The 144,179-nt window shown below is 41.7% G+C and overlaps 4 protein-coding genes across 11 annotated transcripts in view; 3 read left to right on the top strand and 1 right to left on the bottom strand.

Moving 5' to 3' along the window:
* dhx40 (DEAH (Asp-Glu-Ala-His) box polypeptide 40) overlaps positions 1-3,413 on the top strand; it is a 28,952-nt gene extending 25,539 nt beyond the window's left edge. Inside the window, exon 17 of the mRNA XM_068008478.1 lies at positions 1,785-3,413. Coding sequence (XP_067864579.1) covers positions 1,785-1,909 — 125 coding nt within the window. The 3' untranslated portion in view covers positions 1,910-3,413. The remainder of the gene's footprint in view (positions 1-1,784) is intronic.
* An 11,539-nt stretch (positions 3,414-14,952) lies between these two features.
* On the top strand, positions 14,953-107,270 carry LOC137345057 (clathrin heavy chain 1). 2 transcript variants are annotated; one of them, XM_068008479.1, is made up of 34 exons: positions 14,953-15,067; positions 15,221-15,381; positions 48,308-48,515; positions 54,383-54,651; positions 55,332-55,493; positions 56,303-56,416; positions 57,510-57,683; positions 62,819-63,016; positions 63,603-63,803; positions 68,860-69,012; positions 69,806-69,928; positions 74,827-74,964; positions 76,589-76,753; positions 77,000-77,180; positions 78,943-79,106; positions 84,038-84,163; positions 84,428-84,570; positions 85,319-85,553; positions 86,242-86,364; positions 87,774-87,919; positions 89,515-89,698; positions 89,788-89,980; positions 90,203-90,360; positions 91,296-91,460; positions 92,044-92,151; positions 92,551-92,718; positions 92,813-92,962; positions 93,935-94,066; positions 94,627-94,737; positions 95,262-95,432; positions 96,599-96,820; positions 99,622-99,642; positions 105,000-105,075; positions 106,260-107,270. In XM_068008479.1, exons 2-34 carry the CDS (start codon positions 15,340-15,342, stop codon positions 106,379-106,381), a joined length of 5,046 nt encoding a protein of 1,681 aa, XP_067864580.1. In that variant the 5' UTR covers positions 14,953-15,067; positions 15,221-15,339; the 3' UTR covers positions 106,382-107,270. The 2 variants fall into 2 exon arrangements, with proteins under 2 accessions (XP_067864580.1, XP_067864581.1); XM_068008480.1 differs by lacking the exon at positions 99,622-99,642 and having other exon boundaries at positions 14,954-15,067.
* A 9,753-nt stretch (positions 107,271-117,023) lies between these two features.
* Positions 117,024-120,446, bottom strand: ptrh2 (peptidyl-tRNA hydrolase 2). 4 transcript variants are annotated; one of them, XM_068008488.1, is made up of 2 exons: positions 120,343-120,446; positions 117,024-118,495 (listed from the first exon to the last, which is right to left on the bottom strand). In XM_068008488.1, the coding sequence occupies exon 2, from the start codon at positions 118,472-118,474 to the stop codon at positions 117,962-117,964; it is 513 nt and encodes a 170-aa protein (XP_067864589.1). In that variant the 5' UTR covers positions 118,475-118,495; positions 120,343-120,446; the 3' UTR covers positions 117,024-117,961. The 4 variants fall into 4 exon arrangements, with proteins under 4 accessions (XP_067864589.1, XP_067864586.1, XP_067864588.1 ...); XM_068008485.1 differs by lacking the exon at positions 120,343-120,446 and adding an exon at positions 120,132-120,305; XM_068008487.1 differs by lacking the exon at positions 120,343-120,446 and adding an exon at positions 120,080-120,163.
* The window catches only part of vmp1 (vacuole membrane protein 1), a 150,159-nt gene continuing 126,417 nt past the window's right edge, over positions 120,438-144,179 (top strand). For 2 of the 4 annotated variants that reach the window (XM_068008484.1, XM_068008481.1), the window contains exon 1: positions 120,438-120,546. The gene's annotated coding sequence lies outside the window, so the exon portion shown is untranslated. Of the gene's footprint in view, positions 120,571-131,991; positions 132,077-144,179 lie in introns of those variants that run through there. The other 2 variants (XM_068008482.1, XM_068008483.1) reach the window with 2 other exon arrangements.

A 144,179-nucleotide genomic window follows, 5' to 3' on the forward strand; every position in this document is an offset into this window, starting at 1 on the left:
CATTCTCGGAATGTGGGCATCGCTGGCGAGGCCGGTATTTATTGCCCATCCCTAATTGCCCCCAAGAAGGTGGTGGGCCTACTTCTTGAACCGCTGCAGTCCGTGTGGTGAAGGTGGTCCCACAGTGCTGTTAGGTGGGCAGATGCAGGATTTTGACCCAGTGACGATGAAGGAACGGCTGATATATGTCCCAAGTCTGGATGTTGTGTGAGACTTGGAGGTGAACTTGGAGGTGATGGTGTCCCCATGCACCTGCTGCCCTTGTCCATTTAAGTGGTGGAGGTTGTGGGTTTGGGAGTGTTGGCGGGCTATTCAGCTGAACCTGATTGTGTTCTCACCTGATGTTTGGAGCATGCAGGATTTCCAGCAGGGACCATTACATGGCGATCAGGAGCGCGATTCTCGTCCCGAGCCTGCGAACACTTGGCCAAGCTGCCGTCGCTCTGTCGCTACCCTGACTGAGGCAAGTCACAGGGACAACGAATCGAACAGTCTGCGACTTGGTACCACACCAGTCACTCGGTGCCTTTACCAACTATGCCATCATGGGGGCCTATGTTAGTCGGTTAAATCACTCCCTGTGCTGAGTAAATCATGGTGCAGTATCCCAAATCTTGACTCTACCCAGAATATGATAAAAAGCCAAAGAGCTTGCATTTATAATGCACCTTATCACATCTCTCAGAAATGTCCCAAAGCACTTCACATACAGTGGATTACTTTGAAGTGCGCTCATTGTTGTTATGGAGGCAAATGCAGCAGCCAATTTAGCACAGAGCAATATTCCACCAACAGCAGTGTGATGAACAATCTCTATTTTTGGTGATGTTAGTCGAAGGGGGAATGTTGAGCCAGGACACCGGGAGAACTCCCTGCTCTTTGAATAGCGCGATGGGTTATTTAGTGTCCACCCAAACCATCAGAACAAGGCTTCGGTTTAACGTCTCATCCGAAGGATGGCACCTCTGATATCGCAGACCTTGGTGCTGCACCTAAGCGTCAGCCCAGGTTAAGTGCTGAAGTGGGACCTGAGCCCACAGCCTTCTGAGTCAGAGGAGAGTCCTGCCACTGAGCCATGGTGACCATGGTAAGAAATGATTATTTCTGTATATGAATTGCAGCGTAACACACCCTGAGTATGTTCTGCGGCTCGAGAACAAACTGCTGAAACTTCACTGTTCTGTTTTGTGACCAAACTCGACGTATTTTCTGCTTTAAATTTTATTTGATCCAGTACAAAATCTATTTTTTTTTACCCTAATTTTTCTCCCTTCCTCTCTGGAAGGTGCTGATATGTACTTGGTGCATAGTTCCACGTGCACTCTGTGCCCTCTGGTACTTTGCCCTTGTGACGATTTCCTTCTTGTTCTAAACAGAGAGTGTTGTAAAGCTATTTGAACACCCATGCATGCTTGCCTGTACATGCACTTCCCAGCAGGGGTCACTGAATAGCAATTGAGAGCAGGAATAATGGTTGATTCCCCCTGCCCCCTCCTTCCTTGCCCAGAGTCACTGAGGCCAAATGTAGTATCTCAATTACTGACCCAGCTGAGAACAGCTAACTCAACACAGACCAGAAATCAAACCTGGGACTCCTCTTCTCTGCAGCACACTGGGCATGAAATCATGTTGCCGCTGTTTTATCATGGAGATTTACCATGTGTAGTTTGCAAATATCAGAACTGAAAGAGTTAACCTGCCTCTGGGAATGCTGAGTGCTGCAGTTTTGAGGAGATGTTTAAATGGAGATGTTTCACTTTCCACTGTTGCCCTCCCTCTTGCAGAGCAAGCACTGGAAGAAGCCCTAAGGAAGCTGCAAAAGAGGAATGATGAGAAGTCCATATCAGACGCTCGGGCTCGATACCAACAGCGCAAACTGGACAAGACACTGAGCTGGACTGGGCAGTGACGATGCAGAGGAACCTGCAGAAAATGAGGAAGCCACACAGGAAACCCAGATCCCAATGCCTGAAAAACTACAGTGTCCATTGACTCCACTTTGTCAGCCAATGAGTTGCACTGTGTCAGCCAACGAGTTGGAGGCGGGGCGGGACTTATGGCAGGACTCACAGCAAACAAAGTCTATTTACTCAGCAAACAAGAGTCTGCTTAAACAGCACACTTCAGCAAACAGTCTACAGAGTCTATTTAAAAAGAGTCGATGAACTACAGCAAACAGAACTCACGACCGAAATTACAGCGACTTCTCCTGATAAAAGCAGGGTGATTTCTCCACCAAAATGCAGTGAGTGGAGGATAGTTACACAATACAAATAATGTACATGAAATCAATCCCAGCAGTGCGGTCTCCAGGCGTGATTGACGGGGGAATTACCCAATCATCTCCATTCTGGCCGGGAATAGTCATGTCACTATAAGTAGCCGAAAAACTACTGCTTACTGTATACAAATCATTTGGATTGAATGGGCTTGACAGAAAAGAGGCACTGAATCTCCCTAAGGAAATTAAGAAATACTAATTGATCTCCTGTGGCATCCTGAGTCGAGACCAAGTGTACTCGGGTGAAGTGGGATTAGAGGGTGGGGAATAATTGGAACTAAGCACAAAGGGTGTAATTCTGTCACCATTTAAAGATACACACAGTTCAATGTAAAAGGACACAATTCCAAGCAATGCAGTTCAAAACAATAGTGAAGATCGTACACACTATGTTCTCATTTTTACAATTCAAAACACAGTACATATCTTCTAATACATTTTGTACAATACAAAGTGGGATGGCCTTGCATGGTGGCCTTTCCCCATAGAGCCTTTGCGTAGGCCGTAGTACGTACTCCTGGACCTAGGAGTGTGCCAGTCGACAACACTCGGTCGTGGACAGCTCCTTCACTTGGAAGACCAGCAGGTTTCGGGCGGACCAAAGTTGCTGCTGGAAGACCATCGCCAAGTTTTGATGGTCTTCCAGCAAGCAGTTTGTATCTGTATCGGGGAACAGCCCATGGAGCAGAGCGTCCTGTGTTACCGAGCTGTTGGGAATGAACCGGGACTGATACCAATGCATCTCTCTCCACCTTCTGCACCCAGGGGCAGCTCACGGTGGCACTAAGATTCCGTGCGTGTTGGGAGGACTGCACTGGGAAAGCCCTTCTCACCACCATCCAGGCTACATCCTGGTGCCTATTGGTCACTTCTGCCGCTTCACAGAAGAGGAAGAAAGATAAAAAGATGAAGGGAATAAAGAGCAGAGTTATTTCAAGGCCATGGTGTATGAATGGATGAATCCCCTTTTTTATTCAACTCTGCCAGATTTATTTATTTTTATAACTTTTATAAAGTATGAAATTAAGCAAAAAGAAATTGTTTCAAAAAGTACCTTTTGTAATGCTCTTCTTTTTAAGATTAAGAATAAAATTAAAAAGGGTTTACAACCCATAATCCTCCCTAATCAGGGGAATGTCAGGGCTGAATTATTGTTTTTTAAAATTTGGGGTTAACCCTTTCACAGCTGAAGTAGGCGGATATGACAACGCTGAGGCTGCTGGGACAACATACTATTCTGATTCCTGTGCAGGCATTTTTCAACATGGTTTTATTATTTTATAATTCTACTGAAACATCTCTTACTCCACTTGTGATTTACATCGAACACATTTGCAGCATGTTGCTTCACTAAGTTAATTTACTTCAAGGAAAATATTTCCTTTGATCTTTTCCCACTTCCCCCCCCCCCCCCCCCCCCCACCCCCCTTTTACTGCTTGTCCTCTCATTGGTGCCTCATGTTCAGGTACAGTTTGAAGGTCACAGGTCCTGCACCCCAACTAGTTACAAGAACCATTCTTGATACATGAAGCCTGTTCATTGCAAGCTATTCACTCATGGGAGCCTGGTCCTGCCCTCTCACACATGCACTTTTCGGGGTTCACTAGATTGCAAGCAGGAGTGACATTTTTGGCTGATTTAAGTCTCCCTCCCAAGACCTAGCAACCCAATGAAACCTGGGATCTTTCTGATTTGTGCAGCATTTGCTCCCCACAGCTCCGTGGGCGGCTACAGAAGGGGAACTGAACAACAAAATTTTTAACCTAAATGAAAAAGTTTAAAGTAGTGGTGGCAATAACACAAGGAGCCCCCCCCCCCAAGATGTGAGTGTGTGCTCTTGATTCTTCAGCAGACTCTATTCCAGTCTGGTCTGGGCCACGGGAGGGGGAGGGGTGTGGGAGAGTGGAGACAGGTATTGGCTGGAAGTTGAGATTCTTCTTCACGTATCAATAATGAGAATATTGGAGAGCAAGTCAGACTGCTGCACCCTTCTGCAACTGGTTACTGGGGCCTGGGTGTAGGCCACTTGCCTGCCCTTTCAGCTAGGAACATAGCAGCAGGAGTAAGCCATTTAGTATAAAACACTAGTTAGGCCACAGCTTGAGTACCGTGTACAGTTCTGGTCACCACATTGCAGGAAAGATGTGATTGCACTGGAGAGGGTACAGAAGAGATTTACGAGGATATTGCCAAGACAGGAGAATTTTAGCTATGAGGAAAGATTGCATAGGCTGGGGTTGTTTTCTTTGGAATAGAGGAGGCTGAGGGGTGATTTAATTGAGGTGTATAAAATTAAGAGGGGCTTAGATAGAGTGGACAGGAAGGACCTACTTCCCTTAGCAGAGAGGTCAATAACCAAGGGGCAAAGATTTAAAGTGATTGGTAAAAGGATTAGAGGGGAGCTGAGGAGAATTTTTTTTGCCCAGAGGGTGGTGGGTGTCTGGAACTCACTACCTGAAAGGGTGGTAGAGGCAGAAACCCTCATCACATTGGATAGGCACTTAAAGTGCCGTAACCTACAAGGCTACAGACCGAGAGCTGGAAAGTGGGATTAGGCTGGATAGCTCTTTTTCGGCCATCATAGACATGATGGGCCGAATGGCCTCCTTCTGTGCCGTAAATTTCTATGATTTAGCCCCTTGAACCTCTTCCGCCATTCAATGAGATCATGGCTGATCTGTAACCTGACTCCATATACCCACCTTAGCCCCATATCCCTTAATACCTTTGGTTAACAAAAATCTATCAATCTTGGATTTAAAATTAACAATTGAGCGAGCATCAACTGCCGTTTGGGGAAGAGGGTTCCAAACTTCTACCACCCTTTGCGTGTAGAAGTGTTTCCTAACCACAGTTGAAAGTTCTGGCTCTAATTATTAGGCTATGCCCCCTAGTCCTAGACTCCCCAACCAGCGGAGGATGAGTCCTGCCACAGGGTGAGCTAACGAGGTAGGTGAGGAATACAAACAAAGAAATTAAGATTAATGCTGTGGTTTATTCACATGCAATTTTAGGTTTGTGCTAGCGAAAGGGTTAATCTATGTTTTCATCTATTTAAAATTCCATTGGTGTATTTATTTAAGCATGTTAGAATATTTGCAATCTAAATATGTGATCACAAGCATATGCAAAAACAGCTGTGTTTTATTTTCAAGGCTGTTGGGTTCACACTGTAAAGGCCAAAGTAACTGCACACAGCTAAGAGACCTTGTATGTATGTGGTGCAGCCAGGCTTGTATGGACCTTTGGAATTGACCCTCTCAGAAATGATTCAAAATAACAAAATCCAATCCATAGTAAATCTGGTGGAAATTTGTTGCAACAGCAACCTTACAAAGAAAAAAAAATCGACTGCCTTCCTTCATCAGACCAGGAACTGAATGAAACCTTTTTCTGGACTTTTAGATTAGTGGCTATAGTTACTGGTAGCCAATGCAGTCTGTCTTAGTAACCATAAAACTTTGTGAAATAAAAACAGAAGATGCTGGAAACTCTCAGCTGGTCAGGCAGCATCTGTGGAGCAAGAATGAAAGGTCATCAACTTGAAATGGTAACTCTGTTTCTCTCCACAAATGCTGCTTTTTGAGTGTTTCCGTCTTTGAGTATTTCCAGCATTCTGTTTTTATTTTGGATTTCCAGCATCTGCAGTATTTTGCTTTCATAAAACGAGTTATTTCCCTCCCCCCCACCCACCCCCAAATCAACCCCATTTCTGACCCAGGTTGGGATACAGTTCTATGGATGTCGGAGCTGGTGGGAGTCCAGATGTTGCATCACAGCAGGCTTTCCAAGTGCGTGTACCGTATGAGCGGACTTTCCAGCTGGGGGTCACTGGACAGCAATCAGGAGTGGGAACACTGGCTGATTTTCTCCCCTTGTCCAGCACAGAGACACTGAATCCAATTCTCAACCTTCAGCTGAGATCAACTAACTCAACATAAACCAGAGTTTGAACCTGGGACTTTGCCTGTGTGGTTCAGATGCAGCTAGAGTGGGGCATTTACCCACCGAGTTCATTGGAGGTAGAGGAGTCATAAGCCCACTCCCAACGTGTTTTCTCAGTATGTGACGATAAGCTGGTGCAGTGGATTAGTGCACCAACATCCTGACTACGGAGTGATAGGCTGCTGGTGCGTGTTTGTGATTCTCACGGGCAGCCCATCGGAGCTGAGCTGCTAACCTCCCGGGAGCGAGGAGAAACTTGGTAGTCGAGTTTGTTGGTTGTTGTGTTCCTCCTATTGGACGGATAGAAAGGAGCAGGTTACTTGGCAACTCCCCTGGTGAAAGGTTTGCGCAGGTGGATTGGATAGGGACCAAGTAAATAATTTCTAAATCTGATTTTAAAATATAATGATCTACCGTTTAAAACTCATCATTCCAGCAGTTGCTTCCATCTGGGCAGTTAATCAAAAATAACATTAGGTTCAGGCGAGGGGAGGTTCTTGCTCGCAGGAAGACACTGTGGATCAATATATCTTAAAATCAGATTTAGAAATTATTTACTTGGTCCCCATCCAATCCACCTGAAAAATCTTAGAAGCAAGAAACCTATGTAAGGGCACATACAAATAACTGACAAACCCCAATACATAATTCTGGTCTGGTGCTGGTCTTTACTGGAGATTGATTGGAGATTACTCAGCGCTGAAGCCAAAGTTGTTCCAATGCAGTATAGTACTGAGGGAGCCAGAGATGTCATCCTTTCAATGAGACATTTAACTGTGGTCCCATCTGGTGGTTCAGGTGAAATTAAAGATCCCATTGCACTATTTGAAGAAGAGCAGGTAATTCTCCTGGTGCCCTGGCTAACCTTCCTCCTTCAATCAACACCACCAAAGCAGATTATCTGGGCATTCATTTGCTGTTTGTGGGACCTTGCAGTGCACAAACTGGCTGTCGTGTTTGGCTACAAAACAACAGTGACTACACTGAGAGGATATCCTTATCAGGAAAGGCTGAACTGGCTGGTGCTCTTTTCTCTAGAAAAGGGAAGGCCGAGGGGTGACCTGCTAGAGGTCTTTAAGATAATGATAGGGTTTGATTGGGTAGAGGTAAAGGAAATGTTTCCACTTGTGGGTAGTCCAAAACTAGAGGTCATAAATATAAAAAAGTTGCTAATAAATCCAATTGGGAATTCAGGAGAAACTTCTTTACCCAAAGAGTGGTAAGAATGTGGAATGTGCTACCACAAGGAGTAGTTGAGGCGAATAGTATAGATGTATTTGAGGGGAAGCTAGATAAACACATGAGGGAGAAAGGAATAGAGCATATCCTGATAAGATTAGATGAAGTAGGGAGGGAGGGAGGAGGCTCGTGTGGAGCATAAACGGCAGCATAGACCAGTTGGGCTGAATGGCCTGTTTCTGTGCTGTAGTTTCGATGTAACTTGATGTAACTCCATTAGCTATGAAGTGCTTTGGGACGTCCTGACAATGTGACTGGCGCTATAAGTCTTTATTTCAATGACAGAATGAATAAAGGCACCACCTGGTGTATTATAGACCAGATAAACTCTAGTCTGTGCTGAGTTGGCTGGTCTCATAAGAATATCCTATCTCAGCCACACTGCTAAGTGGAGGGCAGGGAGGAAGGGAGAGAGCTATCCCAGGGGTGCTCTTGCATACCTCCTTACACCATCTCAGCTGAAGGTTGTCAAAGGAACAGCAACATGAGGCAAGAAAATACCTTTAATTCAGAAATACTTTTTAGTCACAGCAGAGCTAGTATTCTATTACCAGTGTAAACTGGAAAATTGAGAGATATCTAGCACCTGTGCATGTGCTCCCTCCATTTCTGTTAATCCCCAAGGTAAAAACGAAGACCAGGAGGCAGAAAGCCAGACTGATTCTACTCATTCCACTGTGGATTCAGATATCTTTGGTTTTCTCCTTTTCATACCTCTTGGACCACCAGATGTAGGACACCCTCTCTCCCAGAAGTGGAGAGAGTTTTGGTACTCAATCCAAACCAGTTTGTGGTGATGGCCTGGCTATTTTAACAGGATAGGCTGGGCTTCTCCAGTAGTACAGCTGGTTAGGGCAGTAACTATGTCTTATATACCAGATGAGGTCTGGGTTCAATCCCAAGGTAGTTGATCTGGGTTGTGGTTGGGGTAGGGGTGCGTCAATTGGTCTAGCTGACCCTGGATTGGGAAAGGGAAAATTGAGCAGAATTCCCGCTCCTGATCACTATTCAGTGTCCACCTGAAGGAAGAGCTTCTATATAGGTATTGAGTGAGCACAGGCTTAGCCTTGGCATGATGGCTGCTTTGGTCAAGTGATCTGCTGACACTCGCTGTCCAGGCTTACACATGAAGAATGGGAAAGGTACTGGAAGTACCCTGTGGAATTGAATCCCCAGCAAGGAGTCAACAACCTCGGGAAGGACTGGGGGAAAATTGATGAATAAAGGACTTAAACCCAGTTTGGTTCGGATGTATAGAACAATCAGATCTGCCTTTCACTTGCTTTTGGATAGGGATTCTTTATGGGTACATTCTCTGATCTCCTGTTTTTTGCAAGAGACTTGTTATGTCGAACCTCCATTAAGCTTTTAATTCTCAAATGAAATTTGAATCCAATGATTTTGTAAGGAAAGGGTTAATCAGACTGTCCTGATGTCTGCTAATGTTATACTGCTATTGATTTATCTTTGTATTGTAGTAATAGTAACCTTTAGCCTTTGCCTGATAAGCAGGGAAGTTTAAGTCAATTCAAAGTACCACTGGGCTATTGAGCCAGGTCTGACCTGAAACCAATGGTCAGTTCAGGCACATCAGTAAATCTAATTAAAAGACATGCCATTACTTACTGATTCATACATTTAATCAGTTGATAACAAGTGCAGGAAAAACAGTTAGTTCTGCAAAAGAAAGCATCTGGGTATGCATCATCCTTTTTAATTGGGGTTTCTGCAGAAGCAGGACATTGATTTTTATGGAATGATGCCAAATAAAAGACAAACTTATAATTAAAGTTTTACTTGGTGGAATAGCAATAATGTGTAACAAGTGAAACTATCTTTAAGATACAAAGTAAGGTGTCTATGGAAAAAAGAGCTTGTTAAGTAAGAAAAACTAAAGATATTGATAGGGGATTAGTCAATTAAATTTTCCTTCTGGCATGGGTGGAGGATTGGTTATCTAACAGGAAGCAGAGAGTTGGGATAAATGGTACATTCTCGGACTGGCAACCAGTAACCAGTGGTGTTCCGCAGGGGTCGGTGCTGGGTCCCCAACTCTTTACAATCTATATTAACGATTTGGAGGAGGGGACCGAGTGTAACATATCAAAGTTTGCAGATGATACAAAGATGGGAGGGAAAGTAGAGAGTGAGGAGGACATAAAAAACCTACAAGGGGATATAGACAGGCTGGGTGAGTGGGCGGAGATTTGGCAGATGCAATACAATATTGGAAAATGTGAGGTTATGCACTTTGGCAGGAAAAATCGGAGAGCAAGTTATTATCTTAATGGCGAGAAACTGGAAAGTACTGCAGTACAAAGGGATCTGGGGGTCCTAGTGCAAGAAAATCAAAAGGTTAGTTTGCAGGTGCAGCAGGTGATCAAGAAGGCCAACGGAATGTTGGCTTTTATTGCTAGGGGGATAGAATATAAAAACAGGGAGGTATTGCTGCAGTTATATAAGGTATTGGTGAGACCGCACCTGGAATATTGCATACAGTTTTGGTCTCCATACTTAAGAAAAGACATACTTGCTCTCGAGGCAGTACAAAGAAGGTTCACTCGGTTAATCCCGGGGATGAGGGGGCGGACATATGAGGAGAGGTTGAGTAGATTGGGACTCTACTCATTGGAGTTCAGAAGAATGAGAGGCGATCTTATTGAAACATATAAGATTGTGAAGGGGCTTGATCGGGTGGATGCGGTAAGGATGTTCCCAAGGATGGGTGAAACTAGAACTAGGGGGCATAATCTTAGAATAAGGGGCTGCTCTTTCAAAACTGAGATGAGGAGAAACTTCTTCACTCAGAGGGTAGTAGGTCTGTGGAATTTGCTGCCCCAGGAAGCTGTGGAAGCTACATCATTAAATAAATTTAAAACAGAAATAGACAGTTTCCTAGAAGTAAAGGGAATTAGGGGTTACGGGGAGCGGGCAGGAAATTGGACATGAATTTAGATTTGAGGTTAGGATCAGATCAGCCATGATCTTATTGAATGGCGGAGCAGGCTCGAGGGGCCGATTGGCCTACTCCTGCTCCTATTTCTTATGTTCTTATGTTCTTATATGGAGTTATATTTTAACAATTATATAATTATGTAATACAGACTTGTGTTGATTGTCATGTGGAGGGACTAAGAGAAACGTATAAAAATTGGCTGTTTGTAATGAGTATTTGGATTTGTAAAGGCCCAAGATACTGAGCTCAGAACTGTAACACGCTTGAGTCCCTCAACTAAACCAGCAAGGTTTTGTTGTAAATACTGCCTTTTAAGTGTATGTTTAAGTACTATTAAACATGTACTGTAAACTTAATAAGTCTGCAACACTTGATTTTCAATGTTTAGAACCTTTTTGATTTGAGGAGTAATTATAAATAAAAACCCCTCCTCTAACACTGTCACAATTTATAGAATCATAGAAGATTACAGCAAGGAAGGAGGCCATTCGGCCCCTCGAGTCCACGCCGGCTCTATGCATGAGCAATCCAGCTAGTCCCACTGACCTGCCCTATCCCCGTAGCCCTGCACATTTTTTCGTTTCAAGTACTTATCCAGTTCCCTTTTGAAGGCCATGATTGAATCTGCCTCCACCACTCCCTTGGGCAGTGTGTTCCAGATCCTAACCACTCGCTGTGTAAAAAAGTTTTTTCTCATGTCACCTTTGGTTCTTTTGCCAATCACCTTAAATCTATGCCCTCTGGTTCTTGATCCTTCCGCCAATGGGAACAGTTTCTCTCTATCCACTCTAGACCTGTCATGATTTTGAATACCTCGATCAAATCTCCTCTCAACCTTCTCTGTTCCAAGGAGAACAATCCCAGCCTCTCCAGTCTATCCACGTAATTTAAGTCCCTCATCCTGGAATCATTCTAGTAAATCTCCTCTGCACCCTCTCTAAGGCCTTCACATCCTTCCTAAAGTGTGGTGCCCAGAACTGGACACAATACTCCAGTTGTGGCCAAACCAGTGTTTTATAAAGGTTCATCATGACTTCCTTACTTTTGTACCCAATGCCTCTATTTATAAAGCCCTGGACCCCGTATGTTCTTTTAAACCACTTTCTCAACCTGCCCTGCCACCTTCAACGATTTATGCACATATACCCCCAGATCCCTCTGTTCCTCCACCTCTTTTAGAATTGTGCCCTCTAGTTTATATTGCCTCTCCTCATTTTTCCTACTGAAATGCATCACCTCACATTTTTCCGCTTTACACTTCATCTGCCACTTGTCCGCCCATGCCACCAGCCTGTCTATATCCTCTTGAAGTCTATCACTATCCTCCTCACTGTTGACTACCCTTCCAAGTTTTGTGTCATCTGCAAATTTTGAAATTGTGTCCTGTACTCCCAAGTCCAAGTCATTAATATATATCAAGAAAAGCAGTCATCCCCGCACCGACCCCTGGGGAACACCACTGCACACCTCCCTCCAGTCCGATAAACAACCGCTCACCACTACTCTCTGTTTCCTGTCATTTAGCCAATTCTGTATCCATGTTGCTATTGCCCCCTTTATTTCATGGGTCGCAGTTTTAATAGCAAGCCTACCATTAGGCACTTTATCAAACGCTTTTTGAAAATCCATATACATCACATCAACTGCATTGCCCTCATCTACCCTTTCTGTCACCTCATCAAAAAACTCCATCAAGTTGGTTAAACACGATTTGCCTTTAACAAATCCGTGCTAGCTTTCGCTAATCAATCCACACTCAGCCAAGTGACTGTTAATTCTGTCCCGGATTATCGTTTCCAAAAGTTTCCCCACCACCGAGGTTAAACTGACTGGCCTATTGTAATGCAGTCGTCCTTTAGTCTTATGGTTACTGTAATCTGTTGTGTTGGTATTTCTACCAAAGTCATTTCTTCCCATTATTTATATTGCCCTAAACCTTTCTGCCTCTCCGCCTCTTTCTCCTCCTTTAAATTGCTCCTTAAAACCTACCTCTTTGGCCAAGCTTTTGATTACCTGTCCTAATATCTCCTTATGTGGCTCGGTGTCAAATTTTGTATGATAACACTCGTGTGAAGTGCCTTGGGTCGTTTTACTACGTTAAAGGCACTATATAAATGCAAGTTGTTGTTGCTGTTAAGTTGACCTGATGAAAGGTGGCTTAATAGCTGAGGATGAAGTTGAGAGATCTAGAATTTTAGTAAGCTCAGTGCTCAACATGTAAAACCCTATGGAGCAGCAAACAACAGAGCAAATACTGAAGTATATGGCCAAAAAATGGAATACAAAAAAAGACAGACTTGCATTTCTACAGTGCCTTTCACAACATCAGGACGTCCCAAAGTGCTTTACAGCAAATGAAATACTTTTGAAGTGTAATCACTGTTGTAACTACAAGTCAACTTTATTGCTCTGGTCAAAATGCTCCTTGAGTTCTAGACACCAAGACACAAGGGAGACATTCAAACCTTGGAGGTGGTGCAGAGAAATTCTACTTAACTGATCTCTAACAGAAAAGTCTGAGTTATAAGGATTAACTGGAGAAACTTGGGCTTTTCCAATCCTGGATGAGCCGTAATTTCCTCCGATTAAGTATTGGTGAGACTGAAGCCATTGTCTTCGCCCCTGCCACGAACTCTGTTCCCTGGCCACTGTCTCAGGCTGAATCAGACTGTTCACAACCTTGGCATCCTATTTGACCCTGAGCTCAGCTTCTGACCCCATATCCTCTCCATCACAATGACCGCCTGCTTCTGCCTCCACAATATCACCTGTCTCCGCCCCGCCTCAGCCCATCTGCTGCTGAAACCCTCATCCGTGCTTTTGTTATCTCCGGCCTCAAACTATTCTAATGCTCTTCTGGCTGGCCTCCCATCTTCCACCCTCCATAAACTTAAGCTCATCCAAAGCTCTGCTGCCCGTATCCTAACTCACACCAAGCCACATTTACATTGGCTCCCAATCCACCAATGCCTCGATTTTAAAATTCTCATCCTTGTGTTCACATCTTTCCAAGGCCTCATCCTTCCCTATCTCTGTAACCTCCTCCAGCCCTACAACCCACTGAGAACCCTGCCTTCTTCCAACTCTGGCCTTTTGTGCATTCCTCCGCTCCACAATTGGCAGTCGTGCCTTCAGCCATCTAGGCCCTAAGCTCTGGAATTTTCTCAGTAAACCTCTCCACTTCTAAGGCACTCCTTAAGACCTACCTTTTTGACTAAGTTTTTGGTCAATTATCCTAATGTCTCTTTCTTTGGCTCGGTGTCAATTTCTGTCTGAATTTGCTTCTGTGAAGCGCCTTGGGATGTTATACTATGTTAAAGGCACCATTTAAATGCAATTTCTTGTTGTTTTCAGCTTTGAAAGTGGTTGAGAGATGACCTCATACAAGCATACTAGATAGTAAATGGTATAGCAATGATAAATCCAGAACACTACTACAGGTTAAACAGTGACAGATAAGTGTGGGGACACAGGTTCCAACTAGTAACAGGCAAACTTAAAGAGTGATCAACACATGGAATAGATTATTATATGGTAGGGTATTTTCTGGAAAAAATATGGAATTATTTAAAAAGCAGCTCGGTGCAGCGATGAGTACCGAGGGGAATGCTGCATTGTTGGAGGTGTCATGAGAGGTTAAACTGAGGCCTTGTGTGCTCTCTTCGGTGGATGTAAAAAATCCCATGGCACTATTTGAAGAGCATGGGAGTTCTGCCCAGTGTCCTCACCAATATTTATCACTCAACCAACATCACTAAAAAAAAAATTATCTGGTCATTTATCTCATTGCTGTTTGTGGGACCTTGCTGTGCGCAAATTAGCTGCCGTGTTTCCTACATTACAACGGTGACTACACTTCAAAAGTACTTAATTGGCTGTAAAGCGCTTTGGGGTGTCCTGAGGTTGTGAAGGGCGCTATATAAATGCAGCTGCTTTCTTTAAAAGATTATAGAGGAGTAGAAGATAAATGTTGTAAACTAGAAGGCAAATATACAAAACCATAAACCTATTTAATTTGTTTGTAATAAGCAACATATAAAAGTTCTGTTGAACACACTTATTTAATTACTGGAATAAATGGTAAATATGTAGGCCCTGCTAAGAAAGGACATAACAACCTTCCAACAATCCCCCTGGAGCAGCAGCGTCAGCTTTTCAATGAATGAAGCCAGGAGGAGGAGGGAAAAAAAACCCGGAAGCCCCGGCGGAAATGACGTCACATCATGTGCCAATGATGTGGCAAAAACCTCACATGAACCTACGCGGAATAAAATAGTCCCTTTCGTTTCTATCCTTTCCCCCCCCCCCCCTCCTCCTAAAAGCAAAAAAAAAAGAATCCGAACCAAGCCAAAACCAATCGCTTTATTAAGAACTTAATTTGACGGGGCTGGTGGTGGGGGAAATCATTCATTTTTAAAGTAACTTCCAATCCTTTCCATTCCTTATCACACCACCATTTCCCTTCCTTCCTTGACGCCTCTGGCGGCGCATCACCGGCGCGGCGGGCGCGCTGGCTGGTGTGTAGCGCTCCGCTTGCGGCTGTTTCCGGTTTTCCGCCATTGCGGGGCTTCGCTGCGGCTAATTTTTTTTGACGGTTTATAAGGAGACGGAGGACGAGCGAAAGGCAGCGCTGCTGAAGGGACAGGTGAGGGTGGGCGGCAAGCGGGGGGTGGAAAATACCCGGCTTGGTCACCGGCTATTCATCGAAACCGACTTCTGTCATCGAGGTGTAGAATATATATTTTTCCTGCTGTGAGGAAAAAAAAATGAATGTAATTTTTTTTTCTTCTTCTTCCAGTTCCACACCCGCCCTCCTCCTCCTCGTCTCCTTTCAGTTCTTCACCGAGCTGCCGCCCTTGCATTTTCTTCCAAGAACCGACCCGGCCTGGTCGCCCCTCCGCCGTCGTCGTCGTCGACATGGCTCAGATTCTGCCCATCCGCTTCCAGGAGCATTTACAGGTGTGTGTGTGTGTGTGTGTGTATATAATTTTTTTTTTGAAGAAAAAAGGATTTGAGCCTTGCCCGAAGCTGGTGAAGGCGACCCGGACCCAGCCCCGGCCTTAGCCACCACCCAGCCCCGGTCCCAACCCCCCCCCCCCCCGGCCTAGCTGTCGCCCAGCCCTGGGCAAATGTCATCCACACCCACACAGCCCCTGTCACCAGTATAACGCTTGGCTATAATCGCTTCTCTGCCTAATGTCAATTGTTAATCCGGATTTGTGTTATCCTTTTCTAAAATATTTTAATTTTTTAAAAACATTTTTTTGTGTATTTGCGGGCAGGTTCAACCTTGACTGGCACCGTCCACAGTGACACCCGTATGAGGAAATATATTGAAACTACCCACATGTGTTTTTTAATTTAAACTCAGGCTGATCTTATTTTATTTCCCCCGATAATGTGTATATGATTCTTCACCTTCCTGGGGGACGAGGAAATGCTGACCTTACCATAAGAGGAGTTTACCAGTGGAGCTAGGTTATGTAGTGAGCATTTTTGCTAAATATTGGTGTCCATTTAGTTCCCACCCATTGAAATATTTTGCAGCTTGACGCAAAAGGAGGCTAGTATCGTTTCGAAACCGAAATATTTCCCAACAAACTTAAGTTACTTGCATACTTTAATCTGAAGTCCACCTTTAAATTCCTGTTACTGAATTGTAAATTGGTTAATGGGTTGTGGCGATTTTATGATCCAACTGACATTCCCTTGTGTTAATCTGCTAATGCCATTTATTGGAATGAAATTACTGCTTTTGATTACTGTGGTGGGATTTTTTTGAGACTCTGCAACATACTGTTTAAAGATTGGGGTAAAGTAATAATGCAGTTCTGTATCTTTTTAAAAAAAAAACTGGCCTTAAATTTAACCTGAGAGAAATTGAGCTGAAGTTTTAAAAATGAAATTGGTGGACCTTAATGTTTGAAGAGTTTCTAGTTTTAATGTTTGCTTATCTGATAAATCTTTAATGGGTAGGCACTGTTACAATCTTAAAATAAAAACATGTCTGTATGGATCTCCTTTTAGTTCTTAAACCATTTCAAACCATGAATCATTAAGTTTTCATTAAAATTGTATGCTGTTTCATGTAGTTGCATATTGTTGAATTAGCAATATCTTGGTCTTAACATGTCTTGACTATTGCAAATAGATGCTAGTTGGAGGCATTTCTTTGAAGTGTTCTCTTTAAAAACCAGCTGGTGTATAATTGCTTATCTTTCATTACCTGATTGTAAATTAACCTGTAGGTTAGTTATAAACTTAAATAGGAACTCTATGGACAATTTGGTATTACTTGGTCTGGTGCTACAGGAGTTTGTAGTGTGACAACTTGTCTTGTGGCACTACCTTTTTTGTAATGGCATGATCTAGTTATATTATGCATGCCATAAAACAATGACTTGAAATTAGGTTTATTGTGATGTGAAATTCTCTATTGCCTGTTAGCCCCAAAAACTAAACTCTGGGCCTCAGAGTGGAAGTGTTTGCCTGTCTTTCTTGACCCAGTGGAAGAGAACTGTAAATCTGTAATGAAACACTCCAGAATTCTGGAGTGTACATTCAAGTATACAGTCAAAAGTTGACTTTCCTTCTCCCTGGAGATGCTGACAGACCAGCTGTATATTTCCAACATTTTCTGTTGATTCTAAACTGTGGGCCTGCATTTTTGTGAATGGGTAGCCAAAGATTTAAACTGTCACTTGGGATTCCATAGATCTATTGAGCTGTGGTAATGCTAATAGTTCTGCTTCAATTGCAAACTCATAATTCATTGTCATTGGACTGCCCCTTTTTAATGTCATGGTGACTACTTTTAAAGACTGCAATGACATTTTAGAGCAAGGTTCAACCTTAGTGAAAAACACAAATTCTGATTTGACTTGTTGCTCTGGTATGTAATGTCATTTGAAAGGACTTTCAGCAAAGGGTCAAACCCAGGGCTACTGCTGAGAACGTTTAGTACTCCAGAGGGGCAGTGATTGCCTGGAGGTCCCCACTCTTGTTTACTATGACTCTTGTGACAGTCTATTAAATTAAAAATCACTTTTTGAAAATGAGCTTAAAAAAACTGCTGGCTTATTGTAAGCTCTTCAGATGTTATGCAACTTTTCATGAGGTGCAAAAGGATGTTGACTTTTTGGGGGAAGAGGGAGAAGATTGATTAGACTTGTATGCAACTGTTTAATAGATGACATTAACAGTAGATGCTGGGACATGTGTACTCTACATTGACTCTCCTGTATGATGGTTGGTGCAGTATTGATCAACCATTACTGCATACAGTAAATGATAGCATATTTAGTGTGCAAGTACATCTAGGGCAGAATGTTACTTCATAGCATTTTTTCCATTCTAACTACAAAAAAATGGAAATTTGAAACTAAATCCTTGGGTTCTTGAGCTCAAATTGTATAGACATGGCATTAGGTTGGGATGTTTTAAACCTGTGCATTTTATTACCACACTTGGTAATTAGCCACTGTTTCCTGGCTGAAGATGGACAGCCATTATTACAGGCAGCTTGTATTCCAATTTCCATTGTAGGCTCAAGATTGATGTGGCTGCAGGTTATACACCACCACCCCTTTCCACAGTACAACACTCATTGCCCCCAACTTAAACTATTAAGAAAAAGTAGTCTGTATAAGTTCATACAAGTCTTTGTTCTGTTCCTAATGTATGGTTGTTAAACTTTATGGGGGAGGGCTGACTCCCTAGAAATGTTGACCTCCCTGGAGAAGTAAGAAAACAACTACCTGAAGGAAAACTATATTGCAGAAAATGTTTTAATATACAGCAACAAACATGACCAAGTTGTCAATTGGAAAAATTAAGTCTAGTAACAATCCCCTCATGAATCCTAGTATGAGAACCTACATACTATACTATATCAGACCAGAATCAATTTACTGCCCTCTGGCAGTGTTGGAGTGCAACCAAGCTGTGCTGCCTTGGAGTTTTTGAATTGCAGTATGTAACTAATTAATTATGCTGATCATACACAAATTTTAAACATGAGTAGCCTTCTGTACTGTAGTCAACAATAAAGTACTTCAGATTGGGGCTTAGCAAAAACTCTGTAGGAAATGAAGACTGGGCTTTGTCCATAGATGCTCTTCTAGCTGGAACTACCAGGTAAAGAGAATGCTCTGTTGATCGATAAACACTCACATTAAGGAAATGCAACCCAAAGTAATGAAGCAAACCACAGTTGTAGGTAGGTGACCTTGGTTCTGCCTGTTCAAATCCTTGTTAGTAAAGTAAATTGCTGACCCACTTCACAAAGCACAGATCAGTATCTGTTGTTTGCTTATACATTATAAAGCTGCTCCCAAATTTTAGATTGGAATTTTTTAGTTGCTACTTGATTAGTAGTTTAATTAAAAGGGTGCATGTGTTAATTTTGATCTTGACAATCTTTTTATAATAGAGAGTACTCTCCAATGCAAAGAGCAGTAGTCCTGATGTGGCCCTGACTGTTGACTTGAGCTTGTTCAGTCACATTGTAGCTTGTTGAATCCTGTTGGACCCACTGTTCTTTCGGGTATTTACCTGAACTCCATGGTTGGATGTCATTGTACTGTAGCAAACTATTCTAACTGAAAATTAAATTGTAACCATTTGAACTATCTTATGCATGTGTGGGTGGAGGTAGGAATGTTTGCATGAGTAATTTCTGGAATTGAGTTGTTACTTTTATCTTTGAACAAGACTCAGATTTTTAATGTTTAAATGGCCAATTTTTCAGCTGTCCCTGTTAGGACTTTATAAAGTCCTGTAGTAATATTGTTTGGTAGCATATACAAGATGAATGCATGAGTAAATTGGAAAAAGTTGTACCCCCAGTTTTTTTCCCTTTTGCATTTTACCCTTAAGCTGCACTCCCTTTGCATCTTTAAATAATGTGTATGACTGGCCATTGACTCGGCCACCAAAAAAATCCCCTCCTTCCTAAGGTCATATTCTCCTAGAGTCCAAGGGACATTTTAAACTCCTTTCACCCCTCTCGTCCAGTATCCCTAGCAGAAAGGGATGTTCTAGAATATGTTGACAACCAATTCTATGGCTTGTTCAAATCCCTTCTGCCACTCAGCATTGAGACTGACTAGTAGTGTTCCTCCTGTGTCACCTCTATTGACTCTTCCACCATCATGATTCCATTTCTGCCTGTCCAGCACATATATGCAGTCACCACCAGTGTATTCCAAGGTTTCATCCTAGGCCCCTTTCTATTCCTTTATATTTGACACCTTGTGAAATATCTCAGCATAAACTTTCATGTGTATGTAGATGCCTAGTTTACCTCAACAGGCTTGGTTCAGTAACTGTTGCTGTGCTGTTAGACTGACCAGCATCAAGCTGGGGATGGGCTGCAATATTTTGCAGCTAACCGTGTGCAAAATCAAACCCACTGTTTTGCCCTGCCAAAAAATTGTCATGCCACCCCCTCTGATGCTTGCACAACTTCAATCTATGGAGTTTCCATCACCATGACTGCTGACTTTCACCTGGAAATATTGTATCTCCACTGCTCTATGGACATGTAGACTCCTCCATGTCTGCCAATTTGACACATTTTCCAATGTACTCCTTACGGGGCTCCTGAGCTCAACCCAACATGAACTCAAAACTCATCCAGAACTCTACCTGTGTAGTATCTGAATCCTTACTGACCTTGCTTTGATTTCCTTCATTGTGCTGCTCTTCCTCCCCCCCCACCCACCCCCCCAAACCCACCCTGGGAATCGGCTTCTAAATCCATACCTTCAAATCCCCCATAGCCTTGTCCCTCCCTTTGGAACTCTCTGCATAGATGAATGCATTATATACTCCTCCCTCTACTCTACCATGTATTCTCTCATTTCTTCCTTCCTCCCTCCCCTCCTTCCCCCCCCCCCCCCCCCCCACCCCTTGCTCTACCATTAGCAGTCTTGACTGCATGTGAACTGTTTGAATCTTCAGCTTACGAATCTCTTCTCTGTCTTCAAAAACCTTCTTTAAAACTTAACCTGAGTTATTTTGATCACCTCACCCTGGTTCTTTCTTCCTGGCCTAGGTCTGTTTCTGTATTGTGAAGTATCTTTGATCTTTTGCTACATTAAAGATACTTATAAATGGAAGTTGTGTTGTTGCTGCAAAACAGTCAGTCCTGCTCTGGCTGACAGTTTGCTGTGCAGGACCAGATGCGATTCCTGTTTTTCCCCTTTCCCTCCCATCTTCTATCTGCTTCTTAAATTGGCTGTTTAATTGCTTCACCACTTTATTTAATATATATTTTGTGTAGGGATGAAGAACGATGGTTCTTGTTTACAATCCATTAAACTGTTGCAAGGTATTTAGGAGTGCTTTATATTTTCTAATATAATTGGATACTAGATGACCATGTAAGGGTTTGAGTGCCTGGTCACCTAGATTGGCTTGCTGCAGGCAATCTACACAACCCTACACTTGTTATCCTATTTTTCTTCACCTCTGGTTGATGTGACTCTCTGAATGTTGGGTTTTCTTTAATTCAAATTTGTACTACATGTTTAGTGCTGCAGACTTGTGGTGCCCTGGGTTTGATACTTAAAGAATAATTGTAACATTTATATTTAACTCTTGAACAGTCTTTACCAAATACTGTAGGCTTAGTGATGCTACAAACTTCTTTGGAGAGGAACCTCTTGAGTGAGAGTTTCTTCACATGCATGTAGCCAGTGGTCTGCATGTACCTGCACCAACCATCACCTCAAATTGGACTGTTGGAAATGAGTAAGCTTCCATGTTGAATTTATTTAGGATGGGTAACTAATTAAATTGATTTAAATCCTACAGAAGCTTAAAATGTAGCCATTCTATTTGAAAAGCACATGGAATGGTTAGTTACATTTGCAAACTCCTTTTCGAACATGCAACTTTCAACTACCTTTTTATCCAGCCTCAGTTGTTGTTGAATTGTAGTTATGTTACCCCCAAACGTATTCTTGACAAACATTATACTTTTGTAGTCAGTATAATTTGGACCCAGAAAACCGGCTTCTTGTCAAACCCACCCACTGGTACAGAAGAAACAGACTTTTAAATTACTCTAGACTTCCTGTGTTGTACTTGCAAAATACAAGTACAGCATTAATGTTTCCAACTGTACCCTGTTTTAATTCCTTATTGGCCATAGTATTTACTGACTAGCTTTTTATTTTGGCACTGTGCTGTAGTAGCATTAGTCTGAAGTTATAGCTGGTTTCCTTGGCAGCTGATAGTTTTAGAAATCAAACCATGGCTCTTCTAGAATTTAGAATAAACAGTTTCCTTTTGTGGAGGGAAAAGGCACATCAGTACTGGTTTTAAACACCTGCAGATAGGATAATTTTGAGGAGCAGCTGCCTGCATACAGATTGATTTGAATCTCATGGTTTTCAGCTCCTTTTGTATAGTATTGGTGCATGTGTTGGGATTAACTTTATCGCCCACCTTTTTGCTTTGGGAGCAGTTGGGGTGAATGATTTTTAATTTGGCTTGAATGGCTTAAGATACTCTGCACACTTTAATGCATCTGTGCTCTTGGCATAGAACGCCATAGAACAGATAATAGCTGCATAGGGTTGTCGTATGAGAAGAATGGATGTATAGTCTTGTTTAGAAGAATGAGGGGTGATCTCAATGAAACATAAGATTTGGAGGGCTTGATAGGGTAGAGGCTGTTTCCCCAGCCTGGAGTCCAGAACTAGGGGGCATAGTCTCAAGATAAGGGGTTGACCATTTAAGACTGAGATGAGTAATTTCTTTCAGGGTTGTGAATCTTTGGAACTCTACCCTACAGGGTAGGGTGCCCTTTCAGCATATTCAAGGCTGAGATTGATAGATTTTTGGATTCTAGGGGACTCGAGGGATATGGGGATCAGGTGGGACAGTGGAGTTGTGGTCAAAGATCAGCAGTGATATTGAATGGTGGGGCCATATGGCCTACTCCTATTTCTCATGAGTACTAACCTGGGCATTTGCCCAAGTTCAAATTTCTGTCTGAAGGGGCAGTAACTCTCTAAGCTTTTTTTTCATAGCTTAAATGGAGCTTTGCACTGGAAATGTTTAGTACTGGAGCACTTAATTTTTGGAAGTTATAGAATAAGATATGGCATGAAATTGGCATCTCCCTCATTTGGATTACCTCACATTAAATGTGTCTAAATCATTGACTTTTGGGGTGTTTGGAAATACATAGCCTCATGTTCACATAATTGCCACTGAATAAAGCTGACAAATGAATAAGAGCATATTCTTGTCTGTAGTTGAGTTCTGCTCTAGCATTCCTTGGCTTAAATAGGCTTTTAAAATAGCACCCTCAAAATGGCTTCTGCAATTGCATGCAGAGTGGCTTCTATTTTTTGCTTTTTGCTCCTACAGAAAATGTATTAAGAAAAAGTTTGATTAGTAAGATCCATCCACTTAGATATGTGTTCAGTACATGCCCAAGTGCTTGAAATAGTTACCTGGCTATTAATAGCTAACATAATCCAGATAGCCCTGATATCCACCAGTTAACCAAAAGTATCTATTGGCATGTTTGTGTGTTTTGAGACTTTTTTTTACTTGAACAAAAGTAGTCAGCAAGGTGAGACTGTAGTGCTTGATTGTAAGAATCCAACATTTGATGCACCAATTCTGATTTTGACCTACCCCCAACTGAAGCAAGATGTAGCTCTAAGCAGTATCTATTTCCAGGACTAACTGGCATTGGATGTCTATTCTCCTCTCGAAACATTTGGCTTTTTGTCCACTTTTTAGGAAGTTCTTCAGTCAAGGGAACTGGACTAGTTTATTTAACCTGTCACAAATTGCTGTTTAGACTGACATGTTGCTGTAAATGACAATAGACTGGTTTGATACTTTGGCTACAAAAGTGTAGTGTCTAGTATGACTTAGCTGTGCTGAGGGGACACTAATGTAAATCCTGAAATCATAAAGTAGGTCTATTTGCACAAAGCATGCTGTCCCAGATTATATCGTGCACAATTGGAAGCTTGCCAAAGGAGCTTTTTTTTGCATTTGGTCTACAGTAGTGAGATCCTTGAAGAGCTGTATTGGTCAATGTTAATTAAGTTTGCTCAAGTTGAGTTCATTGACTTCACATTGTAATTGGGGGCTTGATTGGTTATTGATGGGAGTCTATAGATTGCTATTAGAAATGTTAAAATTTGGCTTCACATTGAGTAATGTACTAAATCATCAATTGGGCCCACTTAAGGGTAGTGCCTCAGTTTACTTAGTTGAGGCTTATAGGCCATGTACCTAGTTAGAGCCTTGGGAATCACTGATTAGCTTGATTATGTCTGTACATGATCTTTCTGGGAGGACCACTCAATTATTAGAATGGAAACCCCTTTTTTCCTCTCCATCCTATATGGGGATTAACAGCAGCACTGATGCTATCACCCTGGCAGAGATCAACTGAGTAACATAAGTGCACAAACTGTTTGCCATTGTAAAATCTAACTTTGCCACAGCTATATAAAATTCTACCAATGATCTTTGGCAAAATGGGACTTGGAGCCCTTGATTTAAGTACAGTGACTTTGCTTGGACAACAGTTGAGACTGTCAAGGTCATTTGTTTGTTTCACCCACTTCCCATGGGACAAAGGCTAATGAGTTACTCTTTAAACAGTGCTATCAGTTGTATTCAAAGATGAAATAACTGTGGCTGTCTAATCATGAACTGTTTCCATATACACTTGTGTTCATGGGCCTCAAGCTTTACTCCAATATTTGTTTAATGTTAAATTCTACAAATTGTTTCATTAATGTAACGAATACCAGTTTAATGTTAAGTTGGAAGTAATATGTTAGTGAAAAGCAGAAGATTAAAAATCTCCAACTTATTCCCTAGATATGAATTTGGGAACATCTCTTGTGGGAGTTTCAGCACTTAGATTTGTGCCAATAAGAGTTTCAAATGCTAGACATTAAAAGCACTGAAGGGTGTGAAACCTGCCAGGTCTACTTTGCTTCAGTAAGTTGTTTTGGCTGAGTTACTGAAGTGATACTACAGATGTCAATGACATTGAATAGCTTATCAACATAATACAATTGCATTAAGTAATTTTAAGTTTGTGTTGTGTACAGAATTTCCCAGTTAACAGGGTGATGTAGAAGACTTGAAATGAGACCAAATGATAGTGCTGGCATAAGAGTTTAAGACATTTAGACAGTTTAAGACTTGGAAATATATCACTATTCCTTCATTGTCACAGGATCAAAATCCTGGAACTCCCTACCTAACAGCACTGTGGGAGAACCTTCACCACACGGACTGCAGCAGTTCAAGAAGGCTGCTTACCTCCACCTTCTCAAAGGCAATTAGGGATGGGCAATAAATGCTGGCCTTGCCAGTGACTCCTGCATCCCATGAATGAATAAAAAAAAAACTTTGCTTTTGGCTGAAATTATAAATATCCTTGTCCTGTGTTCAAACATGATCACCTGTTGGATACCCATGTTTTCCATGACATTTTCTTATTGACACTGACCTGCTTGATGGACAGTAACTTTCCTTGTAATGTAAACAATGGTGAGGGGGAACTGCTGGCCTTGTGTACTGGCTCTTCACAAACTTGATGTTTAATTCATCCAGACCATCCTTTAAGATATCTACAAAGTGAAGAAAAATCCCTCAGTACAGTGAGGATGTTAGCTTTATCCCTTTACTTCAAGCTGCCTCCGTGATCATCTCAAGTGTTGTGGTAATGTTTTTAAAGTTAGTTGCAAAGTTTTTAATGTGGTTTGGGTGACTGGGTTCTTGTGTTGTAGCCTCTTGACTGCCAGTTTGTGCTTTTGATGTGGAGATGCCGGTGATGGACTGGGGTTGACAATTGTAAACAATTTTACAACACCAAGTTATAGTCCAGCAATTTTATTTGAAATTCACAAGCTTTCGGAGGCTTCCTCCTTCCTCAGTGAATGTTGTGGAAATGAAATCCTCAATGAAATCGCATTTATAAATCACAGAACAATGCTTGGTGATTACAGACAGTTTTTTCAACTGCCCATTGCCAAGGCAATCAGTGTGCAGACAGACAGGTGTTACCTACAAGGTCTCCGAATATACAAATCACCAAAAAAAAAAATAGAGGTAGAAACATAGAAAAGACAGTAACTGACCCATTATATTAAAAACAGATAACATTTGTTCGCTGGTGGGGTAACGTGTAGCGTGACATGAACCCAAGATCCCGGTTGAGGCCGTCCTCATGGGTGCGGAACTTGGCTATCAATTTCTGCTCGACAATTTTGCGTTGTCGTGTGTCTCGAAGGCCGCCTTGGAGTACGCTTACCCGAAGGTCGGTGGCTGAATGTCCTTGACTGCTGAAGTGTTCCCTGACTGGGAGAGAACCCTCCTGTCTGGCGATTGTTGCGCGGTGTCCGTTCATCCGTTGTCGCAGCGTCTGCATGGTCTCGCCAATGTACCATGCTCTGGGGCATCCTTTCCTGCAACGTATGAGGTAGACAACGTTGGCCGAGTCACAGGAGTATGAACCATGCACCTGGTGGGTGGTGTCCTCGTGTGATGGTGGTATCTGTGCTGATGATCTGGCATGTCTTGCAGAGGTTACTGTGGCAGGGTTGTGTGGTGTCGTGGACGCTGTTCTCCTGAAAGCTGGGTAATTTGCTGCGAACGATGGTCTGTTTGAGGTTGGGTGTCTGTTTAAAGGCGAGTAGTGGAGGTGTGGGGATGGCCATAGCGAGGTGTTCGCCGTCATTGATGACATGTTGAAGGCTGCGGAGAACATGGCGTAGTTTCTCCGCTCCGGGGAAGTACTGGACGACAAAGCGTACTCTGTTAGTTGCGTCCCGTGTTAGTCTCCTGAGGAGGTCTATGCGGTTTTTTTTTGCTGTGGCCCGTCGGAACTGTCGATCAATGAGGCGAGCGTCATATCCCGTTCTTACTAGGGCGTCTTTTAGCGTCTGTAGGTGTCCATCGCGTTCCTCCTCGTCTGAGCAGACCCTGTGTATTCGCAGGGCCTGTCCATAGGGGATGGCCTCTATGACGTGGTTAGGGTGGAAGCTGGAAAAGTGGAGCATCGTGATGTTGTCCGTGGGCTTGCGGTAGAGTGAGGTGCTGAGGTGCCCGTCTTTGATTTCCACAACATTCACCTGAGGAAGGAGGAAGCCTCCGAAAGCTTGTGAATTTAAAATAAAATTGCTGGACTATAACTTGGTGTTGTAAAATTGTTTACAGTTTGTACTTTAGCATACTGTAGGTCAGTAAAACTGACCCAATCTAAGTCTTGGAAGTGAATTTGGCAGAATCCTGTTGCTTTGCATCTTGCTTAAAATATTCCAATTTTTGCATCTGTTACCATTTTTGTCATCCACAAAACTTTATTCCAACAGTACGAGAGTGACTCCTTTTTAACTTGCTGTCATCTGAATGCTTGTGCAGGACTATTGAAGTTTTTTTTGTGGATCACTGGGGTTTGCACGTTGTTTAAATCAATGTTCCCAGTAACTGTTGTCTTTAGTTAAGAGCAGATCTGGATTCTGATTTAGGATTTGTCCACCACTGAAGCAATAAACTGCTTCCTAAACATCCAGGTCAACAAAATTCAAATAAGATGCCAAATATTGGCATCAAAAGGACTGAGTTACCTTGGCTTTGTGGCTGGATTGCCAGTGATTGAAGATGTCTTGGGCTGTAGTTTAGACACCCTTGCTAGATTAATAGCTTCTCAAATTTACATGAGGGGTTTAGGCTAGAATGCAGTCTAATATGGTGCAGGTTAGTGCACTGGATTTATGTTCTCTTGATTACTGGTTGCATCCCATTCAGCCTGTTCTCAACAAGTGATGTTGAGGTGAGTCACAGATCTGTTTTTAGTTTTCAAGGAAGTTGAGCTTCTCTCAAAGACTGTGGTGTGACCTTATCAAAACCTTTTTTATGGTAGAATGTAAATTGGTATTAACCTACTGGTGGCTGGTCTTCACACCTGATATTTGGGGTGCCATTGGCTGCAAGAGACTTGTGTATTGGAAACTGGTGGCGCTATCATCCCTTGAAGCAATATAAAGGTGGTATAAATTGCCTATGGTGTATTTACAGCAGCTTTTTGAAGAACATTTTGTTCTTGGGGCCTTTGTGTTTCATCTGATCTGTAATGACTATACTGAACTATTAAATTTTTTCCACTGAGATGCAATGAAAGATATTGATGGGATGTAATTTGCTGGATACAAGTCAGCTCAGCTGTTTCAGTAAGGATATGTTCGTAGTCAGTTGGAGGTCAAATGCTCCCAGTTATTATAGATGAATTACATTCTACATTTGAAGCTGGTTTGTTTGTACAAATAACATTTTCAGTGCATCTGAAGCACTGTTTGTTTATCGTTTGGTCTGAAATTCTGCCTTTTTAACTGCTGGTCGTCTTGATTTGTTTAATACAGCCTTACTCATGGGTCTGGGAAACTGACTAGTTCAGTCCATGATGGGATTTTGGTAAAATTCTGTTGCACTGCAGTTTGAGTTTCAAATTCCAATTTTTGCCTTAACTTCCTAAATATTATACTGATGCTGTTCTGCAGTTTGGTGATCTTACAACGTGGTTAAAGAGCAGGCAAAAAGTATAGTAGACCTGTGTTCTCCCCTTGAAGGATGTTGTGTGGGTTATCGCTACTTTTAACATCCTATTGTATAGGTTTTGCTGTCGGTCCCCCTGTTGTGTAAATGAAGGGAGTAAAAATGCAACTCTGAATTGCCAGAATTCTTAAATGCAAGTAGCTTAACTGCCAAGGCTTTAGGTCAAACCACATCTCCAAAAAGCCTATTGCCTTAATTCTTGTCTGTTTCATAGTGTCATTGCTCACCTTTTCTCAACTGAGCATGTTGACCATTTGTATAAGTTTCCATACAGAGGGAAACTTTGGTCATTATGGGCAGAGATGTGTTTGGGCAGAGGGATCAATAGATAAAACATCAAAGGAGATTTGGGCGTGTTGTACTTGTGCATGTACTGCTCCCAAAATGCCACAATCTTTTAGGCCGCAGATTTGATTTACATCCCGTGTGTACCTGGGTGCAAATATGCAGGAAGCTCCAGGCTGTGAAGTTTATATCCATGTTTGCATTAACTTGTGTACATTGTTCCTGGTACAAGTTGGGATTTATCCACCAATGAAGCAACCCTGCTTGGCCACTTTTTTCCCCCAAAATGTTGGAAAGGTCATCAAGCATCTAAAGACAAGTTGTGATGTTTCAAGTGTGCACCCTTTAAGGATGCACACCAATACAGTCATACTGTGACTGGGAGAACCTTCTCTCAGACTGCAGAAGTTCAAGGCTGCTCACCACCACTTTCTCCAGGGCAATTAGGGATGGGTAATAAATGCTGGCTTTGCCAGCAATGCCCACCTCCTATGAATGAATTAATAAAAAAAAAACCTCCAGGCCCACAAGTCAGAATGCACCTTTCTTCAAATAGAAGCAAAGGTAAGACACAACTGCTTGAACATCAAGCTCCCTGATTGCCAGATCTTGGCAGCAGTATGTGGCCTAGCCAAAACCTCTGCTTTAAATCATGCAATTGTAAACAATTTTACAACACCAGGTAAATTTACCTGAGGAAGGAGGAAGTCTCCGAAAGCTTGTGAATTTAAAATAAAATTGCTGGACTATAACTTGGTGTTGTAAAATTGTTTACAATTGTCAACCCAAGTCCATCACTGGCATCTCCACACCTTAAATCATGCAGTATTAACTTAGTTACCTTGCAGATGTTCTATATTGAGCCTCCATTATTGCAGTTTACACAGATCAATGTACAGTCTAGCATATCCAGTAACTGAGGTCCCATGTGAAATAAACTTCCTTCAGTTAGAGGGTAGAGTTAATGCTATTAATATTGCAAACAATTTTACAACACCAAGTTATAGTCCAGCAATTTTATTTTAAATTCACAAGCTTTCGGAGATTTTCTCCTTCCTCAGGCAAATGTTTCAAGATCTCCTTGAAGCCTACGCATTTATACATATTGAACAATAATGTTCAATATGTTCAATATGTATAAATGCGTAGGCTTCAAGGAGATCTTGAAACATTTGCCTGAGGAAGGAGAAAATCTCCGAAAGCTTGTGAATTTAAAATAAAATTGCTGGACTATAACTTGGTGTTGTAAAATTGTTTACAATTGTCAACCCCAGTCCATCACCGGCATCTCCACATCATTATTAATATTGCAGATGTGTATGTATTTTAAATTTTATGCAAATAGACCCAGTTAAGTGAGCCATTGTTGGTGTCTCACACTTCTAAAGCTGCTCTTGCATTGGCCTTTGAGAGGTAATGGCAATAATCAGTTCCTGATGCTTGGTTGTGCACACCTGGCAGCAACCCAGTATAAAATTAAAAACCATGCTGGTAATCAGTCTGCATCTGTAAAGAGATATGACTACATGTGTATATCCTTAAAGGATGCACACTTGAAACATTGCAACTTGTCTTAGATGCTTGGCCTTTCCAGCATTTTCTATTTCATTTCAATGTTTGCTTGCTGGATAGACCTGGTTTTGGCAAATCTAGCAAGTTTATATAAAAGGTTGCTGCTTGGTGTTAGATCTGTATGTTTAGGAACTGGTTCAAACATCCTGCTAAGGCCATTGTAAAAGCAGTTAGCTAACTTATTTAAACTCCAAATTAAGTCTTGACTGCAGTTGGCTTGTCAAGTTTAAGTACATTTTGCTTGTTGAATGTAATCTAACACAGCCGCTTGAGTGATTTCATGTTATGACCTCAATATGGAGGTTAAAATGTCACTGGCAGGAAATTAATTGGTTTAACTATGAAGACTACAGTAATTTTAATCATTTGATCTGTAACTTATACCTGGCTTCACTTTGGGGTATTGAGCTAGTAGTTCATGTGCTATTTAAGTACAGCAGTGAATGTTGGGGCTGAGTCTGCTTGTTAAATGCTGGTCCCTATTTGGAGGCAGGGGTAAGTGCATTTACTGCAGGCAAAAACTTTACATGAATATTTTCCTTTTATACACTAAATGATTTGACTAATATTTTAGCCTCCAGTGCAGAAAGATCTTTACAGCCCAGATGTGAGATTCACTGAGCTATGAAAGTGTTTGGCCTCTAACTTGAACCATATTAAAGCTTTTGGCAACTAAAATTTCAGCTGGTGTTGACAGGATTTAATTATTGCTTGATTTTGTGGATGTGGAGCTTGAGTAATAGCTATGCATCAAGCTGTATCCTGTGATGATTTAATCACCCAATATCTGGGCTAGTGCTTGTAGTTCAAAGCACTAGAACACAATAATTGACATCAGACCTAACAGTTTTTGTGTAGTGCTGGTGAGTTTCTAACCCATCTTTTCTAGACTGGAATCTTTCACGAGGCTGAACAGAGTCCACCAATTGGAGGTACATGTTGCTGTCGTCTTGTAGCAGGTGGCCTGACCTCAGTTGGCAGGGTACCAGTGTAAAAATCAGCTGCTATTGATTGGTGTAGGAATCTGCCACTGAGTGCACTAATCAAGCAGAATAGCTTGTGCAGGAGTATACAGATGTGATGTAGTTTAGGTGAGAAGGTTATCAGTCTATTACCCTCATCATTCATTTGGAGGAATGGCTACAGGCTTGACTTCCTTGAGGATGGGTGTTGGAAAGGGCTTGTGGTTAGTCAGATTAGATGGAAAACAGGAATGACCTGTCATTGAGCTTTTTATTAAAAAGGAAAAAAGTACCCTGCCTGGTTCCAAACTTCTATAATAGCTTTCAAACTTGCTTTCCACTGGGACTTGGTTTGGTGTCCACACATGGATTACAACCTACTAAAGCTCTAGAATTTAATATTTCTGAACTGTTGGCAAAGTGAGAGGTTGACTGGTACCTTGGGCTTTTTTCCTGATTGTGGGGTGAAGTGAAAAAATCTTCCAAAAAAGGAGGCATGGTGTAATTTGGGACTAGTACCATAACTTCTCAATAAATCTTCCTGCCAGTTTTTTAAAACTGCAGACTGGGTAGGATATCTGCTGAAGTCTCAAAGTTGATGCTTGTTTAATGCAGTGCCCCAAAAAGGCATGGCAGTGACCTCCCAGGCATGGACCTGTCCTGCTTTTTGAAGTGATGAGCAGGAGAACGGATTAGCTTTGGTTTTCTTTCTCCCACCCCCCCACCCTTGCACAGTGTGGAATTGCAGGCATGTGTATTTCAGTATCAAAGCATGACCAGTATTGCCATTGCACTAGACTGTCCAGTGTGTTTTGTTTCCTTGTGTAGCTGTTCACAAGCGTACTATCAGGATATTGGGGGAAAGGAAAGAGACAAAAGGCATCTTCAGGTCAATTCCCTTTAGTTTTGGTTGGTCTCTGCTCATGAGCCAACAAGGCTGAGTAAAATTGAAGTCAGTGGGAATCTGAGGAAAACTCTCCAGTGGCTGGAGTCATACCCAGCACAAAAGAAGATGGTAGTGGTTGTTGGAGGCCAATCATCTCAGCCCCAGGACATTGCTGCAGGAGTTCCTCAGGGCAGTGTCCTAGGCCCAACTGTCTTCAGCTGCTTCATCAATGACCTTCCCTCCATCAAAAGGTCAGAAATGGGGATGTTTGTTGATTGCAGTGTTCAGTTGAATTCACAACCCCTCAAATAATGAAGCAGTCTGTGCCTGCATGCAGCAAGACCTGGACAACATCCAGGCTTGGGCTGATAAGTGGCAAGTAACATTTGTGCCAGGCAGTGACAGACTCCAACAAGAGTCTAACCACCTCCCCTTGACATTTAACTGCGTTATCACTGAATCCCCCACAATCAACATCCTGGGGGTCACCATTGACCAGAAACTTAACTGGACCAGCCATATAAATATTGTGGCTGCAAGAGCAGGTCAGAGGCTGGGTATTTGGTGAGTGACTCACCTCCTGATTCCCCAAAGCTTTTCTATCACCTACAAGGCACAAGTGTGATGGAATACTCTCCACTTGCCTGGATGAGTGCAGCTCCAAGAACATTCAAGAAGCTCGACACCATCCAGGACACAGCAGCCTGCTTGATTGGCACCCCATCCACCACCCTAAACGTTCACTCCCTTCACCACCACCACACTGGCTGCAGTGTGTAAGATGCACTGCAGCAACTCGCTAAGGCTTTTCCCAACAGCACCTTCCAAACCCACTACCTCTACCACCTGGAAGGACAAGAGCAGCAGGCACGTGGGAACGCCACCACCTGCACATTCCCCTCCAAGTCACACACCATCCCAATTTGGAAATATATTGACGTTCCTTCATCGTCTGGTCAAAATCCTGGAACTCCCTACCTAAAAGCACTGTGGGAGACCTTCACCACACGGACTGCAGTGGTTCAAGAAGGCAGCTCACCACTACCTTAAGGGCAATTAGGGATGGGCAATAAATGCTGGCCTTGCCAGTGACGCCCACATCCCATGAACAAATATTAAAAAAAGGCATATTCCAGTCAAGTGCCTGTCCAGTCACTGGTATGCTGAAACAAATTGTGTTGCTTTTCAGCGTAGACCAGCTAGCATCTTCCTAGCTGATGACTACTTCCTCTCTAAAGCAGGAGCTGAAGGCAACTTTGAGACTAAAGCTTGGACTTGTTCTGGATTTTTCCCCTCCCAAAAAATGACCAGCCTTAAAGTCTGCATGGGAGTCAAATGACTTGGCTTCCTTTTGTACAGTTATGATGCTACTCACAGCAGTTTTGCATCCTTCCTGGAATTCAGAATTGAAGCATGCAGAGTACTTTCTGCTGACTGCAGCAGCCTCCAGGAAAGTGGCAAATTGCTTAGAACTTTGATCTGCTTTCTGCAAGTAAAGAGGCATCTTTTAGGAATATTATGCCAGGGTTTTATCTGGAATGTTAGCATTATATTAGTGACTATAGTGTCTAGATAATCTAGTCTCTTCCAGTAGTTATACTATTTGACTTCACACTTAACTAGAACAAACCCATAGTTTGTGGTTCACAAGAATGCTTGGCATGAGTTTATTGACCTTGTGGATTTGCCCTTTTTAAAATACAGTAATTTTCACTAGTTTTAACTTGATTGCCAAGTGATATAAAACTTTGTCAACCAAAACATTAGGGCTTAATCAGTGGAGCACTGCATTGTCAGAGGTGCCATCTTTTGGATAAGATATCAAAAAGACCAGTTTGCTATCAAAGAAGGAATGCATGAGATCCCATGGCCCTATTTGAAGAGCAAGGATTTTTTCTAGTGTCCCAGTCAACTTTTCTCCCTACATTACCAAAAATAGACAACTTGCATTTATATAGTGCCTTTTAATGTAGTAAGATGTCCCAACATGTTTCACAGGAGTATTAAACCAAAATTTGACACCAAACCAGATTCTGACACATTGGTCAGAGGTAGGTTTTAAGGAGTGTTTTTGAGTGGAGAGGTTTAGGGAGGGAATTCCAGAGCTTAGGGCCTAGGCAGCTGAAAGCACGGCCGCCAATGGTGGAGTGATTAAAATCGGATGTTTGAGAGGCTAGAATTGGAGGAATGCAGAGGTTTGAGCGATGGGGAGGGGTGAGGCCATGGAGCGATTTGAAAGAGGATGAGAATTTTGTGTTCCTGGAGCCAATGTAGGTTAGCGAACACAAGGGTGATGGGAGAACGGAACTTGGTGCGTGTTAGGATACGGGCAGCAGAGTTTTGGATGAGCTCAGATTATGGAGGGTGGAAGATGGGGTGCCAGCCAAGAAAGCATTGGAACAGTCAAGTCTAGAGGTAACAAGTATGGATAAGGGTTTTGGCTGCAGATGAGCTGAGGCAGGGGTGGAGATGGCTGATGTTACGGAGGTGGATGTAGATGGCCTTGATGTCGTGGATATCTGGTCAGAAGCTCATCTCTGGGTCAAATAGGATGCCAAGGTTGCTACTAGTCTGGTTTAGCCAGTGGCTGGGGAGAAGGATGGAGTTGGTGGCTAGGGAACAGTGTTTGTGGCAGGGACCAAAAACAAACTGGTAATTTGTTTCATTGCTGATTTGTGGGACCTTGTGTGCATTTGGCTACAACAGTGTACTTAAAGTAATTTGGTTGTGAAGTATCTTGGGACATCCTAAGGATGTGGAGGTGCTATCGAAATGCAAGTCTGTCCATATTGATAAAATTTCATTTAACACTGAGCTCAAATAGTGCCATTTGTGATCTCGCTCTATTTACGAAGAATTACATAGAATCTACAGAATCAGGCCATTTGGTCCAACTGGTCTATGCTGGTGTTTATACTCCACACAAACCACCTCCCACTCTTAATTACTACTTCCCACTTTAACCCTCATCCCATTATTCTCCATGACTAGTGTATGCATCAATGCTTTCTGCTTCAACCACTCCAGGTGGCAGAGTTCCACATTCTCTCCACTAAGAAATTTCTCTAATTGATCTGTAAAAACAGGAGTTAAAACCTGTATACTGCACCATTCTAGACAATTGAGTTGTAATGTTGAGGCCTAATTATACTATGTAGCTTGTACTTGAGAATTGACTGTTAGCAAAGCTACTGTTGTGTAAAAGTAGTTTCACTTCACACCAGCTTTGCAGTTAGTGTAAATCCAACTTGAATCCAGTATCATGTCTCATTATCCAGAACTAAGTGGAGGGAGACTCCTGGAGAAGTTTAGACTAGCTCTGCTTCCCTTCTGTCTGGGCCTTTACATCTGATTCTTGTCAACCTTTTGTGTCGGTAAAGCCTTTGCACAAACTTGTAATTCTTCGTAAATAGAGTGCGATCACAAGGTCAATGTTAAAATGTGAACGATTTTAGATATTTACATGGGGGTATGCATATCTGGCCCTCCTGATTTATGCATATCATAGATGTATCGAGAGTTTCTCAGCAATTTGAAGCATTGTGCTCTTGAAGACTACTCCAGTATGGGACTGAATAAGAAACTTGCATTTATATAGTACCTTTCAGGATGTCCCACAGGGCTTTGACAGTCACTATTGTAGGAAACACAGTAGCCAATTTGCACACGGCAAGGTCCCACAAACAGCAATGTGATAATGACCAGATAATCTGAGGGATAAATATTGGCCGGGTCACTGGGGGAACACTCCAGTTCTTCGAATAGTGTCATGGGATCTTTTACATCCAACTGAGGTTTAATGTCTCATCTGAAAGATGGCACCTCTGACTGTGTAGCACTGCCATATTACTCTGTCAGCCTAGATATGGGCTCAAATCTCTGGAGTGGGACTTGAACCCACAACCTTCTGACTGAGGTGAGTGCTACCACTGAGTCAAGGCTGACACCCAAGGTATTTTCATAAGGCTTAACTGTCCACTATGCAGCCATGGAACTAACTAAATGTATTATAGCACTATATTGAGGACTTTGGGATGATTATTTCTGGAAGCAAAGCTGCTTCTGGTAAAAGTAAGCTGTGGTGGCCACTGTTGCTTGCCATATGATTCTGGCTGTAGGTGAGTTAAGCTTTCAGTCCACTTATACAAATCAACAGTAGTTTGTATATCAATACTGGTTTGCATGGAGATTCTCCTTCCCCCTCTTTCTCCCCCCCCCCCCCCCCCCCCCGCCCCTGTCATTCAGCTGCATGTTTATTGAACAATACCCTAGAAGTTTACAGCATAGGAACTGGCATTTGAGCAATCCAAATTGTAAAACTCCGACTTCCCTGCTTATGCCATCACCCTGTATTTTCAAATGTAAATTTACTCTTCCCTTAAAAGATGTGATGGCCAGTGCCTCATCTACTCCATGTGAGAAAACATTCCATGCTCTTACTAAGACCTTTCTCCTATCATCTCTTGATGACCATTATAAATTGAAGACCCTGTCACTGACTGGCTAGAGGAAGTGGTCTTTGCTTAGTCATCCTGTCAAAGCCTCAAATCTCTTGGCCTTTCCAGTGGAAATAATCCCTGTGCTTGCTGTCACACCTATAGTTTTTCAACCCTGATATCCTGGTAAAGCTACACATTGGCTTTAATGTCCATTCTCTTGTGCTCTGTTGCATTTTTATAAAAAATTAAAATGCTGTATCTACTTGCACTCAGTCAAGGATACTCCTGTCTCCATTCCTTCATACCCTTGTATCTTCATGAGATTATATTCTTGCTTTCCTCCCAAATTGCATGACCTGACTACACTAAATTACATCTACCTAGTCTGCTTACCTGTATGCCCTCCTGAAGTCCTATATAGGAACGAGTAGATCATTCAACTACTTGTCTGATACACCATTCAATTGATCATTGCTGAACTTTACCATAACTTCATATTCCTTGATACCCTTGCTCAACAGTACACTTTGCCAAATGCCAAACCAGAAAACCTTTCTATTTCAGCTTGGGTATAACGACCACAAACTTAAGAAAATCCAATCCAGCAATGACTCTTGGGGCACATCACTTCCAGCCCATATTGAATCCAAGGTGCATCCATTAGTCCTAATAGTTTCTTTGTATGTATTCATCCACATAGGCTGTGCTGCTTTGCTCCTGGTGGGGGGGGGGGGGGGGGGTGTAAACATTGAAGGTTGCTAGGCTTTTTCAGTTGCCTGCCTTGTGGTCAATATCTTGATGACTAGATGTGCTGAGTTGTGGAATAGTTCACTTGGATAGCATCATCAAGCACCTTGTTTTTAACCTTGGCATCGGTGGAGGGGGCGGGGGGAAAGAAAGAGCACTGACCGGTAGCTTGCACTAAGCAACCGATCTAAAGTAAGATTACTGTTGTGACAATGAGCAGCAAGGCTGTCCTCATGTGATGTGCAAGTAGCTATAAATATTTGATAGTGCAGATTATTTTACTGTGTTCAGTACTGAGAATGGAGTTGTTTTGAAATGGCTCCAGTACTTAGGATCTCATATTTGGTGGGTGGGTGTGTAACTACCTTTGCCCCAAATGCCATTACTGAAACACAGTACAACTTGTATGTTCCTGGTAACTTTAATGTAATTTGCTTTCACATCACTTTTTTTGGAAGGTGATTACTTGTTGGATGTAATGAGCAAGGAACTTAATGTCAAGGTGGGCTAATGAGCAGCCCCTTAAAACTGTATAATTTTCAGTATTCCTATTGCAGCAAACCAAACCTAGCCATGACTTGGAGTACACAGTGTAAAGATTGTCATTCCTAAATCCAACTATATTGCATGCAAAAAGGAGGGAAAAACATGTGATCCATAAAGCCTGTCCCACCTAGACATAGTGCAGTTATGTATACAAAGCAACTCCTGTCATGAAATGTTCTATTGAAGGGATCCATGTGCATGAAAGCATAAACTTTCATACTAGAATTTTAACAATCCCATTTTGGCTGCATTTCTTTCTCTAAAATATAGATGTGAATAAGCTGGATAAATGTTGGAATTTTTGGGGGTGGGTATAGCCCTCAGTTTGATTCAGATATGGAGTTGGTCACTCTACATAGAAAATAAATTTGTTTATTTCAGAATTTGAGCAGTTTCATTAGCAGACTGTTACTGGATTAGTAATCCAGAGAATGAAAATTCAAATTCCACTGGCAGTTTGAGAAATAAAAAGCCAGCAAAAGTGACTGAAGTTGTCTGTCTTTAATAAAAGAAAACTGGTTTGATTTCCTTTTTTAGGGCAAGAAATCTGTCATCCTTACCTGGTCTAGCTCGCCTGGGTGACTACAGTCCCATACCAATGTAGTTGACACTTAACTGCCCTCTAATGGCCTAGCAAAGCACTTTGTTGTATTAAACTGCTGTAGCAGTTTAAATGCCCACCACCTTCTCAGAGCAACTAGGGATGGGCAATTAATGCCAGCTTAGCCAGTGACCCCCCCCCCCCCCCCACACTGAGTGAATAAAAAAAATTGAAGTTCAGAACATTTAATGAAATATTCACTCACTAGTGAGGCTTGGTTACTGTTAATAATTAACCAGTGCATCAGCCTTGACTGTATACTAATTTGGCATTCTGGTCTGAAGTGTTGGGACCTACAATGATCAGCACTTTTTTTGTCAAAAGGATTTTAGTTACCTTTTGAGTCTGATCTTGGTTAGTTTTTGCTAGTCACACAATTGTGAAAATAAAAGTCTAAATAGTCAAATATAAAATTACTATGATGCTACATTAATTGGCAAGTGTTACTCCTTAATTGTGCAGATTACCTTCTGAGCAAATGTCAAGTAGGAGTTTCTTGCTACCAGCTGAATGCAGGCAAATGACTGAACAAGGCCCTTACCAGGTGGCTTTTTAAAAAAAAGTAGCAGGAATAGACTTTGCAGAATGATCAACTGGAATGTGAATTGGTAGATACTTCAGCTTATTTCCTCCTTCCTCTTCCTACTTCCTTCCCCTCCAACAAAAATGTAATAGCCCTGAAGTTTAGCTTCTACAATGTGTAACTACCTGTGCATTTACTGACTTCTGAAGGTGTTAAACTACAAGATTTTTCCTGTTTCCTGCTCATCAGCATTTATCATTGTTTTAGTTGCAGTCTTGCCCAGTTGTCTATGGGTTTTAATCCTTCCTCCAGAGTTTAGCCTTTGGTCTGCAACTAACCAATGTAATGGTTGCAATTAGGAACTTTGGAGAATTCAGTTCAGATTCCTAGCCTACTAAATGAAATGTGCTGGAATACCTGCTTACTGTGTTGCCATGCATGTACTCCTTGTAGATTCTTCAGTTTCAACTCTTCTACTTCTGTCATCTTTTTTTGGAAATTGAAACACCTTTGAGTGCTCCAACACTACCACCTGAATGAAATGCAGGTTCAATAGCTTTTCTTCTCTACCTGTGTGCAGAGTTGCCAATTTTTCCTCCAGACTGTGCGTAATGAGGGTGTAACTTAGTTCCACATTTACTGAATGGTAGTCATATTGGTTGTGCATTGAAGTGTATATATGTAGCCCAAAGAGACCAGGAAGAAATGGAAATTTAATTGAAATGTAATTTCCTTTTAGGTAATCCCCCAACCCACATTGTTTATTGATTCCTGGAACTTTGCCAGGTTGGTGGGTAATGTGTGCTTTACTGCCCTTTCCCTTATTCCCCCTCTTAAATTGCCAGGCTGAAAACTTTACATTTTTTTCAAAGAACTTTGCTTTGCTGCAATGCCACCAGACAGTCTAAATAGTCTATCTTTTGTGGTAAGAGCTAAAATTAAAAACATGTTGCCAGTTTTCACCATTTGAAAATTTATAAGATTGTGATTGGGGCTATAGTATTCCCTGAGGAAGTAGAATTGAACAAGGTGAAGCAGGGTTGGCTCACTTTTTCTTGCCAATTAAATGGCTTCTCCAAGAGCATGCACCAAATAATCTTGCACGCTAGGGTTCCTAGATTAACTTGTTATGCCATTTAGTTTTGACCATTCACTAATTCTCCTATGTTTAAAGTCAAAACAATCTTTTAGTAAACTGAACAATTTAAAAATGTTTTCAACTCCTTTCTCCCTCTTTTGAAGGTTACTTGTTCTGGGGTATGGTTCTATAAGCACTGGCAGTCTTTCAGCACCTTGCCCATCTGGTCTTAGCCTACCAACTTATTAGCTTGGATGATATCTGACAGCACCATAGCTGGGCTTGATCCTTGCCTGAAATCCACATTGGATAGTGATGCAGTGGGAATACTAGTTTGCAAACATTTTCTTCCCCCCCCCCCCCCCGACACCAACAGTCAGTTGTAGCGCTTTGTCGTTCTGCAGCTGAAATCTGCCAACTTCACACAAACCAGGAATCAAATATGGGAGCTTCTGGGCCTGTAGGAAGCACTGGTTTACCCAGTGAGCCACACTTGTGGTAGTGGAAATGTCAATGGAAAAATCACCTTTGGCTGGAGATGAGAAATTTTTCTAGAAAAAATGCAAACACTCCTCAGTATAACTATCACACCCAGTTTTTGCATTTGTTGAATGTTTAGTTTCTCGTAACTAAGCAAGGAAAAGGTGAGGTTGTTAATGTTGGTTTTAAAGGTCATTCAAACCTGAGGTATAAGGCATAAGGCATAAAGTATAAATCAGCTCCTTAACTAAGTCACTTCACTGCTTATCAATGTCAACTTTTCTATTGCAATATTTATTTCAGTGAACTTTAGAACTTTTTTAAAAGTGGAAATGCATGAACCTTCTGGATAGAGGAAAAGCCTTTGGCTAGTTTCTAAAATTGCAAGAATTTCCAATATCCTAGGGTTGGGCTGGTGAGCTGTGCAAGAAGCTGGTATTTAGTGTAGTTTGTTTTAGCAGTTGATCAAGGGTGAAGTTACTGACTACCTCTTAACACAAACTGGGTCATTGTTTAACTTACCCAAGGAGCTGGTTTAACTTTGACAGTCTGCTGATTAACACTTTCTAAAGGGAACTTGGCTTAGTTGAAGAAACTAAACTGTTGCCCATAGCTTATCTGGACACCCTGTATTATTTTGAAGCTTCTGTTGAGCAGCTCCTAGTAATGTCAAGCATCTGAATTAATCAGGGTCTAATTAGATAATTGTGTGGACATATAATGCATAACCTTTGTCAGAGTACAGCTGACCAGAAATAGGTAGGACCCCCTTGTCTCATCCACTGAGCATCTAGATCTCCAAATTCCAATTCTAGTGGTTTGTGTCACCAGTATCCTGCTTAAAAAGTGAGGATGACATGGCCATGCAAGTAATACAAAAGTGCTGTGACTATTAGCACTTGTTCAAGCAGTCTGCTTCAAACAGCCTACATACAGTATTAACAGCAGTGAGTGAGTAAAAGGAATGTAGTTGCACAGGTGCTTCCAAGATTGAGCGGCTTCAGCTTTGAAATTTGGGCCACTTAGAAGTAAAATGGGCAAAAGTTAAGTGGCTCCTTTGCTGGATTTTTCTCCTGTCCTTTCTGCTAAATGAGCTTTTTATTGAACCAAAAGCTTTGACTAAATGGACCAGGGTCTCTAATTTAGTGGCTAAATTCAGTTACTGGAATGTGGGAGTTTTGTTAACTGGTGATTCAGGGATCTCTTGAAATCACACCCACTTGTGAGTGATAAGCAAAACCACGTCTTTTTCACTGAATCATTTTTACTCTTAAACATGTAGCTGTTTCCAGCTTCAGATCTAACATCTGCCAAAGTAGTGTTTACTGAAGAGGTAGAAATTTGGCTGCTTGGAACTTGAATGGGCTCTAGGGCTGTTTTACTTTCATTCACAGGGACTGTGGGTTATTTGAATTGGCCTGTATTTTCTAGTTTCGCCATGGAACCTTCATTTTGGTTTCCATAAATTTCATTTGATCCTCGGACACAATACAGTATAGCTTTTTAAAAAACATGACTTAGCAAACTTTCAAATCAGATTAATATTTTAGGGCACTTGGGGGAGGGGGTGTGGATATTGAGCATTCTGTGGGTTTAGTTATGCTCAAGCTAATGTGAGATTGGCACCCAGGTCTATCAGGGTAGTTACATCAAAACTACAGCACAGAAACAGGCCATTCAGCCCAACTGGTCTATGCTGCCATTTCAGCTCCACATGAGCCTCCTCACTCCCTACATCTAACCTTATTAGGGTACCCTTCCATTCCTTTCTCCCTCATGTGTTTATCTAGTTTCCCCTTTAAATGCATCTGTTTGCCTCAACTACTCCTTGTGGTAGTGCATTCCATATTCTTACCACTCTGTGGGTAAGAAGTTCCTCTTAGTTTTGGACTCGCCCATAGGGTAGACAGAAAATGTTTCCACTTATCAGGTCACCCCTCAGTCTTTTCTAGAGTTTAGGTTATGTGCAGTCATTGCTATTCTTACACTGGTCCAGAATAGCCAGCTTGAGAATGCAGATCTTTACTGAGTGGTAGGTAGCATATCATCCCTAATGTGTAATGGATGGTCCACAGTGCTAGCCATACTAGGATGATTCTTGCCTGAGTCAGAAGGTTGTGGGTTCAAGCCCCACCAGTGCTGGGGAAGTGCTGTACTGTCTTTGATCAGACAATTAACCTGCCCCTTTACCCCCTCCCAATGGTGGATGTAAAAGATACCACTGCACTATTCAAAACTGGGAAGTTGTGTGTCCTGGCCAACATCTATCCCTCAACAAACACCTAAAACTCAGCCATATATCAAAGTTTGCTGTTGAGTCAAAGATTGGTGGTATAGTAGTGTAAAACTGGCAGTTTAATTTCAATGCAGGTAATTGTGAAGTATCTATTTTTGGACCAAATAGTAAAAAGCTATGACCAGTGGCAGTCTGTGTAGACAGATCACTAAAATATAGTTGGGTACAAAAAAATAATCAAAGGCTAATTGTATGTTAGCCTTTAGAACTAGAGGACTAGAATATAAAGCCTGGTTAGACCACATCCCAAGTACTGTGTACAGTTCTGGGCATTGAACCTTAGAAAGGATATATTGAAAGGATAGAGTGCAGTGCAGATTCACCAGAATGTTACCAGGGCTCCAAGGGTTAAATTGAGATTACATAAAGCAGGATTATATTCCCTAGAATGTAGGTTAAGGGGTGATTTTGGTGGAAGTTTTTAGGATTTTGAAAGGAATTGATAGGGTAGATAGAAACTTTTTCCAGAGTCCAGGACAAGGACATAATATCAGCCAGGCTATTCAAAAGTTTAGAAACACTATGCAAAGCAGTGGGTGGAAGTGTAGATCTCTCTATAAAAGCAGTAGATGCTAGCTCAATTAATTTTTAAATCTGAGATGAGTAGACTTTTGCTAGCCAAGGGTATTGAGGAATATGGAGCCAAGGCAGGTGGATGGAGTTAAGATATAGATCAGCCATGATCTCATTGGTGGAACAGGCTCAATGGGCTGAATGGCCTACTTGTTTTCCTATGTAAAACAGATGATCTGGTCATTTGTTTCATTGCTGTTTATGGGACCTTGCTGTGTGCAAGTTGACAGTACTTCATTGGCTGTGCAGCACTTTGGGATGTCCTGAGGTTGTGAAAGGTGCTTTACAAATGCAAGCTCTGTTCTTGCCTGTGTTGCAGGAGCAATAAACTATGTATTTAGTGCCTTGTCTCAGTTAAACATCCAAGTGCTTCATGATCCTAAACATTCAAGTCCATCAACTGGTCCTTTAATCAACACTTCACATTTTGGAATGCAAAAGATGAGTGGAGGTTAGATGCTTCCATATGGCAAAATGCCAAAGATGGCTGCTGTAAGACTACTGTCAAGTTAAGCTTCACAATTCAATGGCACTGATGAAGCAGCAATAGTAAAGTTCCCTGAAAATTTGGTCTTTCCATACAGTTGAATTTGCCTTGGTGCTGGTTGATGTAGGGTACCTGATCTTTTACAATCTGATGTTGAAATGTTAGTGCTCCTCAGTGTTGCTGTGGCAGTGTTGGTGTGTATAGAATGCTTTTACAGGCAGTAGTTGAAGCAGACACCATTGAATCTTTAAGGGAAAAGTGGATAAACATTTGATGCATTGCTGCAGGCAGAGGACAAGGCAATGGATTATCTTTTGGATGGCTCCAGCAAAGAGTCACCACAGTGAACAAAATGGCTTGTGCTGTAAATGTCTATCCTTTTTCATATTGTGAAGTGATTAAAGGACCAGTTGATGGACCATTTCTGGCACCACATTGCAGCTTGTCAGCAACAGTGCTGTAGGCCTGAGAGCAGATTGTCTACCCTTGGCTGTAGTTGGCTCATTGCTTTGAAAGAGTAGGGAGAAAATCAGGCTAAATTGGAGGCATTCATCTTAACAGACACAATTGATTCACTTTTTATCTCCCTTTAAGTTCAGCCTTCAGTGTAATTTCCAATGCCTGTAATGAAATTTGAATTAAAACGTCTGTCTGGTGTTCAGCATGGTTTCCCAAAGTCTGCAAAAACTTGCTCAATTGAAAGTTATACTGTTTTGCAAAAGTAGCATTTTGTGTCCTGTTACGTGAACACAAACTATGCAGTGTAAAAGTATATGCCCTTTCAGGCTTTTGAGTATACTGAACTTGACCATTCCCAAACAATACAGCAGGACACAACACAAGAACAGGTCTGAAAAAGTCCCTAAGGCAAGTTTGGTACTCAAATCAGTAAATCAGAAGTCTGATTGAAATGAGTGTGCATCAAAGCAGTCTGTTAACTCTTTGAATAATATGGGCAGGTGGTAAAACAGCATCTTGTCTATCTTAAGATGCAAGAGGAATCTTCATGTGACTTCTTTTGAAAATTCAGTGTTTACTAATTTCAAATCACTTGAGGGATGTTTTTCATCTGCCAATTAACTAGAGCTGTGACTCTTCTAAATTGTACACCAGTATAACTTTTCAGTATCACTAACCATGAATAATGTAGTGCTCTAGTTTATCCCTGTATAAACTGACCAAGAACACTTTTTTCTAAATCCACATGTGAAACCAATTTCAAAATTGATTCAACTTGCCTTGCCTAAATCCAGCCTTTGCATACTGAATTTTGATATGCTTACAGTAACCATGACACCAATGTAGTGTTGAGTGAATCTTTAGTATAAAACAAGTGACAACTTAATCTCATGTAAATAAATGTACTGCATTGTGTAACACTGACTTATACAAACAAGGAAGGTTTGATCAAACTTCAAAAAAAAATTCCTAATGAGCATAGCATATTCAGTTGAAATTACACACTAGTAGTTGAGTCTGATCAGAATTATGATAGGTGCTTTCTGGGCAGTGGTGTCTTGCAATGGTGTGCACCATAGAAAATAAGTCAGGTGAACTTTTCATGAGTGACCCTGTCAGAATGTTAACATGTTAAACCACTTTCCTAGAATTGCCATTCTACCTTGATTTGGTGCTACAGAATCAAATATAATTAAATCATTAACTACTTAATGGTGGAATGTTAGAATTTTACTTCATAGGTACATTTTTTTTCTAGTTGATATCTTCAGAATGTGCCTGGTGAATTGTAGGTTATTTGGCCTTAGTACTTGTGCCAGCATCAACACAAAGGTGCCATGAGTGCTGGTGAGGTAGACTGTTAATGGATGTAGGCTGATTACCTACAACTGACATTGGCAATCTTATTCTGGGCTTAGAGTTGGGACATTCTACAGTAGATATTTAGCATGTAGATATGCAGTACTTACCTGAGTGCTTGTTTTGGGTCAGGGGTGAAATAGAACACTTACAATATGGCTTATACTTCAACAATTGATATTTTAATATCTGGCATCTAGTGAAGTACAAACTAATTTGCTTTTTTGTTTCCCTCCACACATCCAGTTGATAACAGCAGACTGAAATCAGATGGTAACTCTACCCATGTCTGTTGTCTGCCTACCACAAAAAGACACTGCCAATCCTTGAAAGATCTGGATTTATCTTGTTCAATTTTAGTACAGTATTTCATGTTGCATTTTGAACTCTAGTGCAGTGACTATCCTTCATTCCAGAAGTTGCTTATTGGGAATCCAGCCAGAAATCATTTATTGGGAAACCATGTTTTGAACAAAACTGTTCTAGTACTTGGTCCAACTTGTTTTCCAGCTTAAGACCTTCTATAAAAATGTAGGATCATCTTTAAATTACAGTAATCAAGGTAGCTTGCCCCTGTTGATGGGAATTGTAGCATTTGGCTTAGTGATCTAGAATGGAGTATTGATAAAATGTTGCTGAATTTTACAAATTCTTAACAGGACAATGTAACCTTTTTTGCAAGTCAATTTTGTTTCAAACTAGAGTATGACTCTTGAGGAGAAAAATTAGTTAAACCTAGTAACATGTGCTTTTTACAAAGCATATGAAAGGAAGCTAGCCACTAGGGTTATTTAGCACAGTGGAACTAATTGCATGCTAAAGGAAATAAGTTTTAACATGATATTTGCTACTTTAAATTACTCCAATTATTTACATTGGGTATTGAAAGTGTTTATTACTTGCAGGCCCCTTTTACCTCCTGTGCAACTTTATTCTATTGAATTCTCATTTGCACCCAATATAATTTACACTAGAACATTTTCATTTTTGCTGTTCTACTGAACTGCAAAAACAAATTTACTATTGCTTCACTATCATCTCCTGATTTTTTTTTTCCTGTTGGAAAGTTTTTTTTTGTTATCTAGTTACTTTGTAGATTAGGAACAAGGGGCTGCCTTCCCCCCCACCCCCCCAAAAAAAAACACCCCTTCCCATGCTGAACTTATGATTTAACCCTTTTAAACCTACATGAAGGCAGCTTGCCACCACCTTCAGGGCAATAAATGCTGGCCTTGCCAGTGATGCCTACATCCTGTGAAATTAAAAAAAACTGCCAAATTTACAGTTCAAATGGGAGTAGAGAAACATTTTCACTAACCTGCTATTTGCTCTACTGAAATTCTTGTTTATGGTCATGTGGATTGAACACTCAGCCCATCTGCCCTACTGGATTGATACTGTGACTTCTAAACTGTCCATGTGTTGAAGCATATTTTCCAACCAAAATATATAATTTGGCACAAGTCAGAGTACCTGTTTACTCATGACTAGCCAAGGGCATTTCAGTTACAGAATCAACTTTAAGCATCTGTCTCCCAATTCCTCATCTGATGTCGTGCAGCTTCCCTTTGCAGTTTTGAGCTCCTGCACAGCTTTAGATTATGAACAGAGTATATTGCACCCATTTTATCATGTCATGCCAGCAGGGTGAGATCTCATGTAGGTTTAAAGATTGGCTAATGTTGAAATGCACCTCAACTTTAAGAATTTGTGAATTGAATTATTTTAAACTTTAGGAGTGCTGGATGCTCTCTTGCTACTTCAATCTCCTAGCTTCTCTACAGTAGGTATAAATTTGACTAGATTTTAGATTGTCTAGTTTCCCTTCATTCATAGCATGCAAGTTCTGATCACAATTGTATTGTGAATTTTTAGACCTGGAACCAATTCTACAAATTTTAATCTTACTGGTTGTGATCAGATAACTTAAATGTTTGCAGTCTTCCACCAGGCAAGATGTCTGGATTACACTATCTAGTCTTGGCTGAGAACCAGAGTTGTAGGTAGCAAACTCAAAATTGTGCCCCTTTTCCCAGAATTGTTACTCTTCATTCACTGCACACTTTCTTGGGGGGGGCGGGCGGTGGTGGAGCATGAGTTACCTTGGAATAATTAAGACTTTTTACATATATTAGAAATGGTATATTCTGGTTGCTTTTGAAACATTGTATTCCTATAACAAGATTAAAAAATCAACTGAAGTAAAATGACATCTGGGTTTGAGACCAACCAGTCATTTTCCCCAAGGGCACTTGCTTCCTGGCAGGCATTCACAACAGTATTGATCAGCAAAACTATCCATTCCTGCTTTATTGCATTATTTCTGTAAGAGCAGCAGAAGGTGGAAATGAAGCTAATTTTCAGCATCCCAGGTAATTGGTGTACAAATGCATATACCTGGCTAAGCACATGCTAAGAGCCAACCAAACTCTCAGCCTTCCTTCCCTTAAACTCTTCCATGTCTACACATCCTCCTACAGACTTTTAAATTGAAGCATGATGTGACCTAACTGTTTACCTTTTTTCCCTCATTGTGCAGGACATCAATGTTCAAAATAAAAGGGCAGTTTATTGGCAACATTAATTCTGGGTCCCAACTTTTTTTTGAAAGGACTTGCTTGTAATGAAGAGCATTTCATGCATTTACAGTCATCCATCTTGCTCTTTGCACAATATCCTGATGTGGAGATGCCGGTGATGGACTGGGGTTGACAATTGTAAACAATTTTACAACACCAAGTTATAGTCCAGCAATTTTATTTTAAATTCACAAGCTTTCGGAGATTTTCTCCTTCCTCAGGCATCTTGAAACATTTGCCTGAGGAAGGAGAAAATCTCCGAAAGCTTGTGAATTTAAAATAAAATTGCTGGACTATAACTTGGTGTTGTAAAATTGTTCACAATATCCTGATAATTGGTGTAACTCTATTGGCATAGATGTATTTTGAATGCTGACTCATTGATAACTTATTTTTGTTTCAGCTCCAAAACCTGGGCATTAATCCTGCTAATATTGGGTTCAGCACCCTTACCATGGAGTCTGACAAATTCATTTGCATTCGGGAGAAAGTTGGCGAACAAGCCCAGGTGGTCATCATCGACATGAACGAGCCCAACAATCCCATTCGCCGTCCTATCTCGGCTGATAGTGCCATTATGAACCCAGCCAGCAAGGTTATTGCATTAAAAGGTAAGAATGGATTATGAATGGTTTGGTTGACTAAAAGCTACTGATTACTTTTGTAGTGTTTGTCATTGGGGGCATTTGATGTCTGCTTGAGTACTGAACATTGCTAGCCAGGCATTATCTAGGTTTACAGATGCCATTTCACATTCCCATCTTTTTGGATTGAACTTTAGCAGTCTTGAAATACAGGTTTGTGCAGGGTTAGGCCATCACTAGTCTTGTCACTACATTGGCATTCATCTCTGGTTCCCTTCACACACCTATGGGCTTGTCAACTAACATCTATAAATGTCAAGTGTGCACATTTCACCTTGGAAGTTAGTTACTAGTGCTTGGATAGGCATAGAACAAAGTGTTTTGCTGACTGGAGTTCACTTGTTTATGTAAGTCATCTTTGCCTGTGCTCAAGGGTAACTTGGTGCAAGGGACTGATTCAAAAAGGATATCGGTGGAAGAACATCTTACTCTAGATAAATGTGAACTAATGCTCATTTATTCCAGTTGGTCTTGGCAGCTTGCACCTTTTTCTTGCCAATGCACATTGGGACATTGAAAAGGAACATTCTGCACTTGGCCATGGCAAGAGGTTTGCAGCAACAATGGTGGTTCCTCTGGCTCATTCATGCCAGAACAATTCAGTACCCTCTTGAATCTGTGCTCACTGACTTCCCTTCAACATGAGCTTGTTTAAACTAACAACTTTTATGCTAACTTAACAGGCCACACCTGAGGGCAGTATCAGCTGGTGCTCCTAGTCTGCACAGTTGTCTTTGATCTTCCTGAAGTGATCCTGAGTTTCATTATCCTGTGCCAGCAGAATTGATGAGCTGATTAATCACAATGGCTTCTTGGATTGCTTGTAAACATTTTGACTGATTTTCAATTCTGATCCTGTGCCATCTGTTTGCGAATGGCAGGAGTTGTGATACTAAAGTATCCCTTCAGGAAATGCTCAACTCATTAAATAGGAAATACTGGTGGAAGTGAAATGAAGAGCTGCTGATAGCTTAACATTAAAACCTTTCCTTGTATTCAGTTAGGCACCAATATTTTCTCTACTCTTGTAGATGGACTCAAGTCATGTGATTCAGGATCAAACCAAATATGGATTTAAGATTCCATGGGGGGGCGGGGCTAAAAAATCATCTTTGGGAGCCACTTAGTGCCATTTTAGTTGGGCATCCTGCACTACTATATTGAAGGTCCATTGTGGTTCCTACCAGGGAGTGAGCTGGCTCATGGTGCAGAGAAGCTAATTTTAATGAAGATGGACCTAATTGGGAAGAAAAATTATAAATCTTAAGTTTGGTAGAACTTTTTTTACCAACATAAAGCTTGTGTGGAACTGATCAAATGGTTAGTTGGAACAAATGCTGATCAGTGATCCAACTGCATTGTTCATGGTGTTTGTACCTCTTCATTTACAATATTAAACAGTGAATCAGGTCCCAGTTACCCAAATATACTGGATGATCAGTTTTACCCACTTTTCTGAAACCTATAACATAGTTGCATTATCTTTTTGAATGTAGCTACTTGTAATGAGCTTTAGTAAAAGGCAGTAAAGATCGCTTTCACTTGTCCTTCAGTTTAGGTAACTAGAATAAATTCTGATCCACTGAAATGTTGCATGAAATGAGCTTTGTGATCAGAGTCTGGTTCCAGCTGCCTCTTTAGCTGGTTCAGGTAGAACGGAGTGTTTAATGTGTTAATATAGACATCTTGCAAAGTATATAAATTTAGCTGAGCTTCCAGAAACTGATCTAAAATATTTTAATCATCTAGGCATCCAACAAATGTTGGGTTTAGGTTAGACTGTCCACACCAAAGGTCTTTTGGATCTATCTTGTCAAGCAGTTTGTAAAATAGTGTCTAGGTCTTAGCCCATTTCTGGATAAGAGATATAATTGCCATGCTTCCTCCTTGTGCTCCAATAAGCCAGGAGATGTGGAATTCTTCAGTGACTTCATCTCTGTCGGAGAATTCTGGCACCTATTGCTTGGTCACCTCAATGATCTGGCGGAGAATGTACTTTTTATTGTGCAACCTCCAAGTTGATTTGTGTACCAATCAATAACCTGCTGTACTTAAGTCTGAGATTGGCTTCGTGTCTTTAGCGATTGGTTTTCAATTGCACTAGACTTTAACTAGGTTTTAACTTTGAAAGGTGGTTGCAATTATCAAATCATTTATCTAATAGTCACCAGATTGCATTTCTTTTAGAAAACTACACTAATAGTTTCTCTCCCTGTTTGGTACTTCACTATAGCAAAGGCCATGTTAAAAATGGACTTCTTCCCAGTGCTTAAGATTATGGTTACTAATTGGTTTACTAATCTTTTTTAGAGAAGGAAACCTGCTGTCCTTACCAGGTCTGGTGCATATGTGACTCCAGTCCCACACCAATGTGGTTGACTCTTAACTGCCCTTGGTTGTACTGCCATCTTCTCAGTGCAACTGTTGGGCAATAAATGTCAGCCTTGCCAGCAACATCCACATCCTGAGAACAAATGAAAAAAATTCCAGGCATGCCTATGCTTCCAATGAAATGAAATTTCACCTTGTAAACAGTATCGCAGGTGAACTATGAATCATGCAGTTGGAATATAGACTGGAAATAGCACAGCCTGCTATGTTCTCCAGTGCAAAATTCAAGTTAAGTGTTGTGAAGCAAGTTTGTGGGGCAAAATAAAGAAATTGACACTTCTGTTTTTAATTCTCTGGTTGATTTGCTTAAAGCAAGTTGTGGATGGTTCAGGTAAATGTGTTGGCACAAACTTTAAACCTAGTTCCCTGCTCCTCGTAAGGTGCCTTTAGTTGCTACAGTGCAGCATACTGGCTATTCTGTTGGCTGTAATTAAAACAAGACCAGCTTATGTTTTTCTTTCAGCAGCAGTGACACTTGGTGTTGTGAACTGCCACTGGGTTCTGATTTTAGTCAGCTAAATGTGTCTAACCTGTCAATGCAATGATGTTACTCTATGAATAAAACCAATTTCTGTTTGCAACTGGTGTCGTGCAGATATAGCAAGGTAGGGAAAGTAAACTAGGGAGGTGTGCATAGGGCCACTCTAACTGCAGAAATAAATTAAGTGCCTTTAGACTTGCAACCTATAACAGTTGCTGTGTAGCTTTCTCTACTTGAAGGTCCTCATGTGAAATTGGATTCTCCAAGTCTATCTACATACTGCTGTAGGTCTTGAGGTGGTAAACATTGTGTGGTCAGCAGAGATTAAAAGCGCCATTGCAGTTGGCCTGAAACTTAAGCATATTTCTTTGACTTTTGGATTCTAGTTGCTGAATAGACTTGGTGCCTCGCTGGCCATTATCGATTTGATTCTTGCAGATCTTCAGTGGCATGAATTGCCAAGTTTCTTGGCTAAGACAAAAATGGTGTTTCTTGCTTATCAATAGGAATAGTTTTTGCTCGCATTTATCTTTTGTAGACTATGTTTAACGCTTCTACCATTTTTCAGCTGAACTTTTTTAAATGCCCAGTTAAAGAGCTGCTTTAAAATCCACAATACTCCTGTACAAAGAATTGAATGTTAACTTTTTTGTTACTTTTAAAAAATTTTCTTTATGCAGGGAGTGCTGATATTAGGAGCTGGTTTGGAGGAGTTACTGTTCCTGATTGAATTAACAGCTGAAACCAAAGCATCTAGGTTATCACATTGGCTCATTAGCTTTCCCTAGTTATTAACCCTGATGTCTTCCACTCTGTCTAAATGTATAATTGCCCCATATGATTTTTAAAAGCAAAAATATGGAAACTAAAAGATTCTTGGATACATATGGCACTCACTTTAGATATGTCTACTAGTGATGTGCATTGCCTGCTTCATGTATTAAATCCGCTGCTGTTACAGCACATTATAAAGTACAATTGGAGTTGAATCGACAGGACATAGGCCACCAAAGGTTAACTTAATTATAAACTTGCTTTTGTGATGCTTAATATCTGAAGGAGTTTGTTTTACTGATTCAATTACTTTGCATTTTTTTTACTGCTTTCTTTGTGTATAAGCAGATGGTGAGTTACTTTAAATCCAGACTCTTGGTACTGGTCCTGTTTATAAAACTTAACTGCCTCTTGAGTCTCAAGACCATCTTCATGCTTGAGACTTTGTCACATTTCAGAAATGTTAGCTGCTGTGGCAGAAGGCTAACTGTTCCACAAGTTGAAGGACCATATGTGCTGAACTTAAACAAAACTGTCTGACCTGGACATTTAAGAATTGCTGTATTTTTACATGCCTTTAACACCCTTTTTATGAAATCAGTGTAGTAATCTTCAAGCACTCAAATCTGAGCCAGCTGCAGTTCATTTTCCACCTGCATGGAGGGGCAAAAATATGGAAAGTCCATAAGAAGGCTCAGGCCTTTTTTATATAGAGCTGAATAAGTATTAAACTGGTTGAAGTTGTAAAACTTTCTGGCTCTTAACAGCTTGGCTAAAAGGGAGAAATAATAAATTTGAGGGAAAACCATTAGATGTGGCTATCTTTTGTAGCCTGAAGTTTGTCTTGAGCTGGACTTTCAACTTGCTAGATTCCACCAACTTGAGACTTTTTAGGCATTTTGTTTCCATAGGTCTGAAAGGGGGGGAAGAAAGTGTGGGGGAAGAGGAGAAAGGTGAGGGATTGCAGGTTGCACTTTATAAACTGGACCAGAACAGAGCTGTGAGCCTGAATTTTGCATCTTGATATGTAGTGTTGTGTATTACTGGATATTTGGGATGGGAACAAGCACTAAGCAGTTATGTTTTTTCCCTGTACTTTCTTGCACTTAAATGTGGTTTATAAAGCTGTGAGAAATATTAAGTTTTTCAGCCACAATTGAGTAAATGTGATGCCTTAATTTTTTTGATGTATTCAATACATCTTCAATTGTCAAGCTAAAACAGGAAAAGGAAGTTGAGTCCACTAGCATGGACCGAAACCTGCCCTTCCGTTAATGGTCTTGGAATGTCTAGAGACGTGCTTCCTATGGAATAAGGCTCGAAGCTGAATTTTTGGGAGGAAAATAGCAAAATTTTATGCTACAAGACAATGGTTTAACTTCATTCCTGACACTTGATGTGAATTGTGGGTAAGCTTTAGCACAGAATAAAACGTCAAAATGCAGTAATTCAACGAGATCTTTGGTATAGGGACTACTGTTTCCAATAATTCTCTTGTAGCCTTGGTCCACATCAATTTCTTGCAAGTGGGAAAACTTTAGCCTCTTTGAGTGCTAGTTATAGATGTTCCCATCCTTGAGTGCTGTGTTGTTGCTGTGCTCTAGAAATGCATACAGATGAATGTCTGGTTCAGACCTGCTACCATTCACATGTAATGCAATTTTGTAAAAGGTCATCTTTTTACAAAAGCATTAACTATAGACAGATACTGCATTGCTCTGGATGCCTTTATTATACCTGACATCAAATGCACAGCTTATAGGTCCCAAGATTCTTCAGTTCTTTGACCTAACCCATCAACCAAATTAATTTTAACCTTGAAGCTAAAATGAAATTTCTAGCTTTGTAACTTGTGCCTATGTACCATCTGCTCTGTGCTGCTAATCAGTAAGAATTTACTCAAATTGGCTTATTCATAATGGTATATTTCCATTGTTTTCTGGTTGAAATGTTGGGCATCAAATCTGCTAGATAAAGCTTCATTAATTCTCACCTGAACTTTGAAGGGAAACATCCAAGTGCAGTTTGCCTCTTAAAAGGTGACCAACTTGTGGCCATGGAAATTACTGGTTGACCAACAAAAAAGGCCTGAGAGGGCTATTGAGTGCTGAATAAAGATTGTAGAGCAATTTGGCAGTATCTGTTCAGTCCTAGTCTTTGGATTAACTATTTGTTCAAATTCCTACAGCTGGGAAAACACTGCAAATATTTAATATTGAAATGAAAAGTAAGATGAAGGCTCATACCATGGTGGATGATGTCACTTTCTGGAAGTGGATCTCACTGAACACGATTGCCCTGGTAACGGACACCGCAGTCTATCACTGGAGCATGGAGGGAGAGTCTCAGCCGATGAAGGTCTTTGATAGACACTCCAGTCTAGCAGGCTGCCAGATCATCAATTACCGTACTGATGCCAAGCAGAAGTGGTTACTGCTTATTGGTATCTCTGCCCAGGTATACCATACTTTCTCAGTACTATTGTCTAGTTTGGAGAATTCCCAGAATACAAATTTACATTTTCTTGTTTCCCAGTGGATATTTGCTGAAGATATCAATATTTGTCCAAGTGCATGTTGGGGTTTGTGATGGCATGGTATCCCTCCTGTATTAAATCTCATTGGTGCTTCTGCCCTTTGTGTAGTGCTATTTTAACAAACAAATGCTGGTTGTCTGTTTCCTTTGTTCAGTAACTGATCTGAACAGTGCTGCACAGGAGGAGACTTCTGAGATGAATATTGGTTGGGGTGGGGACAGGAGAGAAGAGCAGGTAGCTCGACCCTGCCAGGATGCTTAGAATCTTATAGGAGGCCATTTGGCCCATCATACCTGTGCTTCTGTATGATTAACTGTATGATGGTTTTGGGAGCTGGCCTTGTGCTTGGTCCTTTACAGCAGAAGTGGCTGAAAAAGTACCTGCAAAATCTATTTGGGGACTACAATGCTTTTCTCCATTGGAAAGCAAATTCATATTAAAAGCATTTCTGGTATCTAGTTCTGGAGCCTGAGACTTGAGTTATAGGGGCTTTAAATGCCCCTTTTGGCATCCTTTTTCAAACAAATTGAGGAGGAAGAGAAAGGAAAGCACACTTCAGGAGTTTTGAGTTCCTCTAACTTTCAATTTATTTTTAAAACAGCAAAACCGTGTGGTGGGTGCAATGCAGCTATACTCTCTGGACAGGAAGGTATCTCAGCCAATTGAAGGACATGCAGCAGCCTTTGCACAGTTCAAGATGGAAGGCAATGCAGAGGAGTCAACTTTGTTCTGCTTTGCTGTCAGAGGACAAGCTGGAGGCAAGGTGAGTCTGTTGGTGACATATGGTAGTACAGTACAGCTTTTAACCAGTTTGGTTACTGGGCAATTGCTGTCCTTTTGAATTAAGTTTCTAGTTTTTTTTCCCTTTGCAACCACCTGGGACTTATCAAAGTGGCTGGCTGCAAATCCATTAGCTAACACCAACTTGTTTTTAGCTTTGATATTTGCACTCTGCCAGTGGGGTATGTAAAGCAGAGCTTGGGGATAATGCTAAATGCCAGATATGAACCTGTCAAAGCACTCTGTCCATGCAGTTAAATTCTCCTGACCCTTTTTTTTGCTTTGCAGGGTTTTACTTTCTCCCTGACCCTTTGTGAAGGTGCCAGTTTGTTAGTTTAACTAAGTTGAATAATGCATATGACTGCAAAGTATCTAACAAATGGTTTAAAAACCATTTTGGGCCATACTTGAGGCCTAATGCTAGGATCTTGCCAGAAATGAGTTTGGACAGCCTCCAAATCTGAAGGGAACTTGTGCAGTGGCTCCACTGTACTAGTATAAATATGGCTTTGTAAAACATTGTAGTTTGATTCCCAGCAAAACAAAGTGCAGAAAACTTAAGCATGTCACACTGCCAAGGTAAAAATACTTGGCTAGACAGCACTTAATATTCATTCTAGATTGGAGCAATGACAGTTGATGTGGAACAATGATGTGGAAAAATACTGTAATAAGCCAACATTGAATTTAGTCTTCTAGTAAATACACTAGTGTTTAATGGGTTCATTACTGCTTGGGCATCCACTGCCTGTATGTATGCTGCTAATATAAACTTGCCTGGTTTCCTTGTAGCTTCACATTATCGAAGTGGGTACTCCTCCTACAGGCAACCAGCCCTTTGCCAAAAAAGCAGTGGATGTCTTTTTCCCACCAGAAGCACAAAATGACTTTCCTGTTGCAATGCAGGTAATGTAAAAATATGCACTCTAGAGAAATTGTACATAACATTGCTACTTTAATCCTAGTTTTCCCCAAGCTAATTGGGTGGGGTTCTATGTTGTGGGATATGATCTGAGCCACTATTGCCAGTGCTGGTTTATGAAGCTGATAGTCCTGGGTAGTTTCAGGAAAGTGAATATTTTATCTGCATGTGGTTTGGGTTAAACATTTCAGCTTTGTAAGCAAAGTCAATCACACATATTCAATGAATATTTATTTAAAATGCTTGTGATGGTGACCCCTTGTACTTCTATTTAGTGCATGCTTATGTATCTTGGCTCAAATGAGCTGCTCAATATACTGGCTAAATGGTATTTGTCACTAGGTTGACAGCACCAGGGTTGGACTAGTGAGGCTCTAACTGGATGAATAGATGCTCATTGCCATAAACACTTGGTGTTACAATATACATGCAAATTCTAATGTATGAACATGCAGAAAATAGTACATAGGCCTTGCAATGTTATGGTGCTTGGAGACATAACTGCTGTCAGCACATTATAAATTGTACTGGCTTAAATATCTCAATGAACTTGAATTCTATGAATATTCCAAACTAAGACCACTGCAAATCAAATTCTTGCTGTCAAATGTTGAAATTACACTATTCAAGTGCAATAACCTTCCATTTGCTATGCAGTAAAAAACATTTTTAATAAACTTTTCTCCTTTCCTTCATTTAACACTTAAGGAAATGAGGATTGAACTAACATTGCATTTTAGACTTGGGTCTACCCTCGCCCTCTGATGTATGGTGTACAGAGGAGGTAGACGGCATTTGGGAGACTTGGCCTTTTCTACCAATGCTTCCAGTACAGATCAAGCAACTGAGCTGCAATTGGTTCTTTGTGGTGGGATAGTTCCTCAAGATGCTGCATGCAGTAATGTAGCTAAAATCTGTTGGGTGAAACAAATTTGGAGACTTAAGTTTGATTCTGTAGATGGCAGGTGCTGTAACTTTCTGTAGTTACATACAGTATAGAAAGCTTTCATAATTCCACTGTCATCTCAAAGGTGCCAGACTATAAATTAATGGTCTGTCTTTCTATTTCCTGAAAAGATAAGCACAAAGCATGATGTTGTTTTCCTGATCACTAAATATGGATACATCCATCTCTACGATTTGGAGACTGGTACCTGCATCTACATGAACAGAATCAGCGGTGAGACTATCTTCGTTACAGCAGGACACGATGCTACGTCTGGAATAATTGGAGTGAATAGAAAGGGTCAGGTAGGAAAACAAATGTACTGAGATGATTTGGAAATATTTGGTTATTGTAATATATAATGAAACACTTGAAATGAGCAAAAGCTTCATGAAAAATCAAGATTGAAGCTTACCTAGTTGTAACTTCAAAGCAGTTTTCTAAATATAGATTTCTTGTGCCTGCATTTAGCTTGAAGCCAAGTAAAACTTGAGGGGTTGTGGTGATTCTCATCTATACAGTTTTCTCCTATCCCATTTGAGATTAGGCATGGATCCATCCTTGACTTGTGGGTGAGATGACTTGCTAGAGGAATTTTAGGCAAAACTATTAGATTTGGTAGTCTGAATATACTGTCCCATACATTAGGATTCTGAGCAACTGATTATTCAGGTTCATTTATGTTGACTGTACTCCAGATCCTTTCCAGACTGTGCATTAAATTCTTCATAAAACAAATGTGCTGAATCAGTGCTTTGAAAATCTTGTGCTATTTGAAATAGTGGCATGGCCGGTGCTTGTGCTAATACCCCATCCTTGTAGCAAGCAACACTGCCAAGTGTATTTGCCTGTTAAATACAGGTTACTCTAATGAAGTGTTGTCAATTATCCTGAGCTCAAGGAGAATTGCCACATCCCATGGCTTTCCACTTGGTCTAGATTGCTAGCTAGGAGCAAGCAAGCTCCTAGATCCTAGAACCATCTTCACTGTCAGTCATTGGGACTACTCTTGACTTGATTGCTGCCAGAGTATGTCCATCAATGGATTCTCTTCCTGCCCCCACAGTTACCTTGAGTCCTCTGTGGATGTATAATTTGCTACCTCTTATCTGCCCCATGGCAACATTATCCAGACATGGAGTCAGCTTCCATATGTATGCTGATGACACCCAGCTCTGCCCCTCCACTACCTGTTAGACATTTGTCTTGAATGAGCCACTTTCCTCCAGCTAAACATTGGTGAGACAGAAGCCATTGTTATCCCCCACCACAAACTCCATACCTTTGCCACACTCAGGCTGAACCAAATTGTATTCAACCCCATATCGTAACAAAAGACTGCCTAATACCATCTTTTTATTGTCCATTTCTGCCCTTGCCGTAGCCTATCTGCTGCTGGTCCAATTCTGGCCAGCCTCCCACTCCACCCTCAACTTAAGCTCCTCCAAAACTCTACCATGTACCACTCATGCATCAATCCTGTACTTGCTGACCTACATTGGCTTCTGGTCCACCAATGCTCAAAATTCTCATCCTTGTGTTAAAATCCCTTCATAGCCTTTCCACTCTCTAATCTCCACCCCAACTCTTCCTCTAATTCTGGCTTCATGCATCTCACCTATTGCCCCACCATTGAATGCATAGGCCCCATGCTCTGGAGTTATATCCCTAAAAATCCATTTCCCCCTTGAACCTCAAATCCTCACCCCTCCTAATATCTCATTTGGTACAGCATTAATTTTTTCCCCTTGCATCACTGAAGTGCTGTGATGGCTTATGTTAAAGGTGCTATATAAATGCCAGCATGATATCTGAAATACCATATGCTATAAACTAATGTGGCTCCTTTTTGATAGTTAAACTACACAAATGTATTAGCTGACTTGGAGGCTTTTGTTCATTTTAACAGTCTGATGTCAAACTGAACAAGCAATTTTATTGGCAAAATGCAGCTCCTGATCAGTTCAGATGCCAGCTTATTGCTTCATAATATATTTGCTTCTTTTCACTTTAAATGACTGGGAAGTTTCTTTGCAGTGATCAGGCTGTGGTGATTACATTTAGTATTGCTGTAGAATGTATTTTGGTGTTCACAGGGTCCTGTGCTCCATGCCATATTTTCTGGAATGGTGATCAATTCAGACCAGAGCAAATCTATTAGCTAGTGACATTTCGTTGTAGTTCTATACATTGGAAGGAAACTCTTAAAAGCAGTGATTTTGTTTTGAGCAGTCTTTCACAATTGTACTTAAAATTACTAATGGTTACAAGTATTTAGGCAGCAGCATGTTTTGAGCAAAGTGTTCTGAGTCAATTGAACAATTTTTTTAACATTGTAGCAGAATTAAAAATTCATGTGGAAAGGTGGTGTTGGTGGTCTTGTATTTAACCAAAGGTCGTCCTTTTTTTGCGTTGAGTGGGGAAGATGAGGTGGTTCCTTGAATTATAAAATTTCCCATAATTTCTGGGCCCTTGTGCAGAATATCAACAAATGTCATTTGGATTTAGTACAAAAATATTTGAAATGTGGCAAGCCCTCCATTTTTCTTAAACTTTTTTGTTGCATGTGGATCCCATTTGCAGTAACCATGTTCTGGAAGCTGGTGTCTGGAAGTGAGCAGGAACTTCATTTTGCAGAGTAAAATTGGAGGCTTGTTTTGGTTTGACATTACCAGGCTGTTAAAATGATTACCAAAAGCACCCCATATATCAAACTTGACATTGTGTATTTATATTTCCTATCAAAAGGAAGCCTGAGAGGATATTGGCTGCAGACACAACTTGGGATAGGTGAAGAAATCTTAAGATTAGTTTGAGTCTGCAAGCACTGTTCTAATTTCCCTGTCTGAAATAAGTGTCAGGTTTGCCTGCAGTGTTAGTTAGCACACATCTGGAATCCCCATCACCTTGTAGAAAAATGAATTCAGTTGTAGAAGGGACTGCACCTTTTTTAAACTAAGTCTCCATGAACTCGAGGGACAATTCCAAAAGAACTGTTGCAGTATGAGTAACAGTGGTTGTTTGAGAGCTGCAGCAGTTCAGTGTTTGGAGTTCACAAAAATGACATTCCAGATGGATGAAGTTGCTTTTTTTGCAGTTCAACCAAACTTCTCCCTTCCTCACCCTATTGTCCCACCACCCTCAGCCATTTGAGGGGCATTTTCCTGCCCTTGTTAAATTGGTCTAAATGTTGAGTTGTGCTTCTTCTGACTTCAGATGTTCTCAAAAAATCCAGCATGTGTACAAGAAAACCCAGTTAAGTGAAGTACCATTTGATCATGTAAAAATGTACTCCAAACATAATTCTGTTTACATGTAATCCTGACCAGACACTTCCTGGGGAAAGGTTTGACTCTATATTTAACTAACTATATACACAATTGACATTCCTTGGTTTACCCTTGTTCTGTATTCTCCATTTTAGGAGAAAAGATGGGTGACTTGCTTCAGGTCTGAGTGTTGCTGCATCAAACTCCACTAAATGCACGAGCAGCCTAGAATTTTTTCCCCCTCATGGCTTTCTATAATTGCATAGCCAGTGGTTCAACATATAGCTGTAATGTTGCAGCTCACTTCTATGTTCTAATTTCCTCTGTCTTGTGCACTAACTTTGCAAGCTTGGTAATGCAACTTCCTGCCTTAATGCCAATAAGCAATTATGCTAAAGTTCACCATGCTTGTGGATTGAATGCATATTTAGACTTTAGATTATAAAATATTTTGTCTGGCAACTAAGTATTTGTCTTGTATTTTTGTGGAACAGGGGGCAGAATCTGTACTAGGCATCATAAGGGACAGGTGTTGGCATTAGTTGCTTAAACAATTTTTGGAGCTTCAGCATTCCACATTTTTTCTTTACAATAAAAAACATACTTCTGTTGAGGGTTAATGGTCAGATCTGCCAATGTAAACTTAGTTTAATTTTTGCAAATTTGCACTTTCTGTGCAAACTAATTGTCACTTATCTCTTGTGCAAGGCATTCCAGAAACAGGCTAGGATCATGGCTCCAGTTTGGCCATGTTGGTAGATTAGATTAGTATTTGCTTTGCTATTGTGACCTTGAACTTCCTTTACCATTGCATTTTATATCCTGCTCCAGTTCCCATCTGACCATAAGATTTTAATGAGTTTCAAAAATTGGGATTCTGGATCTAAATTACATAATTTGCATTAAAAATGCATATTTTTAATCATAGAAGCCATGGACTGCATTGACCTCAAGGCCCCTTCTGCCCCAAAAAACTGCCTCAGTCCCAACCAAATGAAGCCTCCTTGACAGACTTAATCGGGAGTTCAAAAAACTCAAGATGCTGGTAGACTTATTACTGGAGACTGGAATTCTTCCCACTTCACTGACAGCTGCTAGTCAGTGTCCTAATGAGTAGGCTGCTCCTAGCTGGACAAACCACACAACAAGCTTGCTACTGACAAGCTGCAGGGTTTTAGCTGGCTTAAACTCTTAACAGCTTCCCAGCACACATTGTGGCCCCTGAACTTTTGATCTAAACAACCATGCCTGCTCCCATATTGTGTAAATAGTTTTGGTGTACTTTGGAGGTGGGTTTCTGCATGTATCTTGACCCAAAAGTAATAGCTAAGCACTGATGTGGGCAACCTGTTTCTGCCAATGTGTGCCTCTTATCAGCCAAACAGTTCTATTGGTTTTGTTTACTTCCTTGCACCCATGTGATGGGGACCAGCTGAGTTAGTTAAAGGGGTGACATTTATCATGCAAGTGGCCTTATTACAATTCCCCACACAGGAAGCATTTGTTCAAATTTAATAAAACTAGAACCATATGAAATACTTGAGCTTTGTAGGGTGATGCTTGAACAGTACAACTATTTGAATAGTTGTAATGCCTCCTTGTGAATTGGTGACCTAAGGAGGTGCTGAGCAGGTGCAAGTTTCCCAGAACCTGTTCTTTGAGCTTTATCCCAAAGATGTGTATCTTCTACATTATCCAGAGACATGGAAGCAAATCACACATCTAATACATCTTGCAGCAGACTAGAGCTAATCAGCCTGGTATGTATTAATGCTATGATGAAGCAGCTGGATTTGGCTGTGTTGCTGTGAGAAGGCACTGAAAGGCTAAACAGTCCAATGGTATGTTGCAAATTTCATTTGAGATGGTGTTTGTAGAAACTTTGCATTTGAACAAATGGTTTCTTTGGAGATGTAAAATGTTGGATTAAACTGACTAGAATTAATTTTTGATTTTACTGAACATAATTTCCATGCAATGGTATTTTCCCCCACATGTTGTCAATAAAAATGGCCTGTCTTCTAGTGTGACTATTGGTATTTACCAGTTTTCCACTTCAAATGAAGTTTCAGCTTATCAAAGTTGGAATGGACAAAATACTCTGCAGCCAGCTATATTAAATAAAATGGTTTCCTAAAATGCTAGTATTTAACAACTGTCTATTATTGCAGGTGTTGTCTGTCTGTGTTGAGGAAGAGAACATCATCCCTTATATCACCAATGTGTTGCAGAACCCAGACCTTGCTCTGCGCATGGCTGTGCGCAATAACCTGGCTGGGGCAGAGGAACTCTTTGCTCGCAAGTTCAATGCTCTTTTCTCTCAGGGAAACTATTCTGAGGCAGCAAAAGTAGCTGCAAATGCACCAAAGGTAATGCATTATACAATGCAGTTCAAATGGAATTGTGGGAGGGTGTTGAGTACAAAAATTTTACTTGTCAGGAAATGGACCAAATGTTCACAACTTGGATACAACTGGTATATTTATGAAATGTGTATGGTGGGATGATTTGCAGGAAATTAAAGCTGCTTTAATTTTGTGCTACCAGTGGCTTATCCCTAGATGTAGCAGAGCAAATAGCCAATAAATCTGCACTAAGTTTAACATTGGTCCATATTAATTGTGCTAGGAACCAAGTTTTGGAGCATGCATGTGCAGTATTTAGTGGGTTAACTTCATTTAGTTCTTGATGTAATACTGATTCTGAACCTGTGGCTGTTTTTTAGTGTAGCCTGTCATCTAAATCAGATTTATCAATCATAATGCATGCACTAGTATGAGCTAAATCTGTTTAGTAGTAAATGTAGTAATTTTTGATCAAGAACATTCATTGACCATTTTGGCTTGTCTTGCTTAACAGTATTTCACAATTGTCAGCATTCCTGTGAGCATCATTCACTTAGCTATAAATTTGATGTGCCTTTCATTTTTAGATGTCTTGTTTTTTTTAAACCAGGGTATCTTGCGCACTCCAGACACAATCCGGCGTTTTCAGAGTGTACCTGCTCAGCCAGGACAGACCTCCCCTCTGCTTCAGTACTTTGGAATCCTGCTTGATCAAGGGCAGCTGAACAAATTTGAGTCTTTGGAGCTATGTAGGCCTGTGCTACAGCAGGGCCGCAAGCAGTTGCTTGAGAAGTGGCTGAAAGAAGATAAGGTAACGCTTAATTGACAGATGGAACTCCAATTTGGGTTCATCCCAGGCAATAGTCCTTGCACAGTCTGTTGTGGAATAAGTGTTTGAACTTTCTGCAATTGCATTATCAAGTGTGATGTCCTTGTGCTCAGCTACATGCTATCTTGGCTAATACTTGACCCCAGTAGGGATCTTGGCAGATAAGTGAAAACCAAATTGCCCACACTTGTTGCTAGTAAATTGCAGCTCAGTGCTTACATGGCATTAATCATAATTTACTCTGATTTAGGAAAACGTGAACCCTTTAAGTTTGTTTTTCTCTACTTGCTCCCAGATATCTAATTCTTTCAAGATTGTGGTTCTTGTTGAAATGGATTGGAATTAGAGGTGGTTAGCCAGCCAGAGCATTGCTAATGTAGGCTTTTCAATATAGTTGATTAGTGTTGTAGTTCAAGTCATTTTGTTCCGTGAAGCTGTGCTATGTTGGAAAGGCTGCATGTATTGCCAATCCCTGGTTGCCTTGAAGGCTACTGTTCTTGATCAGTGTTTCTGGCCCAACAAGGAAGGAAGCATTGCTGGATCTGATTCTGGGGAATGAGGTGGGGTAAGTGCCAGAACACTTAGGGAACAGTGATTATAACATAAAGTTTAGATTAGCTATGGAAGAGGATAAAGAGCAATCTAGAGTAAAAGTACTTAATTGGAGGGCCAATTTCAGTGGGTTGAGAATGGATCTGGCCTAGGTTAAATGGATTCAAATTGTTTGGTTAGTTTTACCTGCCAGTGAATGGCCGAGAGATGGTTCAAGTACAGTGTGGGTGTATTCCCACAAGGGGGAAAAGTAAGACAATAAAAGTCAGAGCTCCCTGGATGATGGAGAAAGTAAGATGTAGAAAAAGGGAGCATATGACATGTCAGGTTGAAACAAGTGAGAACCAGGCTGAATAGAAAGTTGAGAAGTGAAAAAGGAAATGAGGGGCAAAGAGAAAGTATGAGAATAGACTGGTGGCTAACATAAAAGGAATCCAAAAGTTTTCAATAGGCATATAAATAGTAAATGGATAGTAAGAGGGGTGGGGCTGCTTAAGGACCAAAAGGAGATCTACACATGACACAGGGCATGGCTGAAGTACAATGTCTTTACCAAGAAAGATGTTGCCAAAGTCACAGTGAGAGGGGGTAGTTGAGATACTGGATGGGCTAAAAATTGATTGGTACTTAAAAGGCTGGCTCTACTTCAAGTAGATAAGTCACCAGGCCTGGATGGGATGCATCTGAAGTTGCTGAGGGAAGTAAGGGTGGAAATTGCAGTGGCACTGGTCATAATCTTGGATATGGGGGTGATGCCAGAGCACTGGAGAATTGCAAATGTTACACCATTGTTCAAAAAAGGGTGTAAGTAAACCCAGCAACTACAGGCCAGTCAATTTAACCTTGGTGGGGAAGCTTTTAGAAATGATAATCCAGGACAAAATTAAGTCACTTGAACAAGTGTGGATTAATAAAAAAGCCAGTGCAGATTTGATAAAGGCAAATTGTGATTAACTAGGTTTTTGATGAGGTTAGAGGGTTGGTGAGGGCAGTGCAATTGTGTATATGGACTGCCAAATGGTGGTTGATAAAGTGCCACATAATAGGCTTGTCATCAAAGTTGAAGCCTGTGGAATAAAAGGAGCAGTGGCAATGTGGATACGAAATTGGCACACAGTGAACGGTTGTTTTACGGACTGGAACATAAGGAGTAGGCCATGTGGCTCCTCAAGCCTGCTCCACCATTCAACAAGATCACTGCTGATCATCTACCTCAATGCCATTTTCCTGCACCATCCTCATATCCCTTGATGCTTTTGATAGATTTCAAGATATTAATGAGCCTCCACAGCCCTCTGAGGTAGAGAATTCCAAAGATTCACCACCGAGTGAAGAAATTTCTCCATCTCAGTCCTAAGTGGTCTACTCTTTTATTCTGAATTGTGAACAGTTTTACAACACCAAGTTATAGTCCAACAAATTTATTTTAAATTCCACAAGCTTTCGGAGGCTTCCTCCTTCAGGTGAACGGTGAATTCTGAGACTGTGACCCCTGGTTCTAGATCCTCCAGGCAGAGGAAACATCCTCCTTGCATCTACCCTGTCAAGCCCTGTAAGAATTTTGTATGTTTCAATGAGATTACCTCATAACTTGAATACAGGCTTAGTCTACTCAATCTCTCCTCATATGACAATCCCACCATCCTAGGAATCAGTCTGGTGAATCGTTGCACTCTATGGCAAGTATATCTTAGGTCAGGAGGCCAAAATTGTACCTGATACCCCAGGTGCACCCTTGCCAAGGCCTTGTATAATTGCAGTAAGACATTTTTACTGCTGTGCTCAAATCCTCTTGTAATAAAGGCCAACATACCATTTGCTTTCCTAATTGCTTGCTGCACCTGCCTGTTAGCTTTCAGTGACTCATGTACAAGGACACCATTTGAACATTTCCCAATCTCCATTTTAAAAAAATACTCCATTTGTTTTTTCCTACCAAAGTGGATAACTTCACATTTTTCCACATTATATTCCATCTGCCATGTTCTTGCCCACTCACTTAGCCTGTCCATATCCCTTGAAGCCTCACAACTCTCATTCCCACCTAGTTTTATCAGCAAACTTGGAAATATTACATTTAGTCCCCTCATCCAAATCATCAGTACAGATTGTGAATAGCTGGGGCCCAAGCACTGACCCCTGCGGTACCCCACTAGTCAGTCTGCCAACCTGAGACCCATTTATTCCTACTCTTTTATCTGTTAAGCAATTCTCAATCCATGCCAGTATATTACCCCCACTTCCATGTGTTCTAACTTTGTTCACCAACCTCCTGAGACCTTATCGAAAGCCTTCTGAAAATCCAAATACACTGCATCCACTGGTTCCCCCTTATCTATTCTTTGTTACATCCTCAAAGAACTCATGTTTGGCAAATATTTTCCTTTCATAAATCCATGTTGACTTTGCCAAATCCTAAGTGTCCTGTTATCACATCCTTTAATAGATTCTAGCATCTTCTCTACTACTGGTGTCAGCTGACAAGTCTGTAGTTCTGTTTTTTCCCTTTTTTTTTCCTCTCCTTAAATAGTGGGGTTACATTGCTACCCTCCAATCTGTAGGAACCATTCCAGAATCTATAGAATTTTAGATGACAACCAATGCATCCACTATCTCTAGCCACCTTTCAAAACCCTGGGATGTAGATCATCAGGTCCTTGGGATTTATTCACTTTCAGTCCCATTAATTTCTCTAGGACTATTCTTTTGCTAATACTAACTGCCTTCAGTTCCTCATTCTTGCCTGTCCCTTTGGTTCTCATATTTCTGGGAGGTTTTTTGTTTTCTTCCGTGACAGTTTGTTTAATTTCTCTGCCACTTCCATTGAAGGTATACAGTGGTATTCCCCAGGGGTCAGTACTAGGACCACTGCTTTACTTGAGAGCTGTGCAGAGGACACAAAACTTGGAAGTGTAGTCAGGACAATGGTAGGAGGACAAACAGGCTGGTGGAATGGGTGGGCAGATGGCAGATGAAATTTAATGCGGAGCAGTGATACATTTTGGCAGGAAGAATGAGGAGAAGCAATATAAAGTAAAATACAATTCTAAAGGGGGTGCAGGAACAGACCTGGGGGTATATGTGCACAGGTTGTTGAAGGTGGTGGGGCAGATTGAGAGCAGTTTTTAAAAAAGTATATGGGATCCTGGGTTTTATAAAGAGGCATAAGAATACAAAAGCAAGGAGCTTATGACCCTTTCATAAAACACACTAGTTTAGCCACAACTGGAGTATTGTCCAATTCTGGGCTCTGCACTTTAGGAAGATTGTGAAGGCCTTAGAGGGTGCAGAAAAGATTTACTAGAATAGAGTCCCTCATCCCTGGAATCAGTTACATGGATAGACTGGAGAAGCTGGGGTTGTTCTCCTTGGAACAGAGATTGAGGAGATTTGATAGTGTACAAAATAATGAGGGGTCTAGACAGAGAAACTGTTCCCATTGGCAGGAGGGTCACAAACCAGAGGGTACAGGTTTAAGGTGATATGTTGTCTTTGGCAAAAGAACCTGAAGAAAAGCTTTTTTACACTAAGTGGTTATGATCTGGAATGCACTGCTTGACAGGGTGGTGGAGGTAGATTCAATTGTGGCTTTCAGAAGGGAATTGGATAAGTACTTAAAAGGAACAAATTTGTAGGGCTGTGGGGAAAGGGTAGGAGAGTGGGACTAACTGGATTGCTCTTGGAAAGCTGGCATGGGCTGAATGGTTACAGGTACAGGAGGTGGCCATTCTATGATTTTACTGCTTGTCATGCAGTCCCTGTGATGGTGATTTCACCCGAGTGCAGAGGCTGAGTTGAATAGCCTTTTAGCCAAAAGCTGTGGTGGTTAATTATTTAACACTGCACTCCTCCTCTCTTTCTCTTCCCTGCCCCCCCCCCCCCCCCCCCAAAAAAAAGCTGTTGTCCTTCCTCCTGGCCCTCCCATGCAACTAGTTCTCTAAGGCAGGTGGCTTTTTCTATGCTTGAACCAATTAAACTGCAAATGCTGGAAATATAAAATAGGTTGGTCAGCATTCGAGCTAGAAACCCCTCCAAGTCAAATGGTCTTTCCAAGCTTTGTTTCCAGATGTTGATGGACCTATGCATTCCAATATTCCCTCAGACACTGATCTGTACATTACCAAAAGCAGAAAACCATCACACTCCGGCTCCATTTAATTTTCCTGAGGTGTCTTTTTGATGGTCCATGGACAGTTTTGCTAGCAGAAGTTCACTAAGGAATTCTTTGAACAGGTTATACCATGAATCACTTGGATCGTCAGTCATTGATTTTTAAAATTTTCTGTAGTAATAGCAACTGCATTTTCTCTTGCTCACCACTTTTTTTTCTTCCCACCCCACAACTGTCACCATTCCTCTAGTTTCCATGTGTCAGCACCACTGCTGGTTGAGAAGTCTCTGCTGCTTCCAAAAATAGTCCTGTTAAGCAATAAATTAAAATTGAACTTTTGATAACACTATTAATGAGTCTGTTGTGTTCCTGTAGCTGGAATGCTCTGAGGAGCTTGGTGATCTTGTGAAGTCTGTGGACCCCACATTGGCACTGAGTGTCTACCTGAGGGCAAATGTCCCCAACAAGGTGATCCAGTGTTTTGCTGAGACCAGCCAGTTCCAGAAGATTGTGCTCTATGCTAAAAAAGTAAGTTGCATTTGCTTTTTTTTCAGCAATGTGATTAACTGTTTGTTTGCTCTCAGGGGTTGGACTATTCTCTGGGCAAGTTCTCTAATTTAGAACTTGTTAAATCTGCTTTCTAGTTTTCCTTTTTGCAAAGATCTTTGAATAACTCCTCATTCATTGAGTTGTTTACCTGAATGTTTGTTTAATCCATTCTCGTGGCCCATTTGACTTGTAGCAGAATTCCTCAGTTGTAGGACTCCAATCATTTCAAAGCCCTATCTGGTTACTTTGATCTAAATGGTTCTACAATATTTAATATTTTTGCTGTTCATTTTTCATTGGAGCAGTGCACAATTCTGTCATGCTCCATGTGCAAATTACTGGCAGAATTCAGTGTTTGGATTGTGTAGGGATCAGCTGCCTGGTATCCACTCATAGGTATAATGTCTTATGAAGGTTAACTTGCAAAACTTAAATATTTCATGTTCCCATTAAATGGAACAAATCTGGCTTTGGTTGTGATTGAGATTGTCAAAGTAGTCTATTTTGGCACTGACTTTTGCACCTAAAGTATTGCAGGCCATAGATTTCTGCCACAGACTACCTTGCTTAAAGAATTGAGAAATCAATCCATGCTGTTTATAATTGAGCTGTAGAAATGTGGAATAACTTTTTGTAGATATTGAGAATCTGCATTAGAGAAAATTTAGGACTGAGGTAGCTAGATGAGGGTATTGAACGCCTGAGGATGTAGGAATAATTGTATCCTTAGTTACTAGGTTTATTGCTCAATTATACGGTCTGTCCTGTTCAGGTGGGTTACTCTCCAGATTGGATCTTTCTGCTGAGGAATGTGATGAGGGTTGGACCTGATCAAGGACTTCAGTTTGCTCAGATGTTGGTTCAGGATGAGGAGCCTCTTGCAGATATCACCCAGGTAAGAGAACTCTTAATTTCATGCTATACAATTAGAGTATTTAAAAAAAAAAACATGCATAATAGCAGAAATGCATCTTGTAATAGAAAATGTGAACCCACTTATTCTGCGGTTAGTTACAATTTTGTAATGATAGGGGTATTTAAGACTGGAGTGAATGGCCTTGCAATGCTGAAACTCCTATTGAAAACTGTAATTAATGCAAAGCATCTGCTAAAATTGTTACTATTTGCTTCAAAGTTCCATTTAAAAAAAAAAATCAGTATATACTGACTCTGGAGTGATGAGTACTGTTTCCTTCTCTATCTACCTTCCCCTCACCCCGCCACCCCCCCCCCCCCCCCCCCCCCCCGGGAAATTCCATTATTTAACTCATCGCCTGCTTAACTCTTTCCTGGTAGACTCTGCAGTGAAGAGAACTCCAACAGGTGGGCACTGCAGGATGTTCATTGTATAATAACATAACAGGAAATAGGAGCAGGACGAGGCCACGTGGCCCTTTGAGCCTGTTCTGCCGTTCATTCAGGTTATGGTTGATCTTCGACCTCAACTCCTTTTCCTGCCCTGATTCCCCTAGAATCCAGAAATCGTATCAGCCTTGAATATATTCAACTCAGCATCTGCAACCCTCTAGGGTAGAGAATTCCAAAGATTCACCACCCTGAGTGAAGAAATTCCTCCTCATCCCCCTTATCCTGTGACTGTCCAAGTTCTAGACTCTCCAGCCATGGTGGGGAGCAACCTCAGCATCTACCAGCCAATGTCCCAGACTCTTCCATTACTGTCCTTGGATATGTCCTGTCCCACTGGCAGGACAGACCAACCAGAGGTGGCAGTACAGTGATATACAGACAGGAGGGAGTGGCCCTGGGAGTCCTCAACATTGACTCTGGACCCCATGAAATCTCATGGCATCAGGTCAAACCTCCTGCTGATTACCACCCTCCCTCCATGTTGAGTACCACTTGGAGGAAGCACTGAGGGTAGCAAGGGCACAGAATGTACTCTGGGTGGGGGATTTCAATGTCAGAGTGGCTCGGTAGCACCACTGCTGGCCAAGTCCTGAAGGACATAGCTGCCAGACTGGGCCTGCGGCAGGTGGTGAGCAAACCAACGAGAGGAGAAACTTACTTGACGTCATCCTCACCAATCTACCTGTTGCAGACACATCTGTCCATGACCGTATTGGTAGGAATGACCACCGCACAGTCCTCAGTGCAAAGACAGGACTTAGTCACCACGAGGACACCATCCAACGTGTTGTGTGGCACTACCACCGTGCTAAATGGGATAGATTCTGAACAGATCCAGCAGCTCAAAACTGGGCATCAATGAGGTGCTGTGGGCCATCAGCAGCAGAATTATATTCCAGCACAATCTGTAACCTCATGGCCCATCATGTTCCTCACTCTACCATTACCAATAAGCCAGGGGATCAGCCCTGGTAGAGCATGCCAGGAGCAGCACCAGGCGTACCTAAAAATGAGGTGCCAACCTAGTGAAGCTACAACTTGGGACTACATGCATGCTAAATAGCAGAAGCAACATGCAATAGACAGAGCTAAGCGATTCCACAACCAATGGATCAGATCAAAGCTCTGCAGTCCTGCCACATCCAGTCATGAATGGTGGTGGACAATTAAACAACTAACGGGAGGAGGAGGCTCTGTAAACATCCCCATCCTCAATGATGGTGGAGTCCAGCACGTGAGTGCAAAAGACAAGGCTGAAGTGTTTGCAACCATCTTCAGTCAGAAGTGCCGAGTGGATGATCCATCTCTGCCTCCTCCCGATATCCCCACCATCACAGAAGCCAGTCTTCAGCCAATTCGATTCACTCCATGCAATATCAAGAAACGGCTGAGTGCACTGGATACAGCAAAGGCTATGGGCCCCGACAACATCCCGGCTGTAGTGCTGAAGACTCGTGCTCCAGAACTATCTGCACCTCTAGCCAAGCTGTTCCAGTACAGCTACAACACTGGCATCTACCCGACAGTGGAAAATTGCCCAGGTATGTTCTGTCCACAAAAAACAGGACAAATCCAATCTGGCCAATTACCGCCCCACCAGTCTACTCTCCATCAGCAAAGTGATGGAAGGTGTCATCGACAGTGCTATCAAGCGGCACTTGCTCACCAAGCACCTGCTCACTATGCTCAGTTTGGGTTCTGCCAGGACCACTCTGCTCCAGACCTCATTACAGCCTTTGTCCAAACATGGACAAAAGAGCTGAATTCCAGAGATGAGGTGAGTGACTGCCCTTGACATCAAGGCAGCATTTGACCAAGCGTGGCACTGGGGAGCCCTAGTAAAAATTTAAGTTAATGGGAATTGGGGAAAACTCCATTGGCTGGAGTCATACCTAGCACAAAGGAAGATGGTGGTAGTTGTTGGAGGCCAATCATCTCAGCCCCAGGGCATCGCTGCAGGAGTTCCTCAGGGCAGTGTCCTAGGCACAACCATCTTCAGCTGCTTCATCAATGACCTTCCCTCCATCATAAGGTCAGAAATGGGGATGTTCGGTGATTGCAGTGTTCAGTTCCATTCGCAAACCCTCAATGAAGCAGTCCGAGCCTGCATGCAGCAAGACCTGGACAACATCCAGGCTTGGGCTCATAAGTGCCAGGCAATGACCATCTCCAAGAGTCTAACCACTTCCCCTTGACATACAATGGCATTACCATTGCCGAATCCCCCACCATCATCCTGGGGGTCACCACTGACCAGAAACTTAACTGGACCAGCCATATAAATACTGTGGCTACAAGAACAGGTCAGAGGCTGGATATTCTTTGGCGACTGACTCATCTCCTGACTCCCCAAAGCCTTTCCACCATCTACAAGGCACGTCAGGAGTGTGATGGAATACTCTCCACTTGCCTGGATGAGTGCAGCTCCAACAACACTCTAAGCTCGACACCATCCAGGACAAAGCAGCCCGCTTGATTGGCACCCCATCCACCACCGGCACACCATGGCTGCAGTGTACACCATCCACAGGATGCACTGCAGCAACTCGCCAAGGCTTCTTTGACAGCACCTCCCAAACCAGTGACCTCTACCATCTAGAGGGAAAAGAGCAGCAGGTACATGGGAATACCACCTGCACGTTCCCCTCCAAGTCACACATCATCCCGACTTGGAAATATATCAGCATTCCTTCATTGTCGCTGGGTCAAATCCTGGAACTCCCTTCCTAACAGCACTGGGAGCATCTTCACCACACTGACTGCAGCGGTTCAAGAAGGCAGCTCACCACCTTCAGAGCAATTAGGGATGGGCAATAAATGCTGGCCTTGCTAGTGATGCCCACATCCCATGAACAAATTTTTAAAAAACCCTCTCGTGTTTCAATGATCATCTCGTTCTTCTAAACTTGAGTATAGGCTCATTCTACTCAATCTCACCTGATGGGACAACCCTCATCCCAGGAATTAATCTAGTGAACCTTCGCTGCACCGCCTCAAGGCAAGTATATCCTTCCTTGGGTAAGGAGACCAAAACTGTACAGTACTCGAGGTGATGTCTCACAAGGCCTGTATAATTGTAGGAAGACTTCCTTACTCTTGTCCTCCAACCCCCTTGCAATAAAGGCGAACATGCTGTTTGCTTTCCTAATTGCTTGCTGTACCTGCCTGCTAACTTTGTTTCTTGTACAAGGACACACAAGTCTCTCTGAACACTAACATTAATAGCTTCTCACCATTTAAAAAAAAAATTCTGTTTCCATTCTCCTGACCAAAGTGAATAACCTCACATTTCCCCACATTATACTCAATATAATTAAGAACAAGGGAATACTGATCTAGTTCTCATTAAGCTTTCAGTTTGGTTCTCAGATTATTTTCAGTGACTTCCTCCAAGGGGGCACTTGCAGTACTGATTTATGTCCAGTGACACTGGAAACCCAGTGCCACCTGCACCTGTCCAATTAAAATGGGTGCCTCTGGCCAGGATGGTTCCAGTTTCCATCCCTGGTCTGAATTGGATTACTTCATTCTGGGTAGCATTGGGGAATGAGGGTGGTGGTCAGTTTGTCCATCCTGGTAGAGTTGGAAGTGAGCAAGGATTGTCACTCCTGATTGCTGTCTGGTACCCTTGCTAGAAACTGTGTACATTTGCTTACATATGCTGCACTTAGATATAAGTCTCTGTTGCACTGAGGTGTTTTGATGATTTTGTATAAATGCAGCTCTTTAGTGAACTTCAAAGTGATTGACAAAAGAACCGGAGGGGAGAGGAGTTTTTTTTTAAATGCAGTTACAATCTGGAATGTGCTGCCTGAAAAGGTGGTGGAAGCAGATTCAGTAACTTTCAAAGGGTGTATACTTGAATAGGAAAAATTTGCAGGACTTTGAAAGCTATCCAATTAGTCCCATTTCCCTGCTCTTTACCTCAAAGAACCAGCACAATGGGCTGAATGGCCTGTTTCTGTGCAGTATCATTCTATGAACTTGGATGGGTTTGTTGGTATTTCCATGGGTTGCCCACAAATACTTCTCTGGACTTGCATGAATTGTTCTTTTGGGTAAGATTCCAAAGGGCTTTTCTTGCCTATTAAATTCCTCAACCTTGAGGAAATTTGTGTCTGGCATTTTGATGTTTTCAGAGATGGTTTGAATTAAGTTGGGCAGGTCAAATGAACTGGGTAAGAGCAGATCATTGGCCTAAGAAGCACATCCCTTTTCTGGTAAAACTGCCTGCTCTCAAATTTGATTTTTGCAGTGTATGGAAATGATTGCAAGCAATAGCCCTACTTGTCAAAATTCTCCTGACTGGACACAATACAAGTATGGAAAGTGTTCCATTCTTCACTGACATTCCATAACTAGAGTGTAAGTTTTTTGTTGTCCAAGCCACTGACTTTCCCTCAACTGCTATGATTTTTGTTGCAGATTGTTGATGTATTCATGGAATACAACCTCATCCAGCAGTGCACTTCCTTCTTACTTGATGCCCTCAAGAATAACCGTCCATCTGAAGGCTCCCTGCAGACTCGCCTCCTGGAAATGAACCTCATGCATGCTCCTCAGGTACAAGTTGTTTCAGGAAAAGGGAAGTGAAGGTGTTAGACTTGCAGGTTGTACAGACCAAACTAAAGTGAAAACAAGCTAATCTTGTCCAGTTCTGTACCCTCTAGGGTGGAAGTGGGGATAATTCTTGGATGTTGCACTCACTTCCCCACCAAATATTTGGACAATGTCCACATATCCACTCAGCTGGATCACTAAAGTATTTTAGTAAACTTTTATGGTGTCTGACCCAGTTGTATGATTTAGAGATGCCGGTGATGGACTTGGGTGGACAAATGTAAGGAATCTTACAACACCAGGCTATAGTCCAACAGTTTTATTATAAAATCGCAAGCTTTTGGAGATTATCTCCTTCGTCAGGTGGTTGTAGTAATGGGGCAGTGTCTTTTTTTAAGGATATAATCTACTAATGTTACCCTAGGGAATACTATTTTGTACATCACTATCCCATCTCCCTTCGGTTGATCTGGAATGCTATATTTACTTGGTTTTGCCTTTTTAATTCTAATCTGTCCAGGTTTTTCCTTTAACTAGTAGCTAGTGTACTGTTGCTCCATTAATGTTTCTCCAGGTAGTAGGAGCTATTCTGCAGTAATGCACTTTCCATATGGTTGACATTTCTACACCCTCTAGTGGCTGCATGGATGATGTGCAGTTGGGTTGTTGCATTGAACAACATAAACCAAGTTGGTGCTTTAATATCAGTTACTCAAGTTTTTTGGGTAGTTGGCTGACTTGAATATTCATGAGTTGACTATTAAGTGATGGCCTTCTTTCCACTTGTCTTCTGTTACTGAGGAAAGCCCAAAGAGCACAAACTGCTGGAACCTGATGAAGTGAAAGTCCAGCTGGCTGGGCAGAAGTCCAATTTAAATCAAACACAGGAAAGAAAAGTCCAGTTTTTGACAGTGGAAGAATATTTTGTAAAGATTGGTTTTAAATGTTAGTGGCTGTCTGTGCCAGGATTTTGATTCCTGGGCTCCTGTTTGTCATCTGTAGGTTGTGCTATTAGGTACATCAAATTTACTAGTTTACATATTTATGCATTGCAAACCCAAACTCTCCAAATTGACAGTGAACTTGAGGGTAAAATTATGTAACGTAAGACCTTTAAATAGCAAAAGCAATCACTCTGCCTTAATGTTTATCATCTAAACCTTTTCATACACACTTTCATTTAAAGTAGGAAACAGGAGAAGGCAAAATAACTGGTGTCAGTTTGGAGCTGTCTGTAGATGCTCAGTAAATGAACATTCCTTTGCTCAGCTCCATTCTGAGGCTCAATTTATGTAAAGATTGTTTCACCAATGCTTTTCCCTCCATGTAGCCTATGGCTCAATCACAGGTGCCCTGCTACTAGTAGTCTATGATGCTGAGGAGTTGGCAGCTTCCCAGGTGATGGCATCTTCAGATCAGACCCCCCCCCCCCCCCCCCAAACTATTGAAATACTTGGCTACATTTTAGCATGAAGCAAGAGGATTATCATTTGTATGCTGGTACAATGTTTTGGAGTGTCTTCCTCTTATGCCACTGGATTTCTTCTCAATTCAACGAGATCATATTCCCCAAAATACCCTAAATTCTGTATTTTAGCAGTTTATACATCACTCGTTTGGTTTGCAGGTTGCAGACGCTATTCTTGGTAACCAGATGTTCACTCACTATGACCGTGCGCACATTGCTCAGCTTTGTGAGAAAGCTGGACTGCTGCAAAGAGCCCTGGAACATTATACAGACCTGTATGACATTAAGCGTGCTGTTGTGCACACCCACCTTCTCAATCCTGAGGTCAGTAACTATATAGATTTATCCATGGATGCATTTGGGGGCTTGGTTGTAGTTTTAAGTTATATAACTTAATAGGAGGCTGCTTTAGATTTTTAAAGTACTAACTTAGCTAAATTTCATGTTTGTTACTTGATGGTGTTTAGAAAGCTTTGCTTTTTAATTGCTAAGTAAACATTTTGGACTTTAAATTAATTTAAAATCTACAAATTTGACATTACTGAAAACCTTAATCACTCTCTCCCACAGTGGCTTGTCAATTACTTCGGCTCCCTGTCTGTTGAGGATTCTGTTGAATGTCTGCGTGCCATGCTGTCTGCTAACATCCGTCAGAATCTGCAGATCTGTGTGCAGGTTGCCTCCAAATACCACGAGCAACTTGGCACACAGCACCTGATTGAACTATTTGAGTCCTTCAAGAGCTTTGAAGGTAGATGCTGAGATGTTTGACTTGTACAGAATTTTATCATGTAATTTCTACTCTTGGAGGGGGTGGAATTTAAGCCATGGATAATTTATAGCTAGTTGATAGGAAGAGTGGGCTATTGCACATGCTGCTTTCATCACACTCCTCATCTTCAGGAGATCTTGTTGTACAGTTGCCAACATGTCTTTAGTTTGCCTGACTAGGCTTTTTTATGGGTGCCAAGACAGTGAGTCAGCTATTTAGAATGGAGAATATCACCACCTATGCAGTTTTACCTGAATTCATACTACTTGCATTTTCTAGTAGGAGTCCCTGGGGTAATTGTGCATGGGAGCCCCAAGCAGTTTTCACTTCCTAGCTTAGTATCAACTGTAGCTCATTTGGTGTCCTAGCTGCAATCTGCTAAATCTGGTCCATGTAATTACTTTATACATTTCTAATAGACATGAGGGAGTCCCCTAGGAGCTAACCTTGACCCCCTCTGCTCTGCAAGCACTAGGGTCAACTTGTAGTTCAACTGCTTGCTTCACAACCCAACCTTCACATGTTTATGTACCATCAGACTGCTGAAGTCATAATCTGACCCATGGTACAGCCTCCATACCCTTCCCTGGTCACTCAGGCTGAAAGTTTATTTGCAGGCTTGGCTTCCTGTTCCTGACTGAGCTTGAAACCCCATATCCTATACATCACCGACTGCTTACTTTCCAACGTTGTCTGCCATTTGTTACTTAACACCTGTGTACCTTTTTGACACCTCCAGACTTCCCTTGTTCTCCTTTTCTAGCCTCCCATCCTGAATAGTATTATCCAAAACTCTGCCATGGGTATCTTGTCCTCTTCCTTGCTGCCCTACATTGGCTTTGTCTAAATTCTTGTCCTCCTTTTATAAATTGCTACATTGTATTGGTGGCCCACCTTTATCTAGAATTTCAATGTGCTCAAATTCCTCTCAATGCTCTGTTCCTGATTCTGCCCCTCTGCATCCTTCCCTGTTCCTTCACACTACCATTGATGGTAGTAAGTTCAGTTGCTTTTGTTCTATTTAAACTTCTATCTTTTAAAAACTGCCAGATAACCTTTTTAACCAAGCTTTCATATCTCCTTGTATCTTGAGTTGGTGTCCATTTCTTTAAGCCAATTTGTGAATCACTTTGGGCATTTCTTTAGAAGTGAAAGTTGTTGAATGGCTACCAGACAGTAATTGGCTTGATTTCCTTTCTTTATTATGTCTCCGAGGTTGAATTATTGTCTAAATTTTTGCTGCTAGCTGATCTGTCAAGTAATCTTGTGAAGTGTGGCCAGATGCATGTAGCAATGTTACTAGGAATATGCTGTGAACAGTTTCCCTCACTGGAGGGGAATGCAGAGGCTGTGCACTTGATGCTCTTTGTTCCCTGTCTTGTATAGAATGTGCCACAAAATATTTCAACTTTGAATCTGGGAGTCAAACTAAATATGTAGGAGTTAGTTGGATTATTCTGTGACTAGAAGTTAAGAACATGGTATAACTAATCAGGCATTTACCTCCTAGTTTGGTTTCAATGGAATATTCCCTCAATTGATCTGTTACCAAGTGCAGTCATGGGCTACTAAGTAACTGGGATGAATCTTGGAACAGAATTGGGGCTTTTCTTGTCCAGTGAGCATTCTTGGGTCAAATCCTACAGCAAACAAAGTGTAGAGTACTAATGGCTACTTTGGCCTTCAACAGGATTCCCCCACTTGTCCCCCCATGTGACATATGTGCTGATTTATTTGTAAGGTCTGTTCTACTTTTTGGGCTCCATTGTAAACTTCAGTCAAGATCCAGAAGTGCACTTCAAGTACATTCAGGCTGCCTGCAAAACTGGGCAGATCAAAGAGGTGGAGCGAATCTGTCGTGAGAGCAATTGTTATGACCCAGAACGTGTGAAGAACTTCCTTAAGGTAAAAGCAATTTAAAACTTCTTTGCTTTATTGCTTGGCTCTCTTGCATATACTGTATAGACTTGAAAACAAGCAAAGAGCAACTCAATTTAGAAACTATTTAAATGCTGCAGTGTAAAAACTGCCTACTTTTGAAATGGTTCTGTATTTCGGTGCAGGTAATTGGGAAGTTCATGGTTTTGCATGACTGCATATAAGAATTTTATTTTGATGGCTGGATTGCAAAATCCAAACAAAAGTAACTTAAGCAATCTGATACAGGTTGCCCTCTTCCCTTTAAGGGAGCTACCACCCTGCTTTGATCATGCCTTGGGAACTGAAGTGCATTTTTTTTGTTTGTCTCTTGGTTATTTATGCACAAACCCTTGTGTAATTTGCTTTTTATTTTTTTGGCATCACCCATTTCTGATATTGTTTTGTGCAGCACCATCTGGGGTACAAAGGGCTCCATGTTCAATAATATAAGAGCATAAATAGGAGTAGGCCATACAGTCCCTCAAGCCTACTCTGCCATTCAATAAGATCATGGCTGATCATCTACTTCAACTTCACTGGACACTACGCAGAACTTGATCGTCCTAGCCTCCATCAGATGTTCCACCCCCACGTTAGCACTCTGCCTGTCCAAGTTTTGGGCTGACTGTGAATAGAGCTTAGTTATTGGGCTATTTCAAGCTTCCAAATCTGTTTAATAAACTTTCTCAATTTCCTGTTGTCTTGCCATAAGCAGATATCGCAATTCTAAAGGTTTTGTGACTTTTAATGGTAAAATGTTCTTGCATACCATCTTCCACATTAAGACCATGACTACATGCTGTTCATTTCAAACAAGGTCTGAAAACTGGACCACCTGAACCATAAATTGAAGCTGGTCTTGAAATTGTGCATATCTTGGCTAGAGGATCTATACTAAACTTGAGCATAATTTTCACAATATAGCTGACAGTGGCTTAGTATGGGTACTTCTACATGCAGCAGTCACCACACTGCATGCTTCAGATTTGCAGTTGCAAAACTGTTAGTATATGATCAAATGTAGTTGCTGGTTTTTTGGGGTTATATTAAAATAATTTGCTACTTTTTATGTATTTGCTTTTAAGCACTGAAGTCTAAAAAGTTGAATGAAGTTACTGAACCTGAAGTGACTACAAAAGTAAATAGCCTTCAAAAAGACTTAACCTATCTTAGCTGCTTTCTTAACTGTAGTCTAGATCCTAATGCTTTATGCAATATTACAGAACAGATTAAACTGAGTTTGCAGAATTGAGATGTTCCTCCATTTAAGTATTAAATTTGTTGAGGTGTGGTTTGATAACCATGTTAAACTTATTCCACTGCTTGTCGGTTTGTATAATGTTGCATTGAGTGACCAGCTCCTGATGGAAGCTATTATCTTTTGTGCTGTTCCTTGTGTCTATGGAATGGGCAGGACATGTACCAGGTAAATTTTGCAGCACAGGCTGCCTCCTTCCCTTTCTCCCTTCCTTGTTTCCAGCAGACTGTATCCTTCTGTATTTATACAGGATAGTGCTCTTGGATGTGGGGGAGACATTGATAGCAGAGTATCCACTGTAAAGCTGGCTAAAATATGCAGATTTACAGAAGGTTGTCTTTTTGTTTTCTAGAATATCTTGTAGCTTAATTCTAAACTAATTTTCCAATATTATGTCAAAGTACTGTGACACCACAGCTACATCTATGCAGTATTTTTTACAGTTTAACTACTCATTGAAATAGATTCAAATTATGCAGGGCAAGGTGTCAAGTTTTGTACATTGTTTTGATAGTGGAATAATGAAATTACTAGTAAATTGTATACATGCTTGGAGTTCTTTGCCATTGGATCACAAGCTTGTCTCAAAACTGACATTTGCAAAAAAATTGAAAGCTTTTGACTTCAAGCTGCAAACACAGGTGTTTGGAGAAAGCAATTGGAATCTAAATGGAATATTGACTATTGTAGAAATCTTTATTTTGATGGCCAATCACTTTTATACAGCTGTACAACAAATGAGACATTCACATCAAGATTTCATCTTGAGCTAGCACAGCAGTTTTGCTTTCAGACCTTTGGCTCTTTGCAGCTTTATCCATCATTAATTCTGTTTAAAAAGGAGCAAAATCCAACTGAAGAAATCAGCTGGCATAGAAACAAAACCAGTTCAAAGCCACATTAACTGTTGCTAAAACTACAGTTTGTTAAAATGCAAGTTTGAAAAATCAACCAGGATGCTAAGCTTTTGATCTAGTACTTTAAGTGAAAGCTAAGATGTAAATTTGGCCAACTGATTTTGCTAAAACACAATTTGAAGCTTTTCTCGATACTAGGGCATTGTGGCCACTTGAATGTTCTTCCCCCTTGTTATACTGCTTGTAAGTGTAGTAACTTGTGAATGGATAGAGTCTTGGTTCTGATTGAAAATTGAGTTTGTAGCATTGGCCTATATTGACTGATTTTGTTTTGTCCTTGCAAGGCAAGCTGAGGGTTAAATTATTTGAAATCCTGTTTCCATAAATCGAGTTGCATTTTATTCCTCTACCTCCCAGTTTGGCACGGGTAAGACTAGACTTGGAGTGTGGGAATTGTAGATGTAAAGCTGTATCCTTGCACAGCATGAATGTCTCAAAACAATACTGAGGGTTGGGAAGAAAGAACAAATTAGCATCTACAGATTGAGGCTGCATATCCACTTAATTGGCTGAAATCTTGAATTGGCAGATGTCTCAATCTAATTTGATAACATGGTCAGCAAAAATCTGACTAATTTGGAAGGTACAGAATACAGCTTATACTCAAGTTGTGGGTGATGCTGACAAGACCACATGGGTGATGGGTGGGCCTTTTTAACTACTGCAGTCCTGTGGTGCGTGCTCAATGGTATTAGGCAGGGATTTCCAGTATAGTGACCCAGGGATGACTGGCCATATGTCTGCGTTGGGATATTGTTACTTGGTGTTTCCATGACCTTGTTGCTCATTCTTGGTGGTGGGGGTCATGGGAGGGAGGTGTTGCTGGGTGCAAGTTTCCGTTCAACATCTTGTGTAAGTATCTAAAGCAGAATATGGTCCACTGGAATTTGAACACTTAAGTAGCATTTCTGCCATAGTGAGAGCAGCTTTAGAAGTTGTAAAGAGCTAAATCAGACTTCACTGCTAATTCCACCACTGCATCTGTTGGCATAGTAGAAGACCATTTTAAAACATTTAGGATTTAAAGGAAGAAATTAGAATTCTGTTGTACAGCACTTGGATTTAGATAGACTCAAATATACCATGGGTGAAGTACATAGTGAATTCACTTACAACTGTTATGAACTTAAATTGTGTAGATTAAAATCCCATGTAAGTAAAGCAATTATATAGCAATGTCTGCTTCCCAATCCCAGAGTGCTATTCCTGCAGTTTAACTGCTAGCTTCTTGAATACCATCACTACTGTAGATGTAGGGTAGTCGGTACCTTAATGCTGTTGTGTGTTGTGTTAATTGTTTTGGGGTGGGGATTTCCTGTGATTAGTATTGGTGAGATGTTTGGGAGTTCCAGATTTGTATTAATATTCAGATTTGTAACTCCAGCTTTGCCTCAACCTTAATTTTCATAGTTGAGTCTAGAGACGAGGTTTCTGACCCCTCACATAGATTCAAGTAGAATCCAACTTTTTAAAATGTAGATGTCCCTTACTCAACCAAAGCAATACATGTGCCATGTCCTCTATTTGTATGTTTCATAGATATCTTGCAAGATTAAGCATTTTTGCTTTTGATAATTCAAACCAAATTTCAGTTTCTGGGCTGAGCAAACTAAAATGTTGTAAGTGTTTGATGCACCCAAGTGTCTGGCCTGTTCTCCAGTATATGTGGTCAACCTTAGTGCTCTGACTTGAGGGTTGTAGGTTTAAATCCAGCCCGGTTTAGTGTATAAGTTGTCTTAGCTCTTCAGTGCAATCAATTTGGACTGAAAGAAAGCTTACTTTTATATAGCCTCTTGCATCCCAAAGCATTTGCCCTTTGAGCAATTGTCATTTCTGTAGGTGCACACAGCAAGAGATTAGTGACTAGTTGATCTGGTGGAGGGCAAAATGTTGGCTGGGAGAGCTCTCTACTATTCAAATGTTGGGATGTTAACATCAATCTGAACTAACAAAACAGGCAGATGAAGCTCCTATTTAATGTCTCCAAATTATATCACCTTTTGAGTGGTTAGTCCTTCAGTCCTGCACTGATGTCTCTCAGATTGTGCTCAAGTCCTGGAGTAGGGCTTAAAACCACAACAGTATGAACCCATTTCCTAGTAGGGACCAGACCACTTGCAACTTTTCTATAGTTCAATGCAAGCAAATAGCTTGAGGGCACATGGACAGTTGGCTAGTCTTTTGGCAGCATTGGGGATAAGGCATATTGGGACAGAGCTTTATGCACACCTAATGTTGCATGCTCAAATGTGCCATTTGCTGCTTTCCAGCATTTACCTTAACTTTAAACATAAGCTAAGCTGAAATGTAGATTTGAGCTTGTGGTAGAGAACCAATAGGTAGGTAGATTACCTGAGGTCAAATACAGATCTACAGTATAAACTTATATCTCCCCTATTCCCAATATGCACTTTTTTATAGAGCTGCTGTAGATGCAGCTAAAGACATGGCCACTTTTGCTGCAATTTTTATTTTACACTTTGTGTAATCCTAATTTACTAAGTGATCCATTCAAGGATATATATTGGAGTAAGTTTGTTGTGACAATTCAACAATACTTGATAAAAGTAGCAGTATTTCTGCTACAATGTTACAAGAGAATGTAGATTTAAAGTAACAGCTTTAGTTCTGTCAAAAGGAAAGGTTGAGGACTTGTTGAAGGAAATGGGCATGATGTGTCAATGTATTTATGGTGAATTAGGACACTAGCTACCTGATTTTAAACTATTTTGTTTTCACAGGAGGCCAAACTGACTGACCAGCTGCCTCTGATTATTGTTTGCGATCGCTTTGACTTTGTGCATGACCTGGTATTGTATCTGTACCGCAACAACCTGCAGAAGTACATTGAGATCTATGTACAGAAGGTGAGTGGATTGTGCATGTGGAGGGGAAAATGCTTAGTGCTGTAAATTGTCTCTAGTTGTAGCTTGGTCAGAGGGTTATCACTTAAATTTCTAGTTGCGTGTTTGGGTAGGGTCGGATTGTTCTAGAGTCCACAAGCTAAACTTTATTTTTGCCACATTTTAATTAATCTGCTTTGAAACATTTTCACTTTTATCAAATTATCCAGTTTTTAAATTTTAGAAGGGTCTACTGGAGCAAGAACCTGAGTATTGTTCTCTGTGTAGGTGAACCCAAGTCGTTTGCCAGTAGTGGTTGGAGGACTCCTTGATGTAGATTGTTCAGAAGATGTCATTAAGAATCTAATCCTTGTTGTGCGTGGACAATTCTCCACTGATGAGCTGGTTGCTGAAGTAGAGAAGAGAAACAGGTATGATAATATTAAATCCTTGTACTAATCAATGAATATGTCCTTGTTTCTGAGGCCATCTTTATTCCTGATTGGCCTAGCTTATTTGAATATTGCAGATCCCAATTGATTTGTCCATAGTATTTGTGTGTAAAAATGAGTAACAATTAGTGACTTTCCAAGAGTATTCTCAACTTCAACTGGGCCACTAAAGGAATTTCTCAGCAGATTTGCACTTCTGCAGACAGAATTGAGCTCCCTTGAGCCTCTGGCACATCCATCTGGCTCAAACTGTCTAGAAGATTGAAGTGACTTGAGATGTAACTTCTGAGTTAAGTCCCCTTCAGTATAGTGCTCTAACTAGGCACATCTCCACTCTGCCCTTCATTTCCCTAGATGAGCAACTTGGCCATTGCTTTGTGAAATTCCCAGAGTAGCTTGTTTGCTAATAAAAATGGTGAGACCTCCTTTTACAGTCAAACACTGTCCCTATCAGAGAAGGCTGACAGTTGACATGTTCACACCTCTTGGTTCTATTCTGAAGTCTTGCTGGAGGCTTCTGACCAGGAATTGCTCTTCCTGCCTTCTCTCCCCACCCCTGCCTGTCCTGCAGTTTTGTGCTAAGCCTGTACACTGAGTTCCATTAATTTTTATTACCATTTTTGGGCACAAACCAGCCTCCTACCTTTTTTAAGCAATGCCACATGTTGAGGCTGAAGTGCATTGGCCACTGGTTTAAAACTTACAAAATTACCTTTTTTGTTTGCAGGCTAAAGTTGCTGCTGCCCTGGCTGGAATCTCGAATTCATGAAGGCTGTGAGGAACCTGCTACCCACAATGCACTTGCAAAAATTTACATTGACAGCAACAACAACCCTGAGCGCTTCCTTCGGGAGAATCCATATTATGATAGTCGTGTGGTTGGTAAATACTGCGAGAAGAGAGACCCCCACCTGGCTTGTGTGGCTTATGAGCGTGGCCAGTGTGACATGGAGCTCATCAATGTGAGTGAAAGGGGAGGTGCTTTGCTCAACTATGTAATGGGTTAATGTTTAAAAATGAAATGCAAGTTAAGCTGAGGTTAATGTACCTTTACATTCTTAAATGTGGTGCTTCACAAAGGACCAAATTCTCCACCCATTATGGGTGCAGTAGTTAGCCAGAGACAAATTAATTTTGAAGTACAATATGTGGCAAGCATTTTGTACAGCAACTGCTTGCTAAAAAAGCAGTGCAATAAATTACCAATTCATTTGCTTTTGGTTGAGAGTTGAATGTTGACCAGGGTGCCTAGAGTGCTCCCTGCTCTAAAGACATGAGATTGTCAAATGCCCTCCTGAAATGGTAGCTCTGACTATGTAGCCCTTCCTCAGTACTGTACTAGAATGTCTGGCTAGACGTGCACTCAAGTCTTGGGACTTGCACCCTTCTCAGAATGAGGTAACAAAGTTTAAATGATCAGTATAAATCTGTCTCCATAAGTACTATAAAATACTTAAAATATTGCCTAGATGGTTGCATTGTAGTTTTCAACACGTGTACTTTGAATTTTTGCAACTACTGCCTGTTTGCTTATGATCACTTCTCAGTTGAGTCTGAGACAAAACAACTTGAGGGGTTTGGGCTTTTTAAAAAAAAAAAAAAAAAATTTGCTGAAATTTTGTCCTTAAGCTACTTTTTCATCTGATGCAGGTGTGCAATGAAAACTCGCTGTTCAAGAGCCTGTCTCGTTACTTAGTCCGCCGGAAAGATCCTGACCTCTGGGCAAATGTCCTGCAGGAGACAAACCCGTACAGGAGACCCCTTATTGACCAGGTAACTACCATTTTATTGCATTATAGAATTCAAGTATAGTGTTTGCAGAGTAGTTTTATACATTTGGCTGTAAGAACTTCATTATGGCCTTGTTCTATTGACATTGTCCTGAGTGGTAAACTCAACTGTAATCTGAAATTGCATCACCCACAATAATGGAAGATTACCCTGATCTTTAGAAGTACACCCATCTCTGAACCTTGAGCTAAATGGTAGAACAATTCAAGGGTGTTATCTGGAGGAAGATTGTGAAAGTGCATCTTTCGGCAACATTAATGGTTCACTCTCTATTTGTTTGATCTGATGTGTTGGAGGGGATCCATTATGGGAGAGGGAAAAAGAGGAAGAAATAGATTGTGATGGTCATTGCCTTAGTACTGGAGTTTTAAGTTGCTGTCCAGCATAACGTTTCCACTGCAGTTCCTAAACCACAAGTCTTGCGTAGCTAGCAGCAAACTTGGTGTGTAAATCTGCTGGATTTATTTAAGGCCACCATATAAGACCTGGTTCAAGTCTTCCTGGATGTTGACCTTGGTGAATTGGATTTGCATTGGGATGAGGCTCATGCATTGGCAATTGTTGGTTCCAAAACCATACTGATACATTTGCTAGAATCTTCTAAATGAGGGTAGAGCACATAACTGAAATCACAACCAACTAAGTGACCAGCTTGAAGTTCCATGCCATTATAAAATGTGCTGCAGCATTGTGTTTAAGGAATGAGTGAAGGATTGAGGCCCATGATGCAGGACATGACTTAAGCTGGAAAGTAAATGAGGAAACCAAAACAATAGTTGGCCAAAGCCAAGAAGGTGGCCTCAAGCTCGGCAGAATGGGACTATTTTTGCCAGTTTCTCACTGTTAAATTCTGTAATGTGTGTGCAAAACAGTAGCATGGAATTTCATATTGTACATTGCTCCTACATGAAATGCAGTAATAAACTTCAGATTCCATGTTTTTTATGGGTGCTAAATATTGACTGGCTTTCTTGGCTCTTGTGCCCAAAACACCAATTTTTGTTGAGGAAAGGTGCAGGAGAAACTATGCAATGTTAGTGTGGCAGTGCACTGTTTCCACTCGAGCTGTACTATTGACAAGCCATTTACCACTTCCCTTTCCTGAATGCAACTGTTGCACTTTTTAAAAATTGGGTCTACACTTGGGCTCTTTATACTGTACATGTTCCTAGGTCTCTGGGGAAGGTTGGTCTATATCCAGCTGAGTGTAGCAGTGCAAGAAAGCTGTCCAGAAGTTTTCTATTCCCTCACTATGAAAGCACCTGATCTTAGTTTGACCAAGGGTGAATGAGCTGAGGGTAACTAGGTACAAGTCAATATCATACAATTCTGACTTGGCACTAAATGTTTTGCGCTAACTTGATCTACATAAAATGGGCTTTTTTTTCCAGGTTGTACAGACTGCTCTATCAGAAACTCAGGATCCTGAAGAGGTTTCTGTTACTGTAAAGGCCTTCATGACTGCTGACCTTCCAAACGAATTAATTGAATTGTTGGAAAAAATTGTCCTGGACAATTCAGTCTTCAGTGAGCACAGGTAGAACAATTCAGTGAAGTTTCTCAACATGGGTGTAAAACTCTTCAGATGTCAGTTAACCACAACCACGTCACAAATTGGTACAGCCTGCCATCCAGTAGCTATTGTGATGTGGTATTGGGAGTTGTAACTTGGTGTCCTGCTGAAGTTACTGAGATTGACAATCATGACTTTTTAAATTATCCAAAGGGTGCCACTAGTAAAATCTAGTTTTGCTGCTTGCAACACAGGATTTCACTTTGGAGAACATTCTGTAAAGTAGCTTCTGAATCATTGAATTTTCCCAGTTAAAGTGGGAAGGAAAACAATAGGAACATTATTAAATTTTCAGTAATTATTAGTTCCACTATTGTTTTGAGTAGATGTTTTTCCTCAGTTGGATGTCGAAATCCATGGCATAACTATCAGATGGTTAAATTTAGAGGGAATTTCACACCTTGGCTGTGGTTTCCAGTTTTTGATTTTGGTACAAGCAATGTAGAACTTGCACAAGGATGAAAGTTCTTGTATGCAAGAACTGTTGAGACAAACTTCAGTTACTATTGAGGTCTTGAGGTTGAAAATTCTCAAATGCAGGAATGTGACTTCTGGTGCTGATCCTGCTGCAGTTTGCAGGGTCAGTGGGAGGTTGCCCCACTCATGGCCCTGGTGGGTGTCCACATCACAAGGCACATCTTGGACATCTGCTTCCTTCTCTTCCTTCTCCCTAAGACTGCACACTGCAGTGGATAATGGCTAGCTGGAGAAGCCAGATGTGCCCCTGCTCTAGAAACAGCAACACTGGCACCCTTTGCTGGGAGCTGCATTAAATACTTGGAAGAAGCAATGTTTTTTCCTTTGGGGGTGGGGTCAGCCCACGACCCCAGCCTGGGCCTACTTCCACTTGGTGGCCTAATATGCCTGGTCTCTCTGTACTAGTTGGGCTATGGAGGCTGGGGATATGGGAACTCCTGGTATTGGTGGTCTTGCCATCTCCTGGATCAATAGAATTCAGGGTAGGCAGGCTGCATCCCTGTTGGAACATAAATATGGAGTGTCCTGGCAGTTAGTGGGAGGGTGCTAGATCTTTGCCTGGTAAATTCAGGATAAGAAAGTGATGGACTCTTTATTACCCAGTTCATTATGGTTTTTCTATTTCAATAGAATTAGGTTTATAACTTTCTATTAACTTACATAATTCTACTTATGGATCATCGGGTTACATTCCTAGTTTGTACTGATTGCTGGTACAATGAGTGGCAGTGGAAACTCTATATAGTTGACCTCTGCCACTGAGTTAGGAATGAGAAAATCAGCCACTCCAGACTATCCTGTAATCCTTGTTGCAAATTTTGCCTGCTGGATAAAAGCAGAAATTGGCTTACGTGATGCCCTTCCTGTTTCTCCCTCCTTCCATCCAGTTGAGAAACTGACTCTTGCTGTTCAGGCTCCATTTATGAATTCTCACTAGGATGAGGTACAGCACAATAATTGGTGTCCATGGAGCCATATCCTCCTAACCCATTTTGGTATTGGAAAGCACAATTCTAAGAGTCTATTCTAGTACTATACATAAATGTATGAAAATCCCTGTAACTTCCCTCTCTCCAACCCAGGAATCTGCAGAACCTGCTGATCCTCACTGCTATCAAAGCTGATCGTACCCGTGTGATGGAGTACATCAATCGCTTAGACAACTATGATGCACCTGACATTGCCAACATTGCCATCAGTAATGAGCTCTTTGAAGAAGCGTTTGCCATCTTCAGGAAATTTGATGTGAACACATCTGCAGTGCAGGTGAGATATGTACCATAACAAATCTTGCACGTTGCTACTTTTTTTAATGGTTCCAGTGCAGTTAATAGCATTGTGTAACACTTCTGTAGGTGCTGATTGAACACATCGGAAATCTGGATCGTGCATATGAATTTGCTGAAAGATGCAATGAGCCTGCAGTGTGGAGCCAACTTGCTAAAGCCCAGCTGCAAAAAGAGATGGTTAAAGAGGCCATTGACTCTTACATCAAGGCAGATGATCCATCATCGTACATGGAGGTTGTAGAAGCAGCCAACAAAAGTGGTAACTTTTTTCTCGTATGCAATATTTTTCTGACACTGCTCTTTGAGCTTGTGTAGCTTTTGATTTTAAATTCTTCAGACAGTTGAATTTTAAACCTCCAGTATTCATTATAAAATAGTCACTGCATGAGCTTAAGTTTACTCCGTTCTGCACTAATTGTTAGTGGCTAATGAGCAGATTGGTTGCCTTTATGCTTATTATCTTGAATTCTGTTCATTTCAGGTAACTGGGAGGACCTTGTTAAGTACCTGCAGATGGCCAGGAAGAAGGCCCGTGAATCCTATGTGGAGACGGAACTTATTTTTGCATTGGCAAAAACCAACCGCCTGGCAGAGCTGGAGGAGTTCATCAATGGTCCCAACAATGCTCATATCCAGCAAGTAAGTATTTTCAATCTAAAACAGGCTTGATCTCAATTATCCTTTCATCAAGCAGCTGACCCTGCAGTAAAGCTATGTTCCATGTGAATCCAGGTATGAAGAGGTGAGACCAGCAGACTCCATGCTGCATGGGCCCACAAGAAGTGAAAACAGTTGTGTGGATAGTTGCTGAAGAGCATCTGGGAGTAGGAAATTTAGCCAATGATCAACCCTTCCTTGGAGTCAGGTTGTGGGTTCAAGTCCCACTCCAGAGACTTGAGCCCATAATCCAGGTTGACACTCCCAGTGTAGTACTGAGAGTGCTGCACTCAGGTGCCATCTTTCGGATGAGATGTTAAACCGAGGGTCTGTCTGCCCTCGGATGGACTGATCAGGTTGGTTTATCCCTCAACCAACAGCACTTCATGACCAGATTTTAAAAAATTATCACCTTGCTGTTTTTGGGACCTTGCTGTGCACAAATTGGTGGCTGAGTTTCCTACATTACAACAGTGTCTACACTTCAAAAAGTACTTTATTGGCTGTAAAACAATATAGGACATCCCGAGGTCATGAAAGGCACTATAAATGCAAGTCTTTAACTTAACGCTGCAGCCAGTTTTAGCACTTAGTCTTGGCAGAGATCAAGTAACTCAGATTTGGGATTGAACCTGTGACCTTTGGTCTGTGGGGGTTAGCTACTTGCTGCCTTAACCAACTGAACCATTGAGAGTTCATCTTTTTTGGTTTTGATTTTAGCAGTGTTCAGCACTAGATAGAGGAATCCTAGAAAGTAACAGTCTTATAAACTGTGGGGAAACTTGCTGATCATACATTTTCAAAAGTTCTGGGTGTACTTGCAGGGTCCAAACACAGTGAAGCTGTGCTCCAGTTTATTGAAGTGGGATTGGATGTCAGTATTCATGTTTCTGTTAGTACTGTGGTTGTGTTCACAGGTTGGTGATCGCTGCTATGATGAGCGAATGTATGATGCTGCTAAGCTGCTGTACAACAACGTCTCCAACTTTGGACGCTTGGCATCGACCCTGGTTCACCTGGGGGAGTATCAGGCTGCAGTGGATGGTGCGCGCAAAGCAAACAGTACTCGTACTTGGAAAGAGGTACAATTTTCTGCACCCTGCTAGCTTACAAAGTGTCTTGCAGGCTTGTACTTGATCACTTAGTGCTGAAAATTCAGGACCTCTTGATGTCCTCTCCAGTTTGCTTACTTGTCAGTTGATGGAATGTAGGTTGGTCTCGTGATCACTGTTCCTCCTGAAGTCAACAGAAAAGCATTGAGCAGAAGTTAGTTCCCCACAGGGATGGAAATAGTGTACTGGCTGCTCAAGGACATTCTTTGGTTGAAGTGGAGAATTATGCACTTTCTACAGGAGTAGAGACAAAATAAGGACATGACTCCCTTGTGTAAATAAGGATCCCAGCAATTAGTATAGTATCATAAATTTCAGCTTTGATGGGAAAGTTTATAACTGAATCTGTCTTTGTTACCATGTTGTCAATTACAAAGCAGTGAACTTTGAAGAAGCTTTGACTCCCAGTATTGCAGCTCAATCTAGGAGAACCCAATTAATTAGTTTGTAAACTTTGGTTTGCAATTTTCATAACCAATATCTAGTAGCTATTTAGTTCAAGTTTAAATCTCATTTCATGACTCATAAACTCTGCCTTTCTGCTGGTTTTCAGGTTTGCTTTGCCTGTGTTGAGGGGAAGGAATTCCGTCTAGCCCAGATGTGTGGCCTCCACATTGTTGTACATGCTGATGAACTGGAGGAACTTATTAACTACTACCAGGTAATGCCTGAAATAACCAGGAAATTTAGCCTGTTAGACCACTGGATTTATCATTAATTTAGTTAAACTGCATACAACTATCCTAGCCACTATACTGAAAAGCACATTATATTTGTATACTTAATTTGTCTGTACTGATTTCATCCAAACTTTGTGCACTTAATTGCAAAGTGTTTCCTGCTGACTTTAACATCAATGTGAAATTGTAAAGACTGCTTATTGTACATTTCTTGTATGTATAAATAAACATGGATATTTTTAAAAGCACACCTGACCAAATTGGCCTACATAAAACTGTCTAAATAGGCAGATGACCTTGTGGCATATGGATTAAACCTAGTGTAAACTTGTTCTTTGCTTGCTCTGAGCTCTTCGACTTCACATTTATCCTGTTCACAGGATCGTGGTTACTTTGAGGAACTCATCACCATGTTGGAGGCAGCCCTGGGTCTGGAGCGTGCTCATATGGGAATGTTTACTGAATTGGCTATTCTCTACTCCAAATACAAACCACAGAAGATGAGGGAACACTTGGAGCTTTTCTGGTCCAGAGTTAACATTCCCAAGGTAATCTCTACTTTCACTGCCTTCTAATATGAGGGCACTTTATATTTTTTGGGCACTTTTTTAGTACTTGCTAACTGGCTGTAATTTTACACAGGTACTGAGAGCTGCTGAGCAGGCTCATCTTTGGGCAGAGCTGGTCTTCCTGTATGATAAGTATGAAGAGTATGACAATGCCATCATTACCATGATGAACCACCCAACAGATGCATGGAAGGAGGGACAGTTCAAGGACATCATTACCAAGGTAAACATTTCTCTGCAGGGAGGCAGATTTCTGATTTTATCCACTCCGAGTCAGGGCAAGTCTATTGTGGGCTATTTGTTTAGGATCTGAGACTAAAATAATGGAGCTGGCTTCAAACTGCAGCAAGAAAAGAATTTGTCGTCTTGTAGTTGAGTGAGCTACTTTGGAAACATTTTTCATTTATGTTCATTGTTTTCAAATGATAACATCTCAAATGTACTCCTATTTTAGAACTTACACTCTGGTAGCTAATTTTCACCCTGGGATGTACCCCCAAAGCAGTGGCTGTCCTGCTTTGAGGTAGGGTATCCCCCTGAAAATACTGACTCCTGGGGATGCTGCTCTTCGAAAGATAAAGATAAAGATAAAAATAAAAACAGAAAATGTTGGAAATACCCCTGAGTCAGGCAGCATCTGTAGAGAAAGTAAGTTAACGTTTCAGGTCGATGACACTATCAGAATTTGAACAAGAACTCTTCAAAAGATAGTATTGACCTGAAAGTACTGCCTTGTTGAAAAAGGCAGCAACAGAAGTAAAATTAGTAAGTCAAAAAATACAGAAGTGAAGACTGGCTAAAATTGACCAGGGGAAGCTGTTGTAAAGCATGTAGAGGGTTTTTAGTACCAGTTCTATCCACTGGATGGCCCTACAGAAACCAGACATCTTTTGCACAGTGTCACCCAGTGGTTGGAGGAAAGTATAAGTTGGTTTGTCCAACCTGTGCAAAAAAAATGAAAGCAAGAGCAAGGTAAGCTTGCAGTACATTTAAGGGAAGTCAATGTCTAGTGTATCAAGTGTATAAAACCCCTGGAATTTTAGTCAAATCTTTCTGTAAACTAGTTGCATAAACATTTTTGAAAAGCTTGCTATTTGTAGCATTAATATGCTGAAGTCAAAGTTTTGGCTTCTGGCCTGTTGAAGTAAGACCTGCTTTCACAATCACTATTTTAATATCCATTTCATTTTCTCAGGTGGCCAATGTGGAGCTTTATTACAAAGCAACACAGTTCTACTTGGAATTTAAGCCTTTGTTACTGAATGACCTGCTCATGGTGCTGTCCCCTCGTCTGGACCATACACGTGCTGTTAACTATTTTACCAAGGTAATTGCTGCAAAACTGTTTTTGGCATTGTAATAGAAAACTGCCATACAAATGAACCAGTGGGCCTTCATACAAACAAATCTGCTACTAGTAAAGTGGCTGCTTTGGTTAAATGAACTGTAGAATCATTTTTGGGTATGTAATACTTCCCATAGCCAAGATACTGACTTTTTAAAAAAAAAAAGCAAAATACTGCAGATACTAAAAACAGACTGAGGAAAAACCTGTTTCTCCAGCATTTTTTATTTTGTATTTGAATCATTAGTTTACTGAAAAATCAACCTGCAGTGTTGGGTTTTGACATGGATCAATTGGCTCCTGGATACTTGTAGCCCCTTGGACCTGATCTGCCAGTAAGGTGGTGATCATGAATCATTGTTCCACCATTGAAAATCCTATTCAAAATTGTCGAGTTCTGGGTTTTCAAGCATAAAATGATTTAATCTGGTACTGAACTTCTGTTTTGTCAAATTATTTGGAGCATCTGCCCCTGTGTTGTGGTGGTCTGATGGGGTAATGATTGGTAGCTGCAAGCATTTAAACTTGTCTTGATTTTTCAGGTTAAGCAGCTGCCTCTGGTTAAACCCTACCTGCGCTCTGTACAAAGCAACAACAACAAGTCTGTGAATGAATCACTGAATAACCTCTTCATCCAAGAGGAGGACTACCAGGTGGGTGAGAAACTGAGAATCAGGAGGTATTCACAAAACAAGCGGCATTATTGCAACAGTTTGCTGTCCCTTTTATACTGCAGTTTCACTTGACAAATGTTAAGTGGATAAAATGAGAAGATTGAGCTTTACAACCTAAAGATGGTTAAAGACAGTGGTCTCAAAATATTACGTGGCATAGCAAGCAAGGTTATTTTGAAGTATGTCAGCAGAGGACCCAAAAATGGAAGTACATTTAGAACCAATGTGCATTACTGACAAATGTTTGGAATCTATAGCAAGGTAATGGAGGCAAGAAATAATGGAAAGGAAAGTTCTTAAAGATGGGCAAAATTTCAACTAGCATCCACAGGTGGGAATTCCAGATGTCCAGCTGTACCCTGTGGATGGAGTTGGTTCTGGTTGATTCAGTTCTTAGTGAAGATATGATGCAGGTGGATGGGAACATCCATTGGTGTGTAGATGTGATTCATTTAACTGTCTAGTTATACTGAAAGTTACAAAAATGTGTCCTTGTTACTTAGGCTCTTCGCACATCTATTGATGCATATGACAACTTTGATAATATCTCTCTGGCTCAGCGGCTTGAGAAACATGAGCTGATTGAGTTTCGACGAATTGGTGCGTATCTGTTCAAGGGCAACAACCGCTGGAAACAGAGCGTGGAGCTATGCAAGAAGGACAGGCTGTACAAAGTAAGATATCTTTCACTTGTGCTTTAGTGTTCAATTCATGTGCACTTGGTGAAAGTGTAGTTGCCAAGATTGCTTTTCTCACCTCAGGGTTGGGTTCAAATCTGCCCTAGATGGATTTCTCCATATTAAACATCCCTGCACTGGAGCACCAATATATGCTATACTTGATGGTGTCAGAATTTCACTCATAGCTTCTGGCAGACTCTTAAGCTTATCCCATATGATTGGAATGCAATGAAGGTTAAATAGTTCATATCTTTACACTCACTTGTAGCTTTGAAGGTCCTATGAAACCTCGGCAGTTAAAATAACTTTAATGAAGATAACTTGCTTTTTCATTTATTTGACATAATATCCCATGAGATTTTGAAATCTGCCAGAGGCAAAGCACCCATTAAATGTAATGTGGGAAGAAAGCATGATGCATGTAGATTGTCAGATCACTGGAGCCCTGTTTCTATAATTTTAGGTATCAACTTCAAACTATTTAAAATATAGCACTAGAGACTGCAAATGCAGCAAAAGATTTGCTCAAGGATTTGAACATTGGCTACAAAAATGCATCCGTGAATGGAGTAGCAGAGGGTGACTTGACCTAGGATGTCTGGACGGTGTCAAAGCATTTAAAAATGTACTCTGGCAACACATCCCAGCACTGTCTTTAGAGGCAAAGCTAAGGTTTTACAGTGCAGTGCTGAGACTTGAGTTCTGGTCACCATGCCATAAACTGATCTGATAGTATGAAATGGAGAGGGTGCACAGGACCATGAGCTGCAATGCTAGTCCCATGTGGAGGATAAACACTGACTCAGCTGAACATTCTGTTTCCATGTTATAAACTTGTGTGATTGTGTAAAACTGGTTAGACTTGGTGGTTTTACTATTTCTGGGCAAGTTATGCATGTAGAATAACTTGTGTGCATTAATTGGGTGCAAATCTTTGTAGAAATATTGACAAAGTACACAAGTACTTGGTTCTAGATGTGCACAGACCTGTTTTCAGGGGGGGGGGGGGGGGAAGAATCTTGTGGCATTTAAAATTTTAAGCATGGAGCCATTGGTCCTCCATTTCTGGCAGTGCAACTTGTCATTCAGGGGTTAATGGTGATACTGTGCAGTGCACTTCAAGTTAATGGTACACTCACTATTGTGCTGTCTGTTTTCAGGATGCTATGCAATATGCGTCTGAGTCCAAGGACACCGAGCTGGCAGAGGAGCTGCTGCAGTGGTTCCTCGAGGATGGGAAGAACGAGTGCTTTGCTTCCTGTCTGTTTACTTGTTATGACCTGCTGAGGCCAGATGTTGTGCTTGAGCTCTCTTGGAGGCACAACATCATGGATTTCTCCATGCCATACTTCATCCAGGTGATGAGGGAGTATCTCTCAAAGGTATGTGACCAATGAGCTTCAAGGAGATCGATGTAGCTGCAAGGAATGTCCCAGCTTGAGTTGGAGATTCTACTGTCTTGAGAGAAGATGGATACTGCAAAGCTATCCGCTTCTCGTTTGAGGTTTACTGTGGGATTCAGCTTTTTTAAAATGTACAGTATACTGGCACAATGGGCTTAACTGGTATTTTAAGATGGCAGTGCTTATTTTGACTGATATTCAGAAGTAGTTTCAAACAGACCTGCTGAGGATTTGCTGTTTGAGCTACACGATCGTCCAACCTAGTGGTTGAAAGATCAACTATTAATACTAGACCAGCAGGCCTAGTAAAAATTCCTGCAGAGGATTACTGGATTTTTGCCTTCAGGGTATGTACTGAGCCTGTAAATGAATCATCCTGAATAGTGTTACTGTGATTAACCCCAGATGAAAAGTTGAACACTAGTCCTCATGTTCTCTATTCTCCTTTCTCATTCTCTGTTCAATTTAACTTTTTTCCTCCCTTGTCCTGTTTCTGTAGTTTCTATTTTCTCCAAGGTTCTAAGTCTTATTTGATTCCTCCTACCTCCCACTGTCCACTCTGTAGGTGGAAGCAAGTTTAGAAAATCTCCTGACCAGAAACAAACAGCCATTTGAAAGCCCAGACTTTGCCATGGCTGCATCACAAATGTGACCGGGCCAGAAACAATCTGACAAGAGATGGGCTGCTGAGAGTTTACTCAACTCTCTAAAGCCTAATGGAGCAGTTGTCACTAAACCTGTCCCTGGTGTTTCAAGGGTTAATACAACAGAGCCATAGTACTACAGAAGTCCTTTCATTTCACTTCTAAATATTGAACTGACTAATTAAACTCAAATTATGCTAATAAAATTTAATCCAGCTAACCAAAAATGCTTTTTAGAATGGCTGGGAAATTCAGTATCATTGACTTGATTTGTCTCCTATTAATTGCACCCCTTTTCAGGAGTGCAGTGCTGTGCAGGCTCTTTTTGAATTAAGACTTGTTGATCCACTCTGAATTGCTACAGGATTGCAGATGAACCTCCTTGATTTTATTGGAAATTTTGTGCTGGCTCTTAACATGGGCCCTGTCCCAGTGAATATTCTGCAGCACTGTGATGCTGTTGTGAATGAACAATGTAATACATTTGGCCAGGGCTCCAGTGACTTGTACTTCTGGCATCTATCTGTACTACCTTTTAACTGCTGACTAGTAACTTTGGAGACTTATTGTCTTTTTTATGTCTGCCGACAGAATTAAACTGTTCAACTTTTTGAACAAGTAAGATTGTTACCAGGGCACCATTTTGAGAATTGTTTTTCCCCCTGTTCTGCTTGGTAATTTGAACAAAATTGTGCTGATGCTGTCCCTGCTATTAAGGAGAGATCATTTTACTTGGTACTGCTGAACTAAGTTTGACTATCTGAATGACTTGGCTCAGTCTTGTACCAACTGTCTTGTTATAAGTATGCTTTTTTAAATGGACATGACCGAAAAGGATAATTATACTCTAGTTTTCAAAAGGGCTGTGGTAGTGACATCCCTGTAAAACATTCAACTTCAGTTCTGTAGGAGGACTCATTTCACCAATAGTTTCCAATAAGTGTATGGAATGGGAGAGATGGTTTAAAGTGGGTGTCTCAAAGCTTTGATTTGAGGTTTCAGAATTGCAGACTGCTGTTTACAGTACCAGAAATGTTAGTAAATGGTCCCACCTGTGGGCAGGTGGTTGAAGACAGTCTCCCCATAGACCTTGCTATACTGTACTAACAAAATTTGGTTTGAGTAACAAAGTTCTTTCTCTAGTTGAATCATGTCTGATGCTGAGATTGTGTGAAAGCAAGAAACTGAGGTGCCCAACAGACTTCCTTTATCCACACCTGCAGCACTACTTTGTTTACACTTTAATGCCTTATCTAACAACCTTGCACCCCAGGCCATACTTTCCTGTATAGAATTATGATCCTTTTAATATGCTTTGTTTTATTTTGAGGTTTACTTTTTTCTGTACCTGTTGCAAGCTACTTTTTTTTGCTTGCAGATGAATGGCACAATAAAATTAAGTTTGGAATCTAGTTCAACTTGGTGCAGCCAGTCTGGAGGAGTGTAAAGTACCTGCAGTTCCACATAGTGAAGAGTTGGCTGTTTTTAAGCTACCCTTGCAAGTAATGGCTATAATTGGCATGGGACTACACCATTTGGTGTGCTTGCCATAAAATAGGCTGGGCATTGGGCTGAGCAGGGCTTGTGATCTGGTCATTGCAACAAAGACTTGCCAGTTTACTTTGTCCCTTTAACTATATTCAAGCTATACGTTTAATTAATGGTCAGTTTTCCTGCAATCCATTCATGTGACTTGGCATAGGTATCTGCATAAATTAATTGGTTTGGGAAATTGAAGCTTTAAATGTGTTCAGGGTAGTTAATGAGCAAAGTAATCACAACTGTGGGATACTGAAGACTTGGCAGCTGCACTGCAGTTTTTAAATAGTTCAGTCTGATTTTTAGATTAGACTAAGTAACTTCAGTAAACAGTAATATCCAAGCTTCCATTTTGCTGTAAGTGAGTTACTTGTCTCAATTTTATTCTGCCAGCATTCATCTGTATTTGGTGTCCTTCCTGACATTTTGTAGTACACTAAAATGCTATTTACTGTTCTCCCTTCCCTTTCACCCCTTCCAGTTCTGGGTTTTCCTTCCTTGACTTTTTTGCTCCTTGTTTTGCTGTTTTCTACCTGCTTTATTGTGCTGGACATGGAGTTTGGATTCTAAGCTGCTACCCTCTGAATTCCCTTGCAGGTTGATGAAATAAAGAAAAAGGTGAAAGTTGACTCATATTCCATCTTTAGTTCTGGAGACTGAACCTCAGGAAATCTGCATGAATTGTTTCCTTCCCATCTTACACTGCTGCTTTTTAATTCCACTAGATCCACTGCAAATCCTTCCGAGCAGAGTTAGAGCAGTTGAAGTGTTTAGTGAGGACCTTCGCAGTGACATATTTAAGTCACTGGCAGGAATTGGCAGGCGGCCATATGGTGACTGGTTCACAATCCCTGCCTTTCAGAATTTAAAACTGGACTTGTTTTTCATTTTTTTAATTTTGAAAACTTTCTACTGTGATATTACACTATTAATGTGAGTATATTTAAGATTGTGATGTAAGATGCAAACCGTCTTGCCTCTTCAGAGGATTGTGAACCAGCTTATGAACTAGTTCTGTTAATACCTTCTGATGGACATGAGGCAGTTTGTGGGGTTTCGTGATGGGACCTGTCCCACGCACTGTTTCTCTGAAAAGTTAGTCCCTGTGGTGCCCCATTGACACTTCAAACTTTGGCTTTGGCCAAGTGGTTTAAGGGCAGGGAAGAGCCCTTCATCTCAGTGGGTGCTCTTCAAATTCAGGTCTAGTATCCCAACAAGTAAAATGTTTTCTCCATTTAATGAGGCGCAGCTAGAAATCTACTGGGATTTATTATAAATCTGTGATCAGGTTTTTTAATTTGTGCTGCAGCAAAGCGGCTCCATGGGGTGAAAATCTTTCCACAGGGACTTTAGGGCAAGTGGGCAGCAGTGTGTTGTGGGTACAGCCATTCAGTACCCCCCTCCCAGCCACTGTGTGTGTGAAAAAACGGGTAACTGAACTGCGGTGTGTTTGCTTAAAACTTGAGCATGTGCCATTCCATTTGCAAGGGATCACGTTTGAGGCCATGAAGCATTGCTGTTTGGCTGCGTGTGTGCTTTTGAGGAGCCTGTTTGGCAGAACCATCTCTCGAGCCCATTTTTTTTTTGCTTCAGTACTTTTGCCTCTTTTTCATGCACACAAATGCTAAAATGAAACATAATTGGCATGTTTTTCTTGATCAAAACTGCAGTTTGCTGGCTGCAGTTTGTGGAAAAGCCTTTGTGCTGCAGTTCCTGTTCTGTATTCTCTACTAACTGCTATTAACAAGGGGTATGTAAAGAATTTAAAGTTATTTCATGCAGATCAGTTTAAAACGCGCTTTAACTTTATGTAACATTTGCGTCCGTCTCAGAGATTTGATGCTTGCTGTATGATGCTTCCTCTGGTCTAGTGGCTGTCTGTGTACAAGATATATGCATGCTTTGGGCAAGGTGGATAAGCCAGCATTCTTCAAAGTTTCATTTTAGGGTGGATGTTGTGTTTTGGTCACATGTGCAGCTAAGTTGCTGAAATTTTAAAAAAAAAAAGACAAGGTATTGTACTATTAGTCTTTAAATTCAGTGAGGTTGTGATTAGTCCAGAAATGTGTTCTAAATGATTAGGCACATGAGTGGATGATATTTGGGTGGAGTAATGTTTTTGGTGTAATAATTGAATAATTAGCAGTTGTTATAGTATGGTGCATTCCTCTCCTTCGATTCTTGCACTCACTGGTGATTTGGGCTTCACTGGGGAGTTGCTAAGTATAGATTAGGCTTCCTCCCCCACACTAGAAGGGGAAATTACCATGCATTTAGTGGCTAACTGGAGAGCAGCATTGATTGAGTCATCTGCAGAAGGTACTTGAGATGAGCAGTGGAGAAAGGGGGGTGGAATATGGAGGGACACTTAATGCTCACTGACACATGTACATGCACTTCATTTAATTCTTTACATGTTTTCCCTCTCCATCAATCTCTTGTGGTGAAGGCCTTTAACTACATCCACTTAACTGCATTGGGTTAAATGAAATTACCAACTGTGGGAACGGATGAGCAGAGAGGAACAGAACATTTTAATGACATAATTCCAGTATAGAATTTTTGGATATAGGATGACCGGCTGAGGATTTCATCTTGATCTACTTAAACCAGACATTTTTGCTTTGAAAACTGTAATGCAGGGCTTGGTTTGTAGTAATAAGACTGAACTGCTTTGTACACTGGATGAACTGACTGATTTTCAATGTGTAAATGGCAGAAAGCGTCCTCCTAATTAGACTCTGAACCTGCATTTCCCTTTACTGCTGGTCTGTTCCTGGTGGGTAGTTAGTTGCGAAGACTGCAGTATAACTTGGTCTCCCACTGAAAAGCAACCTGTCCTTATAGTGGCTTTTGGTTTTATGGAAACCTGCTCACTTTTACCATAGCTTGTGTAATTGACAAAGAATCTTTGCAATGAAATGAGTGAAACCTTCCAAGATGGTCATTATTTTTCACTAAATGTGTAGAATATTGGAGTGCAAGTATATTTTGCTGCACTCAATTTATGCCTATGATTGTAATTAATTGTGCATCAGCCACATGGAATCAGTAAGGCACCAGTGCCATGCCCATTCTAACTAGTGTCAGTAGTGGTGGAGTCAGTTTCAGGGTTTTCATCTGCAATACCAAAAATCTGCACATCAAGTAAGTGCCCAAAAGCCCCATTTCTAGGACAGCTACTAGCATTCAGCTGACATAAATCTCATTAACCTTGCAATCATAAGTACAGCAGTGAAACTTGAAGACTGCTGCTGTTTTTGTTTCCCATTGAACGAAGTTGATTCCTTCGTTAATCTAGAGTTACATTTGGTTTGGATTTTCGGCTGTGTTCCATCCCAAACAAACTCAGATGTCTGACCCTCAGACCTTCAAACAGAGCTTATCAGCATTGAGATTGCATAGACCAATCTTAACCTGTTAACTTCTATTCGGTTCTCTAGGATTTGTGATTATACTGGTTTGTTACTTTAAATCCTGTTTTGGTAACTACATTAAATGGTCTGAACACCAAATGGAATTTTCAAATACTTGCATTTTTATGGGGTTTGTGCTTTAACTGTCCCAAACACTAACACAAAATTCATTTCTTGTGCTCAATAAGTTACATTGTTATACAAATTTGCTTTGGCTTTTTTCAACTAATGGTACTTAGAGTCCCTCAAGAAATGAATAGAAATATGGTCACAGCTTTTAAAATCAATGCAGTAGAGCTCCAGTGTAGCGAGTGGTTGAGAATAAGTTTGAAAGATTGAGAGCAAATGGGTTTATTTCCACTGGTTGACAAGGGGAAGACTATTAGAACTATGCTTTTCACAGTGGCTAGTGTGGCAGACTTTTTTTTCAAAGAAGAATTGATCAGTTTGAAAAGGGAAGAATATGATCAGCTGCAGGGAAATGAGATTAGAGTTGTAGGGCTACTGCAGGCAGGATAGGTAAGTGGCCTTTATACAAGTACATTAGTTCACTAATTGGTTGCTGCTTGAACCCCACAGCTTTGCCCAATGCCACTAGCTTAATTTGATTACAGCTTCTGGATCTGCCTCTTGGGTTAATTTCTTTGCATACCACTGACTAATACAGTAATATCTGTTAATATTAACAAGCATGGGGGTGGAAGACCATTCAATGGATGAAGTCCAAGATGCAAATATTGCATGCAACAGTTAATCATCAGCATTTCTGTGTTGCAGTGATCTAAGCTCTCTTTACTAACAGCTTAAGCCTTTGCATAGGTACATTTGAAATTTTATTTTAAAAATGAGCTTCATTTTAACAGCCTTTAAGGATTAAATAGCTCATCTTGTTTTGTAGTTAAGGCAGTGAGTAGCATAGTTCAACACTCCCCAGTCCTTTTGAGTTGGTTGCTATCCAGAGTAGGAGCACTACAATTGGTCTTGGCCTCCCTGGTGTGGGGAGGCCATTGGCCAGGACTACTGCTCCTGGTGGCTGTCCAGTTGGCCCTATTGGAAACATGCATAGGCTTCAGAATCAGGCTTTGCTGTAATGACAACACTTGCTGCTGTTAGGCTTGTATGTGAAGAATGGCCACTTGAATGACTACCAAATAGTAGAACTGTGCCCCAGCAAGGAGGGGAAGAAATGTGCATGAGCTGTCATAAAGCTTAGAAGTTTTATTTAAAAAGTGAGTGGAAGATCAGCCTTGTTGTCAAAGCATAGTAACTTAAGCCTATCCTGGAGCTGGGGAGCACAAAGCAAACTTCACAAAGGATTTTTAAAAAAATCTTTAGTGCAGAAAAATTAAAACTACAATCAAGCTCTTTAGTTAAATTTCTGTTTTTGGAAAGAGATTAGCTTAGGAGCTTATAGTCAAGTTAATTTTTACTCCTGTTCTCTTGAATTCATACAGGGCATCCTTGCTTGCAGTTGTTCAACCTGGACCCCACAACTGAACTTATTTACACCATGGTATTCTGAGCTTTTATTCCTGTCCCCTGGAGAATGCTGGAGATGTGGAATATGGCAAAATAGGTTCTGTTGCTCCTTTTAATAGACGACATTTTTATTTGGCTAGCTAAGTGTAAACTAAAGCTCCAACTCTTGCTATTTACCATCCCCTCTGCATTAGAAGGGATAATACCACTATAAGCAGTGAGATCTCTGCAGGCCTTATACATTTTCCTGTGAATGCTACTGAATATGCATTTGCCTTTCACATACTGAGGTGGGCTTGTTCCCCAGTTATCTACAAATTTTAAAACCATTTTGACTCTAGGTGGCTGGCCCTTTTTGGTATTATGAAACTAGGTTGAATCATGAGGTTACACATATCCTGATGGGCCCATTGTTTGAAAGCACTGGTCTGCCTTATTTTGGCATGTAACTCAGATAAACCCAGTCCAGATGCCAGTCAGTACTTGGCTACTTGGCTAGGTGGAAACTTAATTTAAACATCAAATCCAAGTATTAAAGTTGCATGAGCACCTTTTTCATGCTTCCCTTCCCCACCCCCCCAAAAAAATATGAAACTCAACCTGCACCCAGTCCAAATGTGTTTGCAACATAAATGGGCCTAACTGTTTTTCCTCTGCTGTTGATGCCTGAGGTGGAGGTTTGAATATGTATCCCAATAGTCCTGCATGTTGGTGCTGCAATTCATTGCCTATTGTGAAATGGCAAGGTTTTTCTTTCTGCTAATGGTTGGAACACTTGCCCAGTAATTGTAGAGATGAATGCAGCATTCTGGGCTTCACTCTAAAACAGCATTTAAAAAGAAAATCACTCCAGAAATTGAGCAGCAAACTAATCAGCTTTGTCATACTTTTTTAGATATTTAAACCAACTGAATTAGTGGTTCGCATTGCTCACTGCAATCCATTGAATGGTCACTCATTCCCTGTTTTGGAAATCTTTTTAACTAACAATTTTAAGCATTTGTAAGGCTTTTCCTCTTGATCAGCAGAAGCAAGTCATCATTGGGAGACAAATGACTGGGAATTGTTTGGGTTTTTCAGGTGGATAAGTTGGACGTATCTGAATCGCTGAGGAAAGAGGAGGAGCAGGCCACTGAGACGACACCCATTGTTTATGGTCTGTAAATTTCTTTGCAGTAGAGTGCACTTTTGGTTGCCACTGTAAATGTTAAATTAAGGTGCAGAAATATAAAGATGTTTAACTTAGTGCTATAATTGAATGCTTAAACTTCCAAGTTTGATCAGGCACAAGGTTTGGATTGTTATGAATGTATAAAGAAAGTAATGAATACTGAATCAGAAACTAAGTGTACATAAAGGGTGATCTGAGATTGAAAACTCTGGTCCTTCAAAATGCTGACGTGTAGATGTAAGTAGCTTATCTGATTTGGACTGTGAGCACTGATCCAAGTCTGAGACTGGATCACAAACTTCCCTTCCTCCATACCAGCGGGCTGACTGCACTAGACCTGTTTAGTACATTGCACTTAAACCCATATGACTAAGTATATTGATCATGAGTAATAGCAGTGACCTCTTGGATGAACTTGTAACTACCGCTGGATAGGTTTTCAGTTCAAATTGATCAAGCATGAAAATTGCTTGCGCCATGACTTTTTTTAAAAACTAAAATCTTAGTGACTTGTTTTTCATCTCCCTGGGTCTCTTGCATGTCACTGAAAGATCACCCACACCAAAGGACTGAGTGCTTTATCCACTGGTAATTTTTTTTAGTGTGGTGGTACTGCTTGTCCATTGGTCTTAGTTCATTACATCAGGTTGCTGCCACCATGTGACTGATGTCATTAGTACATAACTCTAGTATACAAGTGAGTGCTCTCTACACAAGCCAAATTTGAAAGGTTGGTCTAATGAACTGCTGGATGTTTTTGATGGTACAAATGGGCATAGTATGAAAATTCCTCCAACTATTATACTTCTATCTACTAATGACATTGATCCATGTTGAAGGAGCCTAAATATTGTAACTGGTTAATGGTTTAAAAAAATAAATGGAGATAATTGTCTTCCAGCTGGAGCTGGGGGAAATATCTTGCAAGTAGTGTTATAGTGGAGATGTGGTGGATAAATATTCAGGAGTTTTGCTTGCTGCCTTTTGGATTAAAGTATTTGTATAATTTTTTTCCTGCAATTAAATGGCTGGTTAATCCATATATTCTACAGACAGAATGGGCTTTGAGGTATTTTAAAGTGTGTGCTTCAACAGTCCACATCTTGGGACCCTTTCAAGTAGTCCCCTCAATATCCTGGAAGTGCACTAACTTATTTTTCTCCTTGCAGGCCAGTCGCAGCTCATGTTGACAGCAGGACCCAGTGTAAGCGTCCCTCCACAGGCAGCCTTTGGCTACAATTACGGTGCCCAACCATATGCTCAGCCTGGCACATATGGGTATAGTATGTAAGGCAATAGATCCAGAGTTACCCACCTGCTCAGCATCTGCCAGCCCTGCCAGTTTCCCTCCACCTCGCAACAGGGAAGAGAAAGTAAAGCTCTTTATATTGTATGTCATGAAGGACTTCAGTCTTTGTTTTTTCTAGTTCTAAATGTTTGGATCACAGCTGTCTAACTCATCTCACATTCCATGTTAATTAGATTGTGATTTTTCTTTTTTGAAGGGGAATGGTTGTCTCATTTAAAGCTCTTGGTGCGAGCTCATGTCCTGCAAAAACAGTCTGTTGTAAAGAATTTGATTTGCACTCTAGTGAGACAATACTTTAATGTAGTATCTCCCAATTGTCTGAGCAGCTTGTGGGCTGTATAAAACAAAAAGCAGTAAATCTCATTGTATTCATAAAACTTATGATTGAATTTGAGTACAGGACTTGACTACTTGTAAGATGTTAATAAGCAAAAAAGAAACACTAATCACAGTGCACCCAACACCATGATCTGAAAGTTGGAAATTTATAGTTCTGTAAAGTTTCATTTTTTTTGAAGACATACAAAAGGTTCACCTGACTGATTTAAAACTTGGACTCTTCCCAATCTATGCAGGCTCTGTTTAAAAACCATGTAGAGGTTTTTAAAGTTTCTACTACACCATTCACTCACTCATGGTTAAAGGGTGGCCTCTTTTGTGCTATATACAGTGCTGATGTGGGACCATTGTTTTGACAAACTCCCTAAACCCAGTCTGTTTCCAACCCTGTGCTAAGGTCTTGCGTTTGCTGGATATTGTGGTGTGTTAGGTCACTGTCTTTGAGTGTACAGAATAAAGAATTAAACTGTCCTGTCAGTTTTGTGCAATTTGAAAGTGGATTGGAAATAAAATTACAGGACTATGGATCTCTGCTGATTGGTGCGTGTGCTTTCTTTGTCCATTGTGCTCATTCTAGTTCATTTCTAATTCTTTAATAAACTGAATTGTTTTTCCACTGATGGGGTGGAAGAAAGGGGGAACTCCAGTTAGAAGTCCTAGTAATAAGCTGAATTGAGATGTGTTCACTATCATGGGATACTTCAGTTGTGGATCTAAGCTCTATACTTTGGATTCATTAGCCCTAACCTAGTACTCCTGTATATCCTCAGTTTAATTGTTTGTGATTCCTTTTCAAAAAGGAATCCAGTTTACAGATGTATAAGCAGGCTTGTACCTGAAGTTGGAAAAGTGCTTCCTACAAGGGTCAAACCTGCATCTGAGTGTACCTGGCATCTATCAATGTTTTTGTAGGACACATTATGAAATGTGACTAGGAAATTGCCAGCTGTTTGACTTGAAGGTACTGGCTCTGGCTGGGATATAGTTCCTTAGAGATGGTGGAGGGCACCCACTGCCCAAGTATCTATCTTGAGTCCACAGTGAGTTGTATCAGGCTTTTAAGCTGCAGAACTCATTGGTGTGCAATTCTGTCTGTGCATGCACTGAACCACAGTATGTGGATGATCAGGAGTGGCAGCCCCATCTTCCTCTTTCCATCTGCCTGAAGCTCGAGAATGCAGACGCCAGTTGAAGCATTCTTAGTGATGCACTCACTACTTCTATCGTTGTGCTAGGATGCAGCTCAGTATTTCTGGTATCTTGGCTAAGACTATTCTTGAGTGGATTTTTTAAGCTGGGGGGAAGGACATCTAGTTCAGCCTGATTCTGTCCATGTGAGCATCTTCTGATAGTCACTTTATAGCAATCCAGTTGGAAATCCTCACTTCACTACTCCTAAATTGTCCCAAAAAATGTCAAAGCCAATTGAAGTGCTCTCATCCTTAATGAGAGCTGATTTGTCATGAGGGAAATCCTGCTAGTTATGGAGTTTACTTCAACTCTTGCTAAGAGTAAATAAATCTCATCCAGCAACCAGTCTTAAATGAAGTTAGCTGCACTACTGACATGAACTCAACTGTGTACATAGAACAGGGATCAGGTTTTGAGGTTGTGGGAGGCTAGGAGCCAATGTAGGTCAGCAAGGACAAGGGTGAGAGTGCACAACTTGGTGGGCTAGGACACAGGCAGCTGAGTTTGGATCAGCTTAAGTTCAGAGGGAGGCAGCTGGGATGCCAGATAGAGCATTGGATTAGTTGTCTGGCAGTGACAAAGGTTATAAGGGTTTTGGTAGGGATGGAGATAGGTGACCATATGGAACGAATAGGTCAGCAACTCAGCTTGTCAAATAGGACAGTCTGGTTCAGCCTTACACAATGGTAGGGGAGCAGGATGGAATTGTTGGCAAGGCGAGAAAGGCCCGAAGTCAGTGACTTTGGTCTTGTTGGAGGAAATTGTGGCTAATTAAAGACTTGATGTCTGATGAGCAGTGTAATGATGCAGAGAAGAGTGGTAGAGGGAGGTGCTGGAGATGTAGAGCTGGTTGTCGTCCTATACGGAAGCTGATCCCATGTTTGCAGATGCTGCCCCTTTGTGATCAATGTAGGTGAGGAGGCCAAAGATAGATTCTTGAAACTCTCGAACTGTGGGCAGGACAAGAAACCATTGCAGATGCTCTGACTGATCAGAGGTAAGAGAACCAAGCCAGATTAGCCCCACTTATCTGGACAATGGAGAGGTGTTGAAACTAGATGATATGGTTGACTATATCAATGGCTGTAGGGGGGGTTGATGAAATGCAGGATAATGTCATGGTCAGTGTCATTTAAGACTTTGGTTAGAGCTGTTTTATTGACATGGATAGAGTGCCAGGAAAGGGGCCTTTATTTGGAAGACACCAATGTGTTCAAGGACTTTTGAAAGGAAATGGAGGTTGGAGATGGACAGATTTGAACGGTGGATTTTTTGAGGGGGTGATGAGAGTTCTGAAAGGTAGGATGCTACCTTTTTTAGAGGGAATAATTTAGTGTCCGCTAACGGGAAAGGAAGTTGGGTAGTCAACAGTTTAGTGGGAATGGGATCAAGAGCAGAAAGTGGGTCTTGTGGATGTGATGAGCTGTGTTGGAGGGAGGGAGAAGGTTGACGAAGATGTGGGTTTAGGGAAAGAGGATCGTGGGAGGGGGGAAGAGGTCTGGTTTGGTGGGGAAGAGGGGGAGCTGCTGAATGGATGGTCTCAATCTTAGACTTTTGTCACTGACTTGCTCACATTTGTTGGGGAGGGGGTTATTGTTCTTTCTCCCAGATGATCCTGAAATGAGTGCTTTTGGTAGGAGTGAATGAAGCTCAATAATTCTAGCATTTTTTGGAGTACTTGTTGAAACTTTTCTCCTTCCCTATCTACTGTATATAGGAAATTATATATTTCTTATGTACAGATCTTCTAACCATTAGGGCTATGCTGCTTTTTAAATATTTAGAATTGGACTGTTGAACATGTTAAAAGTAGTCATGATGTGGAGATGCCGGTGATGGACTGGGGTTGACATTTGTAAACAATTTTACAACACCAAGTTATAGTCCAGCAATTTTATTTTAAATTCACAAGCTTTCGGAGGCTTCCTCCTTCCTCAGGTGAACGATGTGAAAAAAATGTTTTTTTCACATCGTTCACCTGACGAAGGAGGAAGCCTCCGAAAGCTTGTGAATTTAAAATAAAATTGCTGGACTATAACTTGGTGTTGTAAAATTGTTTACAAATGTTAAAAGTAAGTATACATCTTATTGGCAGAAAAGCTTAAGTTGAGGCATTTGGGATGTGATTGACTGGAAAAAATTTGCTCTATTCTTGCCAGTTTCTCCTGCTTATAGCTGATAATACTTTCATGTTTTGGAGGTTTTACTCTTCTGATTTTAGAATCTGTAGTTAGGCCTTGGAAGAACAGACCTAGTTTAATTAGATGTACTTTTTATATGGCAGATCTTCTGGTATCAAACTTCTATGTAATTCTCCAGCTCCCTTCCTCCATGTGCTTGTTTACCTACATAGTCTGCACTGAATGCTCCAGCTCCTAGCCTTCAATCCTTTGCTGGATATTGCACCAAACTTCAGCCCAAAGCTCCCAGTTCCTGCAACATTCCATCCAGCCTGTAAACTGAACCCTTACTGCACCCTGGGACTGCAGGAGGTCCCCAACCCACCTTGCTAATAGACTTTGCAGATGGTACATAGCTCTTGTTAGAGACATTAGGAGGGTGGTGAGGTGATTTTAAAAATTGGGATGTGAATGTTAACCAGTAAGGTGAAAAAGAGGCAGGAGTGTTACCACCAAGCTACAGCTGACACCTAAGGGGGGGGAAATTGGAGATCTCTCAGTAGCTAGGGCATTGGCAACAAGGGAGCAAACTGTTTGATCAGTGGCAGAGGTGTTGAAAAAGAATTACGAACCTAGGAAATGGGCGCAAGAGTAGGCCTCAAGCTACTTTCTGCCTGATTTCCCCCATATCCCTTGATTCCCCTAGAGTCCAAAAATCTATCGATCTCAGTCTTGAATATACTCAACGACTGAGCATCCACTGCCTTCTGGGGTGGAGAATTCCAAAGATTCATAACCCTCAGGAAATTTCTCATCTCAATCCTAAATGGCTGACCCCTTCTCCTGAGACTATGCCCTCCAGTTCTAGACTTGCCAACCAGGGGCAATATCATCTCAGTATCTACCCTGTCAAGCCACCTCAATCTTTTGTTTAATTTAGATCACCTCTGTCTTCTGAACTTGAGTATGGGTCCATTCTACTCAATCTGTCCTTATGGGACAACCCTCTCATCCCAGGAATCAACCTAGTGGACCTATGTTGCTCTACCTCTAAGGCAAGTATATCCTTCCTTAGGTAAGGAGACCAAAACTGTGTACACTACTCCAGGTGTGCTCTCACCAAAGCCCTGTACAATTGCAGCAATACTTCCTTACTCTTGTACTCCAACCCCTTGCAATAAAGGCCAACATACCATTTGCCTTCCTATTTGCTTGCTGTACCTGCATGTTAACTTTACAGGAGAAAAGTGGAAATACCCCATTAAAAATAGAGCAGGGTCTGGGCAGCAATGGCCTGACTTCCCTTCAGCTGGAGAATGGTGCACAATGTAAGCAGATATTAAAGAGGAGAGGAAATAAAGCATATGGCTGATGGATGCTGAGGTTGGCAGTGCCAAGGTTAATATTGCATTCTCATTCACAGCTGTTCAAGTGCCAATTCCCTTCAACTCACCAGCTGCTTCTTCAGCCTTGAGCACTGGGTCGAAATTAATGTGTGGATGTAAATCAGAGGGGATCTGAGGTTCATAAAGTCTGATGCAGGAAATCAGTTCTCTTTGCCTGAATGGGATGAATTGGGGTTACGACACTTAGTTGGATAGATGGATATCCTAGTGAAACCCACTGAGAGGATTACCCTGTCTATTGCATCTTGACTTAGTTCTTTCTGCGCATAATATCCAGGATTGGAAATATTTTCAATAGTCAGATTTCCTCCTCTTCCCTTCCCAACCCCCCACCCAATCGTCTCAGGGTGCAGACTGCTCACTGGGATATATGGGTCCCTCTAGGACCTCACCCAAGTGGCCATTCTCCACCTGTGAGCCGAGACAGTGAGAGTTCCTGCCTGCACCTGCACTTTCCCGCAGATGTCACAAGGTGGTGATCAGGAGAAGGAACCCCCCTTGGCACTGAGGCTGGCTGTACTAACCCTACCTCTACTGCTGCCAAACTAAGTCAGCACAAGCTGGGTACCAAGCTTGGGATCATCCTGGTCTGTATGGTCTAGCATCACATGAGGAGTCAGATTTTTGCTATTTTAATTTGATGCAACACAATACATGCAAACCCCCTGAATTATATCTTCTACAGTATACACAGTCTCACTAGCCTCAGTGAAACAAAACCTGGTATCACTTCAATTTGAGTCACATGATTGTTAGATCCTTGTGGATGATTTGAAAAGTTGTTATAATAGTCTACTAACAAGTTTTTGAAAGCAATCAATGTGCCACTAGACAGGAGGGTGCAATTCATGGAAAGATTTCTCCAATGGCGACTGCGTGATCGCTGCTGTGCTGTGCCGCAGGGAGGGAAGTCTCGGAGGGCAAGCTACCGCCGGCCACTCTCATACAACATTACTGGCTACTTACTGAGACCTAACAACAGGTTCTTTGCTTGCTGTATTAGACAAGGAATAGGATTTACAGCACAGAACTAAGCCATTCGGCCCAACTGGTCTATACCAGTGGTTATGCTCCATACGAGCCTCACACACCCTACTTCATCCAACTATCAGCATAAACTTCTGTTTATTTCTCCCACATATACTTATCTAGCTTCCCTTAAATGCATCTATACTGTTCACCTGGGAATTGGATAAGTACAGATTTCCACTACCCTTTTTGTGTGAAAGTGCTTTCTAATTTCACTCCCGAATGGCCTAGCTCTGATTTTAAGATTATGAATGGGGATCACAGGCGAGGTTGGACCTGTCCTTATGGGATATGCACTTCTAAGCGATGGGGGGATGGAGGGCTCAACATTGGATAACAATCATGAGCATAAAGCAGCCAATTTGTTTCCCTCTCTCTAGCTCTTGGATGCTAAGGTTAATATAGTACTACCAGCTGCGATCAGCCAACGCAGCACAGACCATGGCTCCCTCTGCTCTGTGTGGCTCAGTACCACGTCTGATGCAGTTCCATTCTGCCCAGCCACCAGCAGATTTGTTCTTTTTAGAAGAAGCCGGATCCAAGCATGAGGTTACCAGACACGATCAGGATTCAACTGTAATGTGACAAGCGACTCAGAGCGTCGCATTAACCTTGGTACAGGCAGCTGCTTGGGATGGACCTCACGGTGCAATCAAATAAAAGTTTTGATCAATAACTTTGATTTCTTCTTTTAACTTTTCTCCTTAAAACTTCCTGAAACTTTTCTATTCCCAACAGCGAATTAAATGAAATTGGGTTAAGATCGCCTCAAGTCATGGTTGCAATCCACACATCGTCTTCTTTCTGGCTTGTTCTCTCTAGAAACTGAACTTCATTTCAGATATTCATTCATGGAATTGCTTGGGCTGGGAGAGGGTTTTGGGTAGAAAGTGACCTTCAACAGCTCAATACTCACCGGTTCTAACTCCCAGAACTCGATAATTGCATAAATGAGCAGGGTCAGGAAATAATTAGTAACATCACAATTAGCTGTATTTTTAGAAATCATTTAATCTTTTTCCTCTTATAATGAGATCTATTTTTGCAGTGACTGATAGAGTTTTAATTTTTTTTTATCAATTAGATATAAATAATTAGGTTATGGAACCAAAGCAGTGTGTGGAAATAGTGCTCATCTGGGACTGAACCCAGTTAGTTAGTGCATCTGACTTTCCCTCCTAGACATTTTCAAAATAGCCTTTCACTTCCTAGAATACACAGCCCTTCAGTCAGTGCCGAAACCATTTTAAAAATAAATCCATTTTTTTGTTTGACATTTTTTTTGTTAAAAATGTGCCTAATCAAGAGGCCACACAACGGCTGGTGTGGGGGGGAACGGAAAAATGTCACGCTGGTGCAGTAGGAAGTTGGAGCTGAGGCATGTTGTTGGGCAGAGTAGAGGGATGTTTACTCTGCAAATAACTTTTATAATTGATCTGAAAGCACTTGTTGCTGACACTGGATTCCAGAAAGGTGAGAGTGCTCCATTCCATGATCTGAGTTAGTTGTGCAGAAAGAGATCCTAAAATTGGTCTCTACATCCGAGTTTAGGGGAGGTGGTGGGGGAATTTTCTTTTATTTATCCTCAGGATGTGGGAAGGCTGCGTTTATTGCCCATTGTCCTTACAACAGAGCGGCTTTCTAGACCACTTCAGGAGGCATTAAGAATCAACCAGATAGTGTGGGACTGGAGTCACATGAAGGACAGTCTGGGTAGCAGCGTCAGGCTCCCTTCTCTGAAAGACATTAGTCAGTTTTTACAATGAAACATCAGTTCCATGGTCATTTTTCCTGGTGCCAAAACAGAAATTACCAGCTTGATTGAATTCACTTTGATAACTTGCCACGAGGGAAATTTGAATGCATAACCTCTGGGTTACTAATCCAGTACCAGAATCACTACACTACTGTACCTGATTTCACAAAATCAGCAAGACGTCCGGCTCCTGGTCGCTATCCAGAAAAACTTGCTAGAATCAAGAATGTGTGGACATAAGGTGAGCACAGGATTCATAGAATCGTACAGCACAGGAGGCCATTCAGGACACGGCAGCTCGCTTGATCGGTGTCCCTAACACTGGACTAAATATTATTCCCCTTAATTACCAGCGCACTCTGGTTGGATCATATACTATCTACAGGATGCACTGCAGCCTCTCCTGCGACCTCTACCGCTGAGAAGGACAAGAGCAGCAATGTCATGTTCTTCCAAGTTCCCCTCCAAGTCATACACTGTCCTCACTTGGACATTTTTCATCAGATATTCATCATTGCTGGGTCAATATTCTGGAATTCCCCACTTACAGTCCCCACTGCTTATGGTGGGCGTGTTTGTGCGAACGCAATTTGCCAGTTATATGCGGTGGCCGGTACAACACGGTAGCATTAATAAAATTAAAAATTATTTGCCTAGTACATTCCCTTTGAATTAAGGTCACTTACAACAGTGAGATGGAATAAACAACTTTCAGAAGAAACCGATTAAAAAAAAAGCTACAAATTAGGAAATGGTGCAATGAACTGATCCCAACTTAATCCATCAACTGCAGAGGCTGTGAATCAGAAAGTTTCATGTATTAAGAGAAATTGTAACATCTGAACCAATGTAGCACATTCCCAGCTTCAGGACATAAAAGTAATCATGCAGCAAAATGATGGAGCTCGGAAGTAAAGTCTGCCTCAGTAAACCTCTTTTATTACTGAACATTCAGCGAACGTGAGTAAACATAGCTGTTTCTGCCTGAAATAAATGGGAGCATTTAAGACGCTATAACCGACAACTTTGAAATTGACGTTAATGCAAATAGGTAAATGGTTATCGCTTTTTGGCCGATATAAGTGACTGCCTGTTTTATATGGGGATGTGTTAAGTGGTGGGGACTGTACCAACATTGTGGGAGTACCATTAGCACATGGACTGCAGCAGTTCAAGGGGAAAGCCACCACCACCGTCTCAAGGCAACTTGCTACTGACAATAAAAAACTGCTGTCTCACCAGTGTCACCCACATCCCGAGAACAAATAAATAAAAATTTGTAACGTTTCATGCAAGGCGTCGTCCAGTGAAAATTCTGGTGGATAATCAGGAAGGTGGACAATTGGAGGCTGCAGAGTGGTCAAGGATGGATAATACATCACAGTCACAGAGGATGTCATATGTGACTTTGATTAGGGCGGTTTCATTGCTGTGGCAGGGGTGGAAACCGAATTGGACGGATCTAAATGGAGTTGCAGGAAAGACGGGCACGAATTTCTGAGGCAAGAATACATTCAAGGATTTCAGAGAGGAAAAGGAGGTTGGAAATGGGGCTGTAGTTTTCAAGGACAGAGGGCTCAGGGGTGGGTATTTTGAGGAAGGGGTGATGATGGCAGTTTTGAAAGGAAAGGGGACAGTACTTGAGGAGATGGAACCATTTACAATGTCAACTAGCATGAGGGCCAGAAATGGAAGTTGGGTCGTCAGTAATTTAACGGGAAGGTGTTCTTGGAGAGGGCATGAGGGGAGAGAAGAGAGAAACTAGAGAAAGATGCGGGTTCAGGGCAGGGAGGAGCCTTGGTGGGCAAAGGGAAGCAGCAGCAATAGCTGACCGGATGGTCTCAATCTTAGTGATAAAAATGTCCATGAGCTCCTTATGCATATTGGAAGTGAGGGAGGAGGATGGAGGATAAGGGGTTTAAGGAATCAGTTGGTAGTGGAGAGAAGCCAGGGATTATTCTTTCTCTCCAGGATTATCCCATAGTGGTGGGCATTTTTGGCAGAACAGTGGGCCCGAAAGCACTTGATATGGTCCAGCCAGATCTGGTGATGGGTGGCTAAACCAGTTGTGCGCCAGATACATTCAAGTCTGTGCACTTGAGGGAGCGAAGATGGTGGCCCTACTTGGGGGAACGACCGGGATAAGGGAGAGTAAAGGTTTTACTGGAGGCAAGGGCATCAGCGGTAGAAGCGAGGGAGTGGTTGACCAAATCAACAGCTTCAGAAGTGTCGTGGTGAATGGGAGACCGGACAGTTGGGAGTTTGAAAGTACAATTATGTGACTTGGGAGAAAGGAGTTTTTTCCAGGGGCATATGCAGAAAAAAATGGGGTTGAAAGATGGTAGGGGCATATGGGTTACAAGGAAATGGTCGGAGGTGTCCTTATGTGTGATCAAGACAATGGGAATAGAGAGGCCACGAGAAGGAATGTTATGGGGGTGGCCGTGAATATAGGTAGGAGAGTTTGTGTGGAGCAAGAGGTATAAAGTCACTGCATATCTGACAATACACCATACAGCATCAACTTTCTACCACGCACCAACCAACCTGCCTCCATGCTAATCACCAAATCACGGTACAGAAACCATCCAACCTAATCAGAGTGACGCCATTGGAGAAACAAGAGGCCTAACATACCGGGTGCTGCTGGAAGCCCTGGTAATAACAACGTTCCATCATTTAAAACACAAGTTGAAAGAAAGAAAGTTACAGCAGGCATCAGCAATCATGTTCAAGTGCAAGTTCATTTTAAAAAAAGAATGTAAATTATACTGACACGTTAATAAAGTAATTCATCAGTTTTGTGACTCTTTAATATGGAAAAATGGAGACAGTCCATGAGAGCAGTTATATTTCCAAAAAGTAATTGGCATCAAAGTGATTGAGGTATCTCAGGATCAACAGGTAACAATTTCTAGAACTTGCCTTATTTACATGAGTTGTTCTCCCTTGTGCCTCATGCTGGTCTGCTTCAGAGTCCATACTGGTTGGCCAAGTACTGATTAGGAAGGCTGTGCAGATTTTGTTTCAATTGAAAGGGTCACGAATCTCCACAGAAAATCATTGATATTCAGCACATCCAACAAATCAGCCCCACATGGAAGTTTGTGAGTTCTGTTTTGGAATTTTCATATTTCTAGAGCTATTTTGTACAGCATTTGTACTTGTCCTTTTCAATCAATCTGAACAAACTGGAGTGGGGGAGGGGGTGCTAGAGAGACCCCTCCATGTAGGACATTCCGAGCTTAATTGGTGTTGGTGTGCTGTGTTACCTTTCCTTAGCAAGTTGCCTGGGACTCAGAAGCTCTATTGACAGGGGGGCCCATCTCCTCCAAGCCTCATCAACCAGAGGGTACACTGCGTCTCTGCAGAGCATAGCATCTTGAGGCACAACTGAACCGGCTGGACCAGTGCCAACTGATCACAGATCACCAGCTCTCCACACGTTTGTTTTCACTTAAACAGAATGAGACTGAGCGCAGTGGCACCAATAATACCGAGTGGATACAGGAAAACCGTCTCTGCCACGTCCACTCCAACCTAAGCACAAAGATAATGAATACAGAGCATTGCATGATACGCTATCAATATGGATTGACTCAAAAACAAGATCCTGGAGCCCATCTGCAGGGAAGCACTGACTATCGATGACACTCCCACCGGTAGGTTCGAGACCCGAGAGTCTGTCCAACTGCCCATTCAGTCGCAGCACAGACACATTTCAATAAAGCTTCAGGTGCCCTGTAACTTGGTCCACTAATTTCGCTGAGCCTGGTCCAACACCCAGGACGGTACGTGACCCAGGCGCAATCTGAGTGCGGCCAGCATCCTGGATCAAACTCACGGTCAGCCCCAGCTCCTTGGCGTGCGTCAGCAGATCGATTATGCAGTCCTCGTCTGGTGCCTTGACCACCACTTTGGGCTGCCCGCAGTACTCCCACTGCCTGAGCAGATCCGGATTCCGTTTCTGGACTTGCCTGTAAGCAGAGACGGCGGCGTGAGCGCACTGAGCCGCCACTTTACCTTTCCCCATTTTCAGGTCGTTACGGACCACCAAAACCATTTTGTACTCCCCGCCCTCCCCCATAGTGCTCGTCTCCATCCCTGCAGTTCGCGCAGAGGTCATGGTTTTTAAGGATCCAACAAATCGTCCGCGTATCATCCAACCCAGGCACAAACCACATCCAACTCCGGCCAAAATCCCTAAAGCTAACGGGGTGGATAGGGACTCCATATTGCGTCTTTCTGCAAACACCTAAGAAAGTGAAGACAAAGAAAGAATGTTATTGTTTCCAGTCTTTACTTTATCCAGTTATTACTTGACTGTTTCTTGGAATTTCATGGAGTATTTTAACTAATAAATAAAAATGCAGGAAGTTGAGCTTTTATGCAGAGAATACCCCAAACATACAAATTCCATATGTCCCTTTCATTCTGCAACACAACATCCTGCTCCCTGAAGTGGCACACTCAGTTCTCCAGGAATGGCTGTCCTGGTGAAGCCAAGACATCTGACCATGCTGATATGCCCAGCAGCACAAAATCTAAGACTTCTGCGTGACCATGTCAGTTTGATAATGAAACCACTTTAAACAGGCAATCTGAACCCATACTGTCCTTCTACTTTCTAGATTTATCTGCACTGCGCACCATGACCCAGCCAAGGGAGCAAGACGACAAACCATCTGCCAATTACTATCTCAAAGTGACACCCTCTGCATATCCTTCCCGCATTCTGTATCTCCCATCTCTCCATTAACATATTGTAAACAATTTTACAACACCAAGTTATAGTCCAGCAATTTTATTTTAAATTCACAAGCTTTCGGAGATTTTCTCCTTCCTCAGGCAAATGTTCCATTAACATAACTAGAGATCAGAACACTTATGTTCAGAGAGAGTAACAGCACAAAAACAACATCCTTCTACTCCTGTGATACTAGCATATGATCGCCCCACCGCTGTCTCTCAAGCCTGGAAATCCTACTCTTTATAGCAGAGGAAAATAATTCAGTGGCTAAATGGCAGTATCTGGCATAGTCCTATACTCTGCAGACCAGGAAGGCTGTAGGTTCTCTCTGGTTTTTGCACATCTACATTGGGAGGGGGGTGGGGGAAGGAGCGGTATAATTTCCTCAGGGAGAGGTGGGGGGCAAATCAGCCAGGGTTCCCAGTCTTAATGGTTATCCTGTGACCCTCTTGGAAAGTGCATGGACATCGGATGAAGGGACTGTAAAACTCTCTTGCGATTGACCATCCTGCCAACACTCACCCTGTAGGATCCCAATGGCCACTTGGATAAGCTACCTGAGGGCGGCCCCAGTGGGATTGCCAACTCTGGTTGGACAGAGTCCTGGAGGTTCCATCACATGTTCTCTCACCTCCAACTGCACCCCACCCCTCCTGCCAATGGTTGTCCAACACATCCACCCTTGTGATGCACCGCCTTCCCACACCAGGTGTAAAGTGAACACTCTTTGCTACTCGATTGGATGATTCTTGACTTTTAGCCAAATAGTCAATTTTCCCATCTCCAATATTTTTTTACAACTAATAAATGAAAATGCTCAAAGAAAATGAAAAAAACATACAATTTTTTTTTAATGCCCCAATGATTTTTTTTTTCTCCCTGGTTTGTTCGCAGCAGTGTCCTGGAGATTGGTCTTTGATTCCTGGAGCCTCCAGGCCAACTCTAGACCCCATTAACAGCCGACACCCGCGGCCTTGCCCGGGTGCAGTTTGTATTTCCAGGGTGGCCTGATCACTTCCAGTAAAGGCGGCGGCGGCTCAGGCCAGCCGGTGATGATCAGATCGGGGGGAGCGCTGAGTTTCGGTATACCTGCATGGAGTCTGTGAAGCGCAAAAGCCCGCGTCTCCCGGACCCTCTCTACCTGCGTTAGCCGCTGATGAGTTTCTTGGTTCGGCTGCAAAGCAACGCGCTCCCGGGGCCCCAAACCCAACCCACACCAGCGCATGGTGATGACGTGACCTCAAGTCTTTATCTTTCCCCCCCCCCCGGCGGGTTTCACTTCATTTAAAGCGTTGGGCGGTAAAATCGAGCGATTCCCGGGTTAAATAAATAAAAGCAACCAGAGCACGAACCGTTCCCGGTAACGGAGAGTTTCAAGAGAAAGAAGCGCGAAGGGGGCGGCGCCAGCACCTCCGCGTCGAAAGACTTCCGGCGGTTGCGAACAGAAACACGTCTACTTCCGGTGCGGCTCCTGAGCAACTGAAACAGCGCGAGACACAGAGCACGAGAGAGAGAGAGAGAGAGCGCGAGACAGGCGGGCAACCGGCGAGTCTCAGGTAACGCGAAGCCCGGGGTCTGAGGTAACTGACAACCGGTGGGTCTAAAGTACCGGGGAGGATGAGCGAGAGGGTGGAGGTGGTGGTGAAGAGGGACTAGGACCCGAAGTAACCGGGGATCTGAGGACAGGGACCGGGGAGAGAGAGAGAGAGGAACGAGGGTAAGCGGGACCGGGAAGAGAGAGGTCAAAGCCTGAGGTAACCCGGGATGGGGGAGTGATGGTGGTGAAGAGCGATAGAGAGATATACTGGGGATGGAGACAACCGGCCCTGGTTATCTACTGGCGATGGAGACAACCGGCAATCGGGACAGGGGGCAGGTTCTGCCCCCTGTCCCGATTGCCGGTTGTCTCCATCCCCAGTAGATAACCAGGGCCGGAGAGAGAGGGGCCAGGGTCTGAGGTAAACGGGACAAGGGCCAGAGAGAGAGAGAGAGCAGCTGGGGTAATCCGGACCGGGAAGGGAGATGTAGGGAGGGAGGGGTTGAGGTAACCAGGACTTTTTTTTTTGGGGGGGGGGGGAGGCTGGAAGACTAGGGTCGAAGTGATCGGGATGAGAGGAATCGAGGTAACCAGGGTTGGGGTGAGCGGGGAGAGAGGACGTGGGGTAACTGGGACCGGCAGGTGATACCGAGATTAAGGTGTGTGGGTACCGGGGCAAAGGGGTCGAGAATGAGGAAGCTACGGTGGGAGAGGAGAGGCTGACGAGAGAGACTGGGCAGCACCAGCCGTAACCAGGAGCGAGATGATTGAGAGTGACAGCGGGCTGAGGAAAGAATCGGGGGCCAAGGAAGTGGTGGGGTGGGCGCTGATGCCATTAGAGCCTGTAACGGTGTTGTGTTGGGGACCGGAGTCAAACTCTGCGCCCCATTCTTATTAATAATTTACCGCGACCGGGCTGGGTTCCGCCGGGTTATCATTGGACAACATCGTGGGATTGCCATTCGGGAAAGAGCCGAGGGACAGATGGTTTAGGATTCTTGGGGTATGGGTGCTCCATGGTAATTTTAAGGAATGGGAGGATGATTGATTTTGGTGCCCTGTCGCCTTTTGTTTGTTTCAGATTTCCAGCATCTGCAGTATTTTGCTTTTTATTTGTAAATTAGTGATTTTGGGACCTAGTGACTTTTTGTTTTTGTACTTGACTCTTGATGCCAGTCAGGGCATCTGTAAGATGCCCATAGGATATTAAAGATTGAAGTTTTACTTTGGGGTATTGTCTATTTGCATGGAGGAATCACTGGTTCCGTTCCTGCAGGAATAGAGTCAGGCAAGCAAACATAGTACATTTCATTATACACATGCCGAGTTTGATGTTGGATAAATTTTAAAACATCAAAAATGATGTAAGTGTGTAAGGATGGATAGGAGCTGTGTGGACTTCCTGGACAATATCCAGTGTTTCTCCAGGGTTAGGAGTAGGATTCATAGATAAACAATTAATTTTTATGGCAAGAATTCTGTCAACGTTGTTGCCAGAGATTAATGGAGAAGCTTGTATTGCTGGGACCCCAAGTACTACATCTAGTTGTGGTTGAGTTGAGTGATTCATAGCCTAAATTTTTATATACATTATACTCTAGTTATGTTTTCTGTGTAGATAAAACAAGTTCTACCCTTGCTTACAGTCACAATTAACTAATAATGCTTTTTGTCTTGTCTTGCTCTGTGCATTTCACTAGCATATCAGAAGGAGTGGGTATCACTGTGCTCTTTTATTCCTGTAGCATTGCTTTTTAGAATGGTGCAGCTTGTTACAATTGCAAAATGTGGCTGGTCTAGATTTACTTTGAACATTTATGTTCAAATATAGTGAAAACGTAGATGGGGAGTGTGGTCGTAATACAGGAACAATTCTAGTTCATCTCCCACGATGTTGCTTAGGAATAAAATAAAAATCTATCTTTCTCCAACTCTTGTCTGTCATTCCTTTTTCTCTCATTATTTACATTCTCTGCATCAGTGGTTTTGTATTAAGTCTATCCAATTTTATATTGCATGGATGATGCTAACAGCAGATGTGGGGTCTCCGTCTGTTGGCTGCACCCCATTGGATTCATGATCCTATGGGTTCAGAAATGCTTTGTCTGGTTATGGGAGCTAGTAGACATGGGGAAACTATTTATTGAACATATTTGCGTCTCTATTGTTCTGCCTAAACAGAACAATAGCAATTCATCAGTGTAAAAGCAACTTCAGTCTCCCAATCAGTTCACCTCTTGCACACTTTCTTCATCCCTTTTTAAGCTTTTATATTCGCTTTACATCTCTCTTGGTATTTAGATTCTGTGCTTTTTCTTGTAAATTCCCTTCTATTACTGAGAAATATTGTTGAAGGGCCAAAGTGCACAAATAAGCTTACACCACCATGTGAATTGCTCTATTGTATTTGGGAGAAATGTGCAAGGATGTGGCAAGTGCATCAGATAATATGGTAAGTGTAGTTCAAAGGGCTTGTCTAGTTCTGGCTAATTGACCAAGGAGTAAGGTCTGGTGAGTGCTCCTGTAGATAGTTGAACATTAACCAGTGCTTGTGTGAGAAATATGGCATTTTGAATAAACTTTCATAATCATATGTTTGATATACTTGCTTGGAAATAATGCGTGCATCTCAAATACACTGGTTTAATCTTATTCTTGGAACTTAATCTGTATGGTAGTGTTTTAAGGTTGGTGATGTTTATCTATGTACGGGTACAGAAAGATGAGTCATTTAGCTGTAAAGTTAATGCTAATGTGATAGTTGTGAAGGAGAGAAGATTCAACGGCCTTTTGTTTTCTTAACTGAGAAACCTAGATGAAGGATCCAGGCTATTAGTACATGACATCACCAAGATTGGGGAAAAAAAAGAGAAATGATCAGGTTAAAAAAGTAGTAGTGGTTTGGTGATGCGAAAAGTTTAAAAAAAAAACCTGTAAATTGTAGGTGTAAAGGAGTTCCTCAATTTTGTGGCCCTAGGAAAGAATGAGTAAAAGGCTATGTAAAGAATCTTGAATTTAACACATTTGAGAATGCAGGGAGGACCAAGAACATGCAGGATGTTGTATTTGGGACCTTGCTGTGTGCAAATTGGCTGCTGTGTTTCTGACATTACAAAACTACATTACAACAGCATCTACACTTCAAAAGTACTTCATTGGCTGTAAAGCGCTTCGGGGCATCCTGAGGTTGTGAAAGGCACTAAATAAATGCAAGCTCTTTCTTTCTTTTTGTATTTGAAGCTCAGTAGAAATGTGAGCAAAGTTCAGCGGAGTAATCACTTTGATAGTATTGATTTTAAAATAGATGTGAAGGATATGAGAAGGAGAGAGAAAAGTTGGAGGTTGAAAATGAAAGAAGTATTGTTGATTGGATATTGGATAACAAGCTTTATCTTGTATCTTGTACAGGAGTGAGTAAGAAGTGCTTCCCCTGATATGGGAAAAGTGTTCAAATATTGGACAGAGTTTAGAATTGTTAATGGGAAAAGTAGTGTTTGGGATGAAAGAGGAAGATAAGGTTCTTTTGAGGTAGCTTAACAATGGTTTGTGGTTAGTTTGAAGTATTAACCGTCAGGTACAGTAGCATAGTGGTTATGTTACTGGACTAGTAATCCAGAGGCATGGACTAATAATCCAGAGTCATGAGTTCAAATCCCGCCACGGCAGCAGGCAAATTTAAATTCAATTAATTAAATAAAATTCTGGAATTAAAAAAAAACTAGTATCAGTAATGGTAGTCATGAAACTACCGGATTGTCGTAAAAACCCATCTGGTTCACAAATGTCCTTTTAGGGAAGGAAACCCGCTGTCCTTATCTGGTCTGGCCTATATGTGACTCCAGACCCACAACAATGTGGTTGATTCTTAATCGCCCTCTGAAATGGCCTAGCAAGCCACTCAGTTGTAAAATCTCGCTGCGAATGGTCATAAGAATAAAACCGGATGGACCACCTGGCATCGGACCACGAGGCACCGGACACGACAAAGGCAAACCAAGCCCAGTTGACCCTGCAAAGTTCTCCTCACTAACATCTGGGGACTTGTGCCAAAATTGGGAGAGCTGTCCCACAGACTAGTCAAACAACAGCCTGACATAGCCATACTCACAGAATCATACCTTTCAGCAAATGCCCCAGACTCTTCCATCACCATCCCTGGGTATGTCCTGTCCCACCGGCAGGACAGACCCATCAGAGGTGGCGGTACAGTGATATACAGTCAGGAGGGAGTGGCCCTGGGAGTCCTCAACATTGACTTCGGACCCCATGAAATCTCATGGCATCAGGTCAAGCATGGGCAAGGAAACCTCCTGCTGATTACCACCTACCGCCCTTCCTCAGCTGATGAATCAGTCCTCCTCCATGTTGAACACCACTTGGAGAAGTACTGAGGGTAGCAAGGGCCCAGAATGTACTCTGGGTGGGGGACTTCAATGTCCATCACCAAGAGTGGCTCGGTAGCACCACAACTGACCGAGCTGGCCAAGTCCTGAAGGACATAGCTGCCAGACTGGGCCTGCGGCAGGTGGTGAGCGAACCAACACGAGGGAAAACATCTACTTGACCCTCGTTCTCACCAATCTACCTGTCGCAGACGTATCTGTCCATGGTAGGAGTGACCACCGCACAGTCCTCTTGGCGACGAAGTCCTGTCTTCGCACTGAGGACACCATCCAACGTGTTGTGTGGCACTACCACTGTGCTAAATGGGATAGATTCAGAACAGATCTGGCAGCTCAAAACTGGGAATCCATGAGGCGCTGTGGGCCATCAGCAGCAGTAGATTTGTATTCCAGCACAATCTATAGCCTCATGGCCTTGCATATTCCTCACTCTACTATTACCCACAAGCCAGGGGATCAACCCTGGTTCAATGAGGAGTGTAGAAGAGCATGCCAGGAGCAGCACCAGGCGTACCTAAAGATGAGGTGCCAACCTGGTGAAGCTACAACACAGGACTATGAGCATGTTAAACAGCGGAAGCAACATGCTATAGACAGAGCTAAGCGATTCCACAACCAACGGATCAGATCAAAGCTCTGCAGTCCTGCCACATCCAGTCATGAATGGTGGTGGACAATTCAACAACTAACGGGAGGAGGAGGCTCTGCAAACATCCCCACCCTCAATGATGGCAGAGTCCAGCACGTGAGTGTAAAAGACAAGGTTGAAGCAGTTGCAATCATCTTCAGGCAGAAGTGCCGAGTAGATGATCCATCTCGGTCTCCTCCCGATATCCTCACCTTTACAGAAGCCAGTCTTCAGCCAATTCAATTCACTCATGTGATATCAAGAAATGGCTGAGTGCACTGGATAAAACAAAGGCTATGGGCCCCAGCATCCTGGCTGTAGTGCTGAAGACTTGTGCTCCAGAACTAGCCGCGCCTCAAGCTGTTCCTGCATCTACCCGACAATGTGGAAAATTGCCCAGGTATGTCCTGGTCACAAAAAGCAGGGCAAATCCCATCCGGCCAATTATCGCCCCACCAGTCTACTCTCAATCATCAACAAAGTGATGGAAGGTGTCGTCGACAGTGCTATCAAGCGGCACTTAATCATCAATAACCTGCTCACCGATTCTCAGTTTGGGTTCCCCCAGGACCACTCGGCTCCAGACCTCATTACAGCCTTGGTCCAAACATGGACAAAAGAGCTGAATGCTGGAGGTGAGGAGAGAGTGACTGCCCTTGACATCAAGGCAGCATTTGACCGAGTGTGGCACCAAGGAGCCCTAGTAAAATTGAAGTCAGTGGGAATCGGGGAAAACTCTCCAGTGGCTGAAGTCATACCTAGCACAAAGGTAGATGGAAGTGGTTGTTGGAGGCCAATCATCTCAGCCCCAGGACATTGCAGCAGGAGTTCCTCAGGTCAGTGTCCTAGGCCCAACCTTCTTCAGCTGCTTCACCAATGACCTTCCCTCCATCGTAAGGTCAGAAATGAGGATGTTCGCTGATGATTGCAGAGTGTTCAGTTCCATTTGCAACTCCTCAAATAATGAAGCAGTCCGAGCCCGCATGCAGCAAGACCTGGACAACATCCAGGCTTGGGCTGATAAGTAGCAAGTAATATTTGCGCCAGGCAATGACCATCTCCAACAAGAGAGAATATAACCACCTCCCCTTGACGTTCAGCAGCAATACCATTGCCGAATCCCCCACCATCAACATCCTGGGGGTCACCATTGACCAGCCACGTAAATACTGTGGCTACAAGAGCAGGTCAGAGGCTGGGTATTCTGCGGCGAGTGACTCACCTCCTGACTCCCCAAAGCCTTTCCACTACCTCCAAGGCACAAGTCAGGAGTGTGATGGAATACACTTGCCTGGATGAGTGCAGCTCCAACAATACTCAAAAGCTCAACACCATCCAGGACAAAGCAGCCTGCTTGATTGGCACCCCATCCACCACCATAAACATTCACTCCCTCCACCACTGGTGTACCATCCACAGGATGCACTGCAGCAACTCGCCAAGGCTTCTTTGACAGCACCTCCCAAACCCACGAACTCTACCACCTAGAAGGACAAGAGCAGCAGGCACATGGGGACAACACCACCTGCATGTTCCCCTCCAAGTCACACACCATCCTGACTTGGAAATATATCGCCGTTCCTTCATCGTCGCTGGGTCAAAATCCTGGAACTTCCTACCTAACAGCACTGTGGGAGAACCTTCACCACACGGACTGCAGTGGTTCAAGAAGGCGGCTTACCACCACCTTCTCAAGGGCAGTTAGGGATGGGCAATAAATGCTGGCCTTGCCAGCGACGCCCACATCCTAATAATGAATTTTTTAAAAAAAATAATGATTGAAAAAACCAGGAGGGGAGAAAAGGCAATAAACTTGTTGGGGGTGGGGGTGTTAAATAGAAAACTGGTGGATTTAAAATTAGGGATTTGATGAATTTTTTTCCTCTAAATTTTTCCCTCACTTGAAATTATTGAGTCTTGCTAGTATACGATGCCTTCCATTCTCTTGTGGCTTAGACGGTGAATGTCCATAGGCTGTTTGATTGTGGATGGCATGCTGTATGATCTCGAGGGCATCATAGTTGAGCCTGATTCTTTCCTCATTTGAAATCTACAGATGTGCACCATTTGGTCCAGAACTGAACCACACAGACCAGACAAACCCCAGGTTTGATCCTTCTGGATTGAAAAGTGGAGTGCAACATTGGTTTCAAAGTTAGGGAAGTGAAAATAAGCTAAAGCTCCCACTTCTGATTGCTACCTCGTTTTCCCAGTTGGAAAGTGCATATGTAGCTATTGAGAGCGGGGTAGGGCTTCAATCTAATTACCTTCATAGTTCAGTACTCTATTACTTTCTATCTAGGGGCATACTTGCCAAGTGGCATTGCATGAGGTACTGGAGGATGCCAAGTTGGCACTTTCAGGGATTTTAAGCAGTTATACTAATCTATAAAAATTTAAAATGCTATTGTGTATGATTACTCTAGAATGCACCACACAGCTTAATGTACATCATGTGTGAAGAAGTCTGAGGCATGAGATCAGGCCACAAACTATGCCACCTCTAGCGCGATCCCACTACCAAACACCTCTCTTCCCCCTTTCAGCGTTCCAAAGGGACCGCTCCCTCTGTGACACCCTAGTCCACTCTTCCATCTCTCCCAACACCCGCTCGCCTCCCCATGTCACCTTCCTGCGCAAGTGCAGGAGATGCATCATCACCTGCCTTCCCACCATCCAGGGCCCCAAAAACTCCTCCCAGGTGAAACAGCGGTTTACTTGTACTTTCAATTCGCTGCACACAATACGGTCTCCTCTACGTTGGGGGGACCAAACGCAGACTGGGTGATTGCTTTGCTGAACACCTTTGCTCTGTCCGCACGTGTGACCCTGGTTTTAGGTGGGGAATCTATAGGTGTGTAAGCTGCTTCTGCTAAGCTATCGGACAGAAAAGGGAGTTACCGATATCCGTGTGATTTGAGTGGATGCGTTGATGGTCTAAATTACTAAGAATTGTTGTGATGAAGCATTACTCTGACGTTTTGTGCTCATGTTGGCCGATTTATGGGAATTATAGGATCCTCAGAGATTTGGATAGATACTCTGCTTGCACTGGTCTCTGGGATCCAACTGGGCTCTGAGTTGTATTCATCCTAGTTTTAACCACTAGGATGCTGCAGTGGACCAGAAAAACCTGAGCAAAGGAAACTAGCACTAGTTTCTCAAAAGCAAAATACTGCTGATGCTGGAATTCTGAAATAAAAACAGAAAATGCTGGAGAAGCTCAGCAAGTCGGGCAGCATCTGTGGAGAAAGAAACAGAGTTAACGTTTCGGGTCGAAGACCTTGCGTCAGAACTGAAAGATGTTAAAAGGGTTAAAGTTTTAAAGCCAGGGAAAGTGGGGAGGGGGGGGGGTGGAAGCAAAGAACAAAAGGGAAGGTCTGTGACAGGGTAGAGGGCATGAGTGATTAAATGACAAAAGTGACCAAGGTGCAAGGCAAGGAAGGTGGTCATGGGACAGGTTAAGAAACAAAAGATTGATCAGGAGTAGCTGTAAATGACAGCAGCAGAACCATTACTAGCACTAACTAACTGAAAAAACGGGAGCAGTGGTTATTATCTGAAATTATTGAAATCAGTGTTGAGTCTGGAAGGTTATGAAGTACCTAAACGAAAGATGACGTGCTGTTCCTTGAGCTTCGTTGGAACAGTGTAAGAAGCCGAGGTCGGAGTGGGAAGGGGAATTAAAATGGCAAGCGACTGGCAGGTCAGGGTCATGCTTGCGGACAGAGTGGAGGTGCTTAGCAAAGTGATCACCCAGTCTCCCCAATGTAGAGGAGACCGCATTGTGTGCAGCGAATAGAGTATATTAAATTGAAAGAAGTTTAATTTAAACCGCTGTTTCACCTGGAAGGAGTGTTTGGAGCCCTGGATGGTGGAAAGGGAGGTGGTGAAGGGGCAGGTGTTGCATCTCCTGTGCTCGCACAGGAAGGTGCCATGGGGAGGAGAGTGGCTGTCGGGGGTGATGGAAGAGTGGACTATGGTGTCGCGGAGGGAGCGGTCTCTTCAGAAATCTGAGAGGGGAGGGGAAGATGTGTTTGGCGGTGGGATCGTGCTGGATGTGGCATAGTTCGTGGCCTGATTCTCATTCTGGATTGCATGCCTCATACTTTGCACGTGATGTACATTAAGCTGTGTGGTGCATTCTGGAGTAATCTACACATACACAGCAGCACGTCTTTCAAATTTTCATGGATCAGTATAACTGCTTAAATTGAAGACTAGGTAGAAGATGAAATGCCCCCGATCCTGATATTGAAAGTTAATATGATAAAACAATATGAAAACAACGTGAGAGGTGTAGATAGAAGTGTATTGACCTGCTCATACTTTGTGATTTCTCAAACTCTCATTAATTGCACCATCCCAATTTGTTGCGCACTGCGGTGATCATAATGATTGAAAAAATTGGCTATAGCTTATTTTCCTGCATTTTTTTTGCATTCAGTAATAGAGAAAAAGTTCTGACTCCATGTAATCATTGATGGGATAGTGCTACTGGAAAATTGCAAAAGATTATGACAGTAGTTGTGGGGATTTCCCTCACTTGTGGAGCATTTCTAGGCTAATATGGATATATATTAATACTTTCTGTTGCTAAATCTGGTAAATTGGTTAAGGCCTTCCCCAGTTCATACAGGCATTCGCCCCCCTTCACACCTTTGTTCTCCCCCCGCCCCCACCAAAAGGTGTCACTAGAAGACTCCCCTCCTCTTCCCTCCCCACCTCATTCATGCCAATGTTATCTTCCTCTCTCACTTCTGCCACTTTTGAGTCCAGAGTTCACATGTGCACACTTAGATAGCAGTCAGGAAACTAGCTGACTTTTTTTGCTCCCCCTCCCCCGCCAATCTTCATGCTTCGGTGTGCTGAGGCCAATTGAAACATAGTCACTGCTACAGTCGTAGAGATAAAATGATCTCAGTCCAGATTAGGAATTAAAATCTGGTATCTTTCGGTATGGTTTGGTACAAAACCACTTGCTGCATTTACTTCTTCAGCCATTGAGGCATAGCTGTTTACTGATTTATATGCTGAAAATGTGAAATTTTTTTGAGTATTAACCAGCTGGGTGTTACTGGCTTTAATGTTTACAACAAAGTTTTTGGTCCAAGTTCCAGTTCAGTAAATGGATCAGCTTGAAACTGCTGCATACTTGATGCTGATTCAAAGATTCTAATACAAATAACTTGCTACATTCCTGAGGTACAGTTATGATGCAGCATGTTGGTGAATTAACATTCAGTGCAATGGAATAGTGTGGTGACAGTTCACACACAAGTTCCTGACCTTCAAAGGTGTTGGCAGGAGGTGCAAATTTTAGACAAGTTGCTTCGTATGGGAGGGAAGCATTTTTTTGACACCCCATTTTTATTGAAAATGTCATGCAATGTTCCTACAGCACACCTAGTGCCAGAATAAAATAATGGCCATGATGGCAAGGTCACTGATGGTGCCTTGCCTCTCAAGGTAGATAATGAAACCACCTTCTGTGGTGGTGGTCCTGCCTCTGGGTGTGGTGGGTACCTCATTTGTATTGTGGTTCTATAATATGAATAGGGTATTAAGGTCAACCTGGGCTGTTTTGTTATGCCCCAATAAATAGTTATTCGGAGTGGAATGCTCAAAGGCCTTGAAATGGTGTTTTTTTTTGGGGGGTGGGGTAGAGAGTGAAGAGACTTGTAAACACAGGTTTTTAAAAATAATATAAATTCTCAGCTTTTTTGTAGTTGCACTGCACTTTAAAATTTGAGTCAGTGTCTAGACTGACATCTCCAACAAGCCATTCATCAAAGTTGATCCTTTGATCCTTCTGCACGTACTAACATGAGTTTTCTATTCAGTTACGTGGTAAGTGAAGTGAGATGGAGAGGATATGTTACCTTACATTAGTGTTAAAGGAGAAATCTATGACCTTCATAATTAAAAACATTTGCAGTATGTTTTGTACTCAAGTTTTGTGTATGTGAGTGTGTTGTCGCCAAAGAAAATCAGTTGAAGTTGCTGTGTAATGTCTAGTTAATCACTGATACACCAGTGGAAAATACTTAGTCTCATTAGGATTTCAGTTAAGTGTCATAGTCTGGTTGTGAATTTTTTGTCTACTTGAGCTGTCAACCACCCAATAGTACAATTCTAGATTTTGTCTTTCCAAACTTTGTTATGTCTGCAGAAAGCATTTTGAGTTGTATAGCAGTAGAGTGAAGGGCTGATGTTTACATATATGTCACTGGCAGTGATGGTGTGCTAATTTAAGGTGATAATTACATGGTTTACATATTCGATTTAAGTATATATGCTAATAAGGTTAGTGACAGTTCTACATTCAAGGTATAGTATTCCGTTTAACATGAAACATAATATAAAAGTAACATTGAAAATAGAATAAAATTTATTTTTCTCCCCTCCCAAGAAACTAGATGTTCATCAGTACAAGACTGGCTGCGAAGGAACTAGGTGAAATGTCGGGGTCTATAGTGTAGCAAAAGACCGTGGTTGAAAAGAGAAGGAAAGATCAGGTAAATCATGAGTTAGTAATTCTGTGATGTCAAGCTTTATTTTAAATTCCTGAAGATTGTCAGTAGAAGTTGGGGAGATCCACAGTTTTGAGGCCCTGGGAAAGAATTGGATAGAGTAGGAGACAGTACAAGAAGTCTTCATTTCAACACAGTTGAGAATGCAGAGAAGAGGACAAGTGCAATTTGCAACAGCATCTCTCTCCCAGTGTGTTATGTAGTTTCAGAAGCTTTAACAATAACAATTGAATGTTAGTTAAATGGGTAGATCAGAGTGAATAACAGTGTCTCTTAGTCATGCAGTAGGATGTTTAGCTCCCATTTGATATAAATAGTGTATTGAAGAGGTGCTTGTTTTCTGTTTATGCAGTATGTAGGAATTCATTTTTATTCTTAAAATTTTTATGGACGACAGTAATGTTCTGTAGAATGTCACTCAAATTGTAGCTGCATTGTAGACTGTACAGTGCAACTCATGGTATAGATGGAATTTCACTGCATAATTGTGCTTTAAAAACATTTCTATTAGAGTAAACTTGAGGATTATCTGTACAACAATATAGTATACAGCAGTCAACACTACTTCAGAAGGGAAAGATTCTGCATGACCAACCACCTTGATTTCTTTGAGGATGTGACAACCCAAGTTGACCGGGGCAGAACTTGGGTATGGATAAAAAATTGTCTGAAGGGTTTTTAAAAAAACACACCAGGCACTGGTTAGAGCAGTAATGTCAAGGTGGGGATAGTACTTAGTGGGGTGCCCAGAGCTCAATGTTGGGACCATTACTGCTTTCAACTTGTAACAATGATTCTAACATTCAATGCAAATTGGTTAAATTTGCAAATGATGCTAATCTAGGAGGACAGTGGAATTCAAGGAGGCAGCCCAGAGTCTGCAGAATGAGCTGAACAAAATCAGTGGGACAAACATTAGCAGATGGAAATTAATGCAGACAAGTGTAAAGTGTTAGAAGGAAAAATGGGCAACATACATACTTCATGGATGATGATGAAATAGCTAAAGGTGAAGTTGCAAGGAGTCATAAGAATAGGTCATTCAGCTCCTCGAACCTGTACCACCACTCCATTTACCCAGTTTCTTCTCCATATCCCTCAATATCCTTACCTACAACAACAGCAGCAACTTGCATTTATATAGCGTCTTTAACGTCCAACAGCGCTTCACAGGAGCGATTATCAAAGTTTGACAGAGCCACATAAGGAGATATTAGGACAGGTGACCAAAAGCTTGAAGAGTTAGGTTTTAGGGAGTGCCTTAAAGGAGGTGAGAGAAACGGAGAAGTTTAGGAGGGAATTCCAGAGCTTCAGGGCCTAGGCAGCTGAAGACACGGCCGGCAATGGTGAAGTGATTAAAATCAGGGATGCGCAAGAAGCAAGAATTGGTGGAGGGCAGAGATCTTGGTGGGGGGGGGGGGGTTGTAGAGCTGGAGGAGTTAAAGATAGGGAGGGGTGAGGCCATGGAGGGATTTAAAAACAAGTTTGAGAATTTTAAAATCGAGGCGTTTCCGGTCTGGGAGCCAGTGAACGTCAGCAAGCAAAAATCTATCGATCCCAGTCTTGAAAATTTCAATTGACCCAGCATCCACTGCTTTTGGGGGAGTGAGCTCCAGATTTCCACTACTCTTTGTGTGACAAAATGCTTCCTGATTTCACTCCTAAATGGCCTAGCTCTAATTTTAACATTATGTCCTCTTGTTCTGGATTCCCCCAACAGAGGAAATAGTTTCTCTGTATTTAGAATCATAGAAAGGTTACAGCACAGAAGGAGGCCTTTCGGCCCATCGAGTCCGCGCCAGCTCTATGCATGAGCAATCCAGCTAGTCTCATCCCCCGCCCTTTCCCCATAGCCCCGCAAATCTTTTCCTTTCAAGTACTTATCCAGTTCCCTTTTGAAGGCCATGATTGAATCTACCTCCACTACCCCCTCGGGGAGTGCATTCCAGATCCTAACCACTCACTGTGTTTTAAAAAAAAAGTTTTTCTTCATGTCAACTTTGATTCTTTTGCCAATCACCTTAAATCTATGTTCTCTGGTCCTTGACCCTTCCGCCAATGGGAACAGTTTCTCTCTATCTACTCTGTCCAGACCCTTCATGATTTTGAATGCCTCAATCAAGTCTCCCCGCAACTGTCTCTGTTCCAAGGAGAACAACCCCAGCTTCTCTAGTCTATCCATGTAACTAAAGTCCCTCATCCCTGGAATCATTCTAGTAAATCTTTTCTGCACCCTTTCTAAGGCCTTCACATCTTTCCTGAAGTGTGGTAACCAGAACTGGACACAATACTCCAGTTGTGGCTGAACCAGTGTTTTATAAAGGTTCATCGTGACTTCCATACTTTTGTACTCTATGCCTCTATTTATAAAGCCCAGGATCCCGTATGCTTTATAACCACTTTCTCAACCTACCCTGCCACCTTCAACGATTTGTGCACATATACCCCCAGATCTCTCTGTTCCTGTACCCCTTTGAGTTGTGCCCTCTAGTTTATATTGCCTCTCCTCGTTCTTCCTACCGAAATGTATCACTTCTCATTTACACTGTCAAATTCCTATATCGCCTTGATTGGATCACTCTGCAACCGCCTACACTCAAGGGAATAAAAGCCAAGTGTTTGCAACCTGTCCTCATACTTTAACCCTTTAAACACTGTTATCATTCTGGTGAATCTACGCTGTACCCATTCCAAGGCCAATATATCTTTCCTGAGATTCGGTGGCCAAACTGATTGATTTTAAAAAAAAAATTCGTTCATGGGATGTGGGCGTCGCTGGCAAGGCCAGCATTTATTGCCCTTGAGAAGGTTGTGGTGAGCTGCCTTTTTGAACATCTGAGTGGCTTGCTAGGCCATTTCAGAGGGCGATTAAAAATCAGCCACATTGTTGTGGGTCTGGAGTCACACATAGGCCAGACCAGGTAAGGACGGCAGGTTTCCTTCCCTGAAGGACATTAGTGAAACAGATGGGTTTTTACGACAGTCTGGTAGTTTCATGGCCACCATTACTGATACTAGTTTTTTTTAAATTCCAGATTTTATTTAATTGAATTTAAATTCCCCAGCTACCGTGGCGGGCTTATTCGTCCAGGCCTCTGGATTACTAGTCCAGTAACATAACCACTATGCAGTACTCCAGATGGCATCTGACCAAGACTCTGTACAACTGAAGCATCCCTTCCTCAATTTTGAATTCCAACCCCCTTGAGAAAAGGGCCAACATTCCATTAGTCATTTTGGACCTGTGCACTAGCTTTTAGTGATTTGTAAATGCGGGCACCTAAATCCCTTTGCTCCTCCACAGCTCCTTGTTTCTCACCATTAATAAAATATTCCGATTTGTCTTCCTGTGAATTAAAGTGGATGATCTCGCACTCCCCCACATTGAACACCATCTGCCATAGTTTTACGCACTAACTTAATTTGTCTGTGGCCCTTTGGAACTTCCTGCTCCCATCCACACAGCTTTCTGTGCCTCCTAACTTAGTGTCTTCTGCAAACTTGGATGTATAAATTTCTATTCCTTCATCCAAGTCATTAATATATTTGGTGAAAAGTCTTGGGAGACTTGATGCTAAGCCAATGCAGAGCATTAGTGTTGTCAGTCGGTCCCTTAAGCAATCCATTTGCCTGCTTTTTTACGCTATGATTAGTGCCACCGCAAATATTTTGCACTGCGCCACCACCAGTGACACGAGACGTAGCCAACAATTGGCCATTGTTTGGGATTTGTGCAAAACAATTGCGATGTATCCACTATCCTGTGAATGGATTTTTAAAAGTAGCAACATGTTTTAAATCCATTATTGTATTTCAGTGAGATTTGAAGTCATGCTGGACTGAACTGTCTGGCACTCTCACCAGTCCTGCTCACTTCTTTGTACAGCCATTGCTTCTTAATAATGAGTGATCATTTTTAACTGAATTGTTCTTGCCAGCATCACCATTCTACTGTCGCTCTCTGGCAACTGTAATTTAAACTTGTTACCCAGTTTTAGCGTAAAATTGTGTTCACATGAAAGCGTCTGCTATAAGCAATGGGACTGTATCTGCGCAATGCAGGCAGAATGCTGGGTGAGTGGTATCCAATTAGACCTCCCACTTGTGTTGCCTGTACACTAGTGGACATAAACATGTCCTAAAATCACTTTTGTCCAAGTCTTTTTCGTTTAAGAGTGGCTAAGGAGTTCTGAGCCCGAACACTGGCCAATGAATTTGCTATGTCGGCCATTGAGGGAGCTGTTACTTTGGTTTTTAATGGATGAATAACACTTGTATATGTTACCAAACTCTGAAATTGTGTTGTGGTCTAAAAAGGGATTGCATTTGTGATACTGTTTGGCTTCTGTGCATCTTGAGCACCAATAGAAAAGTGCGTGTTTGCTGCTGTTTGATCTCTGATCTAATGATTACGTTGCAGTATTACTATGGACTCTGGATCTGATATTTGCCAACAGGTCAAATTACTTTAACTGTGCTGTGGGCCAGCACATATCTATGTATAGTTTTAATGGATTGGTAAATGCACTATTTAGAAATTGCATTATAATTATGCAATAGGAAGATTTTCCTCTGTGCTTTTCTTGGACAAATTACCCGGTGGCAAACTTTAATAAAACAGTACCAGGATTCCAGAAAATTGTGCACCGTTTAAGTGGTGCTATCTCATTTTTTGTACTTCACAATTTGAAAACATATTGTAATGGGCGTAGGATAAACCTGGGTTAACTGAGGACATAACAAATGTCCTTCCAGCATCACACTGCACTGTAACCTCATTAGCCTTTGTAACTTGAAAAAATGTGTATGTGTTGTACCTTGCATTTGTTACAATCCAATTCTTGTTTTTTTGGCAGTTTTTAAGGAAGAAAAGCTTTTGCAAGCAAAACTTTTCTTCTCTCCTCACCAACCTTTTTCTCCAACCCTCTGAAGACATTGATTACTTGCTGGTGTTCAGTTCCACACAGGTGCTCTGCCTAACTGGCCATTATTCACGGGTGAGGCTATGTATTTAATTGTGGCGGGTCATTACAGGCAAGATCAATCCAGTCTCCACCTCGTGCTGCTTCCATGAAGGCTTGCTGGTTAGTGCCAAGTAATGGGATCAATGGCTGATTTTTTTTTAGTCCCACCCCTCCCAAGTCTGAGGTGATACAGCCAATTGTTGTGCCTCTATCATTGCCACAGCTGAATCAGTTAACTGCACAGCTCAGGGATCCAACTTGGGACCTTCCAGGCCTGTGTAGTTCAGGAACTCACTGGATAGAGTGTGTTTTTTCTAAGCTGTGTCCTGTTACTAAATAATGAATAGCTGCATTAGCACTGTCTAATAAATTGTTGCGCAATAGTGTTAGCTTAAATTGGTTGCTAATTGCTGTATTTGGTATATAAGGACATAGGAATTGCTGGACCAAAAAAAGACCAAGGTCCATCCAGTGCCTTCTAGTCTCATGATGCAACGATAATGGAGTTGTTGACTAAACATGGCAATCATTCTCTATCCATTAGTCTACAACAGACCCAGACATGAGGCAAGGAAAATCCCAGTGGTGGAAAGTTTAGGTAACCAGTGGTCCAGTCACATGTTCCTCCCAAGCATGCTACACTTACCATATGTCATGCCTCAAATTACACAGCCTTTTTTATTATGCATTTATGGGGTGTGGGCGTCGCTGCCAAGGACAGCATTTATCGTCCATCCTTAATTGCTCTTGAGAAGGTGGTTGTTAGCCGCCGCTGCCTTGAACTGCTGCAATCCGTGTGGTGAAGGTACTCCCACAGTGCTGTTGGGTAGGGAGTTCCAGGATTTTGACCCAGCGACGATGAAGGAATGGTGATATATTTCCAAGTCGGGATGGTGTGTGACTTGGAGGGGAACATGCAGGTGGTGATGTTCCCATGCTCCTGCTGCCCCTGTCCTTCTAGGTGGTAGAGATCGCAGGCTTGGGAGGTTCTGTCGAAGAAGCCGTGGTGAGTTGCTGCAGTGCATCTTATATATGGTACACACTGCAGCAACGGTGCGCTGGTGGAGGAGGGAGTGAATGTTTAAGGTGGTGGAAGGGGTGCCAATCAAGTAGGATGCTTTGTCCTGGATGGTGTTGAGCTGCAATCATCCAGGCAAGCGGAGAGTATTCCATCACATTCCTGACTTGTGCCTTGTAGATGATGGAAAGACTTTGGGGCGTCAGGAGGTGAGTCACTCGCTACAGAATACCCAGTCTCTGATCTGCTCTTGTAGCCACAGTATTTATGTGGCTGGTCCAGTTAAGTTTCTGGTCAATGGTGACCCCACCCCACCCCCCCCCCCCCGCCCCAGGATGTTAATGGTGGGGGATTTGGTGATGGTAATGCTGTTGAATGTCATGGGAGGTGGTTAGTTCCTCTCTTGTTGGAGATGGTCATTGCCTGGCACTCGTGGCAAGTAACATTCGGGCCAGACATCAGCCCAAGCCTGGATGTTGTCCAGGTCTTGCTGCATGCGAGCACGGACTGCTTTGTTATCTGAGGTGTTACGAATGGAACTGAACACTGTGCAATCATTGGCGAACATCCCCACTTCTGACCTTATGATGGAGGAAAGGTCATTGATGAAGTAGCTGAAGATGGTCGGACCTAGGTCACTGCCCTGAGGAACTCCTGCAGTGATGTCATGGGGCTGAGATGATTGGCCTCCAACAACCACTACCATCTTCCTTTGTGCTATGTATCCAAAAATATTATTTTCTGAAAAAAATTCTAATTTGCATTTGAATGAATCAATACTATCTGCTTCCACCATCTCCCTAGAGAGCCTGTTCCATGGAATGACCACTCATTCACTGAAATATTGTTTGTGCAAATTTAGTTTTGAATTTACCCCCTTTCAAGTACTGGCTCTGTCCTCTGGTTCTGCTGTTCTGGACAAGATGAAATAGCTTGTCATGGTCGACATTTATCAAGTCCCTTTTTAGATTCCTAAAAACAGCAATAATATCACCTCTTAACCTTCTCTTTTCCAGTGAGAACTTGCTCGATTTACATAATCGCTCCTCATAATCCAAATCCCTCCATCCCCCTCAATCATTCTGGCTGCTCTCTTCTGTATCCTTTTAATAGCTGCAATATCCTTTTTGTAATCATAGTATCATGGGTACAGCTCAGGAGGAGGCTGTTCGGCCCACCTTGCTTGTGTCGGCTCTTTGAAAGAGATTTCCAATTAGTCCCATTCCCCTATTCTTTCCCCATAGCCCTGTACATTTTTTCCCTTCAAGTATTTATCCAATTTCTTTTTGAAAGTTACTGTTGAATCTGCTTCCACTACCCTTTTAGGTAGTGCATTCCAGATCATTACAGATCACTGCGTTTTTTAAAAAAAATGTTTCCTCATGTTGCCTCTGGCTCTTTCATCAATCACCACAAATCTGTGTCCTCTGGTTACCGCCCTTTCTGCCACTGGAAACAGTTTCTCCTTATTTACTCTGTGAAACCTGTTCATGTTTTTGAATACCTGTATCAAATCTCCCCTTGACCGTCTCTGTTCTAAGAACAACCCCAGCTTCTCCAGTGTCTCCACATAACTGAAGTCTCTCATCCGTGGTACTATTCTAGTAAATCTCTTCTGCACCCTCTCTAACACCTTGACATCCTTCTTAAAGTTTGGTGCCCAGAATTGAATGCAATACTCCAGCTGAGGCCTAACCAATGTTTGCTAAACGTTTAGCATAATTTCCTTGCTTTTGTACTTTATGCCTCTATTAATAAAGACCAGGATCCTATATGCTTTTTTAGCAGCATTCTCAACTTGTCTTGCCACCTTCAAAGATTTGTGTATGTGCACCCCCAGGTGTCTCTGTCCCTGTACCCCCTTTAAAATTGTATCATTTAGTTTATATTGCACCTCCTCATTCTTCCTACCAAAATGTATCACTTCACACTTTGTGTTAAATATCATCTATCATGTATCTGCCCATTTCACCAGCCTGTCTATGTCCTCCTGAAGTCTGTTACTATCCTCCACATTGTTTACTACGTTTCCAAATTTCATGTCTTCTACAAGCTTTGAAATTATACCCCCTTTACCCAAGTCCAGGTCATTGAATATATATCAAAAAGAGCAGTAATCCTGATACTGACCCTTGGGAAACGCCACTGCATACTTCCCTCCATTCTGAAAAACAACTCTGCTTTCTGTTCCTTAGCAAATTTTGTATCCACGCTGCCACTGTCCCTTTTAATCCCATGGGCTTTAATTTTGCTAACCAGTCTCTTTTGTGGTACTTTATCAAATGCCTTTTTGAAAGTCCATAAACACATCAACCACACTACCCTCATCAACCCTCTCCGTTCATCAAAAAATTCAATTAAGTTAGTCAAACACGATTTTCCTTTAATAAATCTGTGCTGACTTTCATTTAGTAGTCCATACTTTTCCACGAGCCAATTAATTTTGTCCCGGGTTATTGTGTCTCAAAGTTTCCCCACCACCGACGTTATGCTGATGGGCCTGTAATTACTGGGTTTAGCCCTCCCTTTTTTGAAGGGGTGTAACATTGGCAGTCCTCCGGCACCATCCCCATATCTAAAGAGGATTGGAAGATTGTGGACAGAGCCTCCACAATTTCCACCCTTACTTCCCTCCGTAACCTAGGATACATCCTATCTGGACCGGGTGACTCTTCTACTTTGAGTACTGCCAATCTTTTAAGTACCTCCTTTATCTATTTTTAATCCTATCCAATATCACTACAACCTCTTCCTTTACTGCTACAATGGCAGCATCCTCTTCTCTAGTGAGGACTGATGCGAAGTATTCATTTAATACCTCAGACATGCCCTCTGCCAAGAAGATTTTTTTTGTCCCTAATCAGTCCCACCGTTCCTTTGACTACCCTATTAGTATTTATATGTTTTATAGAAGACTTTTGGGTTCCCTTTTATGTTAGTCACTAATCTATACTCCTTCTCTCTCTTTGCCCCTTTTACTGTCTTTTTTGATCATCTCTGTGCTTTCTGTATTCAGCCTGATTCTCTCTTATGAACCATACATTTGTCATAAGCCTCTTTTTTCAGTTTCATTTTAATCTCTATATCTTTAGTGATCAGGGAGCTCTAGCTTGGATCAGGTTGCCCTTTCTTTCCCCCTCGTCTGAATGTGTCAACTAGAACCGTACACGGTATTCTAAGTGCGGTTGTACCAATGATTTATAAAGTGGCAGGATTACCTCATTGTTTCTGCTCAATATTAACCTTTTAATAAATCTCAACATCTGGTTTGTTTTACTAATTGCCACCAAGCATTGTTACGATAGCTTTAACTTACTGTCAATCAGAACCCCTGAGCTCTTTCGTCATGCATATTATTTTTTATCCATTTAGGTAATCGTCCCTTCCTGGAATTTTTGTCCCCATATATGCAGCATTTTGCATTTCTCTACATTGAATATATATGATTGCTATATTTTTTTCCAAACGTATGGCTGTGTAAAAATAATCTTGTAAAGTGAACTGACGCTTCTCTGATTTCACTAATGGTTTTAACAGGGCTGTATTGGATAAGATGCAGATCGGTTGCAATGCTATAAAACTGAGACTGCATAGCTGTTACAAACTAAGTTTTCAAGTATCCCTTGCATTGTATTATTGTGCAATAGCCAACATTATGATCTACATTAGCAAAGCTGCTACAAGCTAACTTTTAAAAGTATCCCTTACATTGTACCGTAGGAAATGCAACAGTATAAGCTACTTTGAAAAATCTTGAGTTTTGATTCCTAAATAGACAGAGTAGTACTTTCTCCCATCAGGAACACATTTTAAACATAGTTCTAGTATTGTTTGTTGGAAGGATTATATTTAATGGAACAATTAGATTAGACAGGTGAATGGGTCTCTTTTTGTTCCATATTTTCTTTGGTATAATTTTGATGTATAATGAAAGTTATACATTTATAAAATGTTGCAGCCCCTAAGTCTAAATGACTAAAATGGGCCAGTGCAGAATATGCGGAGGTCAGGGGACAAATAGCAGAATGGATAGTAAGCTGGCTACAAAACAGAGAACAGAGAGTAGGGATTAAAGGTAGTTACTCAGACTGGCAAAAGGTGGGAAGTGGTGTTCCACAAGGATCGGTGCTGTGACCACTGATGTTCACCCTTTACATAAACGATTTGGACTCTGGAATCGGAAGTACAATTTCAAAATTTGCGGATGACACCAAATTGGGGGGTATAGTTAATACTGAGGAGGACTGCGACAAAATACAGGATGACATTAATACACTTGCAGAATGAGTGTGTAATTGGCAAATTAATTTCAATATCGATAAGTGAGAGGTGGTACATTTTGGTAGGAAGAACAAGGAGGCCACATACTCCTTGGATAATAAGAGTCTAAATGGGATAGAGGAACAAAGGAATCATGGGGTACAGATGCACAAATCTCTCAAAGTAGCGATGCAGGTTAATAAGGCCATTTAAAAAAAAATCATTTCTCGAGGGATAGAATTGAAAAGCAGGGAAGTAATGTTAAACTTGTGTAGAACCTTGGTTAGACCATACTTGGAGTACTGTGAACAGTTCTGGTCTCCGTATTATAAAAAGGATATAGAGGCACTGGAGAAGGTACAAAAATGATTTACTCGGATGATACCAGAACTGAGAGGATATACCTATCAGGAAAAATTGAACAGGCTGGGGCTGTGTTCTCCATAAAAGAGAAGACTGAGGGGTGACCTGATAGAGGTCTTTAAGACTATGAAAGAGTTTGATAGGGTAGATGTAGAGATGTTTTCACTTACAGGGGAGACCAGAACTAGGGGTCATAAGTATAAGATAGTCACTGATAAATCCAATAGGGAATTCAGGACAAACTTCTTTACCCAGAAAGTGGTTAGAATGGAAGTTAGTGGTAGTGGAACTCGCTACCACAAGGAGTAGTTGAAGCGACTAGCATAGATGCATTTAAGGGGAAGCAAAATAACGCATGAGGAAGAAAGCAATCGAAGGATATGTTGATGAAGGGTGGGAGGAGGCTTGTTTGGAGCATAAACACAGGTATGGACCTGTGGGGCCGAATGACCTGTTTCTACACTGTACATTCTATGCAATTCTTTCTATGGCTTTAATGACCTTTCTGTGATGAAGTGCCTAAAATCACACACAGTAATCTAACCATGGCCTAGCAAGTTTTTCATATTCATCACCTGTGTGGTTTGTCTTTTCTTGTCTAAGTTTGAATTCATGTCTCCTTGCACTTGAGCTTTTGTTAATATTGAACACTGCACAGCAATCTATTTTATTCTCTATCTTAATGAGATCCATTAACAAGGTAGGGATGGAATCCGGTCATCCCAAAATCATGCCATTTTTCCAATCTAAACATTCCTAGTACCCGTAGTGTTTCTGTAGAGTTGATTGTATGCCAAGTAAAATTCTGTACTGTCCATGCAATTTACTTAATGCCAATCCCAAGAGATTGCTCCACACAACTGCCAGCATGATGATTCTATTTCCCACACCCTAGGTATGATTTTGTATGAATTGGGTTGAAACCACTCCAGATTCTTTACATAGGATCTTAACAGCTTGAGGAAAAAAGGAAACAGGACTTTAATTTCTTCTAGCATCTGGGCTGGATTCCAGCTGATTGAAGTGAATGGGCTGAGACACTGGGGCCCCATTTTATGAAATCTTTCTAAATTAACTTGCAAAAAATGATTGAACCAGTGAAAATTAACAAAATGCTCCTTTGAGATTCAAAGTTGTTAGCCTATTGTACACGTGGGTGGGGGTCAGGACAGGGCAGAACTTTCAAGATCTGGTAATAAAGGAGAAAGAAGCTGAATTTATATAGCGCCTTTCATGGCCTCATGATGTCCGAAGTGCTTCACAACTAATGAAGCACTTTTGAAGTGTAATTACAGTTCTAATGTAGGAAAACAAATGAAGGAATAAATGCACTTTGCCAGTTGAGTGGAAAAATTTCAACCATATTTTAGATCAGTATAGGTGAATATACCTCTGATTCTCAATCTAAATGAAAAATGACTAGATCATGGTTTTTCAAAGGTTTATAAATATTATACATCACAGCTTGTACCCCACTTTAAGA

This window comes from Heptranchias perlo, chromosome 28 (assembly GCF_035084215.1).
Source record: "Heptranchias perlo isolate sHepPer1 chromosome 28, sHepPer1.hap1, whole genome shotgun sequence".
Lineage (NCBI taxonomy): Eukaryota > Metazoa > Chordata > Chondrichthyes > Hexanchiformes > Hexanchidae > Heptranchias > Heptranchias perlo.

Excerpts from the sequence above, each read along its gene's own strand:
- LOC137345057 (XM_068008479.1), top strand. The coding sequence starts at position 15,340 with ATGGCTCAGATTCTGCCCATCCGCTTCCAGGAGCATTTACAG. Across the intron at positions 84,571-85,318 it reads GAAGTAGAGAAGAGAAACAG|GCTAAAGTTGCTGCTGCCCT; the intron begins GTATGATAATAT and ends TTTTGTTTGCAG. Across the intron at positions 87,920-89,514 it reads TCAGTCTTCAGTGAGCACAG|GAATCTGCAGAACCTGCTGA; the intron begins GTAGAACAATTC and ends TCTCCAACCCAG.
- ptrh2 (XM_068008485.1), bottom strand. The coding sequence starts at position 120,215 with ATGCGCTGGTGTGGGTTGGGTTTGGGGCCCCGGGAGCGCGTTGCTTTG. Across the intron at positions 118,496-120,131 it reads CTCATCAGCGGCTAACGCAG|GTGTTTGCAGAAAGACGCAA; the intron begins GTAGAGAGGGTC and ends TCACTTTCTTAG.